Genomic DNA, 121,896 nt, shown 5'->3' on the forward strand with positions numbered 1-121,896 from the left:
ATTCTCACCCTTCATTCCACCCTGCTCCAAAGGTCAGATTTGGTCCCAGCATCTGAGACTATGTTCCAGCCTTCAGAAAATTCAAAGGAAGAATTCAAGATGATAGATAACCAAAGAGGTAGGGGCGCCTGGGTGTCTCAGTGGGTTAAGCCTCCACCTTTGGCTCAGGTCATGATCCCAGGGTCCTGGGATCGAGCCCCGCATCGGGCCAGGGAGCCTGCTTCCCTCTCCCCCTCTGTCTGCCTCTCTGCCTACTTGTGATCTCTCTCTCTCTCTGTTGAATAAATAAATTTAGAAAAACTCTAATAAAAAAAAGAAAACCAGAGAGGTAATTCCAGTTGGAAATATATGCCATTTAAGTAAGAAACTAAGAATGTCAAGGTACTTCTTTCATTTTTTATACTGGCAATATTCAGTTAAAACAAAGATAATGTTAATTTGCTTTGAATTCCAAATTACGTGAGAAAAAGGATGTTGAAAAAAATCACTTGTTACTAAACTAAACATAATTCAGCCTAATTTCTACTCAAGCGTCTCAATTTTACATGTGTTTGTATGGAAAAGTATTAAAATTTTCTTAAGGGGGAAAACAATCTTAGAAAATGAATGAAAATTAAAAGTAAGTAATAGTTTCCAAATTACTCTGTTCTCATGTGGTTTTCTTTTCTTTCTTTATTTTTTTTTTAGAGATTTTATTTATTTATCTGACAGACAGAGAGATCACAAGTAAGCAGAGAGGTATGCAGGGGGGTGGGGAACAGGCTCCCTGCTGAACAGAGAGTCCGATGCGGGGCTCGATCCCAGGACTCTGGGATCATGACCTGAGCCTAAGGCAGAGGCTTTAATCCACTGAGCCACCCAGGCATCCCTCATGTTTTTTTTTTTTGTTTTTTTTTAAGAGTCCATTGTGGCGCCTAGTGTGGGTCTTGAACTCATGCCCATGAGATTAAGAACTGAGCTGAGATCAAGAGTCAAATGCTTAATCAACTGAGCCACCTCGGTGCCCCTAGGTGATATTCTTAATGTCAGTGTCAAAGTGAACACTACCACCATCTATGGAAGAGCCAGATTAAAGAGGTTTTGTATATATTCAGAATATATAAGAAACATATTAAACCATATGTTTTATAAACTGTAAAATATCAGAAATGATTTTTATAATAGATCTCCATATACAAGGATATAAATAAAAATATATATAATGTAGATACTATATATGTTATGAGTTTAGATAGTAAATCACCAGAAAGTAGATTTTTTTAGTAATATAGATTAAGATTTAAGAATCTTAGATGGATTTTCTTTTACCAAATGGTAAGTAGTATTTCATCTGTGCTGTATTCCTTTCTTGAACTGTTTCCTGACCCAAGAGATTACCTAATTGCCCTACTGGCCCTAAAATAGCACTGTGTTTGACTCATTAACTATCGATCATGTTAGTTATTCATGAGAGGCATAAACAACACTAAAGATGCGACCTTAGGTCAGCATTTCAGCTGTTACAAATAACCACCTAATAACTAGTTAATAACGAAATGGCTTTTGCTGTGAAGGAAAAATCAGCAAATTATCTTGTCTGAATATGTGTCTCATAGATTAATTTTTTCCTTAGCCTAATTCACCACTTCTACTGCCTTTCTGTGACTGGAAGGAAAACAGTGAGTGTTCTTGATTTCTCAGTAAATTGATCAACCTCTCCTTTATGTCCTTCACATACAATATATCAAAAGAGTCAGTCAGTCCTTTAGTAAATTATTTTCCCCCTTTAGTTAATTTAGTCAGTTTGCACCTGTTTAAAAATGTTGACAGTAGGGGCGCCTGGGTGGCTCAGTGGGTTAAGCCCCTGCCTTCCGCTCAGGTCATGATCCCAGGGTCCTCGGATCAAGCCCCGCATGGGGCTCTCTCCTCAGCCGGGAGCCTGCTTCCTCCTCTCTCTCTGCCTGCCTCTCTGCCTACTTGATCTCTGTCTGTCAAATAAATAAATAAATAAATCTTTAAAAAAAAAATGTTGGAAGTAGTAAAGGCTAATAACTCTAGGTTATTAGGGCGCCTGGGTGGCTCAGTGGGTTAAAGCCTCTGTCTTCGGCTCAGGCCATGATCCCAGGGTCCTGGGATCGAGCCCCATATCGGGCTCTCTGCTCTTCAGGGAGCCTGCTTCCTCCTCTCTCTGCCTGCCTCTCTGCCTGCTTGTGATCTTTGTCTGTCAAATAAATAAATAAAATCTTAAAAAAAAAAAAAAACAACTCTAGGTTATTACTTCTGACTTGGCTGTATAGTTTAGATACTGAAAAATGACCAGTCACTCCATGTGGAAGACTAATTTGTTCTGAAATGGTGTATTCATCTGGTCAAATTCAAACCAATAATAGGTATACTCTGGTGAATTTTTATTATAAAAATCAGTATTTATATGATTAAATAAGATATCTACCCTGGGACATAATCCTGTTTTATGTACTTTTCCCAGTGACTTAACAGAAAATATATTATATTTGAATAAGTTAAATTCTGGAAAACAGTCATGACAATGGGGGGAGGGTACTTTGTGGATTTATTTGGGACAAGAGATTTCTAGTTTCCAACCAAAATATCATAGAATAGTTTGTAGGATAAATGTTTTATGAGGATATACAAACATAACACAGAAATGAACAACAAAATCCAGTTTTTGTTTTGAGTATTTCTGATAATAATTTGAGTCTTTGGGTCTTTGCTGCTTAAATAAAACTTTGATCACTCAGAAACTCACAAAATGTACAGAATAGTAAATCACTATGGTGCAGCGTTCCTAACAAACAACTGTTTACTGAACATTAAAACAGTATGTGAAAGATACTTAAAGGATTTGGATGGGGAGTGATAAGTGGGAATGCAAACTTCATCTTTAGCATTAGGGATCGTATAACTTTGTCTTTGCCTTCTTTTTTTCGCCCAAGTCAGATCTTTGATCTGAAAAAGAAGGCTGAGACCAATACAGGGCTAAATAAAATTATGGTGGAGGTGGCTTGAAACACTAACCCTGTGGCCACAGTCCGAAACTTCATTTACTTAGGCTTCCCTTGCCTGAGCGGTTAAAACTGCTGATTCCTCTTCCCTTATGCGGACTGGCTGCTTTCCCACAGCGTCCCTTGCGGCCCTATCAGGCCACTGTCTCCGCAGAAACCGCAGAGGCTTTTGGGAGGCTCACAAAAAGCCAGCCTGGGCGCAGAGGCTGTCGGGAGGCTGGGCTGTACGCCGCAGGAGGCTGACGCTGAAGAAGCTGTGGCGGGGCACAGACCCAAGACGTCTGAGCTCCCACCTTTGGGGCCTCAGAAGTTTCTGAAAGATGAACTGGGTCGGGGGATCTCGGTGAGTTGTGCTTCTGGAGCTTGAGACCGTAGGCCATGAGTCCTCGTACATTCCTTCCCAAAATGGCGCCTTTTTCCTAAGCCCTGGAGGGGCAGGCTTAGCCTGAGCTGGAGGAACTTTGGTAGGCGTGGGTCTTTTCATTGGTACCCAACTGGGAGACCGTAGTCGCTACCTTTCTGTTCTAAACCAAAAGCAAATAAGCTTCTCCCCACGGTCTTTCCGAGGGCTTCGTGTGTGGGGCGCACAGTGGGTGAAGTTCTTTGCTTTTCCTACCCCCTGTCCCACGTCTTCCTTCTCTAATGAGGCCTCTCAGCACCTGAGTCCTCTTCTGCCGCCTTCCCGCTTCTGCCCATCTCTCAGGAGAAGTTTTTTCTCAGGTAGTATATAGCTTCTGTATGAATGTGGAAAGTATTATGGAAGAGATCATTCCTTGCTGTCCCTAAGTCCATTGTCGGGGGAGGGGGCAGTGGCAGTATCAGTTATAAATTTAGTTTGCTTTTTAAAGGAAGGTAAAGTGAACATTTTTTTTGAAGATTTATTTATTTGTGAGAAGGCGGGCATGCGCATGCGTGCATGTGACCTCACAAGCGAAGGGAGGGGCAGAGAGAATCTTCAGGCAGCGAGTCTGACATGGGACTCTCTCCCAAGACCCCGAGATAATGACCGGAGCTGAAACCAAGAGTCTGTGGGTTAACCAGCTGAGCCATCCAGGTGCCCCCGAAGTGAACAGTTTTTAACTGCAATAACTTATAAGAGAATTGGCAATTTATTTTGTATTTAGCATTAATCACAAAGCATGACTGGTTGACAATGTAGTTTTATATAACATTTTCATTACATTGGTCTACGGTCCACTTGGATAGAAATAATGTGGGCCTGTAATTTCATTTGGTGAAATTCCTTGACAAAAGGAAATTTTAGAATTGAAATACTAATCTGTTAAATATAATTTTTGTCACAAGTAGACCCAGAGCAGTGGTGATATGGTTAGACTATAACACGTTTACATTCTAAAGGATTTTGTAAGGAGAAAGACAGCTTCTGTGTTCACCAAGTATTGTAACTATGCCCAGTAATTTTAGCAGAAGCATATTATCTTGTTGAAGAATGTTAGCATTGTATTTTAGAAATGTCTCTGAATTATTTCTGGCTGGTGTTCTAGCATCACACTTCTACTTTGTAGAAAATGGAAAATTCACTTACAGGCTTCACAAGAGTTAGGTGATATGTGATTATAATTTGATGTTTTTGAATCTGACAGCCTTTAAAATGAATATTAAATGAGATACGAAATAATTTTGCAAATGCTTAAGTACTGTTAAAATGTAGGTGCCATTATTCTTCTATATGTAAAGCTTCTGGCTCTTCAGAGAGTAATATTTTGCATCCTATTGGGAGAATGCAAAAGCAATATACCACAGGAAATAGTCTAGCAGTGTGTTTTTCAAAAATGAAGTAGAACTGTGCCTGGAAGTATTAGGTACCACTGGGGCTTAAGAAACCACAGAAGTAACATGACACCTCTCCCTGGAGCAACAGTTTTACTCAGGGATTAGAGGGAAAAAATTTTTTTAAATTTAAACAAATATGGATACATTATGGATTAAAGTACATAAATCCTGTGATATTTTAAGTTAAAATCTGCAACTTTAAATATATTTTCTTGGGGGAATGGACTCCTTAGGTCAAACCCCAGATTGGTAATGAAACAGTGAGTATTTCCATTTTCTACTATGACAGTAGACGAGGGTGTAAAAGATTAGTTGATCATGGTATTGTGATCATGAGGGCCTAAAGGGCCTCAGAATCCAAGACAGTGCTTAGTAATGACTACTAGCTGCTGATTAGAGCTGTTATAAACATTTTAATCTGTATCTCAGTCCATTCTGGAACTTGTTTATTACCCTCCCTTATTAGAGTTGCTTTTTGGTTGAAAATTTTGAGAAATGTTAAGAACTTAAATACAGACAAATGAGATAATTGCAGAACATTTACAAAGCTCTATCAGAACTTTTCACATATTAGCTCATTTACTCTTAACAAGGATCTCATGAGGTATATACAAATGTTATTCCTATTTTACTGATGCACTGTTAAGGTTAAATGACTTGCTCAAGGTCACCCAGCTAATCAGTAGCAGAGTTAGGATTTGAGAGCAATGTGCTTAACCACTCTGCTGTGCTGTGTAGAAACAAGTTTTCTAAAAGTGGCACACATAAAGGGCTGTGGATACTTAAAGAACCCAGAAACAAGAAATTACATGAAGCCTTGAAGGATAGCAATATTGCACAGAACAAGCACCACAGAGAAACAATGAAGCACAGGTTCTTAAAATTTGAAAAGGAGGTGAGATAAACAATTGGTCAAATTGGAGACCTAGTTTTTAGCAAGGCTTAGAAGAGATGGATGGGGTGGGTATTAAACAAATCGGAAGGGTTATTTGTTAGACAGCAGGTGGGTCTGCGTTAACACAGGAAGCCAGTAAGGGGCTTTACACATTTTTGGAAAGAGAATTAAAAAAGCAGGTTATAGCAGTTTGTTTTGATCATAGCAGTCTGTATACACAACATGGAAGCAGAGTATTCTTATTTATTGTAGGAACTTGATGTAAGTTTAATTGCAGAATTAATTTACAGGAGAATTTTCATTTTTAAATTTTTTTTTCATTTTTTAATTTTTAAAAAAGATTTTATTTATTTTAAAGAGAGAGGGAGTGAGGGTGGGGTGTGGGTGGGCAGGGACAGAGGGAGAAAATCTGAAGCAGACTACCTGCTGAGCTGGGAGCCTCCGTGCAGGGTCTCAATCTTGCCACCTCAAGATAATGATGTGAGCTAAAACCAAAAGTCAGACGCTTAACCCACTGAGCCTCCCACACACCCCAGTAGGAAAATCTTTATTATGGCAAAGTTCTTTACAGTTTTTCTTGGCATAAAACAAACTTGGCATTTGATTTTTTTGGTACTCTTCAGTTTGGGGACTCTACCAGTCAGGTGTCTTGTGTGTGAAATAAAAAGGAAAGGTTTGGTGGCTAGGGAAGACATAAACTTCCCTTATTTTTTCCTTTTCAAAATTATTTGGTTTGGCTTTAGTGTTAAAGTTCATGGACATTTTTACAAGATATCATTTTACTTAAAAGAGTCTCATTTTGTTTAGAGATTTGGTTGAGGCTGAGAGTAATTTACATGTCTATAATAACAATTCCCAATCAACTGTCTCTGAAACTTATCATTGGTAATGTCAGGTTTTTCAATATAATGGTCTGTTCTTTCTTTTTTTCCCAAGATTATATATATATATATATTTTTATTTTAAAATGCTCCTCCTCATTTAAGTCCTTTTTTGACAGTTAAAATATCAGTCATTTGTCAGTCTTGCCAATTAAAAAAATTTTTTTTTCCTTTACTTGTCTGGGAATCATTGCTCTAGAACTCTAGTTCTTGTTTTATAGTTTTTGTAAGTCACTCAGACCCGTATTTTCCTTGTTAGATTGAGGTATACATTTGAGACAGGACAGGTATACCCACTGATTTTTTAGAATTTGGAAATGATTCTCTTTCATTTTCCTATTTATTGATCAGTAGCTTTTTTCACCAAATTCATAGACCTCAGACATGAAGGTGTTAGGAAGATAGGAGGGGAAGGAGAATCTAAAGATGTATACAATGTAAACAGTCTTTGGGCTACATTATGCGTTTTATAATGAGTTTGACTATAGATGGATTATATTGCACTACATATGAAGTATAAGAAAACATTTTTTTTAATTAGGGGAAATTTATTTTGCAACTTAGATTGAATACAGCAACCAGTGTCATAAGATGGACACAGATAAAATTCTGTTTAAATTTAGTTAAAGGAGAAGTGTGCATTTGTAAATGTAGGCCTAGAATGTTTGTGCAAAATATTTGTTGAGTGCTGTGTACCAAGCACTTTGCCAGGTGGGCATGAAAAATAATGAAATTTAGCCCCTTTCTTAGAGATTTATATTTTATTGGGGGTGTGGGTATGACATGTCATTAAGTTTGAAAATGTTTAAGATAAGGGGCCAAAATACATGCTTTAACGAATAGATACTCAGAACGATAGCAGAATATAGGATAGTTTTAGTTGAAGCTTTGGCAGTCAGAAACAAGAATAAAGGATAGTTGAGATGGGGAAAATAAAGATGCAAATAAACATTACATAAGTAGTTGGAGATAAGATTATATATTTAAATATTTAAAAATATGTATACGTGTCTGTTTGATAGTGAGGTTGAAAGCCAGAATGAGAAGTTGAAATTTAATCTGTTACTGAGTCATACAAATTTGGAAGTAACACAATCAAACTGATATTTTATGACTGTTTGTGGTTAGTGTTATGTAGTTTGGAAATGGTGGGAAATAAACTTTAAGATAATGCTACCAGTTAGGATTCTGCTGGGGGAAAAGAATACTATTTTTCCATTTTCTGGTATCACTGTATATTCTCCAAATCAAATCAACACAAGTCCTAACTCATTTTGTAGGTTTCATGGGTTATGTGATTTTGGGTTAATTATTAAACCTCTTCATACAAGGGTAGAACCTTCTTTCTGTATGGAAAAATAATGCAAAATCATGACTATAAAATTAGATACAGGGCGTGGAAGGGGCATTTTTATGTTAAGGGCCCTGAAACTTAACCTTAATCAGTTTTACAATAAATTCTCTTTATAATTAAGTTAGTCTCTGTGCATCTTTTCTTTCTCTGTTAAAGCACTGTAAGCACTGTTCTGTTTGCCTGATGCAGCCATGATTTATGCTTGTGGTCCTAGAGGCAAGCCCAGGTTAGCAAAGTTATTGTTTTTTAACTAAAGAAACTACCATCACTGTTTCTGTTAAAATGAGCTCAGTTAGAGTCAATGAGTGGTCTTTTTTTTTTTTTTTTTTTAAACCTCTGCTGCCATGGTCTCTATTAGTTCATGAGCTAGGTGTGCAGTAAAGGGAGTTCTCGCTTTAACATGTGGTTAAATCTAAAGACATCCAGTGATAACTCGGGAAAAACACTTTCCAGATGGAAAATAATTAACCAGTCCTTTAAAGGACAGAATAGAGGGCACTAGTTGATAGAGTGAGCAGCTAGGGACAATTAGCAGAAGTATTAAATGCTGCTGTCCTTGCTGGCCAGTTGTACCAACTAGTATTGCAGCATGCTAAAGTCTGAGAGATTTGTATAGCTGCCATACCTGGGGAGTGGGGTCAGTATGAAACAAGGTAAAGTTTAGGTTATATATAAGTGAAATTTTAAGGAATAGAGGCTAAGCTCCTGTCCTGTCAGAGCACATACAAAGAGTAGTAGGAATGTTGTTGCTGAAATGGTTTTTGTGAGCTTTTTTTTTGTAATATTGTTTGGTAATGCTTCTGTAATCCATTTGGTAGTGGAGAACTTAAAACTAATGCTTAAAAATAAATAGTGATATTTTGTTTTTAAGTTGATGATGAACCTACAAGTTATGTGCAGAATTTTTACTAACATTTGGCCTCTCTCATGGTTATATCATTGACCACATGAGAAGCTGAAGAAAATCTGAAAAAGCATCAGGATTTACTTTCAGGTTTAGTGGTTATTTTGAGGAAAATACAGTGGCAAACAATAATTTGACACATGTAACTGCAGAACATTGAAGATAAAACTATATCTGCGATAATATGAATACACATTTGGTGGATTATAGCATCGTGTGTTAAAAAGAGTTCTTATTAAATTACATAACCTGTGTGACCAAGGTAAACTTGAATTGATTGTGATTTACATGTATTTCATAGTTGCATCCAAAGAAGCTTGATATTTTACCAAATGGAAGCTGCAGTTGTCAAAATTTTGAACAATTTTATATATGCACAGTTAATGTAACTGAATTACAGTGTTTCTGAGACAATACTAATGTTGAAAACTAATGTTGGCATGTCATTATAAGCTTTCTCTCTTTGCTGCCTTTCATTAATTGAATTTTGTTAACATTTGAGTCTTTGAAGAATTACTTTGTAAAGCAATCCATGTGTCCTATTGTTTTGAACATTTTTGAAAGCAGGTCCTCTAAATTTTGGTGATATTTTGTTAAAAAAATCTTTATTCAAAATAAATAAGTCTTTTTTCCATTAATAGAGTGGGAAAACTTCAACATTTGAAGCTTTAGTGAATTAAAATTATTGAAAATAAAGTTTTTAAGATTTAATTGTGAATAGCCTGAAACATACATTCATGTTGGGGTATCATTCACTTTCTTTCTTTCTTTCTTTCTTTTTTAAATATTTTATTTATTTATTTGACAGAGAGAGTGAGAAAAAGAGAGCACAAGCAGGGGGAGTGGGAGAGGGAGAAGCAGGCTCCCCACTGAGCAGGGAGCCCAGTGTGGGGCTTGAACCCAGAGCTTTGGGATCATGACCTGAGCTGAAGGTAGCTGCTTAACCAGCTGAGCCACCCAGCACCCCAGTATCATTCACTTTTTAAAATCTCTTCCACTATGTGACTCAGGAGATGGCTGCTCATGTTTATCATTATAGCCTGTAACTGTGAAATAGTGTTTTCTTAGTGAAAATACTATAAAAATTCAGTCTGTAAGAACTTATTGAACTTAGGCTCCATATTTTGAGTATTAGGTTTTTGCCTTATTGATTTGACAGTTTTTTTCTCAATACCTTACCCTTTGTAATTCATACATCTCTAAAAAATTTTTTCTGGTTTAATAAGAGAAAAAGTTATGTAAAAGCTATAATGTTCTACATATATCATTACTATTCCTGACACATCAGGTAGACCTGTTTTAGTTTTGTGGAAAGCCAATGTAAGTACTTTTTCTAGGCTAGTTACTGTCCTGAATCTTAATAAGTTTGCTAGCTAACAATGTTGGATTATGATTTAGATTAAATTAATTTCAATGTAATACAAGCCATTAAATATTGTTTTTATTTGTTATTGCTCTGTTTATTTTATTTGCATTTCCCACTTTTAATCACACTTAAGATAGTGTTGTATCTTAAGATCTTAACAATCTGGAAACTGTTTTGCATGGCACCATGCCACTAAAAAATAAACTAAACAGCAAACTAAAAAGCAAAACAAAAGAAACGAAAAACAATTCAAGACCATTAAGGCATATGATACCCATAGTATTTAATTTATATTGTAGTTTTAATATCTCCTGCATACTCCATGTAAAATGTATGTTAGTGTTTTTTATTTTTGTAAACCTGTTGCCTTTGTGTCTTTTTTTTTTTAAATATTTCTTTAGCCTTTTCCTTTAAATCTTTCCTTGCGAGAAAGCATAGCAAAGGGCAGAATGCTCTGATACGTTACTGTAGTCAACATACTTTCTATTTCTTCATGTGTTTCTGTGTCTCTTTTCTCACTTATCCTTTTTCCTCCTTCCTTCCCCCATCTCTTAACTTCTTTCCCTCCCTTAACCTTTTTACATCTATTTTACTGTATTCTTTCTTACAATGAATAATGTAACAAATATCTATATTCCTGCTTCCCAGAATTGATAACTTGCAGAGTGTTCTGTGAACAGGTTATGACTAATACTGATTGTCTTTTAGTATGTGGCTATAATGGCAACTAATATTGTTCATTCCTCTATTGAAAGAGATGATTGCAATATGTTTTTCTAAAAATCCATTTCCCTGGATAATGTAGTAATTGCTGTTAAAAAAGATTAGCCTCGGGGCACCTGGGTGGCTCAGTGGGTTAAAGCCTCTGCCTTCAGATCAGGTCATGATCTCAGGGTCCTGGGATCGAGCCCTGTGTCGGGCTGTCTGCTCTGCGGGGAGCCTGCTTCCTCCTTTCTCTCTCTGCCTGCCTCTCTGCCTACTTGTGATCTCTGTCTGTCAAGTAAATAAATAAAATCTTTATTAAAAAAAAAAGATTAGCCTCATTCCTACCTCCACACCTCTAATTATCTAGTAATTTATTTATTTATTTTTTAAAGATTTTAATTATCTAGTGATTTAAATTTAAAGGCAAAATTTAAACAAAGTCTTGAAATTATTTTTTATAAAGTGCGTATAAATTTCATGAAGACACTTCCCTATGATTAGGGCCTTGAAGATATTGAAAGTTTTGAATACAGAAGTGTGATGAGAGAGGTATCCATATAAGGAGAATAGAAACATATACTTTAATTTGGTTGGGTGTTAGAATACATGCAGTAGAAGAATGAAAATAAGGTTGAAATCTGAGTTGCAGACAGACTATGGAAGTCATGTCCCTAAGTGATAATCAGAGCTGTGTTTATTGGGATTCCAGTGTAGTGAAATGCATTGGAGAACATTTGAATAAAATCTGAGAAATTCTAAAATATAATTATGGCAGTTAGCTACATATTTAATATTGCAGTTGTCAAAGTAACAAATGACTTCTAGGGATTCATATTATATAATGGCAAACTGTCTTAATTAAGTGCACATTTTTCTTTGTCAGATGTAAAATTCTAGTTCCCCCTTTATTTAGGGGCTATGTTCTCCCTTTGCTGCCTTATTTTTTTCTAGCTTTATTGAGGTGAAAGTGACAAATTATAAGATATTTAGAGTGTACAACCTGATGATTTGATATATGTATATATTGTGAAGGGATTCCCATCATCGAGTTACCACATCCATCACCACACATATAATTTCTTTGGGTGAGGCCATTTAAAATCTACTCTCAGTAAATTTCAATTATATATTATAGTGGTATCAACTATAGCTACCCTGTTATACATTAGATCCTCCACCTCATTCATCTGAGAAACTCTGTAACCTTTAAAAAAAATCTTTCCCTGTTTCCCCAAACCTCCATCAGTCACTTTTCTATTCTCTGTTTCTATGAAGTTGACTTTTAAAAAGATTCCCATATAAGTGATACTGTGGGATATTTTTCTGTCTGGCTTAATTTATCATTATGCCCTCTAGGTTCATCCATGTTACCACAAATGTGGTTTTGACGTTTTTTTCTTTCTAAAGGCTGAATAGTCCATTGTGTGTGTGTACACACACATATACACACAATACATCATATTTTCTTGATCTGTTCCTCTACTGACAGATACTTAGGTTGCTTTCATATCTTGGCTATTGTAAATAATGCTGCTGTGAACATGGGAGTAGAACTCTCTCTTTGATACATTGAATTCTCTTTGGATATGTACTCAGAAGTGGCATTGCTGGATTATATAGTAGTTCTATGTCTAACTTTTTGAGAGAAATCCATACGCTTTCCATAGTGGCTGTACCAATTTACATTCCCACCAACAGTGCAGAAGGGTTCCCTTTTCTCTGCTTCTTCCCCACCATTTATGATTACTTTTCTCTTTGATAAGATTCTTCCTAGGTTTAAGGTGATATATCATTATGGTTTTGATTTGCATTTCCCTGATGATTAGTGATGTTGAATACCTTTCATGCATTTGTTAGCCATTTGTGTGTCTTCTTTGGAAAAGTGTCTATTTATGTTCTTTGCCTATTTTTTAAAAATTTTATTTATTTATTTTTTATTTTGAGTAGGCTCCATGTCTGACACAGGCCTCTTGAACTCATGACCTCAAGATCGGGAGTCGCATCCTTTACTGAGCCAGCCAGGCACCCTTATGATTTTAAAGTTTTAATTCCATTGTAAAGTAATGTTATTAGTTTAGGTGTACAATACAGTGATTCAGCAGTTCTGTACATTACTCAGTGCTCATCATGGTAGTGTACACTTAATCCCTTTCACCTGTTTTACTTTCCCTAGCTTCCTTCCCTGGTAACCATCAGTTTGTTCTTTATAGTTAAGAATCTGTTTTTGACTTTGTCTCTTTTTTTTTGTTTCTTAAATTCCACATATGAGTGGAATCATATGGTATTTATCTTTGTATGACTGATTTATTTTACTTAGCATTATGCTCTCTAGAAGAATCCATGTCATTGCAGATGGCAATATTTCATTATTTTTTATGATTGTATAATATTCCATTGTATATACAGTCCATCTCTTTTTAAAATTTATTTGATTTCAATTCAATTTAGTTAACATATACTGTGTTATTAGTTTCAGGGATAGATGTTAGTGATTTATCATTTGCATATAACACCCAGTGCTCATTACATCAAGTGCCCACTTTAATGCACATTATCCAAATATCCCTTCCCCCGCACCAGCCCCTCCTCCAGCAACCCTCAGTTTGTTTCTTAGAGTTCAGTGTCTCTTACGGTTTGCCTTCCTCTCTTATTTTCATCTTTTGTTTTTTCCTTCTCTTCTGTTATGTTCATCTGTTTTGTTTTTTAAGTTCCACTTGATGAAATCCTATGGTATTTGTCTTTCTCTGATTGACTTATTTCACTTGACATAATACCCTCTAGTTCCATCCATGTCATTGAAAATGGCAAGATTTCATTCTTTTTGATGGCCAAGTAATATTCCAGTGTGTGTGTGTATGTATGTATCACATCTTTATCCATCAGTCTGTTGATGGACATCGAGGTGCTTTCCATAGTTTGACTGTTGTGGACATTGCTACTATAAACATTGGGGTGCATGTGCCCCCTTTGAATCATGTTTTATCCTTTGGATAAATACATAGTAGTGCAATTGCTGGGTTATAGGGTATCCCTATTTTTAACTCTTTGAGGAGCCTCCATACTGTTTTCTAGAGTGGGTGCACCAGTTTGCATTCCCATCAGCAGTGTAAGAGGGTTCTCCTTTCTCTGTATCCTCACCAACATCTGTTGTTTCCTAAGTTGTTAGTGTTAGCCATTCTGACCAATGAGATGGTTCATACCACCTCTTTTTTATCCATTCATCTGTTGACGGACTCTTGGGCTGCTTCCATAGTTTGGCTATTGTTAATAATGCTGATATAGACATGCATGTATCTCTTTGAATTAGTGTTTTTGTATTTTTGGGGTGAATACCCAGTAGTGTGATTGCTGGATCATAAAGTAGTTCTAATTTTAACTTTTTGAGGAATCTCCATACTGTTTTCCACAGTGGCTGTACCACTTTGCATTCCCACCCATAGTGCAAGAGGGTTCCTTTTTCTCCATATCCTTGTAAACTCTTGTTATTTCAGATTTTAGCCATTCTGACAGGTGTGAGGTGATACTGTAATTTTTATTTGCATTTCCTTGGTGATCAGTGATGTTGAGCATCTTTTCATGTGTCTGTTCACCATCTGTATGTTTTCTTTAGAGAAATGTCTTCTGCCTGTTTTAAAATTAGGTTAATTTTTTTGGGGGGGGGTCTTTATATATTTTGGATACAAACGCTTTATTGGATATACAATTTACAGATATCCTCTCCCATTTAGTAGGTTATCTTTTAGTTTTGTTAATTGTTTCCTTTGTTGTGCAGAAATTTTTTATTTTGATATAGTTCCAGTAGTTTATTTTTGCTTTTATTTCCCTTGCCCCAGGAGACATATCTAGAAAAATGTTGCTATGGCTGATGTCAGAGAAATTACTGCCTCAGCTTTCTTCTGGAATTTTTATGGTTTCAGGTCTCACATTTAGATCTGTACTCCATTCTGAGTTTATTTTTGTGAATGTGTAAGAAAGTGGTCCAGTTGAATTCTTTTGTATCATGCTATCTAGTTTAACCAACACCATTTGTTGAAGAGATTGATTTTTTCCTATTGCATGTTCTTGCTCCTTTTTCCTAGATTAATTTGCCATATCAGTGTGGGTTTGTTTCTGAACTTGCTGTTGTGGCCTGTGTTTCTGGACTTGCTGTTGTGGTTTGTGTTCTGTGTTCTGTGTTGTTTATCTGTGTTTCTCTTTTTGTGCCAGTACCATACTCTTTTGATTACTACAGCTTTGTGGTATAACTTGAAATCTGGGATTGTGATATCTCCATTTTTGTTCTTCTTTTTCAAGATTGCTTTGGCTGTTCAGGGTTTTTTGTAGTTGCATACAAATTTTAGGATTATTCTATTCTGTGAAAAATGCTATTGGTATTTATTTATTTTTAAGATTTTATTTATTTATTTGACAGACAGAGATCACAAGTAGGCAGAGAGGCAGGCAGAGAGAGGAGGAAGCAGGCTCCCGGCTGAGCAGAGAGCCCGATGCGGGGCTCGATCCCAGGACCCTGGGATCATGACCCGAGCCGAAAGCAGAGGCTTTAACCTACTGAGCCACACAGGTTCCCGCTATTGGTATTTAGATAGGGATTTCATTAGATCTATATATTGCTTTGGGTAGTAAGTAGTGTTTGTTCTTCTAATCCAGGAGATGGAATCTTTTTCCATTGTGTCATCTTCAATTTCTTTTACCAGTGTTTTAGTTTTCAGAGTACAGGTCTTTCACCTTTTTGGTTAGGTTTATTCCTAGGTATCTTACTATTTTTGGTACAATTATAAATGGGTTTTTTTTCTTAATTTCTCTTTCTGCTGCTTTGTTATTTGTGTATAGAAATATAGCACACAACTGTATGCTGACTTTGTATCCTGTGATCATGCTGAATTCATTTGTCTGTTCTAGCAGTTTTTTGGTGGAGTCTTTAGGTTTTCTACATGCAGTATCATGTCATCTGCAAATATTGAACTGTTTACTTTTTCCATACTAGTTTGGATGCCTTTTATTTCCATTCCTTAATTGAAATAATCATATGGTTTTTATCCTTTCATTTGTTGATGTGATTTGTCATGTTGATGGATTTACAAATATTGAACCACCCTTGCACTCCAGGAATAAATCTCACCTGATTGTGATAATTTTTTTTTTCTTAGTGTATTGTTGGATTGTCTACTGACATTTTTTAAAATATTTTATTTTATTTATTTATTTGACAGATAGAGATCACAAGTAGGCAGAGAGGCAGACAGAGACAGAGAGGAGGAACCAGTCTCCCTGCTGAGCAGAGAGCCCCATGTGGGGCTTGATCCCAGGACGCTGGGATCACGAGCTGAGCCGAAGGCAGAGGCTTAACCCACTGAGCCACCTAGGCGCCCCTGTCTACTGACATTTTGATAAGGATTTTTGCAGCTGTGTTCATCAAAGATACTGCCTTAGTTCTCTTTTTTGGGAAGTGTCTTTATCTGGTTTTGGTATAGGGTAATGTTGACCTCATAGAATGAATTTTGAAGCTTTCCTTCCTCTTCTACTTTTTTGGAAAAGTTTGAGAATGATAGGAATTAACTCTTCTTTAAATATTTGGTAGAATTGACCTGTGTCCTGGACTTTTGTTTGTTGGGAGTTTTTTGATTACTGATTCAATTTCTTTTTTCTTTTTTTAAATATTATTTATTTGAAGAAAGAGAACACAAGTAGGCAGAGTGGCAGGCAGAGGAAGAAGAAGCAGGCTGTCCACTGAGCAAGGAGCCCAATATGGAGCTTGATCCAAGGACCCTGGGATCATGACACGAGCTGAGGACAGACGCTTAATAACTGAGCCACGCAGGCACCCTACTGATTTAGTTTCATTGCTGGTAAAATTTGTCTGTTCAATTTTCTATTTGTTCCTGATTCAGGTTTGGGAAGTTATATGTTCTAGGAATTTATTCATTTCCTTAGGTTATCCAATTTGTTGGCATATAATTTTTCAAAATATTCTCTTATAATCCTTTATATTGCTTTTTTTTTCCCCCAAAGAATTTTCCATATGTAGAGAGAGAGAGAGAGAACGAGCTGGGAGAACAGAGGGGGAGGAGGAGGGAGAGGGAGAAAGAATCTGAAGCAGACTCTTTGCTGAGTGAGGACCCCATGTGGGGCTTGATCCCATGACTACAAGATCATGACCTGAGCTGAAACCAAGGGCTGGAGACATGACTGCTGTACCACCTAGGTACCCCAGTTTCCTTTTTTTTCTTTAAAGATTTATTTATTTATTTGAGATAGAGAACACACACAAGTGGGAGGTGCAGAGGAAGAGGGAATCTCAAGCAGACTCCATGGTGAGCGTGGAGCCTGACATGGGACTTGATCTCATGACCCTGAGATCACAACCTGAGCCAAAAACCAAGAGTCGGATGCTTAACTGAATGCACCACCCAGGCACCCCTAATTCTTTGTATTTCTATGGTGCTGGTTTTTACTTCTCTTTCATTTCTGATTGAGGCTTTTCTCTTTTTCTTTAACATTTTTCCCCCTAATTTTTTGATGAGACTGACTGAAGGTTTATCAATTTTTTATCTTTTCAAAGAAGCAGCTCCTGGTTTCATTGATCTGTTATACTGATTTTGTTTGTTTTAGTTTCTATTTCTTTTATTTCTGCTCTAATCTTTCTTATTTCCTTCTACTGGTTTTGGGTTTTGTTTGTTCTTTTTCTAGCTCTTTTAGGTGTAAAGTTAGGTTGTTTATTTTAGATTTTTCTTGATTCTTGAGGTAGGTCTATATTGCTATAAATTTTTCTCTTAGAAAACTTTTGCTATATCTCAAAGATACTGGGCTGTTGTGTTTTCATTTTCATTTGTTATTTTTTGGCTTTCTTTGATTTCTTGGTTGACCCATTCATTGTTTAGTAGCATGTTATTTAACCTCTATGTATTTGTAATCTTTCCAGATTTATTCTTCTGGTTGATTTCTAGTTTCATAGTATTGTGGTCAGAAAAGATACATGGAATGACTTTGATTTTTTTGAATTTGTTGAGACTTGTTCTGTGGCCTAACATGTGATCTCTTCTAGAGAGTATTCTATGTGCACTTGAAAAGAATGTGCATTCTGCTGTTTTGGGATGGAATGTTCTGAATATATCTTAGATCCATCTGGTCCAGCGTGTCATTTAAAGCCACTCTTTCCGTGTTGATTTTCTCTTTGGATGATGTATGCATTGATGTAAGTGGGTTGTTAAAGTCCCCTACCATTATTGTATTATGATCATTTGCTTTCTTTGTGTTTGTTATTAAATGCTGTGTGTATTTCAGTGCTCCCATAAGTATTTACAGTTATATATTTTTTTTATGGATTGTTCCCTTTATGATTCTATAGTGTTCCTCTTTGTGTCTTGTTACAGTCTTTGTTTTAAAGTCTATTTTTTTCCCCGATGTAAGTATTGCTACCCCAGCTTTCTTTTCAATTCCATTTGGATGATAAATCCTTCTCCATTCCTTCACTTTTAATCTACATGTGTCTTTAGGTCTGAAATGAGCCTGTTGTAGGTAGCATATAGATGGGTCCTGCTTTTTTAACCCATTTTGTCACCCTATATCTTTTGATTGGAGCATTTAGTGTAGTTACACTCAAAATAATTATTGATCGGTATGTACTTACTGCCATTTTGTTACTTGTTTTATGGTTATTTTCTAGTTCCTTGTTCTTTCTCTTGCTCTCTTTTTCTCATGGTTTGCTGACTTTCTTTAGTGATTTCCTTGGGTTACTTTTTCTTTAGTTTTTTTTTTTTTTTTTTTTTTTTTAAAGATTTTATTTATTTGACAGAGAGATCACAAGTAGGCAGAGAGACAGACAGAGAGAGAGGGGGAAAGCAGGATCCCCGCTAAGCAGAGAGCCCGATGCGGGGCTTGATCCCAGGACCCTGAGATCATGACCTGAGCCGAAGGCAGAGGCTTTAACCCACTGAGCCACCCAGGCGCCCCTTTTCTTTAGTTTTTGCATATGTATTACTAGTTTCTGATTTGTGGTTATCCTTAGTTTTTTTTTTTTTTTTTAAGATATTATTTATTTTAGAGGGGCGCCTGTGTGGCTTAGTGGGTTAAAGCCTCTGCCTTTGGTTCGGGTCATGATCCCAGGGTCCTGCAATCGAGCCTTGCGTTGGGCTCTCTGCTCAGTGGGGAGCCTGCTTCCTCTTCTCTCTGCCTGCCTCTCTGCCTACTTGTGATCTCTGTCTGTCAAATAAAATAGAATCTTTAAAAAAAAAAAAGATTTTATTTATTTTAGAGTGAGTGTGCATGTGCTAATGGTTGGGGGGGGGTGCAGAGGGGTAGTTAGAGGAAGAGGGAAAGAATCCCAATCAAACTCTGTGCCGTGTACATAGTCAGCCCAATGCGGGGGTTGATCCCATGACCCTTAGACCATGACCTGAGCTGAAACCAAGAGTTGGATGCTCAACCAGCTGAGCTACCCAGTTGTTCCACCACTAGGTTTTTATATAACATCTTCCATGTATAGCAGTCTGTATTAAGTTGATTGTCACTTAAATTTGAATCCATTCTTTACTCCTCTCCCCCTCACATTTTAGGTACTAGGTGTCATACTTTACATCCTTCTATTTTGGAATCCTTTGACTGGTCTTTATGAATGTTTAATTTTAATGCTTTTGTTTTTCCTACTTTTCTTACTACTGTTTATGGTCTTTCCTTTCCATTCAAAGAATCCCCTTTAGTATTTCTCTTAGAGCTGGTTTAGTGGTCATCAGTTCCTTTAACTTCTGTTTTTCTGGGAAACAGTCTTTATTTCTCCCTGTAGTCTGGATGATAGCCTTGCTGGATAGAGTATTCTTGGCTGTAGGTTTTTTATTTCAGTATGTTGAATATGTCCTGTTATTGCCTTCAAGCCTGTGAAGTTTCTGCTGGAAAATAGCTGATAACCTTATGGGATTTCCCTTGTATGCACCTGTTTTCTTTTCTCTTGCTGCTTTAAAAATTGCCTTTATATCACCAGTTTTTACAATTTTAATTGCTCTGTGTCTTGGTGTGGACCTCCTTGGGTTGATTTTGTTGGGGACTCTCTGTGCCTCTGAATTTCTGTTTCCTTTCCCAAATTTGGGAAGTTTTCAGTTATCATTTCTTAAATAAATTCTCTGCACTCTTTTCTTTGTCTTTTCTTTCCGGTATCCCTGTTATGCAAATATTCTTACACTTGATGGTGTTGCTGAGTTCCCTAAGTCTGTTTTCATTATTATTATTTTTTTCTTCTCTCCTATTCAGCTTGATTGCTTTCCATTACTTTGTCTTCCAGGTTGCTGATCTGTCCTTCTGTTCCCTCTAGTTTATTGTTTATTCCATTTAGTGTATTTTTAATTTTTTAGTTACTGATTTTTTTCATCCCTGACTGGTTTTTATGTTTTCTTTTTTTTTAAACTTATCTTTTTATTTATTTATTTGAGAGAATGAGAATGAGAGAGATTGAGCATGAGAGGGGTAAGGTCAGAGGGAAGAGCAGCCCCCCTGCTGAGCAGGGAGCCTGCTGTGGGACTCAGTCCTGGGACTCCAGGATCATGAACTGAGCTGAAGGCAGTTGCTCAACCAACTGAGCCACCCAGGCACCCAGAAAGATTTTATTTATTTGACAGGGAGAGAGAGTGCATGTGCACAAGAAGTGGGGGCAGTAGGCAGAGGGAGAAGCAGGCTCCCTGCTGAACAGGGAGTCCAGTGCAGGACTCAAGCCTAGGACCCTGGGATCGTGACCTGAGCCAAAGGCCAATGCTTAAATGATTGAGCCACCCAGGAATCCCTTTTTTATATTTTCTTTTTTTTAAGGGTCTTACTGAGGTCCTCCATTCCTTTCTCAAGTCTATTGAGTATCTTTATGACCATTACTTTAAATTCTCTTTCAGGCATATTATGTGCTTAATTTAGCTTTCTGGCTGTGATTTTTGTCCTGTTCTTTCATTTGGGACATATGCCTCTGTCTTCTCTTCTCTAACTCCTTGTGTCTGTTTCTGTGTGTTAGGAAATAAGGTTCATCTCCTGCTCTTGAAAGTAGTAGCATTATGAAGAAAAGGTTTTTGTAATGCCCTTCAGTGCAGCATCCCCTGTTTAGCAGAACCTGGTACTTCAGGGATGTCTCCTGTGTGTGTGTGTATCCCCTGCTGTTGTGGCTGAGCCAATGTTTCATTCAGTCCAGTCATTGGAAATGGCTCTCTTTGACTATTGTAGGTAGGATTAGGTCCATGTGTTTTTAGTGGGCCTGTCTGGGGCTGCCTTGGCTTTGATTTGAGTCAGACCAGGCATTTTCCAGAGATGCAGTAGCACTGAACTGCAGTGTGCTTTCCTTGTGTTGTCCCTTGAGAAGCTTTTGTTGGTAGGCAGAGCCTGCTGTCAGACCAGATGCTTGTTCCCAGCCTATTGCTGGGGCCGTAATCTGACTGGTGTGTGTGGTTATCTTTGCCTCTCCCTGAGAGAGGAGTCACTTTGGAGTGGTACTGGCCCCTCTTGGGGCTGCTTGCACACTGCCAGGCTTGTGGCACCACTTTGGAGGGATCTGGCCAAGGGTATATTGGAGGGGCTAATTGGGCAGGAGAATTCAGGGGCATATATGCTGTTGGCAAGATAGGTAGCTAGTGTTGGCACTCTTGGTTCCTGCGAGTGTCTAAGGGTCTAGGCTATAGGGTTGGGGAGGGAAATGGCACCTGCCAGATCGTTTGTTTCTAGAAAAATCTCCCAATGAGTCCCACCCCTGCAGTGTACACTCTGAGGTTAGTAAACAAATCTCCCTCCCATATACCTCAGGTATTTTTTTCAAACTGCTACTTCTATGCTGTATCATCACTGGGCTGTTGTGCTGTGTCTTTAAGGGTGGGGAGTCAGTTTCCTCTTGCCCTCCTGGCTTTCCCGGAGCTGAGCCAACTCATTTTGAAAGTTCTAGATGTTAAGCCCCCCAATGGTAAGAACTCATGAAATTATGCCCCTCTGGTTTTCAAACCCAAATATTTAGGGATTCTTTGTCTCAGTGTGGGTCCCTCATGCCTGGGGTGCCTGGTTTGGGGTCATTTCCTCTCCCCTCTTATGGGCTGTGTTCCTCCTCCCAGGCACAGTCCCACCGGTCCATTTAGCTCTGGACTCCATCTCTGCCCTTCCTACTCTCTTCGATGTGGCCTCTTTTCTACATTTAACTGTTGAGAGTCTGTTCTGCTAGTCTTGCATCATTTTCTGGGTTATTTACACTGATGTGGGTGTTATCTAATTGTATCTGTGGGATGAAGTGAGCTAAGGGTCCTGCTACCCTGCCCACGACACATGCCTCTTTTTTAATTGAGTTAATGTTTTCTTTTTTTTGTTACTGAGTAGAATGAGTTCCTTATAGATTGTGTCTATTTACATTTAATCAGATATAACGTTTATAAATGTTTACTCCCATTCCTTAGGTTGCCTTTTCATTTTATTGATGATTTCTTTTGCTGTGCAGAAGCTTTTCTGTTTAATAGAGTTCTATTTATTTTTCCTTTTGTTATCTTTGTTTTTGGTTTAATCCAAACAATTTATTGCCAAAACCAATGTCAATAAGCTTAACCCCTGTGTTTCCTTCTAGCACTTTTATGTTTTCAGGTCTGATGTTCAAGTCTTTAACTTCATTTTGACTGAATTTTTGTGTATGATGTAAGATAGGGGTCCACTTTCATTTCCTTCATTTGCATGTGACCATCTAGTTTTCCTTACCATTTATTTTAGGACAATTTATTGTCCTTTCACCATTATGTTTTCTTGGCTCTTTTGTCGTAAATTAAGTGACTATATGCATGCTAGGGTATTTGTCCCAGAATCTCAGTCTGTATGTCTACATTTATGCCAATACCAAACCATTTAATACAACCCATAGGTTTGTAATATAGATAGTCTCTGACTGATGATGGTTTGGCTTAAGATTTTTTGACTTTACAATGATGCAAAAACAGTATGCATTCAGTAGAAACCACACTTTGAATTTTGAATTTTGATCTTTTTCTGGGCTAGTGATACATAGTATGATACCCTCTCAGGATGCTAGATAATGGTAGCATGTTGTAGCTCCCAGTCAGCCAAGCAATCAGGCGGTAAACAGTGATACACTGATAACCATTCTCCACCCATACAGCCATTCTGTTGTGCACGTTTAATTATGCACATGATAAGTTACCTGAGATATGCAATCCTTTATTGTAAAATAGGCTTTCTGTTATTTTTCCCAGCTGTACGCTAATGTGAAGTATTCTGAGTGTGCTTCAGGTCGGCTAGGCTAAGCTATGAAATTTGGTAGGTTAGGTGTATTAAATGCATTTTCAACTACAGTATTTTCAGCTTAGGATATCTTTATCAGAATGTAATCCTGTTGTAAGTCAAGGAAGATCTGTACAGTTTGGATCAAGTGTGATGACTTCAGCTTTGTTCTTTTTTTCTCAAGATTACCTTGGCTATTTGAGGCCTTTTGTGGTCCCATACAAATTTTAGGATTGTTTGTTCTATTTCTGTGAAAAATTCTATTGGAATTTTGATGGGGATTGCATTGAATCTGTAGATGTTTTGAATAGTATGGACATTTTAACAATATTGATTCTTCCAATCCATAAGCATGAAACTTCTCACCATTATTTGTGTATCCTTCAGTTTCTTTTGTCAATATCTCATAGTTTTCAGTATACAGGTGTTTCATCTCCTTAGTTAAATTTATTCTAAATCTTTTTTTGCTGCTATCATAAGTAGGATTCTCTTAATTTCTCTTTTTGATAGATTGTTGTTAGTATATAGAAACACAACTGAATTTTTTTTTAAGATTTTATTTATTTATTTGACAGATAGAGATCACAAGTAGGCAGAGAGGCAGGCAGAGAGAGAGGAGGAAGCAGGCTCCCCGCCGAGCAGAGAGCCCTATGCGGGGCTCAATCCGAGGACCCTGGGATCATGACCTGAGCCGAAGGCAGAGGCTTTAACCCACTGAGCCACCCAGGCGCCCCCGAAACACAACTGATTTTTGTATATTGCTATTATATCCTGTAACTACTGAATTTGTTTGTTCTAACAGTTTTTTTTTTTTTTTTTGTTTTTTTTTGGGTGGGGAGTTTTCTGTATGTATATCATGTTATCTGAAAATAAATGCAATTTTACTTGCTCTTTTTTGTTTTGGATATTCTTTATTTCTTTTTTGTTCCCGATAGCTCTGGCTAGGACTTCCTTGCTATGTTGAATGAAAGTGATGAGAGTGGGGACCCTTGTTTCTGATCACAAAGGAAAAGGTTTCAGTGTTTCACTGTTGAATGTGAGATTAGCTATGGGCTTGTTATCAATGGCCTTTATTATGTTGAGGTATGTTCTCTCTGTACTCACTTTGTTAGGAGTTTTTATGATGAAAGGATGTTGAATTTTGGCAAATGCGCTTTTCTGTAGCTATTGAAATGATCGTTATGACTTTTAAGCTTCTTTTTGTTAATGTAGCTTATCACATTGATTTGCATATGGTGAGCCATCATTGCATCCCTGGAATGAATCCAGCTTAATCATCGTGAAGGATATTTTTGCTATTATATTAAATTTGGTTTGCTGATATTATGTTGAGGATTTTTGCATTCATGTTCAACAGGTATATTGGCCTGTAATTTTCCTTCCTTGTATGTCTTTGTCTGGTTTTTGTATCAGGGTAATGCTGGTCTAGTAAAATGAGTTGAGAAGTGTTTTCTCCTTTTCTGTTTTTTGGAAAAGCTTGGGAAGGAGTGATACTAGTTATTTTTTAAATGTTTTGTAGAATTCACCAGTATAGCCATCTAGTCTTTGTTCTTTATTGGTTGATTTTTGAATACTGGTTCAGTCTCCTTAGTAGTATTCGTCTGTTACGATTTTCTGTTTTTTCATTATTCAGTTTTGATAGATTGTATGTTTCAAGAAATTTCTTTTCATTTGTCCAATTTGTGGTTTATAACTGTTCATGGTAGTTTCTTATGATGCTTTTTATTTGTATTATGTCAGTTGTAATGTTTTTTCTTCCATTTTTAATTTTTTTTAAAGATTTTATTTATTTATTTGACAGAGATCACAAGTAGGCAGAGAGGCAGGCAGAGAGAGAAGAGGAAACAGACTCCCTGCTGAGCAGAGAGCCTGACGCGGGGCTTGATCCCAGGACTCTGGGATCATGACCTGAACGGAAGGCAGAGGCTTTAACCCACTGAGCCACCCAGGCACCCCCATTTTTAATTTCATTCATGTCTTTTTTTTTTTGCATAAATATAGCTAATGGTTTGTTAATTTTATCTTTTAAAAAACTCAACTCCTATTTCCATTGATCTTTTCTGTTGTCTTTTTAGTATCTATTTAATTTATTTTCACCCTCTGTGCTGTAGACTTGTATCTGCTAAGTTTGTGCTTAGTTTGTTTTTGTTTTGTTTTGGCTCCTTGAGGTGTAAAGTTAGGTGGTTTTCTTGAGCTCTTTCTCTTTTTCTTAATATGAGCATTTATTGCTATCAAGAACTGCTTTTGCTGCATCCCATAAGTTTCTTATGTTGTGTTTTCATTCTCATTTATCTCAAGATATGTTTTTATTTGTTTTCAGTTTGTTCTTTGACCTATTGGTTGTTCAGGAGGATGTTGTTTCCACATAAATGTGTTTTCCAGTTTTCTTCTTGGAAGTGATTTTAGGTTTTTTTTTTTAAGATTTCATTCATTTATTTATTTAGAGAATATGCATGAGCAGGGAGAGGGGCAGAAAGAAAGGGAGAGAGAATCCCAAGTAGATTCCATGCTGCACGTGGACCCTGATGAGGTGGGGGAGGGCTAGATCTCATGACCCTGAGATCATTACAAGCTGAAACCAAGAGTTGGATGTTAACCGACTGAGCCAACCAGGTACCCTGTGATTTCTAATTTTATGCCATTGTAGTTGGAAGAGATCCTTGATATGATTTTAGTCTTCTTAGATTTAAGACTTATTCTGTGGATTAACATATGATCTGCCCTAGAGAATAATCTATGCGGGCTATATATTTTGTCACTGTTGAATAGAATATTCTGTAACATGTTCTGCATATTAAATTCATCTCATCTAATGTATAGTTTAAGGCCAATATTTTCTTAGTGATTTTATATCTGATTCTGATGTATCTGTCCTCCCTACCCCCCCAAGCAATTCTCCAAAACCAGGTTGGCGTCCTATAGTTAGTGTCATAAAATTAAACTCATTCATGACAGTATCTAGCTGGAGATAATGTTAGATTCTTACAAAACTGTTCCTGCCCCTTATTTCAGTCACCAATTTCAAGTCCTGGTTGTCACCTGTGCTTCTGACCAATAGCTATAGTTTGGAGATTCCATTGAGACCCTCCTTGGGTTCAGTTATTAGAGGAGCTCACTGAGCTCAGAGAAATATTTTACCTACTTGACTATGGTTTTATTTTAAATGGATATAGTTCAGGAATAGCCAGATAGAAGAATTACTTGTGGCAAATATGGGGAAAGAGCATGGAATTTCCATGCTCTCTTCAAGATGCCACTCTCCCAAATCTCCATGTGTTCACTAACCTGAAAGCTCTCCAATCTCAGTCCCTTTGGTTTTTATGGAGGCTTCATTATGTATGTGTGATTGATTAAGTCACTGGTTATTATTGATTGATTAACCTCTAGTTCCTCTTCCCTCCGGGAAGTTAAGGGGGTGGGACTAAAATTTCCAGCTCTTCAATCACATGGTTGGTTCTCCTGGCAGCTAGTCCCTATCCTCAGGTGTGTTCCAAAAACCATTTCATTATCATAACAAAAGAACCTCCCCCTCTTCCTTCCTTCCTTCCTTTCTATCTATCTAATTTTAAATTTTGCTCTCATTGGGAAATTCCAAGGGTTTTAGGAGCTATGTGCCAAGATTGGGGATGAAGACCAAATATCCTTTTCTTGTATATCAGGGTATCATAATTATCAGTCTTTTGTTGAATGTGGGATATTGAAGTCTTGTTCTTTTATTCTGTTGCTGCTTCTTGCTTCAGCTCTTTATATATATAAAATCTTTTAGAACTATATATGGATATATAGTTGGATATATATAGAACTATATATCCATATATAGTTCTAAAAGATTTTATTTATTTGTTTGACAGAGAGAGACACAGCCAGAGAGGGAACACAAGCAGGGGGAGTAGGAGAGGGAGAGGCAGGCTTCCTGCTGAGCAGGGAGCCTGATGTGGGGCTCCATCCCAGGACCCTGGAAGCATGACCTGAGCTGAAGGCATATGCTTAATGACTGAGCCACCCAGGCATCCCAGATCTGTTTATATTTGCTTTATAAATTTAGGTGCTCCAATATTGAGTGCATAAATGTTTACAATTGTTATATCCTCTTGATCATTTGAGCCCTTTAATGTAATAATTTTCTTTTTCTCTTGTTACAGTCTTTGGCTTAGAGTCCATTTTGCTTCATATAGGTATGCCATCCCAACTTTGTTTTGATTTTGACTTGCATGAAATATGGTTTTCCATCTGTTCACTTTCAGTCTGTGTATATTCTTAAAGCTGAGGTTTGTCTTTTGCATGCAGCTTCTAGTTGGGTCATTTAAAAAAATCTAATCAGCCACTCTTTGTTTTTTGATTAGAGAATTGAGGCCATTTACATTTAAAGAAATTATTGATAGTTACGGGCTTACTGTTGTCATTTTGTTAAGTGTTTTTTGCTTGTTTAATTCCTCTATTCTCTTTTTTCTCTCTTACTCTATTGCTTTGTAGTTTGATATTTTCTGTGTGGTATGCTTTGATTCCTTTCTCTTTATTTTTCTCTATAGGCTTTTACTTTGTGTTTATCACAAGACTTACATAAAATATAAGTCTGTTTTAAGCTGATAATAAACTTCAGATGTATATCAAAGTTCTCCCACTTCCATATCTGTGATTGTGTGTGTTTCAGACTTTACTTTTAAGTAATGTTTACACCCAATGTGAGGCTTGAACCCACAACCCCAAGATCAAGAGTGCCCTGACTGAGCCAGGCAGGCACCCCCAGTTTTTTGATGTCACAATTTGCAATTTTTCATTCTATGTCCTTTACCAAATTATTGTAGTAATATTATAATCTTATTTCTTCCATAAGAGAATTATGATTACCCACCACAGTTCAATTTGAATATTCTGACTTTATTTATATATTTCTCTTTCCTAGTGAGTTTTATACTTTAATATGTTTTCTTGTTACTAATATTTTTTCATTTCAGTTTGAAGAATTCCCTTTAATATTTTTGGTAAGGCTGGTTTAGTGATAACAAACTCTGTAACCTTTGTTCGGAAAATTCCATCTTTCTTTAATTCTGAAGGACAGCTTTGCTGATAGAGGTTTCTTGGTTGGTAGGTCTTTTTCTATTAGCACTTTAAACATACTGTGCTACTCTCTTCTGGCCTGCAGACCATCTGCTGAAAAAAAATCTGCTGATAGTCTTCTGGTGGTTCTTTTGTCAATAACAAGTTGTGTTTCTTTTCTGTTTTTAGAAGTCTCTGTCTTTAACTTTGACAGTTTCATTATGATGTGTCTTGGTGTTTGTATTTTTGTATTCATCTTATTTGATACTTTATGAATTTCCTGAATGTGAGTCTGTTTCTTTTTTCTTGTTAACAAAGTTCTCAGTCATTATTTCTTTCAATAAGCTTGGGACCACTATCATGGATATGTTGGTTTAGCTAATGTTGACCTGTATGTCCCTTAATAGTCTGTTGTTTTTCATTCTTTTTTTTTTTTTTTTAACCTGCTCTTTTAATTCATTGAATTCTACTGCTTTGTCTTTGAGCCCAGTGAGCTTCTACTTGATCTAGACTTCTGCTGCTCTGTTGAATTTTTCAGTGAAGTTATTATACTGTTCAACTCTGTTATTTCTATTTGGTACTTTCTAAGATTTTTTCTTTGTTGGAATTCTCATTTTGTTTATGCATTTCTCTGCTGACCACCTGGAGGTCAGCAGAGAAATGCATTGTTATTATTGTTATGACCATTATTTTGAGCATTGTTATGACCATTATTTTGAACTCAATCATTTAAATCTGTTATCTCCATTTCATTAAGATCTGTTTTAGAGATTTTGTTCCTTTGTTTGAAATATGTTTCTCTGTTTATTAATGTTCCTTCACTCTTTGTTTTGGCTTCTGTTTATAAGTTTAAATAGCCACCTCCCAGTTTAAAAAAATGTTGTAATTTAATTAAAAGTTTTAATTAAAGTTTAGTTGACATACAGTATTGTAGTAGTTTCAAGTATACTATGTAGTGATTTAGCAATCATATACTTATGAAATGCTAATCACTGTAAGTGTAGTTACTATCTGTTGCTATATAAAGTCATTACAATTTTATTGACTATCTTTCCTATGCCATAATTTACATCCCAATGACCTATTTAGTTTATAATTGGGAATTTGTACCTCTTAATCCTCTTCATCTATTTCACCTTTTTCCCCCATCCCCCACACCTCTGGCAGTCACTGGTTTGTTCTATGTAATTAGGAGTTTGCTTCTGATTTTTAAAATTTGTTTTATTAGATTTCATGTATAAGTGAAATCAAGTGATATTTGTCTTTCTTTGACTTATTTCACTTAGCATAATATCCTTTAGGCTATCCATGTTGTTGCAAATGGCAAGATTTCATTATTTATGGCTGAATAGTAGTCCATTGTGTGTATGTACCACATCTTTTATATTCATGGAAACTCAGGTTGTTTCCATATCTTGACAATTGTAAGTAATGCTGCAATAAACATAGGAGTGCATATGTCTTTTTTAGTCAGTGTTTTTGTTTTCTTCATGTAAATGCCTAGTAGTGGAATTACTGGATCATACAATTTTTTCACTTTTAATTTTTGGATGAACCTCCATACTATTTTCTACAGTGATTGGACTAATTGACATTCGTACCAATAGTGCATAAGGGTTCCCTTTTCTCCACATCCTCACCAACATCTTTTTTTTTGTTCTGTTTTGTTTAGTTTTTGATACTAGCCATTCTCACCAGTGTGAGGTGATATCTCATTGTGGTTTTGATTTGCATTTTCCTGATGATTATTATTTTCAGTATCTTTTCATGTGTCTGTTGGCTATCTGTATGTCTTCTGTTGGCCATCTGCATGTTTTCTTTTTTTTTACCCCCACCTGGACGTCTTCTTTGGAAAAACATCTATTCATGTCCTTCACCCATTTTTGTTAAATCTTTTTTTTTTTAATTTTTAAATTTTGTTATTAACATATAATGTATTATTAGCCCCAGGGGTACAGGTCTGTGAATCACCAGGTTTACACTTCACAGCACTCACCATAGCACATACCTTCCCCAATGTCCATAACCCAACCACCCTCTCCCTACTCCCCTCCCCCTGGCAACCCTCAGTTTGTTTTGCTTCACCCATTTTTTAATTGCATTATTTGGGGGGGGGGTTGTTGAGTTGTAGGAGGTTTTCTTACATGTTTTGAATATTAACCCCTTATTGGAGACATCATTTGGCAATATCTTTTCCCGTTAACTGGGTTGCTGTTTTGTTTTGTTGATAGTTTCTTTCACTGTGCAAAAGCTTTTCAGTTTGATGGTAGTCCCAGTTTATTTTTGCTTTTACTTCCTTTTCTAAAAAGACAGATTCAGAAAAATATTGCTGAGGTCGAGGTCTAAGAATTTACTGCTTGTTTTCTTCCAGGAGTTTTATGGTTTCAGGTCTTATATCTACATCTTTAATCCATTTTGAGTTTATTTTTGCATGTAGTATAAGAAAGTGGTCCCATTTTATTCTTTTACATGTAACTGTCCAGTATTCCCAATACTGTTTATCAAAAAGACTGTCTTTTTTTTTTATTATATATTTTGCCTCCCTAGTCATAGGTTAGTTGACAATATAAACATGGTCCCCCCCCCCCCCAAGGCTCTCTATTTGGTCTTGGTGATTTATTTTTGAATCAATACCATATTGTCTTGATTACTTTAGCTTTGTAGTGTACTTTGAAGTCTGGTATTCTGATGCCTTCAGCTTCATTTTCCTTTCTCAACATTGCTTTGGCTGTTCAGTGTCTTTTGTGGTCCTATCCGAAGTTTAGGATTATTTGTTCTAATTCTCTGAAAAATACAGTTGGTATTTTGATAGAGTTTGCATTGAATATGTAGGTTTCTTTTGGTAGTAAGGATTTTTTTTTTAATTTTTATTTTTTTGTGGGAGAGAGTGAGCACAGACAGGGGGCTGAGGCAGAGGGAGGGAGAGAAGCAGAAGCAGACTTCTTGCTGAGCAGGGAGTCTGATGCAGGGCTCTATCCCAGGATCCCAGGATCATGACCTGAGCTGAAGGCAAACACTTAAACGACTGAGCCACCCAGGCATCCCAGTAAGGATATTTTTTTTTCTACTTTTTAAAAATTTTATTTTGTTTTTTCAGTGTTCTAAGATTCATTGTTTATGCACCAAACCCAGTGCTCCATGCAATATGTGCCCTCCATATTACCCACCACCAGGCTCATCCAACCTCCCACCCCCGTCCCCTCCAAAACCCTCAGTTTGTTTCTCAGAGTCCAAAGTCTCTCATGGTTTGTCTCCCACTCCGATTTCCCCCAATTCACTTCTTTTCTCCATCTCCCAATGTCCTCCCCAGTAAGGATATTTTTACAATATGAATTCTTCCAGTCCATGAGCACATAGTAGTTTTCCATTTATTTGTGTTGTCTTCAATTTCTTTCATCAAGGTCTTAATCATTTTCAGAGTACAAAGAAGTCTTTCACCCCTTTGGTTAAATTTATTCCTAAGTATTTTGTCCTTTTTTTTTTTTTTTTTTTAAGATTTACTTATTTATTTGAAAGAGAAAGAGAGAGAGACTGTGAGCAGGGGGAGGGGCAGAGGGAAGGAGAGAGAGAGAAGCAGATTCCCTGCTGAGGGTAGAGCCCAGTGTCGGGCTGGATCCTACAGCCCATAAGATAATGACTGGAGCCAAAATCAAGAGTCAGACACTTAACTGACTGAGGCATCCAGGTGCTTCTATTTTATTTATTTGTTTTTGATGCAATTGTAAATGGAATTGTGTTCTTAATTCTTCTTTCTGCCATTTTTTTCTAAATATATAGAAACACAAGAGATTTCTGCACATTAATTTTGTATCCTGCAAAATTACTGAATTCATTTATTCTAATAGTTTTTTGGTGGAGCCTTTAGATAAGTTTTCTATGTATAGTATCAGGTCATCTGCATGTAGTGACACGTTGCGTTCTTCCCTACTGATTTCGATGTCTTTTTTTGTCTGATGACCAGAGCCAGGGCTTCTAATAGTTGGTTGAATGAAAGTTACAGAGTGGCTGTCCTTGTCTTATTCTTCATTTTAAAGAATAACTTTCAGATTTTCACCATTGACTATGTTTTTAGCTGTGGGTTTGTCATATATGTGACGTCTGTACCCTCAAAACCTAAACATGATGAAAGGAGATTGAATTTTGTCAGTTTTTTCCCTGCATCTATTGAGAAAATCACATGATTTTTATCTTTCATTTTGTTAATGTAATGTATCCTGTTAATTTGTGTACATTGAATGGTCTTTGCATCATTGAGATGAAATGCAGTTGATCTTGGTGAGTGATTCTTTTAATGAATTTTTCAAAGTTTTTTTTGTTGTGTTTTGGTGTCAGGGTAATGTTGGCCTCTTGGAACAAATTTGGAGGTATTCTTTCCTCTTCTGTTTTTTGGGATAGTTTGAGAAGGATAGGTATTAACTCTTACTTAACTGGTGGAATTTACCTGTGAAACCATCTTGTCCTGGACTTTTGTTGAGTTTTGTGATTACTGATTTTATTTGTTACTAGTAATGGTCTGTTCAGAATTTTTATTTCTTCCTGTTCATATTGCTAGGAATTTATTCATTTCTTCTAGGTTTTTAATTTGTTGCCATATAATTTTTTGTAGTAGTCTTTTACAATCCTGTGTATTTCTGTGGTATCAGTTTTTACTTCTTCATTTCTGATTTTATTATTTTTGCGCTTCGTTCTTTGTTTTTCTTAATCTGGTTTAAGGGTTTGCTTTTTTTTTTTTAAGATTTTATTTATTTATTTATTTATTTGACAGACACAGATCACAAGCAGGCAGAGAGGCAGGCAGAGAGAGAGGAAGGGAAGCAGGCTCTCCGCCTAGCAGAGAGCCCCACATGGGGCTCGATCCCAGGACCCTGAGATCACGACCTGAGGTGAAGGCAGAGGCCCAACACACTGAGCCACCCAAGTGCCCTTTTTTTGTTGTTGTTGTTTTTTTAACTTTAATTTTTGCTTTACTTTTCAAAGAACCAGCTCTTAGTTCATTGTTTTTTTTTTAATAGTCTCTATTTTATTTATTTCCATTTTAAGCTCCCTGTCTTTTGTCCCATAGAATTTGAACTGTTGTGTTTCCATTGATCTATTGCTCTTTTTAGTAACATGTTGTTTAGCCTCCACGTTTGCTTTTTTTCCAGGTTTTTTCTTGTAATTTACTTCTAGTTTCTATTGCTCATATTGTACATTTCATGTGTACTTGAAAAGAATGTGGAATCTGCTGTTTTTGGAATGATTTGTGTATATATCTGTTAAACCCGTGTGCTCTAATGTGTTGTTTAAGTTCACTGTTTTTTTAAATTGATTTTCTGTCTGGATGATTTTGATGTAAGTGGGGTGTTAAAACCCACTACTGTTATTGTATTACTGTTAATTTCTCCCTTTGTGTCTTTTAATATTTGCTTTTATGTGTTCAGATGCTCCTATGTTAGGTGCAGGTATTTAGCAGTGATTATGTTGTGGTTTTGGATCAATCCCTATATCATTGTGTAATACCCTTCTTTGTGTCTTGTTACAATCTTTGTTTTAAAGTCTAAGTACTGCAGCCCCAGCTTTTTGTTCATTTGTTTGCTTCCATTTGCATGGAACATCTTTCCATCTCTCTTCTTTCAGTCTGTATACGTCTTTAGGTTTGAAGGAAATCCTTTTGTAAGCATCATATAGATGGGTTTTTAATTCATTCATTCAGGCTATGTTTTTTGATTGGAGCATTTAGTCCATTTGTATTTAAAATAATTATTGGTTGGTGTGTACTTATGCCATTTTATTCATTGTTTTCTGGTTGTTTTTGTACTTCTTCTTTATTCTTTTCTTGCTCTCTTCCCTTGTGATTTGTTGACTTTCCCAAAGGGGCTTATATTTCATTCTCTTTTCTTTGTGCATCTATTATAGGTTTTTTAGTTTGTGGTTACCAGGAGGCTCATATATAATATCCTGTATACATAGTAGTCTCTATTGGGTGTGACTTAAGTTAGAACACATTCATAAAACACATTTACTGCCCCCTCCACGTTTTATGTATATTTTAGTCTTTTTTACATTTTATACCTAAATCGTATTTTTTTATATTTTAGATGTTTATATTGTGTATCTCCTAATGTGTAGATATAATTGATTTTATTGCTTTTGTTTTTTGACTTTCATACTAGCTTTATAATGATTGATCTAATGTCTTTCCTATATATTTGCTTTTGCCAGTGCATTTTTTCCCCTTCATTATTTATTTTTCTTTGTTATAACCATTTCTTTTCTACTTGAAGAAGTCTCTTTAATATTTCTTGTAAGGCTGGCTTAGTGTGATGAACTCCTTTTTTGTTTGTCTTTGAATCTCATTCTCTTTCGATTTTTTTTTTTAAAGATTTTATTTATTTATTTGACAGAGATCACAAGTCGGCAGAGAGGCAGGCGGGGGGGGGGGGGAAGCAGGCTCCCCGCTGAGCAGAGATCCCAATGAGGGGCTCAATCCCAGGACCCCGAGACCACGACCCGAGCCGAAGGCAGAAGCTCAACCCACTGAGCCACCCAGGCACCCCTCTCTTTCGATTCTTAATAATAACTTTGCAGGGCATATTATTTTTAGTTGTAAGTTTTCTCCTTTTAGTATTTTGAATATGTAATGTACTTATTTCTGGCCTGCAATGTTTCTCTCTCTCTCTCTTTTTTTTCTTTGAAAGAAAAAAATCTGATATTCTTATGTGGTTTCTCTTGTATGTAAGCATTTGTTTCTCTCTCTCATTTAAGATTCTTTCTTCATCTTTATCTTTTGACATTTTAATTATTATATTTTTTGGTGTAGCCCTCCTTGAGTTCATCTTGTTTGAAGCTTTCTTTGCCTCCTGGACCTGGATGTCTTCTTTCTTTTCCCAAGTTAGGGAAGTTTTTAGCTATTATGTTCTCAGGTAGGTTTTTTGTTCCATTCTGTCTCTGTGTTATTCTCTGGAACCCTTATTATATCAGTGTTTTTATCTTTGATGTTATTCCAGAGATCCCTTAAGCTATCATTAATTTTTTTTGTTCTTTTTTCATTTGTTTTTGGGTGCTTTCCACTGCTCTGTCTTCCAGATTGCTGTTTCTTCTTCTGCATTCTCTAATCTGCTATTGATTCCCTGTGGTTTATTTTTAATTTCAGTTATTTTTCAGTTCTGATGACTTTTTATGTTTTCTCTTAGTTGAAGTTCATCCACTTTCCTCTCAAGTTCAGTGAACATCTTTATGACCATTAGTTTGAACTCTTTTATTGGGTACATGGCATATTTCTGTTTTATTTAGTTTTCTGTGGTTTTATTTTGTTCTTTCATTCTTTTATTTTATTCCCTTGTCTCTCCATTTTCTCAGACTCTGTGTTTGTTTATATATATTGGATAGGTCAGCTCCTGGTTTTGAAAGTAGTGGTCTCATGTAGAAGGATCCTATAGGGCCCAGTAGTGCAGTTGCTCCTGGTCATAAGAACCAGATACTCTAGGGGTGTCTCCTTTGTGGGCTGCGTGTACCTTCCTGTTGTGATTGGGCTGTAATTGCTGTGGGTTCCCTGATAGTTGGACTGGCCCTCAGTCCAGCTGTCTGCAATGACTGGCCCTGGCTACTATGGGCACACTGGTGGGTAGTGCTGGCCCCTGGCATGGCTGGCTGAGAGGCCCACCCGCAACTGCTGTGGGCATGCTGATGACTTGAATTGACTTCCCCTTCTCTGGGGCAGGAGCTGCTTTGGAGTGGCATTAGTCTGGCTGGGGCTGCCTGCTGGGTGTGGTGGAGTGGGAGCTGCTTTGGAGGGGAGCCTGTTGGTGCAGGGAGGTTAGGTAGTGCATATTTGCAAGGGAATGCCAGGTCAGGACCTGGCAAAGTATATAGTGTCAGAACTGGCTCTTGCAAGTATCTGGCCAGCTAGGTTGAAGGAGAGCAAGAAAAACTGCCAGTATTTCCATTTCCAGAGAGAGCTTCTACAGATCCCTGCCGATTTGGCATATGCCCTAAAAGTAGTCGATAAATCTCCCTTTATTTATAACCCTGGTGCTTTTCAGTCTGCTATTTTTGTGCTGGGTCTTGGACCAAGTGATATGGCGTGCTGAGTGTTTAAGAGTGGAGTATCAGTTTTCTATAGCCCTCTGGCTCTTCTGGAGTTAAACCTCACTGACTTTGAAATCCTGATATTGTGAGGGTTTGTCTTCTGGTGTAGGATCCCAGGGCTAGGGGTTCCTGATATCAGGATTGATTCCCTTGCCTTTTTTTTAAATTAACATAAAACGTATTATTTGCCCTAGGGGTACAGGTCTGTGAATCATCAGGCTTACACATTTCATAGTGATTCCTTTCTTACAAGGTCCTCCATCCCTGTGATATCCTTCCTTTATGTAAGTTGTCTCACCAGCGGGTTTTGTTCTTGACACTCTCCCCTGCTACCCTTCTCAGGGTGGCTGCTGCTTTTTCATTATCTGTGGACGATCTGTTCGGCTAGCCTTCAAGTCATTTTCAGAGTTAGTTGCATTATATATGGTTGTAGCCTTGCTGTGCCTGTGGGAAGAGGTAAACTCAGGATCATCCTACCCCTTGATCTTCCCTAAATCTCCCTCTTTTCCCTGTTTTGACAGATGGTCTTATGAAGGAAATCTCGTTGATAGGCTAGGCCCTGCCTCCTAGTTGTCTCTCAAACTTTTGTGATTGCCCAGGTCTCCTTTGTTCTTAGTCTTTCTTAGTAGTAGATGGTATGCCAACACCCATCATTGTCCCAGTGGGTAGGATTGCAGTTAGCACCTGGTTGCTGTCAAGTAGCATCAGGCAGCAGCTGGGTATGTATGTATTTAACATCAGCATCAGGCAGCAGCTGGGTATGTATGTATTTAAGCCCCTTCTAGGAAGAAACTGGGAGATGAGCTTTTTGCCTGTCCTCTGTGCTAGCCCCTGGTTATGTTTCTATGGTCAGTAAGAACTATTTCTTTGCTACATTTCTGTGGGACTCGTGAATGCAAGCCCCGTTGGCTGTTAGAACCAGGTGATCTGGAGACTTACTCTTTGGGTGGCTGTCACAAAAGTTGTGGCGTTAAATATGTTGTACAAGCTCCTTCAGGGAGATACTGGTGATTTGGTTTTATTGGAGTGGGCTAGAGGGAGACAGCCAGAGAGATGTCTTCTGTCTTCGCTGGTCTTTGGGGAAGATCACAACCTGCCTGTTGATGCCTGCTAGATGAGAAGCCTTGCCCTAAGGTAGTATTTTTAAGGTAAGCTGATAAACCTTTTTCAGGGAACTAATGGCATTAAGAGATTTTGGCTGGTCACTGCTTGCTTAGCCCTGAGGTGATAGGCAGTTAAGAATTGTTTCTTTGTTTACTAAAGTCCTACTGGTTTCTTGAATGGAAGCCTATTTGGCTATCAGTGCCAGGGCATCTAGTGGCAGCTGTAATAGCTGGAGCACACCATCTCCTTCTAGGGAGATACTGATGTGCTGGAGTGGTTTGGAAAAGGCAGGAGAGTTGTCCTCTGGCTTTCTCATTTTCTGGGGTGGTTTGTAGCCAGCCCCTAATGCTGGAATTATAAGCCTAGACCTCAGGAAGGACCTTTTAAAGTATGCAGATAAACCTTTTTCAGGGAAAGGCTGGGAGATAGATGGTTTACCTACTCCATGCTGAACTCTGAGGGTAGGTATGGTGAGTGCTACACACCTGTTAATAAGAGTTTGCTTATTTGTTTGCTGTAGTCTTGTGGGTCTCCTGGACACAGGCCCTGTTGGCTTTCAGAGCTGAATTTTTGGGAACTTAACTGTCTAGTGAGGGCCCTGAAAATTGGGAGTGCTGGATATGCAGTACAAACCATTTGCTTCTCAGTTCAAAACTAGAAATTGGGGGTTCCCTCCCAATTATCTGGCACTGTGCTTGGGGCGGGGATAATGTCTTCATGGTAAGAGTGTGTCATAGCCTTTCTTACCTGTTCCAGTGTGGGTATTTTCTCAGTTATCTAGTATGTAGGAGTCATTCAGCTAGTTTCTGAACCTCTTTCAGAGGGAGTGCTCCAAATGTAATTGTACATATGGTGTGTCTGTGGGAAAAGGGGCCTGAGGAGCCTTCTGTATTGCCATCTTACTCAACCATTGTGGAACAACAAAAAGAACATTACTGTCTTATTTTGACACTCACCTAAGCAAAACCATTAGAAGAAACTATTAGAAATATACGCATACACATACATACACACACGCACGTACACACATCTGACAGCCAAATAGAAAAGTACTTTTGGATCATCAACCATTTTAATTTTATGGTATAACATCTTTTAAGAAGATACTTGTAGTCTTTGGCAGACCAGCATCTGAGCCCCTTGTGTGGGGGGGGAGCAGGGGGAGGTATTTCCCACGTTACGAGTTTTGGTACTAGGCACAGGCCACCTTTCTCTAAAGAATGTGGGGAAAAAATCCCACAAAACCCAACACAAAAAAAAACACAACAAAACCCAGATAATGTTTTTCCATCTGTTTTGCAGCTAGGGAATGGGCATATGATCTAAGCTTAGACTTTGATGTGCTTGTCCTATACTTTGAATCAGCAGTTAGTGAGCCAGAAAAAGAGAGAATACAGAGCATCTATTGTAGTCGCAGGCAGTTGTAGGAGCTGTAGCAGGATTGAGTTTTCAGGGACAATAATGTCAGTGATGCCAGAAGAGGTACTTTGCTGTCCAGGAATGGAGCTGGTGAAGCCGCTATCTCAACCCCTCTGGCCAATTTAGTAGTCTTTAACTTTTAGCAAGGACCTTTAATCCACATGATTGGTTAACTAAACCTTTCCTTGTATATCTATAGACCATGCATTGTTTCCCAGAAAGACTCTGAATCAAACCCTCTTGCGCAACCTCTGAGTACCATGATAACATCTGTAGCTGGCACCATTGAGTTTGCAAGCAGTCAAGAAGTGTTACAGACACTGTGCTGATTTTAAAAAATTTTTTTAAATTAAAAAATTTTTTTCATTTTATTAAGTTTTTATTTAAATTCCAGTTAGTTGGTATAAAGTATAATGTTATTTCATGGTGTACAATATAGTCATTCAGTAGTTCCATAAAACACCCATGCTCCTCACAAAATGCACTCCTTAATCCCCCATCACCTGTTTAACCCATCCTCCCACTTACTTCCCGTTTGGTAACCATCAGTTTGTTCTTGATAGTTGGTTTCTTGGTTTTCTTCTCTCTTTTTCCCCCATGATCATTTGTTTTGTTTCTTAAATTCCACAAATGAGTGTATGAGAAAGTATTTCTCTTTGATTGACTTATTTTGCTTATCATAATACCCTCTAGCTCCATCTACTTCATGGCAAATGGCAAGAGTTCATTCTTTTTGATGGTCAAATAATATTCGGTATGTGTGTGTATGTGTGTATACAGATACCACATCATCTTTATCCATTCATCAGTTGATTGACATGTGGGCTGTTTACATAATTTGACTATGGTTGATAATGCTGCTACAAACATCATTCTGTATGTATCCCTTTGAATTAGTGTTTTTGTATTGTTTGGGTAAATATCTAGTAGTACAATTGTTGAATCATAGGATAGTTCTATTAACTTTCTAGGGAAACTCCATATTATTTTCCACAGTAGCTGTACCAGTTTGCATTCCCACCAACAGTGTAAGATGGTTCCCCTTTCTCTGCATCCTCACTGATACCTGTTGTTTCCTGTATTGTTGATTTTAGCTGTTTTAACAGGTGTTAAGTGATATTCCATTATAGTTTTGCTTTGCATCTTCCTGATCAAGAGTGGTGGTGAGCATCTTTCCATGTGTCTGTTGGCCTTCTGTATGTCATCTTTGGAAAACTGTCTTTTCATGTCTTCTGCCCATTTTTAAACTGGATTATTTGTTTTTTGGATGTTGAGTTTGATAAGTTCTTTATACATTTTGGACACTAGCCCTTTATCAGATATGTCATTTGCAAATATCTTCTCCCATTCTCTAGGTTGCCTTTTAGTTTTGTTGATTGTTTCCTTTGCTGTGCAGAAGCTTTTGATCTTGATGAATTCCCAGTAGTTTATTTTTGCTTGTTTGCCTTGTCTCTAGGGACATACATAGTAAGAATTTGCTATGGCTGAGGTCGAAGAGGTTACTGCCTGTGTTCTCTTCTAGGATTTTGATGGTTTCATCTCTCACATTTAGGTCTTTCATCTGTTTTGAATTTATTTTTGTGTATGGTGTAAGAAAGTGGTCCAGTTTAGTTTTTTTAGTTTTTTTGTTTGTTTGTTTGTTTTATTTATTTATTTGTCAGAGAAAGAGCACATGCCAGCTGGGGCAGTGGCAAGCAGAGGTAGAAGCAGACTCCCCACTGAGCAAGGAGTCTGATGATGTGGAACTTGATTCCATGATCCCGGGATCGTGACCTGAGCCAAAGGCAGATGCGTAACCAGCTGAGCCACCCAGGCATCCCTGGTTTAGTTTTTTTTTTTTTTTTTTTTCTTTTTTTTTTTAACTTCTTCTTCTTCTTTTTTTTTTAAATAGGCTCCACACCCAACATGGGGCTTGAACCCATAGCCCCGAGATCAAGAGTTGCACGCTCCACGGTGCTAGCCGTGCTCCTCTACTTTCATTCTTTTGCATGTTGCTGTTCAGTTTTCCCAACACCATTTGTTGAAGAGACTGTCTTTTTTCCATTGAATATTCTTTCCTGCTTTGTTGAAGATTAATTGACCATATAGTTGTGAGAGAGAACACAAGCAGGGCGGAAGGACAGAGGAAGAGGGAAAAGCAGGCTCAATGAGGGTCTTGATCCCAGTACCCTGAGATCATGAACTGAAGGGAAACACTAAACTGACAGAGCCACCCAGGGGCCCCTTGAGTCCTTAATTGACTTTTTAAAAATTTTTTGATTATGTACTTATTTTTTTAAAGATTTTATTTATTTGTCAGAGGGAGAGAGAGAGCATGAGCAGGTTGCAGGGGAGAGGTAGAGGCAGAGGGAGAAGCAGGCCCCCCACTGAACAGGGAGCCTGATATGGGCCTTGATCCCAGGATGCTGGGATCACGACCTGAGCTGAAGGCAGATGCTTAACCGACTGAGCCACCCAGGCATCCCCTTAATTGACTTTTCCTAGACACATAGTGATGGGCCTTATGTAGTACGAGGAATTTGGTGAGAGCCATAAGAGTGTCATGGATAATGGAAAGTCAGCCTGGAATAAAACCACCTCGTATTTACATATATAAAGACTGTATTTAGACTTTGACTTGTCCCTAATTCTGTTGATCTTTATAATGTGGGAACTGCTCATAGAATTGATATCTCTTCTTATTATCTGCTTATAAACTGAAATGCTTAATATTGCTGGCTCTGTCATACTTATATTTCTGAACTTTGAAAAGTCACTTTGCTTCTTATGTAAGTTTTTTGTAAATTTTAAAATGATGGAGAATAAACTAATCTCCAAGATTCTCTCCAGCCTTGAAATTTAAGGTGTCAATGAAATGTAATTTATTTCCTTTTTCTTTTCTGAAGTTTGAATGCCAGCAGTACACTTATGATGCTGCATAGAACAGAATAGATTGGGTTCTTTGTTCAGTAAGCTCAAAATGGTCAATTAGGACATAGCTATTGGGAAATATGTTAAAGAACAAGTTCAGTAAGTGGCAAGTCTGAGGGTATTCAGTAACTTACACACGTGGTTTATGAAAATTTGGAAAAATTTCATTTGGAAAATTGAACAGCTTTGTGTATTCACAGTTGACTTACTTGGAAAGCAGTGTAATGCATTGGTTAAATACTTTAAAATTAGAATTCTTGGATTTGAATCTCCATTTTACACTTCTCAGCGGTGTGACTGTGGGCAAGTTACTTAACCTCTCTTAGTTTCTTGTGGATAAAAATAGATCTTAACCTTATTTAGTTGCTGTGAAGATTAAATGAATTTATACATATAAAGTATGCAAAGCATTTAGGGTGGTGTAAGGTATACAGTACTTGTTATTAGCAGTTTTTATTTTCATGTTGTTATATAATCTCATATAGCTAAGATTTTATTATTTATAATTCTTGCACAAATCTTGAATTTGAGACCATAGTTTCTGTAAGGTTTTACATGAGAGATAAACATGACACCAGGCAAGGTAGGCACAAGGCAAGATTTATTAAAGGCACTTTCTGGCGAAGTTTCAGGGCTCAGGAGAAGGGGAGCCAGGAAAGTTGCGCCGGGAGGTGGTGGGCACCCTCGGGCGAGGTTCCACGACTCCGGAAAGGGGAGTTGGGGAAGTCGCTCCGGGAGGGGGTTGAGTGGGTCTTTTATCTGGGTTAAGACAGGGAATAGGTTCACAGCCATATAAGGTATGGTATTCGGGGATTGGAGGGTTGGGGGAGTCCTGATGTTCCAGTTTCTTGCATAGGTATCGGGTTACTTGTGGAGCGGTGACCTGGGCATACATCCTTATGGCGAGAGAGTCAAGAGTTAGGAAAGGGGGGGGCCTGGAAGATGGTGGCCCCGGCGGTCATTTCTGTTGTTTCTCCTGCATTCCCGGAGCTGCTGACCCAACAGTTTCATGTATATCCAAAAGCTATATTGTACAGATCTTTTTAAACAGTCATGAATGTTTTATAGCATTCCATAATTATTAATAGAGCAAATATTTTATAACTGTTAAGTACTGTGCTATCATTGGGATATAATGCAGTGTTTAACATAAAGTAGGTATAAGGCACATCCATAGTAACTAGCTACTTTTTTAAAGAAGTTAGGAGATTTCAAGTACACATAGCTGATGCATTAATATAACTGAAGTTACTTTAATAATAAACTTAAAATTTCCTTAGATCCAAATAGATTTTAATCTTTTCTCTATTCCCTTTTGGTTTTAGTAGAATATTGAAATATAAGGTAAGGCAAGAAAATAGGAGTTTGACCAAGAATATTACTGTCAGATGAGAGTGTTTCGGGGATACATCTTTTCCAATGCATTGCTTTCTCTTTGCTTATGTTGATTTTATAATCCAGGTTTACTCTGTGCTTTATTATTCTTTGTAGGTCTAGAGTCCTTTTTTTTTTTTTTTAGAGTCTTTTTTTTTTTTTTTACTATTTCTTGGATTTCTAAGAAGATTTTTGTGAAACAGTTTATACTATAACATTTTCGTAGTTTATTTTCAGAAAATAATATAATTCTTACTATACTTACAGATTTTAATTTCAGGTCGTCAGTTTAGCTAAAATGGCAGTCATTGCAGAAACTTACATCTTTTGTCTTGCTTCCTTTTTCAGTACCAGGTTTCTGATCAAGCAGGAAAGGAGAAAGCAAAAGGTAAAGAAAATATATTTTTATTTATATTAGCCTTATAAGAACAGTGATCTTTTGAAGTGTTTTTCAAAGGCTAATAAATTCACCTAAGTAACTGGAAGACCATCCAGTCTTCTCTGTTCTTGTAGATAGCTTGATTAGCCAACCATTTTCTCAGGCAGAGACTAAAGGTCATTGTTGATTCTTGCTGTCATTCTAGTTCCAAAATAGTTCCACTTTTCACTACCTGTGCCATGAGTACCCTGATTCAAATCATCATTTATTACCTAGAGTATTATGATGGCCTTATAACCTACCTTCTACTTAAAAAATTTTTTTTTCTTACATCGATTTTATTATGTGAAGTTGAACATGTATATATCTTACAACCAAGCAGTATATATTCAAGAGAAATTTTTCCACATGTGTATTTTGAGACATGTACAAGCTTGTTTGGATCAGTGTTGTTAAGAAGCAAAAAAGAAAGAGAAGACAAGAGAGGAAGAAGAGGGTCAGGGGTATGGGGAGGGAAGGGGACCACCCAAATGTCTATTAGTAGTAGAGTGGTTAAACAAATTGTGGCATACCTAAGTAATGATATAGCAGTGAAAAATGTATTAACCACATGTAATTAATGTAGATGAATCCCCAAAATATAATATTGAACACAAATAAAGCAACTCACAGATTATATAAGCAGTAAGATTCATTTATAAAAAGTTTCAAAACAGAAAAAATATGTTCAAAGCTCATAAAATTTAAAGAAAAACAAGGAAGTGATTATTATAAAAGTAGAATAGTTATTAATTTAGTGAAATGATGTCTCATTGTAAATTTAACTCATATTTTCTTGATTACTAATGAATTATCTGACATTTTCATCCATGTTTCCTCTTTTGTGAGGTACTTTTCCAAGTATTTTTTCCATTTTTAATTTGTGTTGTCTTTTTAAATTGTCTTTATATATTTAGAATTCTTGGGTTATATGTGTACTCTGTAGCTTTTATTTTTATTTTCTTAATGTTATTTTAAGGAATGTTCTTAATTTTAATGTAATCAAATTTATCAGTGTTTTTCTGCTTTATCTTTTTTCCTTTGTAGTCTGTTCTTCACACAGCAGTTAATATGATCTTTTAAGAGCGCAAATCAGAATTTTCATTCCCCTGCTTAAAAGCTTCAATTGTTTTTCATTGCTTTTAGAATAATATCTGACGTAACCATAGCCTAGAAGGAACTGAAGGATCTACACCCTGCCTACTTCTCTGACTTTCTTACTACTTGCCCTGTTCATTTTATTTTAGCTACACTGACAGTCTCTGCCATCCTTCTTTTCTTTGTCTGGAATATTTCCTCAAGATATTTGCATGTCTGCCTTGTCAGCATTTAGGTTTCAGCTGAAGTGTCTCCTCTTAGATTGGCTTTCTCTGATCACAGCATCTAAGTAGCTCCCCACCCTCCACTTATTTTCTTTCCAGGACCATTTTTTTAAATCCTCCTTTTCATAATCTGGTATTTTCTTATAAATTTGTTTTGTCTGTTTCCTTTCATTAACATATATTTATCAGAAGAGGGATTTTATTACTTTTGTTCATTTTGTATCTCCTTTGCCTAGAATTGTGTCCAGCAATAGCATAGGTATTCAATAAATAAACTATAATCTGTTCCCAGATTTTTTTTTTAGTAGTCTAATTCTGGATCATTCTTGTGAATATTTATAAGAAAGGGAAAGACATATCCTATGGCCCTTCCCTAAAGTGTTGATCTCTAGTTATGTCACTTTCCTATTCTTTGAAAATGTCATACCTTCCCTTGAATATGTCATGTCTCCCTTAAGCCACTCTTCCCCAACCCTATTTTTAATCTCTTCATACTCATTAGATGACCTTATCTTATATTTTAGAGGAAATAGAAGCTATCAGATGAGAATTATCTCATATATCTACTACCAGTTCTGTAACCTGTCTTACATCTTCGCTGATTTTCTCTTTCCCTTCTGTGATTGTGGAGGTAGTTTCCTTTAGACAAAGGAAGGTCTCTTTATTTGCACTCTGGATTCCATCGTTCTTAAGGACTTCACTCTATCAATTATTTCTTCTCTTTCTTATATCCTCAATGAGTCACTGTCAGCTGGTGGCTTTCCACTGATATTCAGACATATTCAGTTTCCCCCTATTTAAACAACTAAAGCCCTCTCTGGATCCTTTCCCTTTCTTGCTCTGCCCCTTCACTGTTACCTCTCATTCACTTCTCAGTCCACTCAACAGTACAGGGCTTGCTAATGGCAAAGTAGCAGTCATGGAAGGAGAGTAAAGGAAATTAAATTGACTCTGGCTGGAGATTAGTCCCACATAGCTGCTTTTTCTTGTCCTCTTCTCATTTTAGTTAACTTTTAATGGTACTCAGCTGTGCATATCTTTAAGGCTTTTTATATCTGTAAGATAGCACACCAGGTAGAAAAACAAGTTTTTACCTTGTCAGATTTGTTTAATCAGACTTTTAAAAAGCTTTACATTTCAGATAATTTTTAATCTTTTGATACCCAATAATGCCTTTATAAAGTTCTATTTTAAAGGCAATATATTTACCAAAAAGATTTTAAGAGGCTGTGGAATTAAGAGTCTTTAGGCAAACTATATCATCGTGATTGATTTTAATTTATATGTAAGCATATAAAGGGGGGTGTCAAAAATATAAAAATATCAAATCAGTTAATTGTTAAATAGCATTATTGGTTTTTTATTTTTTATAATTCCGCCTAAAACCATATGGTTGTTGTAATAACTTCTTTTTTAATTATTTTAGGAATATTTTGAAAAGAAAAGATTAAAATCAAAAATGAAATTGCTGGGGGTTTCATCACCTGTCAAAAATTCCACTCTCAGTTTAGATCTCCTTAACCTATATATGGTAAATCACATATCTTGCCAGAAGAAAACACCTGGTAAGTCTTTCCATTAGCATTTTGTTTTGACTCTAATGTGATAATAACATTCAGTTTTCTAATAAATTTATAATTTTAGAACTCAAAGGATATGGAAAGTAAAATAATTTTAGAACTTGGTTGCCTTCTTTAAATAGTTACTTTTTTTTTTAAAGTACCTTTGTTACTTTTTGCTTAAAATCTTTTTTTTGCTTAATATATTTGTATTTTCAAGTTGTGTGTTATATAAAATTAATTTTATAAAGTATGGTCTAAGTAACTATATTGCATTCATTTTAGTTACTACATTACTCTGTGTAGGCTGAATAGTTAACCAAAGTTTAGGTAAAAGAGCAGGAAATAAATGTCTTTACTATCTTAAAGTATTTAGAGAATTTGTTTGGAAACGATTTTTGCCTCAGTGATTATTTTCCTGTATCACAACTTGAATAATTTCTTAGGCATTCTTGGAATGTTGACTATAGTAGTCTAATACTTCAAAAATAAAGTTCATTTTTTTTTAAAGATTTTATTTATTTATTTAACAGACAGAGATCACAAGTAAGCAGAGAAGCAGGCAGAGAGAGAGGAGGAAGCAGGCTCCCTGCTGAGCAGAGAGCCTGATGTGGGGCTCGATCCCAGGGTCCTGGGATCATCACCTGAGCCGAAGGCAGAGGCTTTAACCCACTGAGCCACGCAGGCGCCCCATAAAGTTCATTTTTGACTGTACTTTGAGCCTTCAAGTGAATAAAAAGTTTAGTCAGAGTATTTTTTTTCTCAAGGGAACTTGTGTCTGATATTTAATTTTTAAAATAAGTACTAAAGTAAGAGGTTAAGAAATTAGACTGTTCTTAAAGGAGGGATAGAAATTGATCATAAGTACTGTTAGTATCTCCTCTTTTCCTTTCTCTGCCATTTTTATTCCTTAATGTAGATGGCCTTTACACAAGCAAATTTAGTTACAGTTTAGACATAAATATGTTATATATGGACTTTAAGAATAAAAGTTTTGTTGTAAATCTGTTTGATGTATTTATCTTCTTTTTCTTCACTTAGGTAATGCAATGTTATCAGCCACAGTCATGACGTTTTACATTAAATCCTCATACCTTATTTATCAGAAGTAAAGTTTGACCTGTTGCCAACCCGTATTTCCCTTACTCCCTAATCCCGAGGCCCTACAACCACTTTTCTACTCCCTGTTTCTGTGAGTTTGAGTTCTTTTTTAGATTCCATGTGTAAGTGATACCATGCTCTATTTGTTTTTCTCTAGCTTAATTCAGTTAACATAATGCCTTTAAGGTCCATCCAAGCTGTCATAAATGGCAGGATTTCCTTAATGTTCATGGCTGAAGAATATTTCATCATATATGTATATATATCTATCTCACATGTTCTTTATCCCATCACCCATTGACAGACATGAGATTGTTTGCATATCTTATATCTTGCCCATTGTGAATGATTCTGCTGTAAACATGGGACACAGGAGTACAGAAATCTCTGATTCTGTCTTCATTTCCTTTGGATATGTATAGTTAGAAGTGGGATTGCTGAATCATGTAGTTTTAATTTTTTGAGGAATATATATTATGTTCTCCATGGTTGCTCCACGAATTGGCATTCCCATCAGCTGTGCACAAGTGTTCCCTTTTGCCACATCCTTTCCAACGCTTGTATCTCTTGCCTTTTTGATGATAGTCATTCTAACAGGTGTGAGGTAATATCTCATTGTGATTTTGATTTGTATATCCCTGAAGATTGGTGATGAGCACCTTTTCATGTGTCTGTTGACCATTTGTATGTCTTCTTTGGAAAAATGTCTATTCATTTCCATGCCTATTTACAAAATTAGATTGTTTATTTTTTGCTAAGAGTTGTATGAGTTCATTATATATTTTGGAGTTTGAACGCTTATCCGATATATGTTTTGCAAATATTTTCTCCCATTCCATAGTTTGTCTTTTCATTTTGGTAATGATTTTCTTTGCTGTATAGAAGATTTTTAGTTTGATGTAGTTCCACATGTTTGTTTTTGCTTTTGTTGCCTTTGCTTTTGGTGTCAAATCCAAAAAGTCATTGTCTAGACTGATGTCAAGGAACTTACCCCTTGTGTTTTCTTCTAGTTTTGTGGTTTTTGGTCTTACATTCAACTCTTTAATCCATTTTGAGTTGAAGTTTGTTTGTATGTTGTAGGATAGAGGACCAGTTTCACTTTTTTTCATGAGACAGTCCAGTGATGGCATTTACATTTATGTATTTCCTTTCTTCCTCACTTTCTTTTCATTTATACATTCAGCATGTTTGTTGAGTACCTCCATTATTGAGTACTTCCATAAGTAGTGTACTGGATGTTGGGAATAGAATAGAAAATGATGGGGTCAGGACACACTGTCCCCAAAATAAGGCATGTTGGCATACTAAAGATTTTAAGCAGAAGGAATTTGAGAAGCAGTATGTGCAGGAAGGATCCTCATGTGAGAAGTGTCCTCCCTATAACTGGAGGAAAGGAACACCTTTATCTCTAAGACAGAGAGACACTGAGAAGAATCTAAACAAATATGCCTTGCTATTTCCTCCAGTTGGCTACACTTAGTTTAACACCCCTTTTTGTTTGATCACATTTTTCACTACTTTTCATTCTCCATCGAACCTAGCATAAAAATGCTCAGGTGTAACCACTTCTTTGGGTCTCCATTTCCTTATAAAGGTTTCCATTTAAAATTGATCTGCCTTTTGTTATAGAGTCCCTAGCTGAGAATTAGAAAGGTAGAGGAAAAAGATATTTTATCTTCCCTACAAAAGCACAAGTTTATTAGTAGATGGTATTAGGAGGTGGAACCTATAGGAGGTGGTTAGGTCATGATGGTGGACCCCTCATGAACGGAATTAGTACTTTTATAAAGAGACCCCAGAGAGCTCTCTTTGCTCCTTTCACTGTGTGAGGACATAGGGAGAAGACCGCTCTCTATGAGCTAGGACTCAGGCTCTCACCAGACCCTGAATCTGAGAGCACTTTGATCTTGGACACTGCCTGGCTTACAGACAGAAATAAATTTCTGTTCATAAGTACGCAGTCTAAGGTATTGTGTTAGAGCAGCCTGAATGGACTAAGACACTTAGCTAAAAGGAAGGGCAGTGGTGCAGCTGGGCCTCAGAGACTGCTTGAATTGGGTACTTGAATACCACCAAAATTTTTTTCTCACTTTAGATATTGACTTTATTCTCTCAGATTGTCTTTTTCATTCAGGCTTGAAATGTGACCTTAAAATACTAATATTGGTCATCTCTCCTGTTTTGCCACAAGGGAAACACTGAAACTTGTTTCTTTGGTTCTGAGGGTTTTTTACTGGAAGCATTTTACCTTGCCCTACTGGTGCCAGTTCCTACCATTGGAATAATTATTTATAACCACAGAGATGTGATCCTATTATTGATTCACCTTGAGTCAGATGACTGCTCTTAAGACGATTATTTTTTCTAGAGACACGGTTTTATCAGAAGATAGTAAGTTCTCTGTTAGAACCGTATAGTTAAAGCGCTTTGGTGGCTCAGGCTGGTTAAGCATCCAACCCTTGGTTTTGGCTCAGGTCATGATCCTGGGGTCATGGGATCAAGCTCTACCTCGGGCTCTGTGGTCATCTTCAGATTTTCTCTCCCTCTCCCTCCTGCTCTCTCTCTCTCTTGCTTTCTCTCAAATAAATACCTTTTAAAAAAGCACACACACACACACACACACACACACACACACACACCACCCCTATGTAGTTGGTATTTGTGAAAAAGCATTACCCAGAAAAGGAGAGTAGTTAAAAAGTACTGAGCAGACCAAATAGTGATATCTTGTATAAGGAGAGAAAAGGCTTCTCTTTTCATAAGGTTTGAAAATCTAGTAAGAGAGAGAGAGAGAATTAATCAGGTATAATAAACCATGGTAAGTGCTGTAATAGAGAACATACCTAGTGCTGTGGGCATGTATATCATAGCATCTGGTATAGTCTGGGGATCAAGGAAATCTTAGAGGAAGAAAAAAAATAGAACTGAATGAGTGTAGCACCTTTCATGAGGACTATGTGAGATAATGAAAAAGAGATGATTTGAATGATCTGTGATAGTTTTTAGTACTGTAATGACTTCTAGCATCTATAGAATATAGGTAGTTTTAGGAAGTTTCTAAGATATACACTTATTTAATGAACATTATATATCAAACATTGCTTTTAAAGATTTTATTATTTTTAATTATAATCTTTTTCATTATAGAAACTGTGAGAAAACCAATCCATGTGAATATGCATAGAGACATACAAGTGCCTCTAAGAAAGCATAATTTGGAACTTCCAGTGTCACCTCACTGTGTACCATCTAACCTCTGCATTGATGATATAGACAACAGGTAGGTTTTAGCAAGGTTGTATATTATTTAGGTATTTAAACAGGTCATCATCAGTACTGTTGTATTCATTAAAAAATGTACAGAGCTGGAGTATTATGCCTCCATCAGAAAGGACGAATACCCAACTTTTGTAGCAACATGGACAGGACTGGAAGAGATTATGCTGAGTAAAATAAGTCAAACAGAGAAAGTCAAGTATCATATGGTTTCACTTATTGGTGGAGCATAACAAATAATATAGAGGACAAGGGTAGATGGAGAGGAGAAGGGAGTTGAGGGAAATTGGAAGGGGAGGTGAACCATGAGAGACTATGGACTCTGAAAAACAACCTGAGGGTTTTGAAGGGGCGGGGGTGGGAGGGTGGGGGAACCAGGTGGTGGGTATTAGGGAGGGCACAGATTGCATGGAGCACTGGGTGTGGTGAAAAAACAATGAATACTGTTACGCTGAAAATAAATAAAAAATTTAATTAAAAAAAATGTACAGAGGACTTTTCTTCTAGCTCTTGTTTTTGTTTGGCTGTTAACAGTATTTTTAAACTATTAAGACTTCTATCAGATGAGCTAATGTCCATAGTAAATGTTTTTATGTGTAGTTTGGCTTTCTTTATCCTCACTGTGTTTCTCTAGTAATAATACAATTTTAATAAATAAAACTCTAAATAAATGAAACTCTAAATAAAACTCTAAACTCTAAATAAACTTTAAATAAAACTCGAAATAAATGATTTAGAGTTCTGTATGTTTTTGTGTATTTCTGTAGAACAGTATGAGTTTTAAATATATATATGAAAAGATAGTCAAATTTATTGCCAGATTTTTTTAACCTTAAAATTTTCTTTTCATTTTTATATACTGTTAAGACTAGGCAGCAAGAAAGAACTTGCCCCAGTTCAGGTGAGACTTAAAAAAATTTTTAAGTTACTTTAACAATTGTGGCATGGTACCAAATGATAGAAACTTTTTGAATATCAGGGGAAAATATTCTTTAAAATTTTTTATAGTCTTTAAAATTATTTTTAAAGTTTTTAATGTATGGAACTTATACCTTAAGTATATTTTGACTTTTTTCTTATGAGAAACCCTTTGGAGTTCTGGTAATGTAGATTAGGTCTATGTGTACATAACTTTTGTTACTGATGAGCTGCAAAAGATAATTTGTTTGGGGATTCCTGCTTTGGGTTCATCTGATCATTGACAAATTCATCTCTTCTAGCATAGTGACCATATGGTTTTATATCAAATTGTGATTTTCAACAATTACACTGATCCCAAGATTATTTTTCTTTCAGCATACTGCAGATAATCTTTTTAGTAAATAAAATTTTAATCAATTAGAAAATATGTAGATTGTAATTAAACCATAAAATTTTAAGATCCAATGATATGTTATTATATTTTTAAAGATTTATTTATTATAAGAGAGAGAGCATGCACAGGGGGCTGGGTGGGGCAGAGGGAGAGGGAAACTTAAGCAGACTCTCTTTTGAGTGTGGAGCCCAATATGGGGCTCAGTCTCACAAGACTGAGATCATGACCTGAGCTGAAACCAAGAGGCAGATGCTTAACTGACTGTGCCACCCAAGTGCCTCAGGTCCAGTGCTACATTATTATTATTTTTTTTAAGATTTTATTTATTTTTTTGACAGACAGAGATCACAAGTAGGCAGAGAGGCAGGCAGAGAGAGAGGGGGAAGCAGGCTCCCCGCTGAGCAGAGAGCCCGATGCGGGGCTTGATCCCAGGACCCTGAGATCATGACCTGAGCTGAAGGCAGAGGCTTTAACCCGCTGAGCCACCCAGGCGCCCCCCAGTGCTACATTATTAATTATACTTTCTTTGCTTTGAATTGCCAAAATTAAACTGCATCAGAGAATGATAATGATACTAAAATCTCTTGGAAATCTTTTTAGCTGAATTGTCGGTCATTGAAGCTCAGATTTCTCATTATTTGGAGACATGGTGTGAAGGTTGGAGATTGAGGGGACCATAAGTGAAAAGGGAGGTGGAAAGGAGCTCTTCAGTATTTTTTAGTTGATAACCTCTCTTGTATTAATAAGTCCTGTGAATTACTCATGACTTGCTTTTCCTTGGAACATTTTCTGCAATTTGTGACCTTTTTTCACTCCTATTTTTACTTTCCTCTACTCAATTTTATATATTTTAGCAGATCAAATGGTTATATCTTCCTTCTCTATAGTTGCCACAAGTCATGAACTCATATAGAATGTTTAAACTGCAGTTCAACAGAATAGAAAATTGTATTTTTGCTCAGCCATCTTTTTCAGCAGAATATCTTCTAATAGGAATATTACAAAACAAAATTTCATTCTCAGAATAGCACCTAGCCCTCAGAAAGTTGCATGTGAGAAAAAGCAGAATGAGCAGGTCAGGTACATTTGAATCACTAGTCTTAGCATTTTATATCATTGTATTTTTATGATATGCTCTTTTTTTCTGGGCTTGTGGACTTAAAAAATATTAGTTGTAAACTGCTGTTGATAGAGCCAAATTAGTATATCAGCTAAATATAATAACTCCTCTTTGGTCAAAATTTAATTGTCTCCTCTGTAGAAGATAATGAATCCAAAAACTGGACTCTTCTTTAAAAATCTTTGAAATCATCATCCTTTTGATCTCTGTCTGTTAAATAAATAAATAAAATCTTTAAAAAATAAAACAAAATAAAATGATAGTGAAATTGAAAATATTTCAGTGTGTTTATATAACCGTTGATAATTGTAATCACAGTAAATAACCAGTTCGTGATGTCATGGTGGCCAGGTAGTCATGATATGGAAAGGGCCCTGTGAATTGCAGTATATAATCTCAGTGATGTCGTAGTCTGTTAAAAAAATAAGTTGTGATGGTTTGGTTCTTTTTATGATTTGACAGATGACAACTGGTTATATGCACTTGAATTAAAACGGCATAGTTTTATATAATATATAATATAATTGTTTATATATAATAAGTGTTTATATATAGAGATGTATAGTGCTAAAATGTTGTTTAGTCATTGTATTCTCTAAAGTTAGAAATCTAAAAACATCCAGATTTTAAAATTCTGAACTATATCTGCCATAAACTATAAAAGTAGTCATTTTGCTAGACTATATAGAGTTTAAAAAATAAATAATAAGTTATGATTATTATGCTAATATATAATGGTAGTGGGGGAAATGGTTATTATATAAATTTGGTGTCTTGTTAATGGGAATATTCAGTTTTGAATTTATCCCATTTTTAGCATGCATTGGTTTTATGTCATATTTATATATTTGTCATTTATAAATGAATTTATAATTTATAAATTTAAAATTTTATAAGTTAGTTACATGTGATACATTGTATATAATATATGATATTAATGATATGATCCAGTTTTATGGAAGTATTAAAGTATGTTTTCTCTTTTCCAGAGAAGAGAAAGTATTATATTCCATTGATAGATGTTAACCTTATTAATTTAAGGACCCATTAACTTTGGAATGATGCAACGAAAAACATTTATTCAGTTTCTATTTTACAAGACTAAAATTTGCATTGTAGATAGTTTATAGGGTAGAGAATGTAACTCTCTGTAATCTCTACTTAAATAATCTCCTATTTTTAGGCTGCAGGTTAGTGACTATCTTCAGAGGGGTAAATAATACTTATTTTTTTTAAAGATTGTATTTATTTTGTCAGAGAGAACGAGCGAGCACAAGCTGGGGGAGCATTAGGCTGAGGGAGAAGCAGGCTCCCTGCTAAGCAGGGAGCCCAGTGCAGGACTGAATCCCAGTACTCCGGGATCATGACCTGAGCCAAACACATAACCAGCTGAGCCACAGAGGAGTCCCAATAATGTTATACTTAATACACAGAAGAGAAAATTAAAAAGAGAGGCTAATATTCCTGTCCAAGGTGTAGTGGCAAATTGTTAAGTTTTATAAAAGTGTTTAATTGCTTATTTGGAGAGATTTCAAGAAAAGTAAGAATTAAAATGAAACTATAAAATACAAAAGAAAATGGGCTGAAACAACAGGTTAGAAGAAAAAATGGGCTGGGGCTCACTGATCCCTAGAGAAGTAGTGTTGAGCCTACATAAAGTATTCTCTCCTCTTTTGGTTTGTTTGTGTGTTTCTCACTTCATGGGATGGCTTCGTCTCTGCACCTCTGTCATTGTTTCTGAGGTTGAAATATGAGATGTATTACCAGAATTTATTTTTAGCTCTCCCTGACTTTGAACTCCCCCTTTTATTTCCTAAGACTCTGAGTATCTCTTTTTGTCTTCTTTTTATCCAACTTTGTGTCAAAGATTGTTTTTGGACTTCTCATTTCTGTGTTTCATGGCTAATAAATACAATATGCTATAGATGTAAGTTATTATTGCTGGATAGATTAGTGTCGGGCCACTATCATATCTTTATGTGGTACCTTCCACATTAACAAATGGATTACCTCATCTCTTTTCTACAATTCTCCACATGTTCACCATTTTGCACCCAGTGGTATTGCTATTCAGAAAGATTAAAGGAGCATTCTGAAATTACTCAGTAAATGGAGAAAATGGAGATAAATACAGCTGTTTTTGGGGGAAAAATAATTTTCTTTCAGAAAATTTGCTTGAGATTCTGGTGTCCCAGGTATTTTATATATATACACACACACACACACACACACACAGACACGTGTATATATATATATATAATTTAGAATATATTTAAATATATTTATTAATTATAATACATTTTAATTTTGTTTAATTATATTTGTAATATATTAATTAATAATATTTATATTTTTTAACCTCTGAGGAAATGGTTAGCTCATCATAGTATCAATTGTTATATTGACAATCATTTAAATACTGGTATTGTTTTCACAGTTAGCACAATATTTGTTTTGTTTTCATTAAGGACACAGTTTCTTTCAAGCTAGAAAATTCATTTTTTTTTGCATATAGGTGTCCACTTAGATGGCATTTTATGGTAAGTAATTTAAATTGTATACGTGTGTACATTTACCATTTTGGCAGGTTCTTCTTTCTCTTTTCAGCTCAGTAAAGTTAATTATTCTAATTCCTTGGTTTCCAAATTAAATGAAAATCAAGATGCCATTAGTCCACCACATAAAATAGCACAATTTGGGTCATTATTGGAAAGAGTAAACAGGTAAGCAAAGATTTTTGAAGATTTTTTTTATTCGTTTGTTTAATTTTTTATTCATTTATTAATGAGAGATAGAAAGAAAGAATGTGAGAGAGAGGGAGTGGCAGGCAGAGGAAGAAGTAGGCTCCCTGCTGAGCAAGGAGCTTTTTTTTTTTAAATTTTTAATTTTTAAAATTTCTTTTCAGTGTACCAGAATTCATTGTTCATGCATCACAGCCAGTGTTCCATGCAATACGTGCCCTCCATAATACCTACCACCAGGCTCACCCAACTTCCCACCCCCCGCCCCTTCAAAACCCTCAGATTGTTTTTCAGAGTCCATAGTCTCTCATGGTTCATCTCCCCCTCCAATTTCCCTCAACTCCCTTCTCCTCTCCATCTCCCCATGTCCTCCGTGTTATTTCTTATGCTCCACAAGTAAGTGAAACCATATGATAATTGACTCTCTCTGCTTGACTTATTTCACTCAGCATAATCTCTTTCAGTCCCATCCATGTTGATACAAAAGTTGGATATTCATCCTTTCTGATGGAGGCATAATACTTCATAGTGTATATGGACCACATCTTCCTTATCCATTTGTCCATTGAAGGGCATCCTGGTTCTTTCCACAGTTTGGCGTCCGTGGCCATTGCTGCTATGAACATTGGGGCAGATGGCCCTTCTTTTCACTCCATCTGTATCTTTGGGGTAAATACCCAGTAGTGCAATTGCAGGGTCATAGGGAAACTCTATTTTTAATTTCTTAAGGAATCTCCACACTGTTCTTCAAAGTGGCTGCACCAACTTGCATTCCCACCAACAGTGTAAGAGGGTTCCCCTTTCTCCACATCCTCTCCAATACACGTTGTTTCCTGTCTTGTTAATTTTGGCCATTCTAACTGGTGTAAGGTGGTATCTCACTGTGGTTTTGATTTGAATCTCCCTGATGGCTAGTGATGATGAACATTTTTTCATGTGTCTGATAGCCATTTGTATGTCTTCATTGGAGAAGTGTCTGTTCATGTCTTCTGCCCATTTTTTGACATGATTATCTGTTTTGTGTGTGTTGAGTTTGAGAAGTTCTTTATAGTTCCTGGATATCAGCCTTTTGTCTGTACTGTCATTTGCAAATATCTTCTCCCATTCCGTGGGAGCAAGGAGCTTGATGCAGGTCTCCATTGGAGATCATGGGATCATGACCTGAGCTGAAGGCAGATGCTTCACTTACTGAGCCACTTAGGTGTCCCAAGCAAAGATTTTTGAAGGAAATAAAGAAGCTGAGCAGGGAGCCATATGTGGGACTCCAAGATCATGCCCTGAGCCGAAGGCTGTTGCTTTACCATCTGAGCCATCCAGGTGCCCCTGGACAAATATTTTTTAGAAATGTAGACAAACTTAAGTAATACTTTTAGAAAACAAATATTAGAAGTTAAATGTAGTATTTAATTAAAATAGTTATAAGTAATTATTTTCTAATGTGCATATCTACTTTTCATTTACTTAAACATATTAATTTTTCTTATTTATGGTAGTTGGTAAGTGACCACTTTTATTTTCTAATTGTATATGAATCCTGGTTCATGGTTTTAAAATCCATTAAACTTGTAAAACCAGTTTGAATTACTCCTAGTAGTCATGGTGAGAAATCTTGACTCTGTAATCCTATCCCAGTCTTCCTCTTTTTCAGTATATGACATTACTATTCACTCGCAGTCTTCCTCATTTTAGTAAATGACGCTACTGTTCACTCAGCAACTGGCACCAAAATAGAAGTCCTTGAATTGCTTATTTTCCTTCAACTCCCACTATCCATTTCACCAACAAAGTTTTGACAATTCTATATTCTAATAAGATTTAAATTTACCTACTCACATTTTCACCTCTATAGGTTCTATCCCAGTCTAAGCCACTACTGCCTCTTGCCTGGAGAATTGTAACATTTCAGTTTGTTTTCTCTTTTCCTTTTCTGTTTTCACATTTTTTTTTTTTTTACAGTTCTATTAATGTGTAATCAACATGCAACAAACTGAGTTTATCTAAAATGTGTACTTTGATAAGTTTTGACCTGTGTCAAATATAATGAAAATATTCACCATCACCAGTAGTTTCTTTGGTTATCTTTGTAATATCTTCCTCTGGCCATTTCACAACCTTTATTCTTATCCCAAGGCATCTGCTGATCTGCTTTCTGTCACTGTTGATTAGTCTATTTTCTAGAGTCTTATGTAAGTCACATGTAATTATGTTCCCTGCAGAAATGGGGAGTCACAACTCAAAATATACAGACTTCCAGTTATAAGACAAATAAATTTTGGGGATCTAATATACAACATAGTGACTATAATTAATAATACTACATTACATACTTGAAATTTGTTAATATAGTATCTCTTAAGTAGACTTACCACATATACATGCAAAGGTTATGTGAGGTGATGAATATGCTAGTTAGCTTGATTGTAATCACTTCACAAATTACACTTATATGAAATCATCATGTTGAACACCTTAAATATATACAATTTATTTGTATTTATTTTTATTTGTCAGTTTTATCTCAATAAATCTGGGGGTGGGGAGGATCATTTCAAACATACTGGAAGGTTTTCTCACACTCCTCCAAGTCTATAGCTCCCAACAGTAATCACCATTCTGACCCCTGTCATCATATATTAATCAAGTCTGTCTTGGAACTTCATTTAAATAGAATTATATAGTGATCTTCTTTTGGTATGGAGATTCATCTGTGCTGTTGCTTGCTATTCCATGGATTAGTACTTAATTCTTTTTCGTTTCTGTATGTTATTCCACTGTATGTTATATAATATTTTATTTTTTTAAAGTATAGTAGACATACAGTATTTCATTAGTTGTAGGTGTACATATAGTATTCTTTTTTTTTTAAATTTGGGAGCCATTCCAGACTCCCCCTTTTTTTTTTTAAAGATTTTATTTATTTATTAGAGAGAGCGTGCATGAGAGAAGTCAGTGGGAGAAGCAGACTCCCTGCCAAGCAGGGAGCCCAACGTGGGACTCGATCCCAGGACTGCAGGATCAGGACCTGAGGGGAAGGCAGTCACTTAACCAACTGAGCCACCCAGTCGCCCTATAGTATTCTATTCTTAATGGACATCTGGGATAGTTCAAATTTGGGACTATTTTGAAGGAAGCTGTTGTGACATTCAAAAAAATTAATAGAAGAAATACTTTGCGCTCATGGATTGGAAGAATCACTAATTTTAAGATGGAAATTTTCCCCAAATTTCTGCCATTCCCTAGCTCCTGGCAGTTCTCTCCTTGCTTCTTGGAATGTCACTTTTTAGAGTCCACATACAGGTGAGGTCATACGGTACTCATCTTTCTATGTCAGACTTATTTCACTTAGCATAGTGTCATCCATGTTCATCCATATAGTCACAAATGGCATGATTTCCCTCTTTTTTATGGCTGAATAATATTCCATTGTTTTTAATTTTCTTTAACTTCTCTTAATGTAATGTATTGTGCTTTCAGTAAATAAGCCTTGTGCTTCTTTGGCTGAATTTATTCCTACTTACTTTATTCTCTTTATGCTGGTGTGAATGGTACTTATTATTAATTTTATTTTTGGATTGTTCATTACTAAAATACGGGAATATAGTTAATTTTTTATATTAATATTATCTCCTTTGACCTTGCTGAACTCATTATGAGTTCTTTTGGTTTTATGGATTCTTTAGGTTTGTTTGTTTGTTTGTTTTTTTACCGTACTGGATTATGTTGTCCATAAATACAGGTATTTTTACCTCTCTTTTTTCAGTCAGGATGCCTTTTACTTCTTTTTCTTGACTACTGCAGTAACTAGAACCTCTGGCACAGTGTTGCATAGCAAGCAGGGAGGCAAGAGTGGGCATGCTTGCATTGTCCCTAGTCTTAAAGAAAAAGCATTTCACTATTATGTTAGCTGTAGGTTTTTTGTAGTTGTCCTTTTTCAGGTTTAGGAAATTCCCTTCTATTCCTAGTTCTTTTAAAGTTTGTACCATGGATTTTATCAAACATTCTTTCTGTGTCTCTTGAGATTATCATGTAGTTTTTTCCACCTTTATTCTATTAATACATTGTATATTACTTTATTTTCAAATATTAAACCACTTTGGGCTCCTGGGATAAAAGCTGCTTGGTCATGGTATATAATCCTCTTCATATATTGTAGGATTTGGTTTGTTACTATTTTTTGGTGATTTTTATGTCTCTATTCATGAAAATTGGTGTGAATATTTTTTTCTTGTTAGTGTCTTTGGTGCCAAAATAATACTAACCTTATAGAATAAGCTGGAAATTGTGTCCTCCTCCATTTAATGGAAGAATTAGTGGATAATTGGTATGATTTTTTCTTTAAGTGTTTTTGCATCTGAACTTTTCTTCCTGTGAAGACTTTTAACTACTAATTGTTATAATGTCTGGTCACATTTTCTAATTTTTTGAGTCAGTTGTAGTAATGTATGTTTTTCTAGGAATTTATCCATTTCATCTAAGTTGTGTGATTTGTTAGTATAAACTTGTTTATGGTATTTCCTTGTGTTGGGTCCGTGGCTCCAGGAATGGAGGAGGAACAATAGAAATGACCTTGGGGGCCACCATCTTACAGCCCCCTCCCCCGCCTTCCTCAACCCTTGACTCTCCCGCCAAAAGGATGTATGCCCTGGTCATGTCTCCATAGGTGACCCGATACCTATGCAGGAAACAGAAGTATCAGGACCCCCCACCCCATACCCTCCGATCACCAAATACCCTACCATATATGGATGTGAGCCCATGCCCTGCCTTGGCCCGATAAAAGACCCCCCACTGACTCCTTCCCAGTGCGACTTCCCCAACTCTGCTTTCTAGAGTCGTGGAACCTTGCCTGAGGGTGCCCACCTCCTCCCGGCGCGACTTTCCTGGCTCCCCTTCTCCTGAGCCCTGAACCTTCGCCGGAGAGTGCCTTTAATAAATCTTGCCTTGTGCCTACCTCGTCTGGTGTTGTGTTTATGTCACCTATAAAACCTTACACCTTGAAAACCTTTTAATTTCTGTAAAGTCACTGTTGATGTCCCTGCTGAGCAGGGAGCCTGATGCGGTACTCCATCTCAGCATTCTGGGATCATGAGCCAGAGGCAGATAGAGGACTGAACCACCCAAGCATCCCTGATGTCCATTCTTTAATTCTAGGTCTGTGTCTTTTCTCCTTTTTTTCTTGGTCAGTATAGCTAAAGATTTGCTAATTTTTTTTTAAGATTTGCTAATTTTATTGATATTTTTAGAGAACTAAGTTTTGTATTTTATCAGTTTTCTCTGTTTTCCATTCCATTGATTTCTGCTTTAATGTTTATAATTTCCTTCTTCTGCTTGCTTTGGGTTTATTTGCCCCCCCCCCCCCCCTTTTTGGGGTAGATTCTTAAAGTGTAACTTTAACTTACTTGATATTTTCTTTTTGTTTAGTGTAGGCATTTAAGACTATAAATTTCCTTCTACCAATGCTTAGAGGCCAGCCAGTGATTACTTGGAGGTCGTGTTTAAACATCTTGAGCCAATAAGGCTTCTTCCTATGTGCAGGACCTCACATTCAGCCAGGGATGAGTATAGATACCTGAGGTCCTCTCCTGAGTGTGTATACAGACTTACACATGTGGGCAGCCTTTCAGACCACTGGGGTGTCTTCTAGTTTATTAGAGCTCATTATGCCTGTTTGTTCCCTGGATCTCTCTGAAATTTCTGGATGTTTTTTTGCAGTGTTGGGCTTTCCTGATGGTTTGCCACCAAGGTAAAGATTATTTTTGACAAATTCCTGGGCATGGGGCTCCCCTGTTTTTTAGACTACTGAACCTTGGTAGTACCAGCCATGGAGTAGGGGTGGAAGGAAGGTAGCTTCCTGAAGCTAAAATTCCACAGACTCCCACTGTTCCTGCTAAGGTTTAGTAGTTTTTCTTGAAGTATTGCTTTTCAGTTTATTGCATGCCTTTGTTACTCTCCAGATTTTGAGATGATTATTTTTGCAAGTGTTATTTGGTACTGTCATTACTCTTGGGTGGGGGGCAGGATTTATTTGCCAGACTTTCACATGTCATTCCAGAAGTCAGCGCCACACTGATTCATTTTTAAATGTTAAATGAGCCTTGTATTCTGGAGATAAACCCCACTTGGTTACAAGGTGCTATCCTTGTTATGCATTCTTTGGTTCGATGTGCTAAAATTTTGTTAGGAATTTTTGCATTAATCCTTATGAGGGATATTATTTTCTGTTTCTTTTCTTTTGATATCTTCATCTGGTTTGCTATTAGCCTAATGTCAATATCATAGAGTGAGTTGGGGAGTATTCCTTCCTGTGTAATTTTCTGAAAGAGTTAATGTAGAATTGGTACCATTTCTTCCTTAAATGTCTGATAGAGTTCATCAATGAAGCCACTTGGTATGGAGTCTTTTGGTAGGAAGTTTTTTTTTTTTTTGTTTTGTGTTACTATAATTTCCAAATGAGATACAGGATAGTCAGATTATTATTATTATTATTATTATTTTTTAAAGATTTTATTTACTTATTTGACAGGCAGAGATCACAAGTAGGCAGAGAGGCAGGCAGAGAGAGAGGAGGAAGCAGGCTCCCTGCTGAGCAGAGAGCCCCATGTGGGACTCGATCCCAGGACCCCGGGATCATGACCTGAGCCAAAGGCAGAGACTTTAACTGACTGAGCCACCCAGGTGCCCCTATTATTATTATTTTTGAGTGAGCTTTGGTAGTTTGTCATACAAAGAGTACATCTATTTTATCTATGTTGTAGAATTTTGACTTAAAGTTATCCATAGTATTCTTACTATGTATTTAAAATTTTTAACACTTATAGTGATGTCATTCTTTCATTACTAATATGAGTAAGTTGTGTCTTCTCCCTTCTTTTTCCTGGTCATTGTTTTAAATTTAAAACTAATTGGCCTATAACATTATACTAGTTTCAGGTATAAATTGTAATTAAATCTTTGTATATGTTGTAAAATGATCACAATAAGTTTAGTTACCATTTGTCACCATACAAAGTTATAATTTTTTTTGTAATGAGAATGTTTGAGATTTATTCTTAGTAACTTTAAAGTATGGAGTGCAATATTATTGGCTATAATCACCATTCTGTACATTCCCACAACTTATTTTATAATTGGAATTTTTTTTTTTTTTTTAACCTCTTGACCCACTTGACCCACACCCCAACTTAACTCCCCTCTGGCAAACACCAGCTTGTCTTTTGTATTCATGAGTTTTGTTTTGTTTGCTTGTTTTATTTTTTAGATTCTCTATATAGGTAAACTATATGGTATTTTTCTTGCCCTGTGTGGCTTATTTACTAGCATAATACCTTCAAGCTCCATCCATTTTGTCACATATGGCAAGATTTCATTCTCTTTATTTTTTAAACCCTCTTTTTTTTTTTTTTCAATGTATTCATTGGAGACAGAGACAGAGAGCACGATCAGGGGAGAGAGGCAGAGGCAAAGGGAGAAGTAGACTCCTTGCTGAGCTGGGAGCCAGATGCAGGGCTTGGTCCCAGGACCTGGAGATCGTGACCTGAGCCAAAAGGCAGACACTTAACCTTTTGAGCCACATAGACACCTCCTTTTTTAACTTTCTTAATCAACATTTATGAGCAAAATAAAAAGTAGAAGAAACCATGAGAGATTCCCTGGAGTTTGTCCTGAGGCTAAATATCTTTTATTTTTTTTTTTCGATTTATTTAAATCTAGTTAGCTAACATATAGTACATCATTAGTTTTTGATGTAGTGTTCAGTGATTCATTAGTGCCTTAATGCCTTAATGCCGATCACCTAGTTACACTTTCCTTCCACCCCCGTCCCTTCCACAACCCCCAGTTTGTCTCCCAGAGGTAAGAGTCTCACGGTTTGTCTCCCTCTTTGATTTCTTCCCATTCAGTTTTCCCTCCCTTCCCGTATGGTCTTCTGTGCTATTCCTTACACTCCACGGATGAGTGAAACCATATGATAATTGTTTTTCTCTGATTGACTTATTTCACTTAGCATAATCTCCAGTTCCATCCATGTCAGTGCAAATGGTAGGTATTCATCCTTTCTGATAGCTGAGTAATAAATACTCCATTGTATAAACGAACCACATCTTCTTTATCCATTCATCTGTTGAAGGACATCTTGGCTCCTTCCACAGTTTGGCAATTGTGGACATTGCTGCTGTGAACAATGGGTTGCATATGCCCCTTCTTTTTTACTACATCTGTAGTAAAAAAGAGTAGTGCAATTGTTCAGTTGTAGGGTAGCTCTATTTTTAATGTCCTGAGGAACCTCCATACTGTTTTCCAGAGTGGCTGCACCAGTTTGCCTTCTCACCAACAGTGTAGAAGTATTCCCTTTTCTCCACATCCTCGTCAACAATTGTTGTTTCGTGTCTTAATAGTTTTAGCCATTCTGATTGGTGTAGGTGGTATCTCATTGTGGTTTTGATTTGTATTTCCCTGACGGCAAGTGATGTGGAGCATTTTTTCATGTCTGTTAGCCATTTGTATGTCTTCTTTGGAGAAGTGTCCGTTCATATCTTCTGCCCATTTTTTAACTGGATTATTTGTTTTTTGGGTGTTGAGTTTGATAACTTCTTTATAGATCTTGGATACTAGCCCTTTATCTGTTATGTCATTTGCAAATATCTTCTCCCATTCAGTAGGTTGCCTTTTAGTTTTGTTGACTGTTTCTTTTGCCATGCAGAAGCTTTTTATCTTGGGGCACCTGGGTGGCTCAGTTGTTAAGAGACTGTCTTCAGCTCTGGTCATGATCCCAGGGTCCTGGGATTGAGCCCTGCTTTTCCCTCTCCCACTTCCCTGCTTGTGTTCCCTCTCTCACTGTGTCTCTCTGTCAAATAAATAAAATCTTTAAAAGATTTTATATAATAAATACATATAAATATATATAAATACATATAAAAAATAAAAATCTTTTTTTAAAAAGCAGCTTTTTATCTTGATGAAGTTCCAATAGTTCATTTTTGCTTTTGATTACCTCGCCTTTAGGGATGTGTCTTGCAAAATGTTGAACCTTTAGGGTTCAAAGAGGTTACTGCCTGTGTTCTCCTCAAGGATTTTGATGGATTCCTGTCTCACATTGAGGTTGTTAATCCATTCTGAGTTTATTTTTATGTGTGGTATAAGGAAATGATCCAGTTTCATTCTTCTGCATGTGGCAGTCCAGTTTTCCCAGCACCATTTATTGAAGAGACTGTCTTTTTTGGATATTCCTACCTCTTTGTGAAAGATTTATTGACCATAGAGTTGAGGGTCTATTTCTGGGCTCTCTAATCTGTTCCACTGATCTATGTGTGTGTTTTTGTGCCAGTTCCATACTGTCTTGATGATCACAGCTTTATAATATAGCTTAAAGTCAGCTTAAATACAGCTTTGATTTTCTTTTTCAACAATCCCATGGCTATTCGGGGTCTTTTCTGGTTCCATACAAATTTTAGGATTGTTTGTTCTAGCTCTGAAAAATGTCAATGGTATTTTGATAAAGAATTGTATTGAATGTGTAGATTTTAAGGGATCTTAAGGGAAAAGCTCTCAGTTTTTCCCCTTTGAGAATGATATTCGCTATGGGCTTTTCATAGATGGCTTTTACCATTTTGAGGTGTGTTCCCTCCATCCATATACTTTGAAGACTTTTAATCAAGGAAAGATGCTGTATTTTGTCAAATGCTTTTTCTGCATCAATTTAGAGGATCATATGGTCCTCCTCTTTTATTAATGTGATCTATCACATTGATTGATTTGCAGATGTTGAACCACCTTGCATCCCCAGAATAAATCCACCTGGTGGTGATGAATAATCCTTTTAATATACTGTTGGATCTTGTTGGCTAGTATCTTGGTGAGTATTTTGGCATCCATTTTCATCAGGGATATTGGTCTGTAATTTTCCTTTTTGATGGGGTCTTTGATTTTGGAATCAAGCTAATGCTGGCTTGAGTTTGGAATAGAATGAGTTTAGAAGTTTTACTTAACATTATGAGTTTAGAAGTTTTACTTAACATTTCTACTTTTTGAAACAGCTTCAGTAGAATGCATTATTTCTTCTTTATATGTTTGGTAGAATTCTCCTGGGAAGCCATCTGGCCCTGGATTCTTGTTTTTTGGGGAGGCTTTTGACAGCTGCTTCAGTTTTCTTGCTGGTTACTGGTCTTTTCAGATTTTCTATTTTTTTCTGGTTCAGTTTTAGTAGTTTATAAATTTTCAGGAATGCATCTGTTTCTTCAGATTTGGCCTAATTTATTGGCTTATAGTTGCTCATTATATGTTCTTAAAATTATCTCTTTCCTTGGTGTTGGTCATGATCTCCCTTTTCATTCATGGTTTTATTAATTTGAGTCCTTTCTCTTTTCTTTTGGATAAGTCTTGCCAGAGGTTTATTGATTTTATTAATTCTTTCAAAGAACCAGCTTATAGTTTCATTCTCCTATTCTTCTGGTTTCCATTTCACTGATTTCTGCTCTCATCTTTATTATTTCTCTTCTCCTCTGGGTTTAGGCTTTCTTTTCTTTCTTTCTTTTTTTTTTTTTTTTTCTCCAGGTCCTTTAGGTGTAAGGTTAGCTTTGTATATTTGGGATTTTTCTAATTTTTTGAGAGAGGCTATGTGCTTCCCTCTTAGAGTCACCTTTGCTGTGCCCAGAGGTTTTGAACCAATGTGTTTTCATTCTCATTAGTTTCCATGAATTTTTTAAGTTCTTTTTTATTTCTCGGTTGACCCATTCGTTCTTTAACAGGATGTTCTTTAACCTCCCAAGTGTTTGAGTTTCTTCTGAATTTCTTCTTGTGATTGAGTTCCAGTTTCAAAGCATTGTGGTCTGAATATATGCAGGGAATAATCTCGGTCTTTTGGTATCAGTTGAGACCTATTTGTGACCCAATATGTGATTTATTCTAGAGAAAGTTCCATGTGCATTTAAAAAGAATGAATTTTCTCTTGTTTTGGGATCAAATGTTCTGTATATATTTGTGAAGTCCATCTGGTCCAGTATGTCATTCAAATCTCTTGTTTCTTTGTTGGTCTTCTGCTTAGATGATCTGTCCATTGTTGTGAGTGGGGTGTTGAAATCTCCCACTAGTAATATATTATCAAATATGTTTCTTTACTTTGGTTATTAATTGGTTTATATAATTGGTTACTCCCATGCTGGGGGCATATTTACAATCGCTAGATCTTATTGTTGGATAGGTCATTTAAGTATGATACAGTGGTACTCTTCATCCTTTATTACAGTCTTTGGTTTAAAATCTAATTTGTCTGATATGAAGATTGCTACCCCCAGCTTTCTTTTGAGGTATATGAGCATGGTAAATGGTCCTCTACCCCCTAACTTTCAGTCTGGAGGTGTCTTTAGGTCTAAAATGAGTTTCTTGTAGACAGCATATGAAATGTTGCTTTTTTATCCAATCTGATATGCTGTGTCTCTTGGTTGGAGCATTTAGTCCATTTACATTCAGAGTAACTACTGAAAGATACGAATTTAGTGCCATTATTGGCTGTAAAGTCCCTGTTTCTGTAGATTTTCTCTATTTCTTTCTGGTCTATATTACTCTTGGGGTCTCTCTTCACTTACAGTATCCCCCTTAATATGTTTTGCAGGGCTGACTTGATGGTCACATATTCTTTCACTTTCTGTCTGTTATGCAAGTTCTTTATCTCTCCTTCCATTCTGAATGACAGCCTTGCTGGATAAAGTATTCTTGGCAGCATGTTCTTCTCATTTAGTCCTCTGACTATGTCTTGATAGATCCTTCTGGCCTGTCAGGTTTCTGTGGATAGGTCTGATCTTATTTTGATGTTCTTCACTCTGTACATAAGGAACCTCTTCTCCTTAGCTACTCTCAGGATACCTCCTTTTTTTTTCTCTAGAATTTGCAAGGTTCACTATTATATATTGGGGTGTTGATCTATTTTTGTTGATTTTGGGAGGGGCCCTCTCTGCCTCTGTCCAGATTAGGGAAATTCTCAGCCATGCTTTGCTCACATATACCTTCTAGCCCTCTCTCTCTCTGTCCACCCACTCTGGGACCCCAGTAATTCTGACTTTGGTTTGTTTCAAGGCATCATTAAATTCTCGAAGCCTTTCTTCATGGGCTCTGAGTTGTGTTTCTCTCTTTTGCTCAGCTTTCTTCCTTTGCCTTATTGACCCTAGCTGTTAGAGCATCCAATTTAGACTGCATCGCATTCATAGCATTTTTAAGTTTGGCCTAATTAGATCTCATTTCTGCCCTGGAGATTCTGTACTGTCACGTATGATTTTCTCAAGCCTAGCTATTAACTTCGTAATTGCTTTCCTGAATTCCATCTCTGATATCTTACTTATATCTATAGTGATTATCTCTGTGGCAGAGAACATTTCCTCTGGTTTTTTCTTTTTTTTGTGAATTCCTTCTTCTCGTCATTTTGTCCAGAGAAGGATGGGTAAGCTAATGAGCAGAGTCCAAAATATCAACAACAACCCAAGCAAAATACACCCTAGACAAATATGAAGCAGACAGAAACCACAACAGAAAAAGCAAACAAAACCAAAAGAAACAAAACAAAAAAAAAGGGGGGGGGTGCGGGGAGGGGAAGAGACTGTAATCTTGCAGGGTGGACAAAACAGGGTGATCCTCTTGTTTCTGATTGAATTTTGGTCTGTGTGTTAGAAGACACTGCATCTCAAAATTGCAAAGAAAGCAAAGCTTATATATCATATATATGTGTGTGTGTGTGTGTGTGTGTGTGTATAAAATTTTAAATACATAAATTATAAATATAAAAATATAAATATTAAATATATTTTAAAATAAAATTGAGTAGAATGAAAAAAGAATAAAGTAAAACATAGATCTATGAAATGTAGATGTAAAAAAAGTTAAAAAGCAACTTAAAACAGTAAATTGGTAAAATAAGAATCTAGTTGAAATGGGAAAAAGGTTTTAAAAAAAAAAAAGGAATGGAAAATTTTAGACTGAAAGATAAACGAGTTGTGAGGAAACACCTGGAGCTCAATGTACTGTTTTCTCCTAGCGCTAGAGTTTTACAGTTTTGTGGAATCCTTAGAGTTGTAGTCCACCTGTTCTTCTGGTCTTCTCTTTTGGGGGCAGTCCTGTTGTGCTGTTTCTCAGGTATCTTTTCCTGGGCCAGATTGCACTGCCCCTTGTCAGGGAGATGGGCTCAATGTAAGCTGGTCATATATGTGGCTTTTGTTGCCTGGAGGTTTTCTGCCCTCTTCAGAGGATCAGAGCAAAAGTGGCCATGTTGGATCTTCAGCCCAGATCCTAGTCCCCCCTTCAATAAACCCTCTGGATCAAATAGTCTCTGCTTCTGTGAGTGCCATACTCTGCAGACTCCCATGGTGTGGGCCAACTGCTGTCCTCCTTGGGGGGAATCCCAGGGAACCGTCAGTGCCAGTGCTCTTTTTGTATTTGACTCTGTGAATGGTTGTGGGATTGCGTGTGCCCCCTGCTCCACTACTCACAGGTCATGACTAGTTGTCACCCTGCTGTCCTTTCCAGGACCCTGATAGCTTTTGCCCATTTGTGGGTGTAGCCGTTTCACCCCTCCCCGGGGATGGTAAATGGCCCGCACCTTCCAGTCCTTTTTGGGGTGCTCAGATAAAGAGTTGTCTCCCAACTGGCTGAGCTTGCAGTTTATGGAGACTGGAGCTGAGAGTCCCTCCCGGCCTCTCTGACCATAATCAGTTTCCTTGTTCCCCTGCTTGGGCACTGTTCTGGTTCAGGCACCCTCGTTGATTTTGTGTCTCCTGGGATTCTGAGACCATGATGACCCACCTAGAATTCTGCCCTTTTCATCCCCCAAGTCCCTTTCAGAAAGGGATGTCTCTCCCTGGAGCAGATTTCTAAGGGTTCTGATTTTGCAATCCAGTGGTATATCGCTTTCCAGTAGCCAGATTATGGAGGTTCCCTCCTTCCTCCATTTATCTTCTGATAGTTCCCTGCAGATTCACAACTCCCCACACCCTACCTTTCAAAAAGCAGTCGCTTTTCTGCTTCTAGAGTTCCAGGTATATTTTCTTATATCTCAGGCTATCTTGTGGGTGTTCAGAATGGTTTGATATATATCCAACTAAATTCAAGGGACCAGATGAAATGAGGTCCCCTACTCTTCTGCCATCTTTCCTCCTCCTTTCATTCTTTTTTACATTTAGTAGTATTCATTATACACACACACACCTTCTTTATCCATTTATTTATTGTTATGGATACTTAGGTTGTTTCTGTATCTTGGCTATTATTAATAGTGCTTCAGTGAACATTGGAGTGCATATATCTTTTTTCTATTTTTTTTTTAGTGCATATATCTTTTTACTCCCCCCCCCCCCGGTCATTATGATATAGAGACTCACCAATTTTATTTATCTTCTCACAGAATAATCTTTTAGTTTCACATATTTATTTTCTATTTTTTACTTCATTGAATTCTGCTATTTCCTTTTGCTTATTCCTTTGGATTTAATTTAGTTTTTTTTCTATTGTCTTAGGGTGAAAGCTGTGGTCATTGATTCGAAGTCATTTTTCTTTTCTAATATATGTGTTTTCATGCTGTAAATTGTCTATAAACTGCTTTTGCTGCATTCTACAAATTTTGATGTTTTAATTTTCATTCAGTTGAAAGTCTTCCTAATTTTTCTTTTGATTTCTTTTTCAATCCATGAGTTATGTAGAAATTTTCTGTTTGGTTCTTAGAAATCCTAAGACATTCCTGTATCTTTCTAAATTAATACCTTTGTGGATAGGAAACATGCTTTGTATGATTTTAATCCTTTCAAATTTGTTGTGACTTGTGTTATGGTCAAGTAATGGTTTATATTTAATGTGATAATTGATATGGTTGGGTTTAAGTCTGTTCTCTTGTTTTCTAAAAAAAATTTTTTAAAAAGATACTTATTAGAGCAAGAGACAGTGGGCATGAGCATGGGGTCGGTGGTTGGGGGGGTGGGTGCAGGGAGAGGGAGAAGCAGACTCTCCGCTGAGCAGGGAGCCTGATGCAGGACTCAATCCCAGGACCCTCAGATTATGACCTGAGCTGAAGGCAGACGCTTAACTGGCTAAGCCACCTAGATGCCCCTAAGTCTGTTCTCTGGTTTTTTATTTGTCCCATGTAATGTTTCCTTTTCCTCTTTATCTGCCTTTATTTTATTTGAGTGTTTTTTGTGTCTTAATTTACCCCTTTTGTTAGTTTATTGTCTCTGTTTTGTTTTTCAGTGGTTGCTTTGGTTTATAGTATATATTTTAATTTATCACAATCTGTCTTCAAGTTATACAACTTTACGTTTAGTATAATAACATAATAGTATGCTTTCATTTTTCCATTCTGGCCTTTGTTTTATATTAATATATTTTATTCAAACATATGTTACAGATACAGTAATATATTATTGCTTTTTAAAAGAGTTATAAAAGACATTTTTTATATTTAAGCACAAATTTACCATTTTTGGTGGTCTTGATTTTGTGTAGATCTAGAATTTCATCTGATGATGTTTTCCTTCAATTCTGAAGACTTTAACATTTGTTCTAGTGTGGGTCTGCCTGTGATTAATTTTTTTTCTCTTTTGTATGCTTCTTTTTTCTCTTTTGTATGTATGTGTTGTACTCTTTTTGAAAGATGTCTTTTGACTTGCATTGTTTCTAACTAGAAATTTGCTGTCATTTTTATCTTAATATCTGTATATACAATATATAATTTTTCTGTTTTTAAGATTTTTCTATCATGGATTCTCTGTCATGCACTTTCTACCATGGATTTTTATCCATTATTTAGAATGTTCATTTTCTTTGCACTTCCTGTGTTTAGGTTGTGTTGAGCTTCTTAAATCTGTGGACTTACTGTTTTTATCAAATTTGGAAACAGATCAGCCATTAATTTTTTAAAAATTTTTTCTGATTTCTTTTTCCTCTGGGGACTCAAATTACATTAACTTAGTCCAATTGAAGTTGTGTCCCTGTTTACTGATGCTTTGTTTATATATTTTCAGCATTTTTTCTCTGTTTCACTTTATGTAGGTTATATTGCTTTATCTCTAGAATCAGTAGTTGTATCTTCTTTGATGTCTCATCTACTCATAAATCTGTTCAGTATACTTTTCATCTCTGTAAGTTTGATTTAACTTTTATTTATATCTCCCATGCATTTATTTTAACATGCTCAGTCTTTCCTCTATCTTCTTGAGTATAGGCACAATAACTTTTTTGATGTCTTTACAAATACTAGCATTTTGTCATTTCTTGGTCTGTTTCTAATTGATTTTTCTTCTCATTATGGGTTGTACTTTCTGCTTCTTTGTATTCCTGGTAATTTTATTTGGATTCTGTAAATTCTGAATTTCATGTTTTTGGTTGTCTGGAGATGTTTGTATCCCTATAAATTATCCTAAGCTTTATTCTGGATACAGTTTAGTTATTTGGAAATACTATGATCTTACTGAGGTTTGCTTTAAATTTTGTTAGGCAGGACCACATATGCCTTTAGCCTATACTTAATTTGGCCCTCTGCTGAGGCAATACCCTTCTGAATACTCTCTGACTCCTTTTGAATTATGAGGTTTTTCCACTCTGGTTGATGCAAACACAAAGTTTTCCCGTCTGTTTGTGAGTTCCTGGACTTAATCCATCTTATCCTGTTAGATACTTTATTCTCCTCCCCACCTCCAGCCTTGGGTTTTATTTCTTCATTTGCATGTGCTGATCAATACTTAGCTGAAGATTTGAGAACTCTCCCTAGATCTCCAGAATGCTCTCTCCTTGAAGCACTCTCCTAAGGATACATTGCCCTGTGAACTCTATCCTCTGTATTCTTTCTGAACCCCCAGCTCTGTTTTCTCAACAAAGGGAATCTGTGAGCTCTGACTGGGATATCCATTTATATTCTGTGGCTTGTATACCTTCTGTAGGCAGTAAGCTAGGAGCAGTCATGAGGTTCACCTCAGTTGCTTTCTTTCTTTCTCAAGAATCGTTATCCTTTTCTACTTCATGGGCCATATATGAAAACTTTTTTTTTTTTTAAGATTTTATTTATTTATTTGACAGACAGAGGTCACAAGTAGGCAGAGAGGCAGGCAGAGAGAGAGGAGGAAGCAGGCTCCCTGTGGAGAAGAGAGCCTGATGCAGGGCTTGATCCCGGGACCCTGGGATCATGACCTGAGCCAAGGGCAGAGGCTTTAACCCACTGAGCCACCCAGGCACCCCCATATATGAAAACTTTTATCTCATATATTTTATCCAGGTTTTTTTTTATTTTATTTATTTATTGGACAGACAGAGATCACAAGTAGGCAGAGAGGCAGGCAGAGAGAGAGGGGGAAGCAGGCTCCCTGCTGAGCAGAGAGCCCAATGCAGGGCTTGATCCCAGGACCCTGAGATCATGACCTGAGCTGAAGGCAGAGGCTTTAACCCACTGAGCCACCCAGACGCCCCTGTCCAGTTTTTTAATTGCACCAGTCAGGAGGGTAAGTCTAGTTCCTCTTGCTTCGTTTTGGCCAGTTGGAAGTTTGAAACTTATATTCATCTGGCAGTCAAACTGATATTTTTCAAGGCGAAAAGCAAGTCAGTTTTACTTTTGTATTTAGAACCTTTCATTTTTTTCTTATTGTTCTTTTAAAAAATGAAGCTGTATTCATATGAGCAAGTAATTCCACTACTGGGTGTTCAAGAAAATTAAAACACTAATTCAAAAAGATATATGTACCACTTTGTTTATTGCAGCATTATTTACAATGGCTTAATTATGGCAACAACCCAAGTGTCCATCCATAGTGGATAAAGGAGATACGTGCGCATGCACGCGTGCACACACACACACACACACACACACACACACACACACACACAGGAATATTACTCAGCCATAAAAAAGGAATCTTGCCATTTGCAACAACACGAGTAGATCTATAATAGTATAATGCTAAGTGAAACAGGTTAGTTGAAGAAAGACAAATACCATATGATTTCACCCTTGGGGAATTTAAAAACAAATGAACAAGGAAAAAAGAGACAAAACCAGACACTTAAATTTAGAAAACAAACTGGTGGTTACCAGAGGGGAAGTGGTTGGGGAGGGTCAGTAAAATAGGTAAAGGGGATTAAGAGTACACTTATCATGTTAAGCACTGAGTAATGTATAGAATTATTGCATCATTATATTGTATACCTGAAATTAATGTAGCACTGTATATTAATTATGCTTGAATTAAAAATACTAAGTTCTGTGTAATTTGGGGCCATTTCCTTCACTGATTCTATTCAATCTTTTTTTTTTTTTTAAAGATTTAATTTATTTGAGAGAGTGATAAGAGAGCACAAGCTGGGGGAGGGGCAGAGGGAGAAGCAGACTTCCCACTGAGCAGGGAGCCCAACTTGGGACTCCATCCCAGGACTCTGAGATCATGACCTGAACCAGAAGCAGACGCTTAACCTACTGAGCCACCCAGACACCCCTGTTCTTTTCTTTTTGTTTCTCAAATGTGTGGCATATTTTGCATTTGTGCTTATTACTCTGTCCCCTTGGAGTAGGCTTACTCCTTTCTTCACATGTTTAACCATTCTGGGTCTTTCACTTATTTATTACTTCCTTACTAGGGGCTTTTCCAACCAGACCATCTGATATGGGACTTCTAACACAAGTTATTCCATCATATGATCTTGTAGCATCTATAAAGTCACTGTAACTATCTTTTTTATTTGTTTATTTCTGTATTTCTTTTATCCTTTGTACTTATTAATAGTTAATTATTATTTTCCTTAATGAGAATATAAGCTGTATTATCTCCCTACCACATAATAGGCATACATTAAATATCTGTTTTATATATATAGATAAGTCTGTCTTTATATTTTTTTAAATTTAGAGTAATAAAAATTTCTCTGGTGTTAATGTTGTATATTATTGCATACTATATGTTATGCCTTTTGGTATAATAGCATTATATTGCCCAAAACCCCAGTGAGACCTATGTTGATTAATAGTGTAGGATTGTGATCTGTGAACATTTGTGGGTAAAACATCTCTCCTTAACAGCAGATTGAATTCTTTTATTTCTCTGTCCACAACACATGGCATAGTGTCTGGAACACAGGTATACCTGCTTGTTAGGTATTTAAAAATAACTTAAAAAATAAAATTGGAAATCAGTCAGAGTTTTAGTGGCCTATATTTCTTTTCTAAATTTCTTTGGTACCTCCAGTCTCTGGAACAATCCAACCCCAAGTGAATTTGTTGATCGTCAGTGACAACAAATTTTGAAATATCTTGATTTCTAATTATGTCCTTTGATACTTTGATTTGATACAAGTTGGACATAAAGTAGAATTATGATTTCTGCAGTAGAAAGGAACTTAAAATTTATCTAGTCTAACCTTTTCATCTAATTTATATTTTGGCTATATTATTTATATATGCATTTGTATCTACTTTTCTGTCTTGGGAACTTCAGAGTTGTTAGGTTGAGAAAAATCTATTATAATATTCTCATGACTGTTTGAGTTATGTTTAACAGGGTAATTTTACTCTGCACAGTCTTTAAATATCTTTATCTGGTTAAAGGAAGCAGAAGTATACATAGTAATTGCTTAGGTTATTCACTAGATCTTATTATAGACAATAAGACAAACTACGGGGGTTTTTTGGTTAATATAACAGTAAATTGAACCTATGCTAATTTTCATTTTGAAATACTGAATTAAGTGTAGATTATTTTTATACTCACTAATGTACTAGAATAGTACATGAGACAAATTTTGACATAAAGCAAAATTGTGTAGTTAAAAAAAAACATAGTGTAGGTAAGTATTAGTAGTTACTCAGTATGTTCTCTAAGAATTTAGTTGTTTTGAAAAGAAAATGCTATATATTTTTCTTGCGAAATATGTTTTTATTTATCTCAAAGTCCAGACAATAGGAATTTCCTTACTGGAAGACCTGTTGTGGTTATGGATGAAGAATGTGGAAGCATGAATGAACAAAGACAGTCAGAGTTCCTTACTGAAAAACAATCAGTACAACATATTTGGGGAGAAAATAGAAGAGAGGTTTCAAATTTTCTTGCAGATGTGAACCAGCCAACAGCCAGCCTTAAATCAGAGAATTGTAACTCTTTTATTCGTGAAAATGTCATCAATTTATTAAACATAGATCAACAGAGGATAAAGAAAACGTTTGACAAGTGTGGTGATGACAGTATGGGAGATATTTGTGCAATCACAAGTTATAATAAAAATGATTCAACTGAGAGATACATTAGAAGTATTTTTTCAGATCCAGAGTTGACTGTTAGTAATTCTACTTTTAATAAAACAAGTTGTCCAGAAAAATATCAGCCAAACAAGTGGTATCAAGAAGAGTACCGTAATAATGAAAGAAATACTCTTAGTGCATCTTTTGAAAACAGTTGTTATGCACCCAGCTCTGAAAAAAAAGGTGAGTGTTATACATGGAAAACATAATCTATTGGGATTTTTTGTTTCTGTGTGTGTGTGTGTGTGTGTGTGTCTGTGTGTGTATAAAAACAGGAAGTTAAAAATAGAATGACATTCTTTTATAAGACTTTTTGGATCAGTAATGTTCTTCTATGTAGTTTGTAAGCTTCAAATTAACAAACAAATAGTCTCTTAAGGTTTTGAATTCAATGCATATTTTTATTTTTAAAGGAAAATTTAAATGTGATTACCAAGAGAAGACACCACAGAAGGGAAGCCAGAAATACCCAGTGAATCATATGTAAGTTTTTAGGTAAATCTGGGGAATACAAATCAGGATCTAGGATAGGGCATGTTGAATGTTTGAATTGATGAAAAGTCAGTAGGCATATTGCTTTCTGGGATTGGATAGACTAGCCTCAGGGAAGGCTTCTCAGCTGTCAGAATCTTGGTAATATCAACTCATTTGAGAGGATGGTGCTCATATTTGCTATTGCAAAAATATCTGGAATCTTAGTATTAATTAGGTTTGTGAAAACTCACTTATGTGTTCAAGAAACTTATATACTCACCAGAATGTAGTTTATTAATTTACAGTAAGGAAGAGTCGAGTCACATAATATAGGAATGCTTACTTGAATGGTAAGCATATTTTCTAACTTTTGGCTCAGCTCTCCTTGGGAAGGTTGATTGGTTAGTATAGAATCAGAACAAGAGAGTGATAGAATTCGATGATAATGGCATAAGCATATTAACATTTTATGGGACTGTTATTTATGGGGAATTAAACAAAATTTCTGGTTTCAGAATAGCCCAAACTTTCTTGGTAATAATTGTGATGTAGTCAGATCTTGGTAACTGAAAATCATGAACTAGAATATATTTTTATTTTGAAAATACTTTCTTATGGAAATATTTAAAGTATCTATTTATAAAAAGAGCATATAGTTGCTATTTTTATGGGATTGACACAACAAATTATTTAAAATGTCGAGTCACACCTTATTTTATAAAATCAATAAATTAGCTGCTTTGTTGTCAAATCCCCAAATATTCAGAAACTTGTGAATGAAAAACAGCATGGTAGGCCTTGAATTTTAAAATGTACTTTATGGGGGCACCTGGGTGGCTCAGTGGGTTAAAGCCTCCGCCTTTGGCTCGGGTCATGATCCCAGGGCCTGGGATCGAGCCCTGCATCGGGCTCTCTGCTCAGTAGGGAGCCTGCTTCCCTTCCTCTCTCTCTGCCTGCCTCTCTGCCTACTTGTGACCTCTGTCTGTCAAATAAATAAATAAATAAATAAATAAATAAATAATCTTAAAAAAAAAATGTACTTTATGAAAGTGATTTAGAACACAATTCCCAAGTCTGGCTGCAGGTCTACATCACTTGAGGGGGGTGACTTTTTAAAATTAAAAATGCCACATTTGATCCACACGTAATAAATAAGCTCTTTAGGTTGGAGTTTATGAATTGTTTTTCAAAAACTTCTCTTATAATTCTGACCTGAAGCCAACTTTGGAAACCATAATTTAGAGTAATAATTTTCAAAGGAAATAAGGCACACTTTAAAAGCATCTTATTTATGATCCTTAGGTGTAATATGTCTTTGGAAGAATTGTGTTCTAAGCAGTCATGGGACTTCGGATTTGGTGAGGTAAAGTACATCTTCCATTATCTTTCCAGTTAAGTCAGTTGTTGTTATGTCATATTTTATTATTGGCAGTTAACTTTGTTTTAAAGTTTTTATCAAAAAATTTCCTCTGAGATTAATACTTTTTTTTTATTCTGGGGAAATTCTAGCTTGGATTTAGAAATAAAATTAACACCTTTGCAAACCTGTAACATGCTTTAAGACAAAACAATCTAGATTTTTAAAAAATTTTTAATTTTTTTTATTAACATATAATGTATTATTAGCCCCAGGGGTACAGGTTTGTGAATCACCAGGTTTATACACTTCACAGCACTCACCATAGTACATACCTTTCCCAATGTCCATAACCCCACCATCCTCTCTTTACCTCCCTCCCCCTGGCAACTCTCAGTTTGTTTTGTGAGTCAATCTAGATATTTTAAAAATTCTTTTTGTAAGTCCTATAAAATTTCTTCCAAGATGAAAACATTTAGTTTTCAGTGTGCTATGGTCAACATTGTTATATGTTTAAGAATACTGAAAGAGCTGTAAACATTGGTTATGTAAGTTGTAACTGCTGCTCATAATAAGGGTGTGTGATTGCTACAACAGTCCAAGTTTTGTGCTAAGAGCTTTATGTACTTCATTCCTAACCTATAAGAGCCTGATTCTGTAAGATCTTCAGTGCAAAAGAGACTAATTTAGAGAGATGAAATGACTTGTTCAAGGTAACATACTCAAACAAGGATTCAGACTCTTAATATTTTTTAAAATTTTATTATTTTAAAATTTATTTTAGAGAGAAAGAGAGCAGAGGGAGGTACAGAGGTAGAGGGACAAGCAGACTCCCCACTGAGCAGGAAGCCCAATGCAGGGCTTGAGCCCAAGATTCTGAGCAGAAATCAAGAGTCTGATGCTCAACCGACTGAGCCACCCAGGCGCTGCTTCAGAGTCTTATTTGACACTATATTTTCTACTACACTGTTTTCTCTTTTTGTCTTCAATAAATATGCATTGACTGCATATTATGAATGCATTTAATATAATTTATTGAGTGTCTTTTATAGGCTAGGTAGACACTGGCTACAGTGGTAAAATAACAAAAGTTTTTGTTCTTCTGACGCTTAGATTCTATTATGCACGAGATGATGAAAGGTACAGAGATAAAAGGACATGGAACGGGGCGCCTGGGTGGCTCAGTGGGTTAAAGCCTCTGCCTTCAGCTCAGGTCATGATCTCAGGGTCCTGGGATCGAGCCCCATATCGGGCTCTCTGCTCGGTGGGGAGCCTGCTTCCTCCTCTCTTTTTCTCTCTCTGCCTGCCTCTCTGCTTACTTGTGATCTCTCACTGTCAAATAAATAAATAAAATATTAAAAAAAAAAAAAAGGACATGGAACATATCTTTCGGAGGTTATAGTCTAGTAGCTATACTGAAACAAACAAAAAAACCTAGTGCATTTAGATATAGTTGCTCCAATTGGGGTTTTTACAAAAGGCAGTTAAAACTTAGTAAAAGACACTTCTAAATTTTCTTTTAGGAGTTTATGGTTTCTGTTCTTAGATTTGGGTCTTTAATCCATTTTGAATTCATTTTTATGTATGGTATAGGAAAAATGGTCTTTTTCACATGTAGCGGTCCAGTTTTCCAAATACCATTTTTTGGAAAGACTCTTCCCCATTCTATATTCTTACCTCCTTTGTTGTAGGTTAATTGACATATAGATGTGGATTTATTTCTGTGGCTCTCTATCCTGTTCCATTGATCTATGTGTCTGGTTTTGTGCCAGCACCATAGTATTTTGATTACTGTAGCTTTGTAGTCTATCTGGAAATCTGGGATTGCGATACCTTCAATTTTGTTCTTCTCAGCCTTAGCAACATGTTTAGGGCTGTGTTTCCTCAGACAAGGGAAACAAAAGTGAAAATGAACTAAAATACACCCAAATAAAGGGCTTTTGCACAGCAAGTAAACCACCAACAAATTAAAAAGGCAACCTACTTAGCAGGAGAAAATATTTACAAATTATATATATCCAGTAAGAAGTTAATGCCCTAAATGTATAAAGAACTGATACAACTCAGTCCCAAGCAAGCAAACAATCTGATTAAAAAATGAGCAGAAGACCTGGATGGACATTTTTCCAGTGAAGACAAACAGACGAAAAAAAAACCACATGAAAACAAACACATAAAAAAATCCTCAACGTCGCTAACCATCAGGGAAATGCAAATCAGAACCACAATGAGATACTACTTCATACCAGTCAGAATGGCCAGTATACAAAAGACAAGAAATAACAAGTATTGAGGAGGATGTGGAGGATTAATTTCAATTTTTTATATTGGAAATACATTCTCTATCTTTTCATGAACAATATATGCAAAACTTCTGGTTATCTGCCCTGATGCCTCAACTGCAGGAATTTAAAAGTTGCCTATGAGAGTTCCTGCCCTTCAGTTTTAGCTATTGAAAGATTAACTTGAATTACAATCTTATATTCTTTGATTTACTCAATACTTGGATTCTTCTGGTGCCTAAGGTCGACTTTTTACTGCTTTGTAGAGAACGTAGTTTCATAAAATACATATCACATTCATCCAAATAGTCATTTAGCTGTCTGTTTGGTTTACTTACACATTCCGTCATGTGCTGTGAGCAAAATACAGCCAAAATTGAAAAGGCTGCTATTTATAATTAAGGACAGGGACCTCTAAATGACTCCTTTTTGGTATGCTTGTAAAAAGGTCAGGCACCAGCATGTTAGTAGGAATAAAAATTGGTGCAACCACTATGGAAATCAGTATTGAACTTTAATAAAGTAAAAATAGAAATACCGTACAATCCAATAATTCCATTACTGGGTATTTACCCCCAAAAAACAGAAATATGGGGCACCTGGGTGGCTCAGTCAGTTAAGCAGCTGTCTTTGGCTCAGGTCATGATCCTGGGGTCCTGGGGTCGAGCCCCACATAGGGCTCCCTGCTCAGTGGGGAGCCTGCTTCTCCCTCTGCCTATACCCATGCTCATGCTCTCTTTCTCATTCACTCTATCAAATAAATAAATAAAATCTAAAAACAAAAATGTCTTAAAAACAGAAATACTAATTTGAAAAGGTATATGCATCCCAATCTTTATTGCAACATTATATGCAGTGGCCAAGATATGGAAGGAACCCAAATGCTCAGTTGATGAATGAATAAGAAATTGTGGTATGTGTATGTATATGTATGTGAGTATGCACACACACACACACACACACACACAGTAGAGTGTTACTCAGCCATAAAAAAGAATGAGATATTGCCATTTGTGACAATATAGATGCACCTAGAGAGTATTGTGGCAAATGAAATAAATCAGAGAAAAACAAATACCATATGATTTCACTTATATGTGGAATGTAAAAAATAAAATGAATGAGAAAACAATAAACCAAGACTTTTAAATACAGAGAACAAACTGGTGGTTGCCAGAGGGAAGATTGGTGGGGGATGGGCAAAATAGGTGAAGAGGATTATAAAATAAATAAGATATAAAATAAGTCATGGAAATGGCAAGTATAGCTTAGGAACTATTGCCAGTAATATTGTAATAACGTATGATGACAGATGGTAACTGTAGTTATACTGAGCATTGAGTAATGTGTAGAATGATTAAATCAGTATGTTGTATACCCAAAGCTAATATAAATGTTTATGTCAATTCAATAATAAATAATAAAAAAGACAGTTTTAAGTTTCATGGGCACTCAGAGGAAGATGTGATAGAGGAGAAAACTTTTGATCTGAATGTCAGTAAGTTAACCAAATGGGCAAACTGCCATCATCCTATGAAGAAAGAGCAATATAGATATAAACTAAGAGGTGAAGGAATATAGCTTCTTTTAGAAACTGTAAGTAATTTGTTTCATTCTACTTACTGTTATTGCTACTACTGTTGCATAAATTATAAAGGGTTGAGGGACAGCAAGAAATAATTCTGGACATTCTAAAGGACCAGGTCATAAAAGACCTTGTATGACATAATAGTTTAATTTCCTATCATCAGAGAGCCACTAAAAAAAATTTAGCAGACGAATATGATAACATCAGGGTATTAAAAAGTTGAGGAGTGGCATTGAGGATGGAAACAGGGAAGAGCTATCACAAAGATTTAGAAGTTCTAGATTTGAAAGAACTTGATGATTAGTTAAGTAAGAAGGAAAAAATTAAAGACCTGTATTTATGATTTGGGTAAATGAGTAGTTGATGGGATGATGCCATTCACCAAGATTGAAAATATGAGAGATGGTTGCAGAAAAGGTTAACTTTCCACCAAATTTTAGGTACTCTCTTTTATAGAATAGAGCTGTTATTTTGAAAGGAACACTTTTCCAAATCTTCCATCCATCTAAATTTGGCCATATGGCTCAATATTAGAATGTTATCAGAAGTGATGTGCATTGTTTTCATGCACAACAAAAAGTGGAGATTCCTTCTCTGTGGTATCCTTCTTGTGAGGGCTAGATGGCAGTGAAGCCCTAAGGAATGTTTGTATCCATAAGATAGGAGGGACTGAATCTAAATCACTAGATGGAAGAAGATTACCTATTGACTAGGAAAACTCATTTTAGATTATTTGCTTGAGAAAGAAATAATTGTTTAAGCATTATACATTTTGTGATTTATTTTTGTTACCTAGCATTTCTCGAATTCAGAATGAGAGATTTCTAAGAGAATATCAGTTAAGTTTTGACACATTGAGGTTAATTGAAGTCTTTTGAAAAATCTGTGATATATATGAAGATGTGTCATAGCCATTTATATAGAGAGAGCTTGAAGTCAGAAGAGCCTTTTAGTATTCAGTAAATAGATGGTAATTGAATACATTTGTGTCTACATATGTGATTTCCAAGAGAAAATGTATAGACTAAGAGCAGAGTCCTGAGAAGCCACAACATTTAAAGCTGGAGGACACTCTAGAAGAGAAGCCAGAAAAAGAGACAGAATGAATTGTTAGACAGGTTTGATGAATTCTACTAGAAGAATGGTACAAAAGGAAAATAGATTTTCAAGGATGGGAATATGGTCAATAATAACAGATGCTGTCCTATTACTCCTAGAACTTCTATTTTCCCAAAAAGAATAATACAGATATATTCTCTCAAAGAAGGAATTGTCAGCAGGTTAGAAAACTGAAAAAACAAACTGTTTGAGTACATTTATGGCAGCTTGAATGTGGCTAGAGCAAATCAGAGAAGAAAATAAGCCCATTGGTGGAGCCTGAAGGGAATCTGATGCTATGAGAATTTCTTTGGGTAGACCAGGCATAGGGTTTTTAATTTGTGGTATAGTGGAACCCTGGCTAAAATCCTAAATTCTGCAAGAGCTACGAAGGCAGAAGTCAGAACTGGAAAGAAAGAAGAGGTACGAGCAGAAGAAAGGTAGGGTTTGCCTGCCCACTGGCTGGGTAAAATCAGAACAGGTAGTTCCTACTGAGGCAGAATTAATGAAGAAGCAGAAGCACACAGAGAAAAACAAAAATCCATCTCCGATGGCAGATAGTGGGGAATGGAAAGTGTAGGGGTGGTGCAAGATCTTTTTGTTGGATGTGGAAGGGAATATGAAAGAACAGGTCTTGGAGGAGTATAATAATTATTTTTGTTAAGATTTATATATAACAATTTATTGCTTTCAGGTGTACAACATAATGATTGATATATGTATAAACTGTGAAATAATCACCAGAATAGGTCTAGTTGACATCCATTACCATACAACAGTTAAAAATGTGTTTTTCTTGTGATGAGAACTTTTAAGATCTACTTTCTTACGAAGTTTCAAATATGTAATAATGATTTACTAATTTTAGTCACCATGCTGTACATTACATCCTAGGACTTACTTTATAACTAGAAGTTTGTATTTTTTGACAACCTTCATCCCTTGTGCCTATACTCCACCTCTAGAAAACCACCTATCTGTTCTCTGAATCTATGAGTTTGTATTTAATTTTATTTTTTTTAGGTTACACGTGTAAGCGAGATCATATGGTATTTGTTTTTCTTTGTCTAACTTAATTTCACATAGCATAATGCCCTCAAGTTCCATTCATGTTGCTGCAAATGGCAGGGTTTCCTTCTTTAATATAGCTGAATAATATTCCATTGCATATGTATACCACATCATCTTTATACGTTTTCCTATCTAAAGACACTTAGTTCATTTCCATGTCTTAGCTGTAGTAAATAATGGCAATGAACAAGGGAGTGAGGATTATCACTTTGAGTTACTGTCTTCATTTCCTTTGGAAAAATTACTGGAAGTGGATTCTTTGGATCATATGGTAGTTCCGTTTTTAATTTTTGAGGATACTCTACACTGTTTTCTATAGTGGCTGACCTGTTTGCATTCCCACCAGCAATGCACAAGGGTTTCCTTTTCTCCACGTCCTTGCCAATACTTGTTACTTCTTGTCTTTATGGTATTAGCCATTTTAACAAGTGTGAGGTGCTGTCTCATTGGGGTTTTATTGATTTGCATTTTCTTGATGATTCATGATATTGAGCACCTTTTTGTTTACCTGTTGACCATCTGTATGCCTTCTTTGGGTAAAAGTCTGTTCAGTTCCTCTGCCAACTGTTTAATTAGATTGTTGGTATTTTGCTTTGAATTGTAGGAATTCTTTACATATTTTGGATATTAAACCATTATCAGATAAATGGTTTACAAATATTTACTCCCATTCTGTAGTTGCCTTTTCATTGTGTTGTTTCCTTTGCTGTACAGAGGTTTTTTAGTTTAATGTAGTCTCACTTGTTTAGTTTCACTTCATTTGCATTTGTTTTTGGTGTCAAATCCAGAAAATCATTCTAGATCAATGTCAAGGTGCTTTAGCCCTTGTGTTTTCTTCTAGCAGCTTTAAGGTTTCGGGTCTTCTGGTCAAGTCTTTATTCCACTTTAAGTTAATTTTTGTGTATGTGTAAGATAGGGGTCCACTTTCATTATTTTGCATGTAGTAACCAGTTTTCCTAGCACCATTTATTGAAGAGACTATCCTTCCTTACTGTACAATTTTGGCTCCTTTGTTGTAAATTAATTGGCCATTATATGTGTATTTTCTTCTTGGCTTTCTATTATGTTTCATTGGTCTTTGCCTGTTTTTATGCTAGTACCATACTGTTTTGATTACTGTAGCTTTTTTTTTTTTTAAGATTTTTTATTTGAGAGAGAGAGCAAGCACAAATAGGGGGGAGAGGTAGAGGGAGAAGCAGACTCTCCTGCTGAGCAGGAAACTTGGTGCAAGGCTCGATCCTAGGACCCCGAGATCATGACCTGACCTGAAGGCAGATGCTTAACCTGCTGAGCCACCCAGGCGCCCCAGATTATTGTAGCTTTCTAACGTTGTTTGAAATTAAGAATTGTGATGCTTCTCACTTTGTTCTTTTTCAAGATTGCCTTGGCTATTCAGGGTCTTTTATGGTTCTGTACAAGCTTTAGGATTACTTGTTCTACTTCTGTGAAAAATATCATTGGAATTTTGATAAGGGTTGTCTTGGAACTGCTCTGGGTAGTGTGGACATTTTAACAAGATAAATTCTTCCAATTCATGAGCACAGATTATCTTTCCAGTTATTTGTGTCTTCAGTGTCTTTTATAAGTGTCTTACAGTTTTTTGTTTACAGATCTTTTACCTCTTTGGTTAGATTTATTCCTAGGTTTTTTATCCTTTTTGATGCAATTGTAAATGGGATTGTTTCCTTAACTTCTCTGATAGCTCATTATTAGTGTATAGAAATGCAGCTGATTTTTTTTTTCCAAAGAAATCAATTTTTTTATTGAGGTATAATTGACATAATGTTATAGTGATTTCATGTGTACAACATAATGATTTACTATTTGTATATATTGTGAAATGATCACAAGATTAAGTCTAGTTAAAGCTATCACTGTATGTGGTTACAATAATTTTTTTCTTGTGATAACTTTTTTATTTTTTCCAATTTTTTATTTATTTTCAGCGTAACAGTATTCATTGTTTTTTCACCACACCCAGTGCTCCATGCAATCTGTGCCCTCCCTAATACCCACCACCTGGTTCCCCCATCCTCCCACCCCGCCCCTTCAAAACCCTCAGGTTGTTTTTCAGAGTCCATAGTCTCTCATGGTTCACCTCCCCTTCCAATTTCCCTCAACTCCTTTCTCCTCTCCATCTACCCTTGTCCTCTATATTATTTGTTATGCTCCACCAATAAGTGAAACCATATGATACTTGACTTTCTCTGTTTGACTTATTTCACTCAGCATAATCTCTTCCAGTCCTGTCCATGTTGCTACAAAAGTTGGGTATTCGTCCTTTCTGATGGAGGCATAATACTCCATAGTGTATATGGACCACATCTTCCTTATCCATTCATCCGTTGAAGGGCATCTTGGTTCTTTCCACAGTTTGGCGACCGTGGCCATTGCTGCTATAAACATTGGGGTACAGATGGCCCTTCTTTTCACTCCATCTGTATCTTTGGGGTAAATACCCAGCAGTGCAATTGCAGGGTCATAGGGAAGATCTATTTTTAATTTCCTGAGGAATCTCCACACTGTTCTCCAAAGTGGCTGCACCAGTTTGCATTCCCACCAACAGTGTAAGAGGGTTCCCCTTTCTCCACATCCTCTCCAACACACGTTGTTTCCTGTCTTGCTAATTTTGGCCATTCTAACTGGTGTAAGGTGATATCTCAATGTGGTTTTGATTTGAATCTCCCTGATGGCTAGTGATGATGAACATTTTTTCATATGTCTGGTAGCCATTTGTATGTCTTCCTTGGAGAAGTGTCTGTTCATATCTTCTGCCCATTTTTTAATATGATTATCTGTTTTGTGTGTGTTGAGTTTGAGGAGTTCTTTATAGATCCTGGATATCAACCTTTTATCTGTACTGTCATTTGCAAATATCTTCTCCCATTCCGCGGGTTGCCTCTTTGTTTTGATGACTGTTTCTTTTGCTGTGCAGAAGCTTTTTATCTTGATGAAGTCCCAGAAGTTCATCTTTGCCTTTGTTTCCTTCACCTTTGGAGACATATCTTGAAAGAAGTTGCTGTGGCTGATATCAAAGAGGTTACTCCCTATGTTCTCCTCGAGGATTCTGATGGATTCCTGTCTCACGTTGAGGTCTTTTATCCATTTCGAGTTTATCTTTGTGTACGGTGTAAGAGAATGGTCAAGTTTCATTCTTCTACATATAGCTGTCCAGTTTTCCCAGCACCATTTATTGAAGAGACTGTCTTTTTTCCACTGGATATTTTTTCCTGTTTTGTCAAAGATTATTTGACCATAGAGTTGAGGGTCCATATCTGGGCTCTCTACTCTGTTCCACTGGTCCATGTGTCTGTTTTTATGCCAGTACCATGCTGTCTTGGTGATCACAGCTTTGTAGTAAAGCTTGAAATCAGGTAACGTGATGCCACCAGTTTTATTTTTGTTTTTCAACATTTCCTTAGCAATTCGGGGTCTCTTCTGATTCCATACAAATTTTAGTATTATTTGCTCCAGCTCTTTGAAAAATACTGGTGGAATTTTGATTGGAATGGCATTAAAAGTATAGATTGCTCTGGGCAGTGTAGACATTTTAACGATGTTTATTCTTCCCATCCAAGAGCATGGAATGGTCTTCCATCTTTTTGTGTCTTCTTCAATTTCTTTTAGGAGTGTTGTGTAGTTCCTCGAGTACAGATCTTTAACCTCTTTGGTTAGGTTTATTCCGAGGTATCTTATGGTTTTTGGTGCTATAGTAAATGGAATCGATTCTCTAATTTGCCTTTCTGTATTTTCATTGTTAGTGTATAAGAAAGCCACTGATTTCTGGACATTGACTTTGTATCCTGCTACATTACTGAATTGCTGTATGAGTTCTAGTAGTTTGGAGGTGGAGTCTTTCGGGTTTTCCATATAAAGAATCATGTCATCTGCGAAGAGAGAGAGTTTGACTTCTTCCTTGCCAATTTGGATACCTTTTATTTCTCTTTGTTGTCTGATTGCTGTTGCTAGGACTTCTAATACTATGTTGAACAAGAGTGGTGAGAGTGGGCATCCTTGTCGTGTTCCTGATCTCAATGGGAAGGCTGCAAGCTTTTTCCCATTGAGGATGATATTTGCTGTGGGTTTTTCATAGAGAGATTTGATGAAGTTCAGGAATGTTCCCTCTATCCCTATACTTTGAAGCGTTTTAATCAGGAACGGATGCTGGATTTTGTCAAAAGCTTTTTCTGCATCAATGGAGAGGATCATGTGGTTCTTCTCTCTTCTCTTATTGATTTGTTCTATCACATTGATTGATTTGCGAATGTTGAACCATCCTTGTAACCCAGGGATGAATCCTACCTGGTCATGGTGGATAATCTTTTTAATGTGCTGTTGGATCCTGTTTGCTAGGATCTTGTTGAGAATCTTAGCATCCATATTCATCAGTGATATCGGTCTGAAATTCTCCTTTTTGGTAGGGTCTTTGCCTGGTTTGGGGATCAGGGTAATGCTGGCTTCATAAAAAGAGTCTGGAAGTTTTCCTTCTGCTTCAATTTTTTGAAACAGCTTCAGGAGAATAGGTATTATTTCTTCTTTGAAAGTTTGATAGAATTCCCCAGGGAATCCGTCAGGTCCTGGGCTCTTGTTTTTTGGGAGGTTTTTGATCACTGCTTCAATCTCGTTACTAGATATCGGTCTATTCAGGTTGTCAATTTCTTCCTGGTTCAATTTTGGGAGTTTATAGTTTTCCAGGAATGCATCCATTTCATCTAGGTTGCTTAGCTTATTGGCATATAACTGTTGATAATAGCTTCTGATGATTGTTTCTACTTCCTTGGTGTTAGTTGTGATCTCTCCCTTTTCATTCATAATTTTATTAATTTGGGCTTTCTCTCTTTTCTTTTGGATTAGTGTGGCCAATGGTTTATCGATCTTATTGATTCTTTCAAAAAACCAGCTTCTAGTTTCGTTGATACGTTCTACTGTATCTCTGGTTTCTACCTCGTTGATCTCTGCTCTAATCTTGATTATTTCCCTTCTTACGTGTGGAGTTGGTTTGATTTGTTGTTGATTCTCCAGTTCTTTAAGGTGTAGAGACAGCTGGTGTATTCTGGATTTTTCAATTTTTTTGAGGGAGGCTTGGATGGCTATGAATTTCCCCCTTAGGACCGCCTTTGCTGTATCCCATAGGTTTTGGAGTGAAGTGTCTTCGTTCTCATTGGTTTCCATAAATTGTTTAAGTTCTTCTTTGATCTCCTGGTTGATCCAAGCATTCTTAAGCAAGGTGGTCTTTAGCTTCCAGGTATTTGAGTTCCTTCTGAACTTTTCCTTGTGATTGAGCTCCAGTTTCAAAGCATTGTGATCTGAGAATATGCAGGGAATAATCTCAGTCTTTTGGTATCGGTTGAGCCCTGATTTGTGACCCAGTATGTGGTCTATTCTGGAGAAGGTTCCATGTGCACTTGAGAAGAATGAGTATTCTGTTGTTTTAGGGTGGAATGTTCTGTATATATCTATGAGGTCCATCTGGTCCAATGTATCATTCAATGCTCTTATTTCTTTATTGATTTTCTGCTTCGATCTGTCTATTTCTGAGAGAGGCGTGTTAAGATCTCCTACTATTAATGTATTCATATCAATATGACTCTTTATCTTGATTAATAGTTTTCTTATGTAATTGGCTGCTCCCATATTGGGGGCATAGATATTTACAATTGTTAGATCGTCTTGGTGGATAGTCCCTTTAAGAATGATGTAGTGTCCTTCTGTATCCCTGACTACCGTCTTTAGTTTAAAATCTAATTTATCTGATATGAGAATCGCTACCCCGGCCTTCTTTTGAGGCCCATTGGCGTGAAAGATGCTTCTCCATCCCTTCACTTTCAGTCTGGGTGTATCTTTAGGTTCAAAATGGGTCTCTTGTAGACAACATATGGATGGGTCCTGTCGTTTTATCCAATCTGCAACCCTGTGTCGTTTTATGGGTGCATTTAGGCCATTCACATTGAGAGTGATTATTGAGAGATACGTTTTTATTGACATTGTGTTATCTTTGAAGTCTTTCTTTCTGTCGATTGTCTCTATATTTCTGTTCAATGCTATTCTTAGGATTTTTCCTCTTTTATAGAACCCCCCTTAATATTTCCTGCAGTGTCGGCTTGGTGGTTGCATAGTCTTTCAAGCCTTGCCGGTCTTGGAAACTCTTTATCTCTCCATCCATTTTGAATGTCAGTCTTGCTGGATAAAGTATTCTTGGCTGCATGTTCTTCTCATTTAGTGCCCTGAATATATCTTGCCAGCCCTTTCTGGCTTGCCAGGTCTCTGTGGACAGGTCTGACGTTATTCTGATGGGCTTTCCTCTGTATGTAAGGAGCTTCTTTGTCCTAGCGGCTTTCAAGAGATTGTATCTACAATTATGATTCCTCAATTTTACTATGAGGTGCCTGAATGTTTTTTTTGAATTTATAATCTTGGGGGGGGACCTTTCTACTTCTAGTACATGAACACTTGTTCCATTCGCAAGATTGGGAAAATTTTCATGAAAAACTTGTTCCACTATATCTTCTAGACTTCTTTCTTTCTCTTCCCCTTCAGGGATTCCAATAATTCTGACGTTGGAACGTTTCATGGCATCATTTATTTCCCTGATTCTGTTTTCGTGGCTTCTAAGCTGTTTGTTCCAGGCTTCCTCCTGATCCTTTCTCTCTATTTGTTTGTCCTCCAGATCACTAATTCTATCTTCTGTCTCAGTTACCCTAGCTTTTAGAGAATTTAGATTAGATTGGAACTCATTGAGAGCGTTGTGAACCTCATCCCTGGTGGCCTTCAGCTCTGCCCTAACATTATGAACCTCTTCTCTGGTCGCTTTCAATTCTGCCCTAATCAATTCTATTTGGTCATCCATGGTTTTCTCCAACCTAGCTATTGCCTGGATAATTGTTAGCCTGAATTCTCTTTCTGACATATTGTCTATGTTGATAGCCGTTAGCTCTGTTGCAGAAGGCCCATCCTCTGTATTTTTCTTCTGTTGGGGATTCCTCCTCCTAGTCATTTTGGTGAGAGATGACTGGACAGATGTAGCTGGATGTATTGACCGTGGTGCAGTCAAGGTGCACCCTGGAACGCTTCTGAGCACTCAGGATTCCCCACCCAAATGAGAGAAAAAAGAAAAGAGAAAGAAAAAAGAGGGAGAGAGAGAGACAGGAAAAAAAGGGAAGATAAAAGTGAAGGTTCAGCCCAAATGGGCCCCAGGGTAAGGTTTATGACGTATACAAACAAAAACAGACAAACAAAAAGACTGATAAAAGTATATGACGAGAGAAAATATATATATATATATAAGCAAAAAAAAGGAGGAGCCTCGTCAAGAAGAACCCCAAGTATAAGATTTATATACTATCCGGACAAACATAAATACACAGAGACACTGGCAGAAGAAAAAGATGGGAGCATGGTTATAGATTCTCGGTGTGGGCGAGGAAGGTTATTTTGATTCTTCCTGGATGTATCTTGATATCTTTGTTAAAGGACTCAACTTTCCTAAGAAAAAAGGGGATTAAAAATTGGTTCACCTATAGGGGTAGGATTGCTTGGAGAAAGGGGGTTACCTTGAAGTTTAACTCTATATGAATATTAGAAAATAAAAATAAAAAAGGAATAAACTGGACTAAACTAAATTAAAAATTTTTTTAAAAATTAAGAAAATAGAAAAGAAAAAGAAAAACACATGTGTATGTATCAAAAAATTCAGGTTAGAAGTTTATCATGGAATTTGATGTACTGGACATCTCACTGTGATGGTAAATAGGTTAAAAAATTATCTATATAAAAAAAGAAAAAAAATGAACCAGAATAGTGGGAAAGAATTAAAAATAAAAGTTGTATCTATGAAGTAGTGGTGGTTGTTCTCTTGTAGTCTTTTTTTTTTTTTTTTTTCCTGATTTGTTTTCTGGGGGAGGGGGCTGCCACGTGGGTTTTCAGTCAATGATGTTCCCTGAGTTAAGTCCTCCCGACCCCTTCAAGGGGGTGGGCTCTGAGAAAAACGTTTTTTTCAGGTTTTTGTTCTCTGGAGGTTTTTATGTTTGTTCACTTCTTTTCTCTCGCCTTGACAGCTTTTGATGGTTTTTGGAGGTTTAGAGGAAAGAAAACTGCACCCCAACCTCCCTCTCAGAGAGAAGCCTCAGTCTGCTCCCCTGCAGGTGCTGCAGCCGCTGGGCCGCTGGCAGAGCAGGTTCTGAGTCACGGTCCCTGGGGACGCAGGATCTCCTGCTTGTACGCAAAACCAAGGCAGCTGTGGCTGTCTGGGCAGCTCCAGACCGCCACAGAGGTTCCAAGCAGCAATCGCACACTGAGATTCTCCCGCTGGCTGGGGCTAAGAGCGCAGGGCTTGCGCGCACCTCTCCCAGGGGATGGTTTGGGGCGCAGCGCCTCCAGCTCTATCGGCTCTATCGCCGCGTGGGTCTATCGCCGCGTGGGTCCCAGAACACCAGGCTGGGGGTTCGTGCACCTCTCTCAGGGGAGGTTGAGGCACGCGCGCATCTCCAGTAAGGTGCGCGTTCTGCCGTCTGGTGTGGCTCCCAGCCCCTCACGGGAGCCGGACTCCACCCGTTCTCGGGCGCACTGGCGGCTCCGGGACAAAGACCAGGTTTCTCCGCCGCACTCTCTGGCTCAGCGCCAGGGGAGGCTGCCCTGGGTCTGGGGACTTAAGCCCTTATCCCTATCCGCCCCGATTCCCACAATTTCCCCGCTCGAGTCTTTGCTCTTTTGAGTGCTTTCAGCAAGACTCCAAGTTAATGCTGGTCCCCAGATGCCGGGCACTCTCGTATTGGGGTATTATTTTCCAGTCGGTCGCCTCTGGTGGCTCCGTCCCCCTTTTGTTTATCTTCCGATATCAGTCCGACGTTCCCACTCCACTTTACCTGCCCACTGGTGTATTCTGGCCCCCGTAGAGATCCAGACGTGTATAATTCTGATCTCAGGCTGATTTCATGGGTGATCGGAGTTCTTTGGTAGGTAATCAGCTCACTTTAGGGTGCAGGTTGAAAAGGCGCCTCCTCCTACTTCCCCGCCATCTTGTCTCCCCCCAATGCAGCTGATTTTTGTATTGATTATGTAACCTGCAACTTTACTGAATTTATTTATTGTATCTAACAGTTTTTTGGTGGAATGTTTAGGGTGTTCTACATATAGTATCATGATATCTTCAAATGAAGGTAATTTTAATTGTTCCTTTCTGTTTTGGAAGCCTTTTTTTTTTCCTTGCCTGATTACTCTAACTAGGACTTCTAGTGTCATGTTGAATGAAAGTGGCCAGAGTAGACATCCTTGTGTTATTCCTTATCTTAGAGGAAAAACTTTGAGCATTTTACTCTTTAGTGTGATGTTAGCTATAGGCTGAACATATATGTCTTTTATTCTGTCAAGGTATATTCCCTCTCTTTTGTTGCAAGTTTTAATCATGAATGGATGTTGAATTTTGTCAAATGCCTTTTCTGCATTTTTTGAGATGTTCTTATTATCCTTCAGTGTTGAACTGTCTTTACGATACTAGAATAAATCCCCCTTGATCATGGTGTATAATCCTTTTAATGTATTGTTAAATATAATTTGCGTATTTTCAAGATTTTTGAATCTATGTTCATTAAGGATATTATCCTATAATTTCTTTTCTGGTAGTGTCCTTTTCTGGTTTTTGTATCAAGATAATGCTGGCTTCATAAAATGAGTTTGGAAGTGTTTGTTTCTCCTCTATTTTTTGGAAGAGTTTTAGAGAAGGATTGATGGTAATTCTTTTTAAAATGTTTGGTAGTTTGATAGAATTCACCAGGAAGCCATTAGTTCTGGACTTTTGCTTATGGGGAAGTTTTTGATTACTAATTCAATCTCTTTACTAGTAATTGGTATATTCATATTTTCAATTTCTTAATGAATCAGTCTTGGTAGTTTGATTTACTGATTTCTTCTAGGTCATTCAGTTTGTTGGCTTATCGTTCTTAGTTTCTTATGATCTGTTTTTCTGTTATCACTTATAACATCTCTTTCATTTCTGATTTTGAGTCCTCTTTTTACCCTTTTGAATATAGCTAATAGTTTGTAAATTTTTTTTTATCTTTTCAGACAACCAGCTCTTAGTTTCATTAATCTTTTCTATTATCTTTTTAGTTTCTGTCTTGTTTATTTCCACTCTGATCTTTGTTATTTACTTTCTTCTAACTGTAGGTTCAGTTCATTAGTTTCTTGAGGTATAAAGTTAGGTTGTTTAAGATCTTTCTAGTTTCTTAATATAGATGTTTATCACTACAAACTTCCCATTTAGAACTGTTTTTGCTGCATTCCAGAGTTTTGATAGTTTGTATTTCCATTTTTTATTTGTGTCAAGCTACTTAAAAATATTTTTTGATTATTTTTTTCTGCCATTGGTTGTTTAAGAACATGTTGTATAATTTTCATATGCTTATCAGTTTTCCAGTTTCCCTCTTGTAATTTTTATTTTCATATCATTATGGTTTGAAAATATGGCTTATGTGATTTCAGTCTTCTTAAATTTATTGACTTGTTTTTTGGCCTAAAATACAATATATCATGGAAAATATTCAATGTGTACTTGAGAAGAATGTATATGCTATTGCTTTTGAATGAAATGCTCTGTATATATCTGTTTAGTACATCTGGTTTAAAGTGTTATTGAAGGCCAGTGTTTCCTTATTGATTTTCTGTCTGGAGGATTTATCCACTGATGAAAGTGGGGGGTATTCAAGTTCCCAACTGTTATCATATTGCTGTTTCTCTTTTTAGGTCTGTTCATCTTTGCTTTATATATTTAGATACTCCTATGTTAGGCTCTTATATATTTTCAAATATTGCATCTTCTTCTTGGATTCATCTCTATTTCATTAGATAAGAACTTTATTTGTCTCTTAATTACAGTCTTGTTTTAAAGTCTGTTCTGTCTATTTGTATCCACTCCAGTTTTCTTCTGGTATCCATTTTCATGAAATATCTTTTTCCATCCTTTCACTTTTAGTCTGTATGTGTCCTTACATGTGAAATGAGTCTTTAGAACAGAGCATATAAATGGATTTTTAAAAAAAAATCCATTTGGCCACTCTGTATCTTTTGATGGGAGAAATTTATTTAGTCCATATTTGTTTTAAAAAGTTATAAATAGACTTGGGCTAATTTATATTTTGCTCATCATGTCTTGGCTGTTGTGTAATTCCTTTCTTTCTTCTCTTGCTCTGTTCCTTTGTGATTTGATGATTTTCTGTAGTGTTAGATTCATTTCTGTTTACATCTTGTTTATTTATTGTAGGTTTTGCATTGTGGTTACCATGAGGCTTATATAAAACAACTTCTATTGATAACAGCACATTTCAACCTGATATAAAACTTAAAGTCAAATGCATTCTAAAGCTGTATAGTTTTACTACCCCCCAACATGTTATGTTTTTGATGTCACAACTTCTTTTGGTCTTAGTATTTATTTTTTAATTGTTTTTAAAATTAATTAATTTATTTTAATAAACATATAATGTATTTTTATCCCCAGGGTTACAGGTCTGTGAATTTCCAGGTTTAAACATTTCACAGCACTCATCATAGCACATACCCTCCCCAATGTCCATATCCCCACCACCCTCTCCCATCCCCCCTCCCCCCAGCAACCCTCAGTCTGTTTTTTGAGATTGAGTCTTTTATGGTTTGTCTCCCTCCCAATCCCATCTTCTTTCATTTTTCCTTTTCCTACCTCCCCCCAACCCCCCCACATTGCATCTCCACTTCCTCATATCAAAGAGATCATATGATAGTTGTCTTTCTCCGATTGACTTATTTCGCTAAGCATAATACCCTCTAGTTCCATCCACGTCGTCGCAAATGGCAAGATTTCATTTCTTTTGATGGCTGCATAGTATTCCATTGTGTATATATACCACCTCTTCTTTATCCATTCATCTGTTGATGGACATCGAGGTTCTTTCCACAGTTTGGCTGTTGTGGACATTGCTGCTATAAACATTCAGGTGCATGTGCCCCTTCGGAGCACCACGTTTGTATCTTTAGGATATATACCCAGTAGTGCAATTGCTGGGTCATAGGGTAGCTCTGTTTTCAGTTTTTTGAGGAACCTCCACACTGTTTTCCAGAGTGGTTGCACCAGCTTGCATTCCCACCAGCAGTGTAGGAGGGTTCCCCTCTCTCCGCATCCTCACCAGCATCTGTCATTTCTTGACTTGTTCATTTTAGCCATTCTGACTGGTGTGAGGTGGTATCTCATTGTGGTTTTGATTTGTATCTCCCTGATGCCGAGTGATGTGGAGCACTTTTTCATGTGTCTGTTGGCCATCTGGATGTCTTCTTTGCAGAAATGTCTGTTCATGTCCTCTGCCCATTTCTTGATTGGATTATTTGTTCTTTGGGTGTTGAGTTTGCTAAGCTCTTTATAGATTTTGGATATTAGCCCTTTCTCTGATATGTCATTTGCAAATATCTTCTCCCATTCTGTCAGTTGTCTTTTGGTTTTGTTAACTGTTTCCTTTGCTGTGCAAAAGCTTTTGATCCTGATGAAATCCCAATAGTTCATTTTTGCCCTTGCTTCTTTTGCCTTTGGCGATGTTCCTAGGAAGAAGTTGCTGCGGTGGAGGTCAAAGAGGTTGCTGCCTGTGTTCTCCTCAAGGATTTTGATGGATTCCTTTCTCACATTGAGGTCCTTCATCCATTTTGAGTCTATTTTCGTGTGTGGTGTAAGGAACTAGTCCAATTTCACTTTTCTGCGTGTGGCTGTCCAGTTTTCCCAGCACCATTTGTTGAAGAGGCTGTCTTTTTTCCATTGGACATTCTTTCCTGCTTTGTCGAAGATTAGTTGACCATAGAGTTGAGGGTCTATTTCTGGGCTTCTAGTCTGTCCCATTGATCTATATGTCTGTTTTTGTGCCAGTACCATACTGTCTTGATAATGACAGCTTTGTAATAGAGCTTGAAGTCCGGAATTGTGATGCCGCCGACTTTGGCTTTCTTTTTCAATATTCCTTTGGCTATTTTAGGTCTTTTCTGGTTCCATATAAATTTTAGGATTATTTGTTCTATTCCTTTTAAAAAAATGGATGGGATTTTGATAGGGATTGCATTAAATGTGTAGATTGCTTTAGGTAGAATAGACATTTTCACAATATTTATTCTTCCAATCCATGAGCATGGAATATTTTTCCATTTCTTTTTGTCTTCCTCAATTTCTTTCATGAGTACTTTATAGTTTTCTGAGTATAGATTCTTTGCCTGTTTGGTTAGATTTATTCCTGGGTATCTTATGGTTTTGGGTGTGACTGTAAATGGGACTGACTCCTCAATTTCTCTTTCTTCTGTCTTGTTGTTAGTGTAAAGAAATGCGACTGATTTCTGTGCATTGACTTTATATCCTGACACTTTACTGAATTCCTGTACAAGTTCTAGCAGTTTTGGAGTGGAGCCTTTTGGGTTTTCCACATACAGTATCATATCATCTGCAAAGAGTGTTAGTTTGACTTCTTCTTTGCCAATTTGGATGCCTTTAATTTCTTTTTGTTGTCTGATTGCTGAGGCTAGGACTTCTAGTACTATGTTGAACAGCAGTGGTGATAACGGACATCCTTGCCGTGTTCCTGACCTTAGCGGAAAAGCTTTCAGGTTTTCTCCATTGAGAATGATATTTGCAGTGGGTTTTTCATAGATGGCTTTGATGATATTGAGGTATGTGCCCTCTATCCCTACACTTTGAAGAGTTTTAATCAGGAAGGGATGCTGCACTTTGTCAGATGCTTTTTCAGCATCTATTGAGAGTATCATATGGTTCTTACTCTTTCTTTTATTAATGTGTTGTATCACATTGATGGATTTGCGGATGTTGAACCAACCTTGCAGCCCTGGAATAGATCCCACTTGGTCGTGGTGAATAATCCTTTTAATGTACTGTTGGATCCTATTGGCCAGTATTTTGGTGAGAATTTTCGCGTCTGTGTTCATCAAGGATATTGGTCTGTAATTCTCTTTTTTGATGGGATCCTTGTCTGGTTTTGGGATCAAGGTGATGCTGGCCTCATAAAATGAGTTTGGAAGTTTTCCTTCCATTTCTATTTTTTGGAACAGTTTCAGGAGAATAGGAATTAATTCTTCTTTAAATGTTTGGTAGAATTCCCCTGGGAAGCCGTCTGGCCCTGGGCTTTTGTTTGTTTGGAGATTTTTGATGACTGTTTCAATCTCCTTACTGGTTATGGGTCTGTTCAGGTTTTCTGTTTCTTCCTGGTTCAGTTGTGGTAGTTTATGTGTCTCTAGAAATGTATCCATTTCTTCCAGATCATCAAATTTGTTGGCGTAGAGTTGCTCGTGGTATGTTCTTATAATTGTTTGTATTTCTTTGGTGTTGGTTGTGATCTCTCCTCTTTCATTCATGATTTTATTTATTTGGGTCCTTTCTCTTTTCTTTTGGATAAGTCTGGCCAGAGGTTTGTCAATCTTATTCTTTCAAAGAACCAGCTCCTAGTTTTGTTGATTTGTTCTATTGTTTTTTTTTAGTTTCTATTTCATTGATTTCTGCTCTGATCTTTATGATTTCTCTTCTCCTGCTGGGTTTAGGCTTTCTTTGTTGTTCTCTCTCCAGCTCCTTTAGGTGTAGGGTTAGTTTGTGTATTTGAGACCTTTCTTGTTTCTTGAGAAAGGCTTGCACCGCTATATATTTTCCTCTCAGGACTGCCTTTGTTGTGTCCCACAGATTTTGAACTGTTGTGTTTTCATTATCATTTGTTTCCATGAATTTTTTCAATTCTTCTTTAATTTCCTGGTTGACCCATTCATTTTTTAGAAGGATGCTGTTTAGTCTCCATGTATTTGGGTTCTTTCCAAATTTCCTCTTGTGATTGAGTTCTAGCTTCAGAGCATTGTGGTCTGTAAATATGCAGCGAATGATCCCAGTCTTTTGATACCGGTTGAGACCTGATTTGTGACCCAGGATGTGGTCTATTCTGGAGAATGTTCCATGTGCACTAGAGAAGAATGTATATTCTGTTGCTTTGGGATGGAATGTTCTGAATATATCTGTGATGTCCATCTGGTCCAGTGTGTCATTTAAGGCCTTTATTTCCTTGTTGATCTTTTGCTTAGATGATCTGTGCATTTCAGTGAGGGGAGTGTTTAAGTCCCCTTCTATTATTGTATTACTGTTGATGTATTTCTTTGATTTTGTTATTAATTGGTTTATAAAGTTAGCTGCTCCCATGTTAGGGGCATAGATATTTAAAATTGTTAGGTCTTCTTGTTGGACAGACCCTTTGAGTATGATATAGTGTCCTTCCTCATCTCTTATTATAGTCTTTGGTTTAAAATCTAATTGATCTGATATAAGGATTGCCACCCCAGCTTTCTTCTGATGTCCATTAGCATGGTACATTGTTTTCCACCCCCTCACTTTAAATCTGGAGGTGTCTTCGGGTCTAAAATGAGTTTCTTGTAGGCAGCATATTGATGGGTTTTGTTTTTTTATCCATTCTGATACCCTGTGTCTTTTGATTGGGGCATTTAGCCCATTAACATTCAGGGTAACTATTGAGAGATATGAATTTAGTGCCATTGTATTGCCTGTAAGGTGACTGTTACTGTATATTGTCTCTGTTCCTTTTTGGTCTACTACTTTTAGGGTCTCTCTTTGCTTAGAGGACCCCTTTCAATATTTCCATTCGAGCTGGTTTGGTGTTTGCAAATTCTTTCAGTTTTTGTTTGTCCTGGAAGCTCTTTATCTCTCCTTCTATTTTCAATGATAGCCTAGCTGGATATAGTATTCTTGGCTGCATGTTTTTCTCGTTTAGTGCTCTGAATATATCATGCCAGTTCTTTCTGGCCTGCCAGGTCTCTGTGTGTTTGTATAAGCTCCTTTCTTGGAGACACCAGCAGTCTGGGGTAAGGCAGAGGGAGTATGAGGATGGTACCTGCTGGCCTTCACAAAATCTGGAGGGGATTTCAGGTGGCCCCTAGATGTGTGTTTAATTAGAAGCTTGCCCCTCTGGCCACAGGTACGAAGATAAGCTAATATAGGCCTCTTTAACAGAAAAATGGGTGTTTCATTCAGCTGCCTCATCACTGCTCCCTGGATGTGTAACTGGTTAAGAACTCTTTTTCTGTTTGTTAAAATTCTGTGGGACTTGCATACATAAAGCCCCATTGGCTATCAGAACTGATGATCAAGGGACATCCCATGGGTGGTAGGGGTTCTAGATGTGTGCACTGGGAGTGTTTCCAGGCAGTACCCACGACCTGGAACAAAGCAGAAGGAGAGTGTGAGGATGGTGCCTGCTGGGCTCGACAGTCTTTGGAGAGTATTTTAGTAGGCCTTTAGATGTGTGTTAAATTAGAAGCCTATCACATAAAATATGTAGTGTCAGAGCAAAAACAATATAAATGCAATAGAAAACTGATTCAGAAAACAGGAAAAGTGGAAATATGGAGTTACTGATCCATACCAATTAAGAAATCCAGCTTGGAAGGCATTGTGAAGGCTTGTTCTCCTGGGGTATGGGAGAAATTCTTTGAATAATTTAGTTTCTTCTCTTTGGGATGATCTTTTCTATCACTTATCCTCCATAAACAGATCTGAGATAGGTATTGGTTTATGTACTTATGAACTAGCTGTCTCAACTTTCGTGTTGTGGTTTGAGTTTGGAGCTTGAGTGTTTTAATAGTTGAATATAGAATACTTTTTCAATGAGTGAATAGTGAGGTTAGAGAAGAGCCTTGCTCCATAAAGTTATTCAGGACCCCAAGTTGATGGGGGCTTTGCTGTCTTTAACTGGTGGTTTCCACATTTATAGTGTATGTTGATATCAGATAGCAGAAGAGAAACAGAAGTAGAGGATTGTGGAGAAAATTTTTAGAGCCAGGAGTAGTACTTGTGTACACCACTTTCGCCCATTACCAGAACTTAAGTCACATGTCCAAACCAACTCCAAGGGAGGCTAGGAAATGTGGTCTAGCTGTATGCCTAAGAGGAAAGGGAAATAGTTTGGTGAACAGCTGGACAGTTTCTCCTTTGTCCTGCTTTTCTTTATTAAAACACTCTGTCTTACCAACAGAGAATATATGTTTTTTTTCTAAGTCCATGATACATTTGCAAATACAATAAATAAGTCATAAAGAAAGTTTGAGATGTTTCTAAGGAGAGATTTATAGTCACATTCTCTAATAATTCATTAAGTTGGAAATCAACAACAAAAGATGCTTCACCTCCCTTTCCTTCTTGGAAATTAAACACTCTGGGTTTTAAAAAGAGAAAAAATGGGCGCCTGGGTGGCTCAGTGGGTTAAGCCTCTGCCTTCAGCTCAGGTCATGATCTCAGGGTCCTGGGATCGAGTCCCGCATCGGGCTCTCTGCTCAGCAGGGAGCCTGCTTCCCCCTCTCTCTCTGCCTGCCTCTCTGCCTACTTGTGATTTCTCTGTCAAATAAATAAATAAAATTTAAAAAATAAAAAAAAATAAAAAAAAATAAAAAGAGAAAAAATAATGAAAACAAATAGAACTTACAAAGAAATTGATAAAAATGAAAACCAATGCTTTGTTCTACAGAAAATTTATACTTTGTGGGCTTTTATTATTTAAGAAACTTGAAGATACATAAAGTGATAACCAACTTAAGTTATCCAATTTAACAGAATAAATCTCCAGATTGCTTTTATATTTCTATCTCTTTGAATTTCATTTACTGTGATTACCTCAGGCCTTTTCTTTCCATCAGTTTTCTTAGCAAGTGTCTATTCTGTTGCTTGCTGTTTCAAAACATATTTAAAATTTTATTTTATTGTTCATCAGGCAAAGTTTCTTTGTAGTTTTAAGATCATCTTTGTTGAACTAAAGTAATGTAAAGGAAAAGTATTGTAAAATGAATTGGTGAGATTAAAAGGGAGATATGAGTAGGTATTAACTATTTATACTTGGGTGTTAAAATTTTGTTTTTCTTCTAGATTCTGATGGAAGGAAGAGGAACCTGTTCTTTAGAAGAGAGATCAACATCTAAGAAAATCTGTCAGTGTAACTAAAATGAATTTTTTATTCTTTAAAAAAAAAAAACTCACATTTAAATGAGAATCAGTTAAATTTTGATTTTTTTTTCAGATTTTTGCCAGCAAATATTTCATAGATATTTAAGAATATACTGGCAATGCAACTGACTCTTTTAAAATTGCTCTTACCTTTTATAAAATACATTATACATAAGTATATGTAATGTATATACACAGTTTAGTGAATAATAAAATTGATACCCTTGTATATACTTTGTAGCTTAAGAAATAATGTATACTTAGTACTTTTGAAGCTCTTCTCAATTGCATTTCCTATCCTGCCACCTAGAGGTAACTGTTATCCTGAATTTATTTTTGTGATATCCCACAGTCTTTTCCATTGCTTGGTTTTGAACTTTCTACAAATTGAGGCAAACTCCACATATTTTTCTGCAATTTGCTTTTTCTTTGTTGTTGTTTACTCAATGTATTTTGAGATTTTTACTTTGATAGTTGTGATTCTAGTTCATATCATCATTTGTTTACTACTTTAAGCCTTCTATTTTGTGAAATGTAGTACCACATCTTTTTTTGTTTTTTTTTTAAATTATTTTTATTAATATATAATGTATTTGCCTCAGGGGTACAGGTCTGTGAATCATCAGGCTTACACATTTCACAGCACTCACCATAGCACATACCATCCCCAGTGTCCATAACCCAACCACCCTCTTCCTACAAACCCTCAGTTTGTTTTGTGAAATTAAGAGTCTCTTGTGGTTTGTCCCCCTCCTGAGCCTATCTTGTTTCATTTTTTCTTTCCCTACCCTCCAAAACCACTACCCTGCCTCTCAAATTCTTCATATTGGAGAGATCATATGATAATTGTCTTTAGATAGAAATATCTGAAAAATATCTAAAAAGATATTTCTCTTTCTCTGGTTTATTTCGCTCAGCATAATACCCTCTAGTTCCATCCACATCACTGCAAATGGCAAGATTTCATTTCTTTGAGGCTGCATACTATTCCATTGTGTGTGTGTGTGTGTGTGTGTGTGTGTATGTATGTATATATATTATATATATATATATACACACACACACCACATCTGTGTATGTACCACATATATATAGATAGAGATATATCTATATCTATATATATCATATCTTCCATTCATCTGTTGATGCACATCTGTAGTTCTTTCCATAATTTGGCTATTGTGGACATTGCTGCTGTAAACATTTGGGTGCACATGCCCCTTTGGATCACAAAATTTGTATTTTTAGGGTAAATACCCAGTAGTGTGATTGTTGGGTCATAGGATAGCTCTATTTTCAGCTTTTTGAAGAACCTCCATGCTGTTTTCCAGAGTGGCTGCACCAGCTTGCATTCCCACCAAAAGTGTAGGAGGGTTCCCCTTCTCCACATCCTCGCCAACATCTGTCGTTTCCTGACTTGTTAATTTTAGCCATTATGACTGGTGTGAGTTGGTATCTCACTGTGGTTTTGATTTGTATATCCCTGATGCCAAGTAATGTTGAGCACTTCTTTGTGTGTCTTTTGGCCATCTGGATGTCTTCTTTGCAAAAATGTTTGTTCATGTTTTCTGCCCATTTCTTGATTGGATTATTTGTTCTTTGGGTGTTGAGTTTGATAAGTTCTCTATAGATTTTGGATACTAGCCCTTTCTCTGATATGTCGTTTGCAAATATCTTCTCCCATTCTGTCATTTGTCTTTTGGTTTTGTTAACTGTTTCCTTTGCTGTGCAAAAGCTTTTGATCTTGATGAAGTCTCAATAGTTCATATTTGCCCTTGCTTCCCTTGCCTTTGGTGGTGTTTCTAGGAAGAAGTTGTTGTGGCTGAGGTCGAAGAGGTTGCTGCCTGTGTTCTCCTCAAGGATTTTGATGGATTCCTATCTCACATCCATTTTGAGTCTATTTTTGTGTGTGGTATAAGGAAATGGTCCAGTTTCATTCTTCTGTATGTGGCTGTCCAATTTTCCCAACACCATTTGTTGAAGAGACTGTCTTCTTTCCATTGGACATTCTTTCTTGCTTTGTCAAAGATTAGTTGATCGTGAGGGTCTATTTCTGGGCTCTCTATTCTGTTCCATTGATCTATGTGTCTGTTTTTGTGCCAGTACCTTACTGTCTTTATGATGACAGCTTTGTAATAGAGCTTAAAGTCTGGAATTGTGATACCACCCACTTTGGTTTCTTTTTTAACATTCCTCTGGCTATTCAGGGTCTTTTCTGATTCCATATAAATTTTAGGATATTTGTTCCATTTCTTTGAAAAAATGGATGGGATTTTGATAGGGATTGCATTAAATGTGTAGATTGCTTTAGGTAGCATAGACATTTTCACAGTATTTGTTCTTCTAATCTATGAGCATGGAATGTTTTTCCATTTCTTTGTGTCTTCTTCAATTTCTTTCATGAGTACGTTACAGTTTTCTGAGTACAGATTCTTTGCCTCTTTGGTTAGGTTTATTCCTAGGTATCTTATGGTTTTGGGAACAATTGTAAATGAGATTGACTCTTTAATTTCTCTTTCTTCTGTCTTGCTGTTGGTGTATAGAAATGCAACTGATTTCTGTGCGTTGATTTTATATTCTGACACTTTACTGAATTCCTGTATGAAGTCTAGCAGTTTTGGAGTGGAGTCTTTTAGGTTTTCCCCATAAAGTATCATATCATCTGCAAAGAGTGAGTTTGACTTCTTCTTTGCCTATTCGGATGCCTTTTTATTTCTTTTTGTTGTCTGATTGCTGAGGCTAGGACTTCTAGTATTTTGTTGAATAGCAGTGGTGATAGTGGACATCCCTGCCTTGTTCCTGACCTTAGCAGAAAAGCTCTCAGTTTTTCTCCATTGAGAATGATACTTGCTGTGGGTTTTTTGTAGATGGCTTTGATGATATTGAGGTTTATACCCTCTATCCCTACACTTTGAAGAGTTTTGATCAAGAAGAGATGCTGTACTTTGTCAAATGCTTTTTCAGCATCTATTGGGAGTATCATATGGTTCATGTTCTTTCTTTCACTAATGTATTGTATCACATTGATTGATTTGCAGATGTTGAACCAACTTGCAGCCCAGAAATAAATCCCACTTGGTCGTGGTGAATAATCCTTTTAATGTACTGTTGGATCCTATTGGCCAGTATTTTGGTGAGAATGTTTGCATCCATATTCAACAAGGATATTGGTCTGTAATTCTTTTTGGTGGGGTCTTTGTCTGGTTTTGGGATCAAGGTAATGCTGGCCTCATAAAATGAGTTTAGAAGTTTTCCTTCCATTTCTGTTTTTTGGAACAGTTCCTGAGAATAGGTATTAATTCTCCTTTAAATGCTAGGTAGAATTCCCCTGGGAAGCCATCTGGCCCTGAGTTCTTGTTTGTTGGGATATTTTTGATGACTGCTTCAATCTCCTTACTGGTTATGGATCTGTTCAGGTTTTCTATTTCTTTCTGGTTCAGTTTGGTAGTTTATATGTCTCTAGGAATGCATCCATTTCTTCCAGATTGTCAAATTTGCTGGCATATAGTTGCTCATAATATGTTCTGATAATTGTTTGTATTTCTTTGGTGTTAGTTGTGATCTCTCCTCTTTCATTCATGATTTTATTAATTTGGGTCCTTTCTCTTTTTTTTTAAGATTTTATTTATTTACTTGACAGATCACAAGTAGGCAGAGAGGCAGGCAGAGAGAGAGGAGAAAGCAGGCTCCCTGCAGAGCAGAGAGCCCGACGCGGGGCTCGATCCCAGGACCCTGGGATCATGACCTGAGCCGAAGGCAGAGGCTTTAACCCACTGAGCCACCGAGGCGCCCCTCTCTTTTCTTTTTGATAAGTCTGGCCAGGGGTTTATAAATCTTAGTAATTCCTTCAAAGAACCAACTCCTAGTTTTGTTGATCTGTTCTACTGTTCTTTTGGTTTTCATTTCATTGCTTTCTGCTCTGATCTTTATGACTTCTCTTCTCCTGCTCGGTTTGGGCTTTGTTTGCTGTTCTTTCTCTAGCTTCTTTAGGTGTAGGGTTAGGTTGTGTACTTGAGATCTTTCTTGTTTCTTGAGAAAGGTTTGTGTCACTGTATACTTTCTTCTCAGGACTCCCTTTGCTGTGTCCCAAAGATTTTGAACAGTTGTATTTTCATTTTCATTTATTTCCATAATTTTTTTCAATTCTTCTTTAATTTCCTGGTTGACCCATTCATTCTTTAGTAGGATGCTCTTTACCCTTTATGTATTTGAGTTCTTTTCAGCTTTCCTCTTGTGATTGAATTCTACCTTCAGAGCATTGTGGTCTGAAAATATGCAGGGAATGATCCCAATCTTTTGGTATCAGTTGAGACCTGATTTGTGACCCAGGATGTGTGCTCTATTCTGGAGAGTGTTCCGTGTGCACTAGAGAAGAATGTGTATTCTGTTGCTTTGGAATGGAATGTTCTGAATATATCTATGACGTCCTTCTGGTCCACAGTGTGTCATTTAAAGCCTTTATTTCCTTGTTGATCTTTTGCTTGGATGATCTGTCCATTTCAGTGAGAGGGGTGTTAAAGTCCCCTGTTATTATTGTATTATTGTTGATGTGTTTCTTTGATTTTGTTATTAATTGGTTTATATAGTTGACTGCTCCCATGTTAGGGGCATAGATATTTAAAATTGTTAGATCTTCTTGTTGAACAGACCCTTCATGTATGATATGGTGTCCTTCCTCATGTCTTTTTATAGTCTTTGCCTTAAAATCTAATTGATCTAATATAAGGATCGCCACCCCAGCTTTCTTTTGATGTCCAATAGCTTGATAAATTGTTTTCCACCCCCTCACTTTAAATCTGGAGGTGTCTTTTGTGTCTTGGAGACAAAATATCTATGGATCTTGTTTTTTTATCCTTTCTGATACCCTGTGTCTTTTGATTGGGGCATTTAGCCCATTAACATTCAGGCTAACTATTGAGAGAGATGAATTTAGTGCCATTGTATTGCCTGTAAGGTGACTGGTATGTTAAATTGTCTCTGTTCATTTTTGGTCTACTACTTTTAGGCTCTCTCTTTGCTTAGAGGACCCCTTTCAATATTTTCTGTAGGGCTGGTTTGGTGTTTGCAAATTCTTTTAATTTTTGTTTGTCCTGGAAGCTTTTTATCTCTCTTATTTTCAGTGCCAGCCTAGCTGGATATAGTATTCTTGGCTGCATATTTTTCTCGTTTTGTGCTCTGAATATATCATGCCAGTTCTTTTTGTCCTGAAGGTGTCTGTGGATAAGTCTGCTGCTAATCTAATATTTCTGCCATTGTATGTTACAGACTTCTTGTCCTATGCTGCTTTCAGGATTTTCTCTTTGTCACTAACACTTGTATGTTTTACTATTAGATGATGGGGTGTGGACCTATTTTTATTGATTTTGAGGGGAGTTCTCTGTGCTTCCTGGATTTTTATGCTTGTTCCCCTTGCCGTATTAGGGAAATTATCTACTTTAATTTGCTCCAATATAATACCTTCTGCTCCTCTTTCTCTCTTCTTCTTCTGGGATCCCAATTATTCTAATACTGTTTCGTCTTATGGTATCACTTATCTCTTGAATTCTCCCCTTGTGGTCCAGTAGTTGTTTATTTCTTTTTCTTCAGCTTCTTTATTCTCTTTCATTTGGTCTTCTATTTCACTAAATCTCTCTTCTGCCTCATTTATCTTAGCAGTAAGAGCCTCCGTTTTTTATTGCACCTCATTAATAGCTTTTTTGTTTCAAATTGTTTAGATTTTAGTTCTTTTATTTCTCCAGAAAGTGATTCTCTAATATCTTCCATGCCTTTTTCGAGCCCAGCTAGCACCTTGATAATCGCAATTCTGAACTCTACTTCTGACCTATTGCCAATGTCCGTATTGGGTAGGTCCCTAGCTGTCGGTACTGCCTCTTGTTCTTTTTTTTGTGGTGAGTTTTTCTGCCTTGTCATTTTATTCAGATACAGATATATGTAGGAGTGAATAAAATATTGAAAGAGCGGCAAAGACCCCAGAAAAATATACACTAACTAAATCAGAAGAGACCCAAAACCGGGGGAGAAGAAAGAGGGGAAAAAATATATATGTGTGTGTGTATATGTATGTGTGTGTATATATATGTATGTATATTTCATTAGTGTATATTTTTTTATACACACACACACACACACATACATGTACGCACGTACATATATATTAGACTGGTGAATAGAACAGAGCCACCCACTTGATTTTGGGTGTATTCTGGTCTCTTAGAAGAAACTACCTCCCAAAATTTTAAAGAAAGGAAAACTTATATATAAACAAAAATAAGGATAAACACAATGAAGGGATGGAATACGAATGTAAAGATGAAAATTTTAAAAACATTGTAAAAAAGGAATTGATAAGATAAGTTGGTTGGAAAAAAAGGAGAAAAAAAAGAAAGTGATCAGACTGGAGACTAGAACAAAGTGATGTGCTGGATTCAGGGTATATTTTGATCTGTTAGAAGAAATTGTATCCCAAAATTTAAAGGAAAAAAACCGATGTGTATACAAAATACAAGGTTAAATACAATGAAGGGATCAAATATGACTATAACAATGAATATTTAAAAGTTTTTTTTAAAAAGGTATTAAGATGAAATAGTTAAACGTTAAGAGAGGAAAGAGGAAAAGTTAAAAAATAGAATAAGAAAAAATTTTAAAAAATTTTAACTTTGCAAGACTAGAGGATCATGGGTAAGTTGCCATGAATTCTATGCGTTGCTTTCCCCTAGCTCTGGAGTTCTGGAGTTCTGGAGTTCTCATTGATTGATGACTTGGCTGGATGTTCTTGCCGATCTTCTGGGGGAGGAGCCTGTTGCAGAAATTCTCGGATGTCTTTGCCCAAGGCAGACTATGCCATCCTTGCCAGGCTAAGTAATATGCTCGGGTTTGTGCTCAGGTTTGCTCTCCAGAGCTTTTGTTCCCTGAACACTTTCCATTGAGCTTTGGAGAATGGCAGTGAAAGTGGCGGCCTCCTAGTCTCCCGCTGAGAGGAGCTGAGAGGTCAGGGCTCCACTCCTCAGTGTGGCCTCAGAGAAAAGCAGTCAATCACTCCTGTCTCCTTGGTGTCTGGCTGTACTCTGTGCTCACCTGGCCTGTGACAGTATTTCTATCTCTGGCACACATTTGGAGTCTCCAAACCCAACAGGTTCCTGCAGCGCTCCTGCGCTGCTCCTCCCTGAGGAGGAAGGTGAGTCTCCCCGGATTTGCTACTTGTGGGATCCCTGCTCAAAGCACATTGGCTCGAGTGTGCCTTGGATCATGGCTTAAGTTAACCCTGAGCTGAGAGCTCAGTCCTCGGCTCTGTCTCTATAGCTGGCTTCCCTGCTCCGATACCTGGCAGCTGTGCCATACTCAGACACCCCCAGTCTTTCTGTGACCCTGTGGGTCCTGAGACCACACTGTCCCCAAGAGGGCTCCACCCCTGCTTAGCCTCTGGAATGATGTCCCTCAGTGGAGCAGACTTCTAAAAGTCTTGATTTTGTGCTCCGCTGCTCCACCACTTGTCAGGAGCTGGCCCTTCCCCACACGGTCTGTCTTCCCATTGGTTTGGATTCACTTCTCCGCATGTCCTACCTTGCAGAAAGTGATCAATTTTCTGTTCCTAGAATTGCTGCTCTTCTTCTCTTCTATCTCCTGTTGACTTTGTAAGTGTTCGGAATGATTTGAAAACTAGCTGAACTCCTGGGACCTAATGTTGTTTCAGTCTGCTACTCTTCTGCCAGTTTGCTTGAGATAGCCTGTAGTACCACATCTTATTTATACATCCTCTGGCAGTGATTATTTGGGTTGTTTGGATATTTTGATATGATAAACAGTGCTTCTTTGGCAATTCTTGGTATTTCTCCTGGCACACACACACAAAAATTTGCTCTATGATGCAGCTCTAGGAGCAGAATTGACTAGTTCATATGACTTGAATATTTTTACTTCTTCCAGGTAATGCAAAATTATTTTCCAAAGTAGTCGTGCTGTTCTAACCTTTCACTATCCAGAGGTAGGCGTTTTAGTTATTATATATTCTAACTCCGGGTCAGCTTTTATCATTGTTGGCAATCTGAAATCTCACTATGATTTTAATTTATATTTCCCTAATTATTAATTGGGCAGATTGACCATCCATGTTTCATCTGTGAAATGCCTTTCGCGTCTGTTGCCCATATTTCTTTTAAGAAGTTTGGCTTTTCTTATGGGATGTGTCTTTTATATATCTATATATGTCTATCCTATATATCTTTTATAGATCCTAGGTATTAATTGGTTGTAGGCCTATGTGTTGCAAATACTTATATTTGAGTGTTCTTTTTATTCTGTGCTGTCTTCTTATGGACAAAGATTTCTGACAATTTTTACATAGTCTGTGATAAAATGATCCTTCTAGATATCTAGTCCAGTAGGAAACCTAGAAATTTTTATGAATCTTTTTTCTTTTAGAATTAGTTTAATTTTTTGAATATGTAACACATTAGTTCGGCTTCTGTCCCCATCTTTGCGGCTCTGTTTCCTTCTGCATCATGTGAATATCTGTTTTTTTGTTGGTTTATAGTTTTCATTCCAGTTTTTTTTCCCCACTCCAAAATAAAGCCTAAAATATATATAAGTTCACATAGTGTATGAATCTTAGTTCTTGCCTTTCTCACTCCAAATGTAATACTGGATATTTTATTTAATATAGGATATTTTATACATTAATTAAACAGATTAATAGAACATCCTGTAGTGTTTGCCATGTTAATGTTAGACATTCTTTCATCCTTTATTTATGACTGTGTAGTAATCCATATGTGGATGGATTATAGTTCATTCAGTCAGTGCCCTCTTGATGGACATTTGGGTTGTTTCCAGTATTCTGTTCTTACAAATAATGTTGCTTAATTGTGGAAGTACATTTTTATGGTAATTTCTAGGAGTAGGATTGCTGAGTATGAGGGGGAGATACATTGTCTTCTTTTTTTCTCAGCTTCTTTTTTTAATGCTCCATGCCCACTGTAAAGCCCAACACGGACCCTGAACAAAAATCAAGACCTGAGCTGAGATCAAGAGTCAGATGCCCAACCAACTGAGCCACCCAGGCATTCGATATACATTGTGGGTTTTTTTGATAGGTATTGCCAAATTCCCTGTCATACCATTTGGCAATCCTATAAGAAATGGGCCTTTTATTCTGCAGACTCACCAACAGGAGTTGTAGTCTAAGTTAGAAATTTTTTTTGTGAATCTTGCAATGATAGATGGATGTTTGAGTTTTTTAGTGCTCTTTCTATGAGTTAAATTGAGCTTCTTTAAAAAAATGTTCAGTGGCTATATTTGCGTTTCTTGTTCCATGAACTCTCTCTCCATGTCTTTGAGGATTTTTTGTTTTAAGATTCCTTTATGTATTTGAGGCAGGGGGCGGGCTGAGAAAGAGGGAGGAAGAAACCCAAGCAGATTCTGCACTGTACAGAGGCCAGTGTGGGGCTTAATCCCACGACCCTGAAATCACAACCCAAGCCAAAACCAAGTCAGACTCCCAACCAATGTGCCACCCAGGGACCCTATGTCTTTGAGCGTTGGGCACTTTTCTTATAGTTAAGAAGAGCTCTTTATGTATTAAAGAGATTTAGGCCTTCGTGATCTATCACAAATATTTTCTCCTAGTTTATTATTGGTTTTTGCATTGTTTTTACTTTGCTTGTGGTTATGTTTTCTGCTTTTGCAAAAGGCTTAACATTTTGTTATGTAGTTAATTTTATCAGTCTCTTCTTTTATACTTCTGGATTTAATTAGAAAGACTCTACACTCCCCGATTATAAATGAATTCACTTATATTTTTTTTTAGTATTAGCATGATTTTATATTTTTACATTTAGGTCTTTAATCCATTTGGAGTTTATACTGAATTAATGTGTGAGATATATATCTATTCACATTTTTAAAATGTATCTTTTCCCTAAGTACTTGTGATACCACCTTTTTTATATAGTGACTTTCTATATATACTGGGATCTGTTTTGGGACTTTCTATACTTTTCATTTCTCTTTCCTAATCTTCATGTGCTAATATCATACTATTTTTATTGTGAGAATTTTATAGTATGTTTAATTTCTTGAAGAGTCACACCTCCCTTTACATTTTTTTAAAAAAAGTTTTTCTGGCTATTTTTAAATTATTTTTTCATATAGATTTTAAAATCAACTTGTTTAACTTCAGAGAAATGTTTTAATTTTTATTAGGAAAATGTTAAAGGTATTTATTACTGTAGTGTGTGCTGTCTGTCTAATGATATTAATTAGCCTACCTAAGAACAAGAGATGGTTCTTCAATTAATTCAGTCTAATTTTATATTTTTAATACTTGCTTAAAACATGTTTTAGCACTTTAAAGTTTTTCTTTAGATTCTGCATGTGTCTTGTTAGATTTATCTATAGGTACTTTTGTTGTTTTGTTGCTGCTTTCGTGTGAATATGTATTCCATGTTTTTACATTAATTAAGATTCTAGATTTTGAGCTTAGGGCACTTGTATGTTGATTATTTTATTGAGAATTTTTTAAGGAAATGACTTTGAGGGGAATGAGTAATTTGGGGAAGACTAATTTTTGGCATCTGTAAAAATGATTATTAATTTTTCTTCATAGATTTTTTTTTATTTTAGCAAAAAAGCACATAACATAAAATTCACCTTCTCAGCAGTTTTCAAGTGTATAGTACAGTTCTGCTCCCCTTCCCCCTTAGCCTATGACAACCACCATTTAACTTTGTTGTTATGAGTTTGAATATTTTAGATGCATAAGTCGAATTATGCAATGTTTGTCTTTTTGTGACTGGCTTATTTCACTTAGCATAATATCTTCAAAGTTCATTCATGTAACAGTATAGGATAGGATTTCCTTCTCTTTTAATACTGAATCATATTCCCATGTAAGTATATACCACATTTTCTGTATCCATTTGTATGGAGACATCTAGGTTGCTTCCACCTTCTGGCTTTTGTGAATAACAACTGCAGTGAACATGAGTGTACAAATATCTCTTCAAGATCCTGTTTTTAATTCTTTTGGATATATACCCAGAAATGGGATTCCTGGATCATATGTTACTTCTGGTTTTAACTTTCTGAGGAACTTCTGTACTGTTTTCCAGAGCAGCTGCATCATTTTACAGTTCCACTAATAGTGCACAAGGGTTTTATTTTCTCTACATCCTTGACGACACTTATTATTTTCTGGGTTTTTAAATTTTTTTTTAAAGGTTTTATTTATTTATTTGACAGACAGAGATCACAAGCAGGCAGAGAGGCAGGCAGAGAAAGAGGAAGGGAAGCAGGCTCCCTGCTAAGCAGGGAGCCCGATGCGGGACTCCATCCCAGGAATCTGGGATCACGACCTGAGCCGAAGGCAGAGGCATTAACCCACTGAGCCACCCAGGCGCCCCTGGGTTTTTAAATTTTTGTAGGTTGGCCATTCTAATGGGTGTGAGGTGTGATACCTAACAGTGTTATAGATCTTTTAAAACAGTGAATTTAACTAATGGATTTTGTGATATGGACTGTCCTAGCATTTTTATAATACATCCTACCAATTTATGATGTATTATACTTTTGTTTGCTATTCTATTTTACTATATCCTGTTTTAATTTGAAATATGAAATATAAGTGTTTATATAAGATTTTTACATTGATGTGAGATTTGTCTTTAGAGTATGTGTGTAGTATGTGTGTGTGCAGTTTTTCTGATATTTTGGTATTAATATTATATATCAGATTCACAAAAAATTTTAAAGCTGTATACATGTAGGGGTGCCTGGGTGGCTCAGTGGGTCAAAGCCTCTGCTTTCAGCTCTGGTCATGTTCCCAGGGTCCTGGGATCGAGCCCCGCATCGGGCTCTCTGCTCAGCAGGGAGCCTGCTTTCCCCTCTCTCTCTCTCTGCCTGCCTCTCTGCCTACTTGTGATCTCTGTCAAATAAACAAATAAATAAATCTTTTTAAAAAAGCTGTATACATGTAAAAATTGAGGATATTTGAAAGATTTCTTGAAATTTGCATTTCTTGCCTCTTCTTTTCCCCAATTTCACTGCTTTATAGCAGCTCCTTATCACTTCATAACGAGTTTATTGCTTTAATTTTCTAACTGACCTGAATTTATTCAGTCTCACCCTTCTTTACTCTATCTTCAGTTAGATGCCTTGGTAGATAATCTAAAATGCAAATTTCTTTAATATTAAAGTATATCCTTATACTTCCTTTTTTTCTGCCCCATATGCTGTTTTACATCTTGTATCTCTAGAAAATGTTTATTCATCTTTCAAAACATATTCTTTATACTGTGTCTTTTCTTTTTAAGATATTTATTTATTTATTTATTTATTTATTTATTTATTTATGTGTTAGAGAGACAGAGCTGGAGTGGAGGGAGGAGCAGAGGGAGAGGGACAAGCAGACTTCATGTGGAGCGAAGAGCCCGATGTGAGGCTTGATCCCATGACCCTGAGATCAGGACCTGAGCTGAAATCAAGAGTTGGACACCTAACCAACTGAGCCACCCTATGGTGGGAACCCCTATGCTGTGCTTTTTTTGTAGCTCTTCCCAACTCTCTCTTTGAGCTTACCACACTCTGTTCTCTGTTACTTTTCTACCTTCTGAGACTTCTGTTGCACCTAATTTTGTGACTTTTTCTTTTAAACGGTATGTCTTTCTCCGTTAAAAGATTCTGAACACTTTGAACATTGTAGGCATGCCATGTTTTCTTATAATTATAGTGCCTTACATAAAGTAATTAATTACTCAGTAAGTGTTGAACTGAATTGATATTTCAGTCTGCATATCTTTTCTTAACACCACTATAGGTAAGATATTCATTCAGTAGACATCTGTCTTCTATTCTAATGACTCTGGGTTTACTGTACCTATGAAGTGAATGAACCTTACCAGGGGAATGCTCTTACATTACGGTGTTAGTAAAATCCTACCGTTTACTTTTCTGTACTCTGTTTTCTATTATCAGGGAGAACCTGATCTACAGGTGTATAAATTTTCTTCTAGAATGATGAACATAAGGGTATCGGAGTTCAGCTAAGTCCTCTCTGTCTCTCAGCTGACTGATGGTTAGATTCTGTTACAGAGAGCATTAGTCCTGATCTGAGGCGTGTATAGATAGTACTTACAGTTTATTGCATATAGGAGGACATGTGATTTGATATGAGTTGTTGCTCCATACTCCATTAACTTGTGCTTTTCTTGATAGGAAACCCATTTTCACAAACAAGGAGAGGAGTTGTTGAAGCTACTGTCAGTCTGTAGTATTTTTGCATTGTAGGGAGTCATGACCTACTTCTCAGGTGCATCTTTGAACTTTAATTGGAATCATAAGAGAACACATTAAGCAGATAATGAAAGAATATCATACTGGAAGCTTTGAATTGATTTTTTTCATATGATTTTGATTGTACAATGAATCATCATTTACTGGATTAACAAATATCTGGCCCTTGGGACTTAATAAACTTGGGTTATTCCTCCTTACTGCAGTTGACACTTTATTTGTTTGTTAAAAAATGGTTCATCTTTGGAAAAAAAATCAATCCAGTTTTCTTTATTCTTTCTTCCCCTACGTTATATACTCTTATAGATACAAATGTTTTGAGTGTAGAATAAACCCATAATACCCTATCAGAAATGCAAGCTGCCTAGTATTCAAGAGTTTAACTAGTTTTTGCACAGTTTAAAGTGCTATAGAATGTCAGCTGAATTTATTTTGCCGGCAAATTTCTTCTGCCTCTGTATATATTTTGTAGAGCATTGACAAATACCATTCTTCATCAATTAAACCTTTGTTTTCAGATCATGATTCTTCACAGAGTAGTCAGTCTGCCAGTTACTCTCCAAGGCCAACAGATAGTTGCTTCAGTTCTAGTTCAGAGATGGTAAGTTACTTTTCTTTTTGCTTATTAATTTATGCTTTGCTTATTTGGAATTAATTTTATTTCTCACAGTTTTCCTTTACATTTTGAGAAAAATAATTGTCAGTAAGTGGTGAAAATAAATGTAAAGAAAAAATTTAAAAATATTTAAAATGTAAGAAACTTATAAACAGAAATTTGTAATTGAAATGTTAGTATCATTCATTAACATTTATTAAAATGATGTGTTCATTGTTACTTACAAAAGCTACCCTTATCAAGATGTGTATGTGTATATGTTGAAGTTGTATGCTTTTTAAAATTTCCACTCACAATAATTGAAAACCTGAAGCAGCTAAGAATATTTAGAAAACGTCTGAAGACTTATATGAAGAAAACTATAAAAAGTTGAGTAATGTAATCTAAACAATTGGAGTGACATGATAATGTCCTGAGTAGGAGAGCTGCATTTCTCATAAATCACATGTTTCAGTGGAATTCTTCTTCATTGAATCTTCCATCTTTTTTCCTTTCCTTTTCTTTTTTTTTTTTTGTCTCTGGCTCACCATCCAAACTGCTCTTACTGAGGAAAAAACACCTGTGACCCCTATGTTGCCAAATTCATTGGTCACTTTTCAGTTTTTATGACAACTAGTAATACTGGAAAAAGTGATTTATTTTCTTTTTTTTTTGAAACATTTTCTTCTCTTTGCTTTTGTGATAGCACAGTATCTTGGTTTCCTTCATACCTCTTTGAATTCAGCTTTATGCCTTTGCTGACTCTCTTCTACCTTTCCCCCTATATAAATGTTATAATGTTTAGGGTTTGCTATAGTACTCTTTCTTCTCTTAGATTACACTCTAAACTCTAGGTGATGTTCTTTTTTTTTTTTTTTTTTAGTTTTTGTTTATTTATTTGACAGAGAACGCTAGCAAGAGAGAGAATACGAGCAGGAGGGTGAGAGAGGGAGAAGCAGGCTTCCCGCTGAGCAGGGAGCTCTGTGTGGGGTTTGATCCCAGGAACCTGGGATCATGACATGAGCCGAAGGCAAACGCTGAACAACTGAGCCACACAGGTGTCCTTCTGGGTGATGTTCTATATCCCATTGACATATGCTATCTTGACTCAAGACAGTTTTTAGCTCTATCACTTTAGCCCGGATCTTTATTGATATGTCTCAGTTGATAGATCTTCTTGGATATTTCACAAAAATCTCCTTTTCTTCATATATTAAACTCCTTGGTCTTTGCCCCAGATCAGTATTTCTGGTAATTCCTATATGAGTAGATTCATCCACTCAGTTGTTCATGCCAGAAATTTAGTTAACTTTGCCATTTCTTCCTGGCTTATCAGTTTTCTTAACCACATTCATTCTATCATTTCGTCCAATCAGTTTTACTTCCAGAATAAATTGCATATTCATCTGCTTCTCTCAGCTTCTGCTGTCAGCACACTAAAGTACTGATGTATTGTTCTTGCACTATTGTGGTTATCTCCTGGGAGATATCTCTACTTCCACTCTTGCCCCACTTTTTTTTGTTAGCAGTCAGCATGATCTTTTGAAAACCTAGTTTGAATCATGTTATTTCTGTGTTCAACTATTCCGTAGATTTATATTTTACTTTGGAATCTTAACTACTTACGGTGGCTAAAGCCATGTGTAATCTGGCCTCTGGCTACATCTCCAGCTTCTGCTAGTCTCCCTTTAACAGCACAGTCCACATGTACTGACTTTTTACTTTGCTTAGCTTACTGGTCTCTTTTCTGTTTCGGGGCCTTTATATATTGTTTCCTCTACCTTACTCTTATTTATCCTTTAAGTCTCAGTTCAAATATGTGACTTCTTCCAAAAGCCACTCTTTGGCTCCTCCTAATTTAGGTCCCTTATGGGGTGCCTGGGTGGTTCAGTTGGTTAAGCGTCTGCCTTCAGCTCAGGTCATGATCTCTGGGTCCTGGGATTGAGTCCCACATTGGGCTCCCTGGTCAGCATGGAGTCTACCCCTCTGCCTCTAACCCTGCTGCTTTCTGTCTCTCTCTCTCAAATAAATTAAGAAGAAAAAATAGGTTCCTTAGATATGCTTTCAAAGTGCCTCATACTTTATAATGCTTTTCTCAATTTGTAATTATATATACATGTATATGATTATTCGGTTACTATCATTTCCACCTATGAGAATGTGTGCTTTAATGGGGCAGCAACCATGTCTGCTTCACTCACATTGCAGTTGCTGAAGGAATATTTTCTTGAATAAGTGTATTGAGCGTGGGTTTTTTTTTTTTTTTTTTTTTTCAGTGTGTGCCCAGCCAGTCTCAAGGCTATTTCTTGGGCTTACTTTTTCTATTTTAGTGCCAGTCCACTGAGGCTATATCTCATTTTAGGGTATTTATGTTAACTCTCTTTATTTAAAAAAAGCTGAAATAATCAGTACTTTAGATAAAATTTTTGTTCAAATATTTTGGTTAGTTCAGTAATTAAAAGATAAATTTTTCATGAAGTTGAAATATTCAAGCTAGCAAACTGAAATCTACGCCTATTAAGTTTTAAAACTTAGACTTTTTAAGATAACAATTGAGATATTTATTCTTTTTTTTTTTTTAATTTTTCTTTCTCTCTTTGTTTCTTTGTTTCTTTCTTTTTTTTTTTTTTTAAAAGTAGACCCAGCGCAGGGCTTGAACTCACAACCTTGAGATCAAGACCTGAGCTGAGATCAAGAGTCAGATGCTTAACAGACTGGCTGCCCAGGCACCCTGAGCTATTTTTTCTTATTTAACTTTTCTTTTGTCTGCTTGATTTCCTGTTAGCTTATACTCTTTTTTAATTATACCTTTCATGAGATTGGGCCCGTAAAAGGATACAATTTAGTTGTTTTTTGACCTAACAAGTCAATGAGTGAATAATTTGTTTTTTTAATTCCTTTGTAAAAGGGAAGGGGGATGATGTAGAGACAAAATAGGGACTGATAAGAGACAAAAATTTTTCTTTTTTAGTTCTTTTGCATTTTTAAGATTTTTAAAAAAATTTTTTTTAATTTGACAGAGAGAGAACAAGTGCACGTGCAGGAGTGCACAAGCAGGGAGAGCTGTAGAGGGAGAGGAAAAAGCAGGCTCCCTACTGAGCAGGGAGTCCTTTGTTGGGCTGGGATCATGATCTGAGCTGAAGACAGAAACTTAACAGCCTGTGTCATCTGGGCACCCCTCTTTAGCATTTTTTTTTTTCCTCTTTAGCATTTTTAATACAAGAATTATTATTGTTGTTCTTGCTGTTTTAAAAGTCCATAAACCTCCTGGGAAGTGATAGATTATTATTATTTTTTTTTTTTATTTTTTTTTTAACTTTTTTTTTTTTTAAGATTTTATTAATTTATTTGTCAGAGAGAGAGAGAGAGAGAGCGAGCGAGCGAGCACAGGCAGGCAGAGGCAGAGGGAGAAGCAGGCTCCCTGCGGAGCAAGGAGCCCGATGTGGGACTCGATCCCAGGACGCTGGGATCATGACCCGAGCCGAAGGCAGCCGCTTAACCAACTGAGCCACCCAGGCGTCCCAGATTATTATTTTTTTTTAATTTTAATTCCAGTGTAATTAATTTTATTAGTTTCAGGTGTACAGTATAGTGATTCAACAATTCTATACATTACTCAGTGCTCATCATGATAATTGTACTCTTAATCCCTTTCACGAATTTCACCCATTTCCCCAGCCCACCTCCCCTCTACAGTTAAGAGTCTGTTTTTTGGTTTGTTTCTTTTTTCTTTGTTCATTTGTTTTGTTTCTTAAATTCCACATATGAGTGAAATCATATGGTATTTGTCTTTTTCTGACTGATTTCTTTCACTTAGCATTATAGTCTCTAGATCCATCCATGTTGTTGTAAATGGCAAGGTTTGATTCTTCTTTATGGCTAGTATTCGATTATGTATATATGTATATGTATATATCAAATCATCTTTATCCATTCATCTGTCCATGGAGACTTGGACTGCTTCTGTAATTTGGCTATTGTAAATAATGCTGCAATAAACATAGGGGTGCACATAACTTTTTGAATTAGTGTTTTTGTATTCTTTGGTTAAATGCCCAGTAGTGGAACTACTGGATCATATGGTAGTTCTATTTTTAAATTTTTTCGAGGCATCTCCAGAGGCAGATTACTGTTTGAAGACTGGTTGCTGGTATACCACTTTTGAATTGCAACCTGCCAAGTATCTTCTGTATTTTGAAATTTTCTATAGTATGAATTTTGAGAATGCCATGAAGTGATTGAATGATTTTTGTAAATTTAAGCAAAAATTTACAGCAAAATTACTAAATTTCCTTTAGCCATCTGAAGATGAAGATCAAATATTGCAAGAAATGAAAGAGTCAAATGGGAGATCCATCAGAATCAAAGAAACAACTAATAATTTTTATCTAGAAAGGATGCCAAAACTTCCATGTGGTAGGATTATTAAGAACAGTGCCAAAATTCATAAACAAAATGAAAATCTTCACCAGTTCTCAATGAAAAATAATACAGATCAGCTTCCACTGTCTCAGTGTAATTCAGCACACATATTACAAAACAAAACTAGTAATAACTGCATTCTACAGGTTGCAAGATGTGATGCATGGGTACAAACAGACAGTGAACCTGTAATGGAAAAAAAATTAGATGCTGCCGTACAGTGTGATATAATTTCAAAATGTAAATGTAGAAATAATGTGTCTTCTCCTTGTAATATTGAAAAGTGCAGTGGAAGTATTAAGGCAGATACCACTGGAGGGCAGGAAATCCTTAAGAACAACTAATATTCTAAAACCTCATCTTAAAATTTAGCATTTCATTTAATGTTCAGAATTTCATGAACATAACAAGGAATGAGAATATGTAGATAAGCACAAGGTGAAAGTATTTGAAGGATATATTTATGGCTTATTTTAAAACACTTAAATATTAATGTATACATTTAATTTTACATAGATTTTTAACATCTACATAGATATATCTTCAAGATATGCATAGTATATCTTCAAGTTTTTAGAAAATAATATATATGTAAATTTACTGTTTATAATTCTCATGGTGATTACTATGATATGCTGCTGTTTATGGATAAAAGTATGTTTAATTGCTTCCTTCAGTTTTTTCCTTTATTTTAAAATTTAGTGCAGCTATGTCCATTACCAAAAATTTTCTCCAAGATTTTAAGACAGAAAATAATGCTAAATAATAACAAACATGTTTTAAAATCTCATAAGAATTTTGTTAGCTACGTATATTATGAATTTGCATGTCATCTTGTTGCAGGGGCCATGCTAATCTTTGTATTGTTTCAGTTTTAATATGCTTCCAAAGTGAGCACTATTGGCACTATATTAAATATTATACCCTCATTTAAAAAATTCTGGCATTTTTAGTTAAAATATATTTTCTATTATGTTTGGATAATGTTTTTTGTTGGAGCTTATATTCAAAGAAAAATGTTTTTGTCTTCAAGATACAAAAAATATTTCAATGCTTTTGTAAGAGAAATGTTCAATAGTGGGAAAATGAGTTATATTCACTAATTTTAATCTTGCTAAGATTCTTTTCAAAAATATTAGATTTGTTCATTTATAAAATACAGGCTTCACTTCCTACATAACATTTATTTTTTGTTTCAGGATTTTAAATGTTCATACTCTGGAATTGACCATTTGTATGGAATTTTACAAACTACACAGCAGAAGGCATTCTGATACATAATTGAACCAAAAAATATAGTTGGTAGGAGTTTCTGTGCCTTTAAAGAAAAGGATGATGAGATATTGCATTGTCACATGCACACATATCTATTCAGTAGTTTATGCTGTAGGGGTGATCTGAAGCATAATGATTTAGAAACACCAACAGCTGATATTTAAATGGTACCAATCTTAAGTTTTTAAGCTAGTTTTAGGAAGTTACTTTTGCAGACTCAGAAAGCTCAAAGACCTCCTAAGTATTTTCTTAAAGTATAGTAATCATCTCATGAAAGGGGAATAAATTATCCAGTGTACATTGATAGTTTTTCAG

The 121,896-nt window shown here is 36.5% G+C and overlaps 1 protein-coding gene across 1 annotated transcript; it reads left to right on the forward strand.

Annotated features, from left to right (window-relative positions):
* Positions 1–3,325: 3,325 nt before the first annotated feature.
* REDIC1 (regulator of DNA class I crossover intermediates 1) lies at positions 3,326–120,650 on the forward strand (the record flags this gene model as incomplete). The annotated part of the gene is given in 13 exon segments (XM_080811377.1): positions 3,326–3,348; positions 43,392–43,431; positions 46,210–46,348; positions 50,591–50,723; positions 51,587–51,620; positions 55,742–55,745; positions 55,748–55,877; positions 75,791–76,320; positions 76,551–76,620; positions 77,914–77,974; positions 101,925–101,991; positions 115,796–115,890; positions 120,183–120,650. Coding segments are annotated over 13 exon segments (1,794 nt in total).
* Between the last annotated feature and the right edge of the window lie 1,246 nt (positions 120,651–121,896).

Source organism: Martes martes, assembly GCF_963455335.1.
Source record: "Martes martes genome assembly, chromosome: 8".
In the NCBI taxonomy this organism is placed as follows: domain Eukaryota; kingdom Metazoa; phylum Chordata; class Mammalia; order Carnivora; family Mustelidae; genus Martes; species Martes martes.